Source organism: Netta rufina, assembly GCF_964035555.1.
Source record: "Netta rufina genome assembly, chromosome: 3".
NCBI lineage: Eukaryota > Metazoa > Chordata > Aves > Anseriformes > Anatidae > Netta > Netta rufina.
The window spans coordinates 9,725,048-9,835,481 of record NC_140125.1 but is presented as its reverse complement, the minus strand read 5'-3'; the positions used below and the strand labels follow the sequence as shown (position 1 = coordinate 9,835,481).

Here is a 110,434-nt window from a genome sequence, read left to right as displayed (position 1 = left end):
AGAAAAGGTCTCCTGCCTCTTGACACCCCCTTACGAGGAAGTTGTAGACTGTGATGAGGTCTCCCCTCAGCCTCCTCTTCTCCAGGCTGAACAGGCCCAGTGACCTCAGCCGTTCTTCGTACGTTCTTCTTATCCTAAGCTTGATGCAAAGCACTACATACTCTGTAAACTTGTTCATACCTATACACTGAAAGCAGCTGGAATAACGAAACGTTTTCAAGAAGGCAAATGAAAGAAGACATTTTCAAGAAGGCAGGTAATTATTTCTTTGAAGCAGAAACTTACATAAACCATACAAGGCGAAACTATTTGCTTGTGAGCATGTTTGTAATCTTAATTTTTAAATGGCTCCAGCTTTGGACAATTACAAGCACCTGAAGCTGCCTCTGTTGATGCCAGCCGTATTCATGCCCAGTGCAAGCCACGCAGCTGCTCAAACACAGCTACAGATTTGAGCCTGGACACACACAACCACCAGGGAGGTAACTGAATTTACGGGTGCTTGGCATTGGGCTCTAGGTCCTTAACAACAGCAAGAAGGTTGTGTTGAATTTTAACCTCCCTAAACTAGCACAGCTTTTGCAAAGACCACTTTACTCACAACAAATTTGCGAAACCAGGTCGGGAAGCAGCCTCGCTCTCCACGGTTTGTGTGCCGGGAAATCAGGCGGCAGTCACAGGTCTTTGCTGACGCCTCGAGCACAACACAAAGGCTTAATCCTGCAGATGCATTCCCAGCATCCCAGGGGAGGAAGGGCTGCAGAGGATTTATAGAGTAACACGTAACAGGGCGATGCTCTGCCCAGCTCGGACACGGGCCTTGCTCCCACCTTCACCCTCAGCAGCAAGGCAGGGAGGGAAGATGGAGCAGCAAGGCGTGCTGTGCCCCAATGTGTCAGCTCGGGTACTGAAACCGTGTCCCAGTGGCTGTGTCCCTGCCTGTGGTACCCCCCTGTGGCCAGGTCTGACATAGCAACCTCCTCACGCCCAGCTCCCTGCCACCTGCAGCCTCCTCCAGCCCCGCTGCTCACCTTGCCCCACGCTCTCCCTTTGCAGGCTGCTGCTGGCTGCCAGCCCAGCTGCCAGACGGAAAGCGAGGGGCTGAGGACACGAGGACTCCTTCCTCACCTCTGCCCAGACCTGCAAACACATGGTGCAAACCCTCCTGGTTGGGGAGAATGGTGAAGAAGCCCAGGGCTGCAAGAATTTTACCCAGCGGGTTTCAGATGCAGGCTGCTGGTGCACCAGGACCTGTGCCCGTCATGGCTCTTCACAGTCCAAGCAGAAAGGCTCCATCTTCTTGCTGCTGGGTTGTTGGTGGGGGGGATTTAAAAAAAAAAAAAAATTCTTTTTTTTTTTTTTTTTTTTTTTTTTTTGATAGTGTTTGATATGGCAATGCAATGCCAACAGATGGAGCTGTTCAGAGCGGAGACCACTCGTTTTGGCAGAGCGCAGGGGAAGCAGCAGACGAGCATGGAATTCTAATTATTAAACATAATGAGAGATGAATCATCGCCAAGCAGGAGATATACTCTATTTACTTTGTGAAAGTGAAAAATAAGTCTGTCAACAAAGCTATAGCCCAGGACGGGGAAACCCCAGGATTTCTCCAACTCTGCGTGTGAGTGTGTTCGGTCCCAGAAGAGAGGAAGGGCTCATCACACCCCATCAAGCAGAAGGATGGAGCCTCACAGCCTGTGGTTACGCAGATCTCAGTGCAGCACTGGCTCAGGACTTTCACACTGAGGACAACCCATACGTGCCTCTGACACTTCCCAACTACACTAGTTCGTAACATGCTCAACATGGGGCATGTTTAAGCATGACAGCAAATCTCCTAAGCCCTTCCTGCACATCCAGCAAGGACATTCTGGGGCTCCCCAGTCCTCCACACCAAGCACAACTTAGAGCACCACCATATGGAGCATCACAAACCTGTGCTGGACTCACATCATCCCTCACAGAGCCCCAAATCAAAAGGCTGAAACCTCCACGGCTCACCAGCAACCAGGGATGTGTTATGGGCTACCAGGAGGACAGGAAAAAGGAAACAGCAAAGAGCAGGTGACCTTTCTTGTATTTGTAATGCGTTTGTATGGCCAGTGATTCTGGGAGCTGCATTGTTTCTCTAGGGAGCAAACTGGGAGGAAAGATCCACTGGAAAGTGTTATTGCACTTTATTCCTGGCAAGACAGGCCACAATAAAATGTCCTTGGTATCTTTAGCACAAAGAACAAGCCATGCAGCCTGTCTGCCAGTGAAATATAAATAACCAGAAAACACAGAATGATGAGGAAATGTCAGCTCTCATTTGAAATACTTTTGCCTTTTTTTTTATTTTTATTTTTTCCTTTGGGGTGGGGTGGGGGGGGAGAGAAATGATTTGTTACTAGACAGGGGTCTTCTTTTCAGCCACAGGAAAGATTTTTGTTATATGCCAAAAGCCAGTGTATCTACTTTTATACAATGGATACAGGATTTTTCATGGCAAAATTACCTGAACGCCGTATTGTTCTTAGCAAAAGGACTCCATATGTGGCAGTGGACGGACATCTTTCGTGCAGAATTTGCAGAGCAGAAAAAATAAACTCCATCAGCCCAGAAAGCAGATACGGCTCCTGCATCATTATCACCAGTTCCCCTGATGCCAGTAGCCTCTAGGGATGCACTGCCTTCTTCAGGTGACATTCAATGTAAACCTTGCACTATGATATTGTGGAGTTGACTTTTTACCAGTTTTGAAAACAATCTGAAAAAATAAAAAAGGAAAATAAAGTGGATAAAATAGAAATAAGCTTCTGAAACAACCTGACAAGTTCTTAATTGTGAATAAAGATGCCCAAGATCCCCAAGAGACTCATCAATCTCCTCTCAATTCAGGGACTTAATGTAGTTCTTCTGTCTGGCCACATATATTCATTTAACTGGGGAAATTTAATTATTTACCCTCTGTTAATAGTATTGAACTGAGCCAAGTGATGCCACTGGGGGAAGAGAGAAGAAAGAGGAACAGAGAAGAGGGGAGAGAACAGGACGTAAAGATGGATGTACATAAAGACAGCATGTTCACATAAAAACCTTATTTACAGGACCATGACGGCCTGAAAGCCTGCACCTATCAACCTGCAAACTTCTAAATGAATAGGTAATCACACTTACTAGCCTGCCTGGCCACTGTTATTGTTAAGAAGGAAAAAAATAAATAAATAAAAAATAAAACTTAAAACATTAAAATGTAGTGTATGGAGAATACTCTTTGACATTTAAAATGGTGGATTCAAGGGTTTCCTCAGGCACCAAATTATTCTACTAGGCTCTTGACAATACTTCAGTGCTAGGACAAGCAACAGCATCACAGCGGTGGAAACAGGCGTTAGCACTCCTAGTACCAGACCTGCGGACCATCATGCTCTCACATTCAGGAAACACTCTGAAGAAATTGTGACATATCCTCAGGGCAGGGATCAGGCAAAAGCGAGCCTTTTACCTCTTCATGTGTGTCATTTAGGAGACCACCTAATACTCCTGTGGCTCATTCTAATGCAGTTGTGTGTAGGGTTAAATTTGACTCTAAGTTTACAAAAAATCAGGAACAGAAGAATGAAGCCCTTGATAGGTACTGCAAGGACAGCAGGACCTGAGAGGTTCACGCTATCCACAGAAACATATTGCTTACATATTGCTGTGAAACAGAAGAGGACCATCCAAGGATAGTCGTGCAATGTTATGTTTGATGTTATTCCTGGTGAAGCAGATTGCAGAACTAAGACCACTGCTGATCTGGTGAAGCAAAAAATCACCAAAAGTAGGGACGAATGGCTAGAGGGAAGAATGAGATGCCCTGGGCATAAGAAAGCAGAGTGACAGGCAGACTTGGAGAACATATGACACTGAGCTGAGTTTTCAGATAATCAGGTTGTACATGGTTTGTATTTGACAGGAAGCATCTCACATGAATATGGATGAGAGGCTTATGGTGATTCTTACATGGCCACCCATAGTTCTCATGGTCTGATTAACACAAATTTTCTGCTGATGAGGCAAAGGTTCACAAAAGACGGGGTTTACAGCTGGACTCTGGCAGTGCCATAGGTGAATCCTAATAGTTACAGGTGCAGTTAAGGCCACAGAGCAGGGTAGAGCACTGAAAATACACCAGCAAAGGACTAGAGTTTGAACTGGGTTGATGAAGAACAGAGGCTACTTTAGTGCTCAAAACCCACCCCATTTCTTCAGACACCTGAACACATTTGGGTGCCACATCTCTGCAGGGTTAGTCTGTACAGACACCCTTATCCAGGTTTGTCATTTCTACGGAAGTAGAAGCATCTTCATTTTAAATGAGCTTTCATGACTGTAGAGATAGTTAAAGTAAAAATGATTTTATTCTAGCAAAACAAGGAAAGGCATCTTAGTTTAAAAACTGAAAACAAATCAAATAAAAAGAAGGAAGAAAACAGCATTAGCTCATACCTGAACTTATAACTCTGAGTCACAATTTGGCCAAAAAAAAAAAGACAGTTTGGATGATTCCTATCCCTTGCATATCATTTTTAATAGTGAACTTCATCCTGGGGTTTTGTTTACCATTTATAGAGGGAGTTTCCTTACTTTTGAGTTCTCTTCTAATTGTGGCAACTCCCTGATGTTGGTCAAGGTTCTTGAAACTTACCTGAGAATAACTGTTCTGCGATATGTAAAGCATGCACTCAAAATGGTATTTTTTCTATTCATTTGTCCTTTTCCCTAAGCAATGAACTGGTTTGCAGCTCTCAACTTGTAACGTTTTTCAAATCATGTATCATAACACATTTTCTGCTGTGCCTGGCATTGTTTGTCTTTTGGTTTGCTAATTTTCTTTCATAGAAATTACATGACACATTAATACAACAAACATGGGCTTTGAAACCATCTCCCTTCCCTCCTCAAACACACGGTATTAATTTCAAAGGCCATCATGTCACAACGCTGACCGTTAATTACCTCAGGACTTGGCACGCTCTTATCTCCCCAGAGGAGTTCACCGCCTTTCAAAAGGACTGGCTTCCAAATTTTAGAAACCATTTCTTCATCAAACTGAGAATTGCACTTAACTAGTCTTGATTCCTGCAAAATTAGAGAAAGAACATGATTTTTATAAACATGTCATTTTTTATTTTTTTTTTCCCAACAAAATCTATGATACATTGTGGCAGTAGTTCCTGAGATGGACTGGAGCAGAATAAGAACAATATCAAACAAAAAGAATGATCACAGTGAGAGCAATGAGGGGGCAGTTTCATGCTACACCTAATCTGATTTAACATCAGCCAAAAGGGGATATCCCACCCCCTCCATCCCTCTTGCATCCCTGTGCTCCCGTGGTTCCTTTACATTACACCTAACGATCCTGCAGCTGCAGGGCACAAAATTCGGTTCACTGACCCAAAAGAAAAAGCTTTTCACCTATCACAAGAAAAAGCTTATCATCTGCAAAATGGCACTTTAAGATTTGAAGGAATTTCTAGGTGCAACCGTAATTCATCCCTTTGGTGCACAGGTCCCGGCTGGCTGCCCCTCCTCAACATAGACAGAAATCATGGATGAAATCAAGAGGGGGAGATCACTTCCCAAGCACCATCACCGGCAAAGCAGGCTTAACTTGGGGAAAAGTAGTTTAATTTATTATTTCCAATTAAAATAAGTTTGGATAGTGTGAAAGGAACACAAATTAAAAAAACTGTATCTCTAATCTGTCCACAGGCTGCCAGGCAATGCCTGCCCCATGCCTGGAGCACCTCCTCCTCCTCCTCCTCTCCCCTCAGGGCTGTTCCTCACCCTTTTCCTCTCACCCTTGCTGCCCAGCACCACGCTGCCCTTTCTTCCAGCCCTCAGGTGCCTCTGAGGAGCCTCCAGAACTTTCTGGAAGCAGTGTGGGGCAGCCCCAGCTCCCTCACAGAGGCCCCGCAGCTCCCCTGCTGCAGCACCTCAATGCCGACACATGACAAGAGAGCTTACTTTTAGCCATGAGAAGTAAAGAAGCACCATGTTCAAACTGTAAAATTCAACTCTGAGTTGAATCTCCTCCGGTCCATGGGCAGCGTGGTCTGGAGACTTGCAGTATGGCACCATAATGTGCAGCTGTATTGGCTGAGGGATACAACACACATTTTAGGGAAACCATTTTAAAAACACGCTTAACAGCATTTCTATTTCTGTGCAGTACACACAGAAGACTTTACAATTCAGGCTGGTGTTGTGATTTATTGATACACAACCCTGAACACAGTGTTTTTTCCACTGTTAGGCTGTATCACGCCAAACGCAAATCCCTGCTAATGTTTGTACTGCAGCACACAGTGTATTCCATCCAATTTCCATACATGCATCCGCAGGGAAACAAGAGCTGTAGAAATTATCACCTTTAGAAAAATTATTTAAATTTTAAAAAGCACTGAAAGTCCTTGGCTAGAGAAGAGCTCCTTTTGGAGCAAAGTCATAGTCTGCTTTCATCAAATTATTTGCACAGGAGAGTCTCCATTTTGATTCTTCCATCTGACTTCTCAATCCCTGCACAACCGATACTCTCAGATAATCCAAAAAATAAGCATCAGCCATCAAAACATCTTGCTCAATCTCGTTTCAGAAGTCTCCAGTGTTGACATTAAGGGACTCGTAATGTTTGACTCCTCTAAGAGAAAGACTTCAAAGAGAGATGTCCTGGCTCTGCTGAAGCTGATGGCTGAGCTCCTAGTGACTTCACTGGGGACACGATCTCACTTCAAACATTCGCCTTCATGTAGTACTTTCTGAAAATTGCACTTTAACAACTTTGGAAGATTTTTTTATTTTAGAAAGATGAGTTTAGGTGTTCTCTTTCTGTATTCATATGTGGATATTTACGTCAACATAAGAAGGCATAGTACATTAAGCAACATTAAACTAAATATCGACTACAATATATTGCGGCTGATTGATAGACTCCAAATGGGATGGTGAGGTAAGCAGCAGGGCTCCTGCTCTGCTAGTCCCCCTGCATGCCTGGCTGACACACACCTGCACAGTGTGCACAGGAACAAACCACAAGTGCCTGAAAGTGCAGAGCATAGCAGAGGTTAACCAGGCAAGAACATGTCACCCACAGTCCTTGGCAGGTTTATACGAACTCTGGGATGAACACTGATACTGTAACATCACAGCTGTTTGCTCCCCAGGCTAGTTGGAGCCTGACAGCTTTGACTCATGTACATCCCTAAACTACCCTTGATAGGCTGGGTATATAGCTCTTGGTGCAAGTCGGTTTGTTCTCAAGCTTCTCAAATGCTGTTTAAGAAATAAGGCAAAGAAGCTGCTTCATATTTTTAGGCTGGATCCTAAGGAAACCAAGCTTACACACTCATGCTGTCTGTTCTGTTTCAGTAATTCCTGCCACCATTAGCCAATTTCTACAAATCTGAAGAGGACTACTTATCTGACAGATAGTCGTTGCCTATGGGAGTGCCTAGGGTTTACAGGCAACCCTTGAGACCAGCAGCTAAGGTATTAGAGACACCTACCCTGTGTCTACACACATGTGCTGCCTCCTGTGCAGCAGATGTGTACAAACACCAGGAACATAAGGGTTAGCTAAAGATACTGCAGTATGTGGAGACAGAGGAGACGGTGTAGCTGACAATTCAGTACTGGGATGGGGAACGTGGGAGGAAGAGCAGGATATTACCTTGCAAGAGATACGTTACAGTACTGAAGCAGCGTAGGGCATAGGAAATAAAATAAGTGCATTGCATCGGCAACACGCGAGACTTTGGAGGCAACTGAGGGTATTGTGGTTAAGACACAAAGCCATAGGAAAGCAGGTCTCATGGCAGCTGTTGCTCATGTGTTCACTAAAGTTTCATTTGGTTTGAGTTCACAGGAGTGCGTATAACAAGACAGGCATTTATTGTGTTCTAACCACCATTAAGTGATCCTAATCATTATTATGAGGATTTATTGCCTAGGTTATGTAGAAGATGAATGCTGCATCATTATAAGACCTTAAAACAAAAAGTCCTCCTAATCTCTGTGCTATCTTGTAATGGAGTGAATGGTCAAGCACAGGACTAATCCTCCCACACTGCTTTCTGAAAAGAAAAAAAAGGAAAAAAAAGGAAAAATAAATAAATAAATAAATAAATAAAAGCTTTAGCCTTACTAGGAATTATGGTGGAATGAGAAGTTTTAATTTTCTCAAATGTGTAGATACACGCTCCATAACTTCCTGTCTTTAATTCTGTATCATTCTGCTCAAAACAGAGCTGTAAAGACTGTCCTCTGTGAAACGTTGCACCGGTTTCAACTGTAATACCATAATAATCAATAGTTTGGGCTTCTTCTTGACCCTGCTATTAATCTGAATTTTAGTTAACAATGGCAGTTATCATAGCCTTGCTAATGCCCCTGTTGTTGTTTTTTGTTTGTTTGTTTGTTTGTTTGTTTTTTGTTTTTACCAGCTTTGCTTCCTCTTAGGCCTTCTTCTCTTTCTTCCACAAAATGTTAACTTTTGCATGGAGAATGGCTGCAGCTTCAGAAAGTCAGGCTCCCTCTTCCTTCCCATTCAAATCACCTGAATTTCATGCCCTTTCACAAGCAGAGAAGCAAAGTCTTTGTACCTACAGAATACACAACATGGAATTCAAATCACCTCTGAACTTTACTTTGAGAGGCTATTACAAGCTTCTAGCAGTGAAATTTCTTATGGTGGATGATTGACTACACTGGCACCAACCTGTCTGCTACAAAATAACCTAGGACACGTAATTGTGTGTTTGAGTATAAAATCATCAGTATTCAAATTGTTTGTATTTATATGCATTTCATTTGGCTACCCTTCCTTTATAATTTTAGCAAGCTATTGCTGTCAACTGTATAATTTTTTCTTGGACTGTATCTGCTTATGCCAGTGGCAATGGTTACTCATCGCATACAGATCACTTCATTGCAAAGTGTATCTGTCGTCTTCACCGCTTATTTTTCATAAGCCCTTTTCAAGTCCAAAATAGACCTAGCAGCAGAATTAGACCTGCAATTAAAGCTGTGTAAGATCTTTCATTGGCTTAAGTGGGAGTAGGATGCTAGGAAGTTGTGATCCTGCCAGGCTTCATGATTATTGATACAGAAATGCAAACGTGCTAACAGTTTGCTTCTTATGAGTACCTTAGGTAGAAAGTCAACTCTGTACCTGGTTTGTGCTCCATACCTTGCTTGTGATTCTCAGGATAAGAAAAACTTTTTTTTTTTTTCCTTTCCTTTTTCCTCTATTCAGACTGAAGGGGAAAAAGTTGGATAATGAAAAGAGACACTGTCCAAGTTCAAACAATAATTCCTACAACAGCTTCATGAAGAAACATGACTTTTTTGACAAATACTACTTATGAAGTAATTGATTGGAGTACTACTTACGCATGGAAGCAAAGGAGAAGCAAAACATGTCATTTGACACTTGGGTTATGATTTGTATATACACGTATGTATATATACACACACAAAAATAGGATTTTGAGACAGCATATGGGAAAAAATCATAAGCTGGAATACAGATCTCCATAGAGAGAAATTAAGGAAGTGAGTGGAAGAAAGAACCTGCCATTTTACAAGCCCTTTGCCATGCTTATTCCATGAAAGAGTGAATTTATACAAATGTTTCTAAGAAGGCAACACTGAAAAGCATGTTTTTTGAATGGAAGGTTAACACTGTTACTTTTCCAAATACTTTTCCAAAGAAAATGTCGTTTTCAAATTTGGGTACTTGCAAACCCATAAGAATTATTTATGTCTTTCACTCACTACATAGTACAGCACCCATACAGTCACTTACTGTTGTATTTTAGAGAAATTTTACTGTCTCTGACAACTCAGCTTCTTTGTTAGAACATTTCTGAAGTGTTGTACCCTTCACTGCCACAGTCTCTGCTAGTGCAAATCAGTGTAGCTCTACTTCACTTCATCAGACTAGAATAAGTATATCCTCTGAGATGCAGACTGATATGCATGCCACTTTTTGTTTTAGCAACCTGAAAAGCCTGCTTCATATTTTTTGCAGGAATTTATAGAAATATCTTCAACTACAGAATGACATCAATGTCACAATAAAAATAAAAAATAATAAATAAAGAAATGCAAAAAATGACAGTACCTCAATGTATTATTTAACATAAAAGTGAAAATGAACTCGGGTATTAAAAAAAATTTATTAAGATTTTTATCCATGAAAGATTGGTACTACAATCAATGTAACCATTTAATCAGTCAAGTATGTCTGTTATGGGCAGGCACAACATTACAAAAGAGGCAAGTACAATGCCCGATTAAGCAAATACAGTCTGAATATCTATTCATCCACTATTTCTGAAAACAGAATTATCAAATATCCACCAGGGAAAAAGATGAACTAATTTAGTTTCTCTTTGGCATACTTATCAGGACAATGAATTAATTACAAAAGTATTCTATTGCTGCCAGTGCTGTGAAGAAAAAAGTACTGAATGGAAGATTGTATGTCAGAACTCACTTTTAGGACTCAGGCGTCTGGCTAACATATCAGAACTGGTGACAAAAGACAGTTCAGCTGCCAATGCTTCACGAGGCAGACAAGGATTACATTGTTTTATACTGCAGTTTTGTTGAAGGTATAAAAAAGAATTACAGTAAATTTATGCACAGTACATACAAATTACACACAGTTATATAAATACCCATGCTGTGGCTGGACTTTAGGAAGTTGCTTTATCGATAAGAAAGCTAGTATCAGACCTCCCAACATCCATTCAATACACATTGCACTTCGCATCCAGTAATATGTTCATTTCTGTACCTCTCTCAAAAATAGATTTAAAACAGAAGCGAAGAATAATATTGAATCTTTCCATAAACTTTGTTTTCTTATTTACATTGTAATATTCCATTATACATAAAGACTGCATTACGATACATTATCTTTATATAGCTTTTTGTAATACATACAGCTTGAAGCTATTAACATCTTAGTTTGGGAACAGAGATATGACCTATAAGATTATTTAAAACAAATTTAGCTTTAATTCTGCTTTAGTTTGTTTCACTGAAACCACTCTTTGACAAAAGAATTCCTCCTTATTGGGGAGGAAAAAAACAACCCATGTTTAAACCATCACTGGATTTCCTTAAACCACTGAGAAACTTAGAAACCATAATCATTTTTGCATAATTATACAGCCGCTTCAAAGGCCTGTTACTTTTAAATTTAGAACATGAATGACAATTGTGACCACATCTTTAAATTAATTTTTTTTTGAACTTTCAGATATTTTTCAAACATAAAACAATGAAAACACAATCATTAATCATACATAATCTTTGTACAACTGGGAAGAGCTCCTATTTTATTAGGGAAAAAATGAACATGCACACACCCCCATTCACAGAGTGAGAACATAAACTACAGCAGCACTTGTCTCAAGTTATGGTGCACATGGTTGCAATACGTGGTATAAAACAGGAGTAGAATTTCCAACATCTGTTAAAACACACAAAAAAAAAACTTATTGTACAAAAAGTCATTCACATTCTTTGCAATGAAGTGAGGAATCAGCTGTTTAGCTTTCTGGACTCTCCAGTCGGCAAACTCCTCCTTCTATTGCCACGGACTGTCCTGCCACGGCTCCAGGAGGAAGTCTTGAAATGTGAGTCTGTGGAAAAGCCAAGAGAGTGTTATCAAATAGGAAGAGAGGCAAAGTTAGACAGGACACAGAACAAGCTTGTAAATATCAAACAATTAATCTGTTTAATTACTGCAGTCTGAAGGGCGAATTACAAAGCAACTTCAAAAGTTATAAGCAACTTAGATTCTTTTTTATTTTGTTTGTGCTAATGTTTAACACATGAAGAGAAGGACCATGACAGATGTGTAGAAAAGGTAAACTGGATAACCCAGTCCACTGAGAATAGAAGAAAAGATAATTCATCATAAAAAGAAAAGAAAAATAACTGTGGTCTTCCATGGTTTATTAGCTTATTCCTTATGAAGATTCAAAGAAATTTAGTACTGCATACAGAAATATGCTTTACAGAAGCCCAAGACACAATAAAATATTTGACAGAGATACACTTGCACCTTAGAGCATAAGCCAAGTGCAATGATGAAAACGACAAAAAAAAAATCTCTGCATAAAATACCTACTGGTTCCCCTAAAACACAAACAAACAAACACAAAAGCCTCGTCAAGAGTGTTTGTTGTCTATTGTCAAATAAAAGGACACAAAGAGCAATGTGCCTCTGTCAACAAACATCTTTCTATGGAGAAGTTTTAAGTTTTAAAAGCAGTTCTTTAGATGGTTCTGTAATATTTCAGCAAAAAACTGGGCATACATGCATGTGCATATAGCAATTTAGCTTACAACACTGCTGTAATTCAGTGACACTAAAAATCTGTTAAAAATCCTTTCTGTTCTGTGGTACATCTTGTTAGTGATGGGCGAAAGTATTCACCTATTAAAAGACATTTTGATTTATTCTTAAAAGTAATGACGACAGTCTTTTTTTCCTGTGCATGTTTTTGGACTGTGGAAACTGCTTCTATTTCCATTTACACTGTTGATTTTGAGCTACAGCAGAGTCTTTTTCAGATATATTGATGTCTTTCATGTAGAGCCAAGGGCTAAACCAGTGTGTATCCAAACCAGCAAAGAGTCAGCAGCATGTTTCTACAGACTTTGCTGTTTCCAGGTTTCAGAGCTGCTGAGTGGATTCCGGTAAAACACTACAAAGAGCCTTAGTGAAAGTCTAAAATGCAATGGCGCTGATAACAGCATTTCCCTGGGCTTGAGGCAGAAAGTGTCATCAGCTAGAGCTACTCCCTAGCCACCCCTCCCACCAAAGCAGAAGCACTTCATTCCCCTCGCGAGTAACACCTTTCATCAAGTGATTCGTTAAAGCCCAAACAACTTAATGCTTAAACAATTATCAAACGACCCCTACTATGATATCAAGCTCTCAACAGTGAAATTGCTGGCATGAGAAATTACAGCTTCCTTTAGGTGCAGCCAACTACATCTTTACGTTTTTGTGTGTACATTATCCCATTTAAAAGACTGAAGTGCTGCAAAATGTATAACTCGCAGTGAGGCAATGGGTTGCCAGGGGTTGGACTAGATGACCTTTAAGGATTCCTTCCAAACCATTCCATGGTTCTAAGATGTAAAAGTTCCCTAAGAGTAACTTCCACCAATTCAACAGGAAGTTTTTTGAGGCTGTAACCACAATTCATTGCATCACAGAGACTTTTTGTATTTCAGAAGCAGCTTCTTTCAATTCCTTTCTTGATAAGGGTATCCTCGTGTCTGCTCTTAGGTGGTCTTGTTTTCAGTTAAATTACAGAATGAGATTTAATTAAAAACATTTAAACGTTTTCATTTTACTGCTAAAACTTTGATCTCTGGCCTTCCTGCTTGATATATGAACATCTTCCTACTTTCTGAACAATTTTGGTTATGACCGTGATTTACCACTTCAAGAAGAAAAGATTCCTTTCAAATCTCTTAGTTTCCCCCAAATGTTATTGACAATTTTTTTTTAAGAGGCTATTTCCTAAGTTTAAAAGGAGAGAGAGACAGAGAGAGAAAGATGAAAAAAAGAAAAAAGGGTATTTTTGATTTCAAGAGCAAAAGACCCAAGACATTTTTCCAGGTCTGTGAAGTTTTGTGACTGAACAGTGGGATAGGAGGACAGTGTACAAACAACGTTGTTGGAAGGGCACTGTACCAATCTTTCCTCAGTGGAAGAATGCCTCTGAGATACTGAAGTGAGATACTAAGATCAAAGCAAACCTGTGGGCCAGTCTAAATCAAGCATCATTTGTAAATGAGAATATTTACACAGTGATCAGTCAGATTTATAAGCAGACCATAGCAACACACCAATAAAAAGCTTGGAGGCCTGAAGATGATGCCAAGAGACATAAGGACTCATAATGAAAATGTAAGAAGTATTAGCACTATCATGATTATTATGAATCTTATAATCATTTTTTTTCCTTACAAATATAACCGACTTTATTTGTTTAAATTCGATTTCTCACTGAAATTATGAATTAATCTTTTGCACAGGCTTGATTTAACCCACAACCCAAAGTTAAATGCCTAGCACGCACTTACATAACTGCAGGAGCAAAATGTGAGACTTCACTGAATCCACCTGGAATTTACAGATCATGCTACTCAAAAGTTAGCTGAGCATAATATCCTAGTAAGATCTTGAGCAAGGGAAGGAAAAAAGACCAAGAGAGGATAAACAGATATTTAATATCTGTCAATACATCATCAAGTAGCTATGCTAAAATAGCTGTCCAAAACACATTTCCTATTTAAAAAAAAAAAAAAAAAGAAAGAACACCACATTTTGTATACAAAGAAAAACAAGTTTTCCATAAAAAAGGAGCAAAACCAAAAAAACAAAAACCAACACTACTTACTAGCACACGTACATTTCCATTTACAGAAACACCCAAACCACATATTAACAAAACCTTTCGTAAATCCTTTACTTGAATCCTGTTTATTTGCACTTTGTACAACGAAGCGAATAAAGATGCTGTCTTACACTGACTACTGCTTCTTACTTCCACCAATGTCTGCCTTAGGTAGAACAAAATCCACACAGATATGAGAGTATTTAAAATATGTTTACTAATAAGTAATATCAAAGGGTAGTATTGCCATATCGGGACAACCTCAGATAAACTCCCAAGTGATTTCTTACAACTCTATCTCCTTTGTTCCTAGCCATAAGAATGAACTCTAGTAAATAAAAAGAAACATCAAAGAATGTTTAAGATTTTCAAAATGCAACCACAGAACTTATTTGTACTGTTTGCTACATTTTTATGCCTCAACATCATATTTTATATTAAGTCCAGAGTGTACAGTGGATTGGATTTAGATTGAAAAATATATAAAAACCAAAAACACTGGAAAGCTTTTAATTTTTTAAATTTGATTAGTCCATCAGCTTTAAAAATTGAATGAACCTACGCCTAGGGGAAATTGCACCTGGGAATATACAAATAGGAAAAGAAAAAAAAAAAAATTGGAATTAATCCTCCACTAAGCTTCACAGAAGTTTCTCCTTGAGGAAACAGTATGCTAAGGAAAGGTAAGTCAAGAATGACAGGGCTATGCAGATCTTTAGTTCTATAAATAGAAATTTTACTGTCCCTGAGGATATTTTGAGTTTCTTTGTTTTCCTAGCAAAAAGTGAGGTTGGTGACACCTAGTAGAAACACAGCTTCTGACAGAATGGACTAAGAAACCACATCATCTTTGATACAGATCTTTGTCTGTAGCTTAGGGGGGGAAAACTCATGCCCACTATTAAAAATGAAAATAAACAAATGTTAGATGAAGTACCTGATTTTGCTGTTTTCCCCCCACCTATACAGCACAACCAAGCTAAACAGCCTTCAGACACTGGTTCTTGCTCTGTTGTGTTCATCAAAAACACAACAAAACAAAAATTAATCCCTCTTTCCCTCCTAACTAAACCAAAGCCAAGGAGCAACTAACTCCCACAACCCCAGACACAGTCAAAACTTACTGTCTCTCAGTCCCTTTTGATCTGCACTGGAAAGCTTCCCACTGCCCTGCAAGTCCAAAACTAATTGGTCACCCTGCCCTGGAACAAGTGTTAACTGCTACAGGGATTTCATCTTTTCATCAAAAACATTTGAGTTTTTTTTGTTGTTGTTACATATTTTTAGTATATTTTTTGAATACTAAAAGTTGTGCCAAGACTTTCTTTACTTCATGTCTCTCAGATAAAGTTTCTGAAACAACTTAGGGCCAACTAATATCAAAAACTTATTTTTTTTTAGTCTTTAAAGAGCTAGTCTCCTCCTTTTATTCACATAAAAGTAGGAGTTTGTCACAACAGCTTCATTTTTTTCATTAAAAGCGTAGATACAGTGTAGAATTAATATAATGCCTAAGCCAAAAGACAGACAGCACTGCATGAGAAAACTGAAGTCAACCAAATACTGCCAAGAGAACAGAGTACAACTACCAGATGGCAGCACATTCAGTTCTTAAGCAAGTCAAGGGAGTACTTCATGTGTTTAGCCTTCTTATTACATGCTCAGGATGTGCTTTGGACAGAATAATGTATAAAACAAACTTTTTCCATTCATTACACTATTGAGATGAAATATAATGAAACAGAGACTGAGGACATCATGTACTTAATTAAATTGCTTTCTACCACCTTACTCCTTAAACAAAAGGAGTACCAAACCCATATATCTGTTAGAAACTCAGAATTACTCAGATGTCTACAAGCTTTCTAGCTGGGTATGCACTTCCACCATGAAAACCATCTGCACCCATTCTTGATCTCTTCTCTAGGCAGTAATAGCCCATTCTGGTGGCACCAGCCATCCTCTGCTGCTCCGTCTCCTGGGAGGCTCTCCTCCATCACAGTCTGAATGCACGCCTGCCATCTGACAGGAGAGGATGCCCTGAAAAATACTGGCACCTGCTGCTATCACAATATCCCACACACAGCTCTCTCTTGGCAGAAAAAAAAATAATGGGGGGGGGGGTGCTCCAGAAGGACTGTCCCTGTGGGCAAGACAGTCATACTGATGACGTGCTTCTGGCTCTCAGGTATTCGTTGTAATGGTCCTACGCACAGGTTTCTTAGGAAGCTAACAGTTTTCCAAGCTCAAATTCATTCTGTGGGTTAAATACATTAATATACACAATCGGTGTATCTAAAAAATTTAGTATAATGCATTAGAAACAAATGAAATTTTCAGAAAGATGAAAACTAAAGTATTTTAAACTCTTCGTATCATTCATGCACGTTTCATCTAAAGCTATGTACCAACCCATCATCTGTTCAGCTCACCTCTCCAGGCAATTGTACAGGTATTTAGAATACTGCCATACATGTACATGTATGTTTTAAGACATGATCTTTACTATTCTGAATTGCAGGTGCTAAATCAGGTCATTATATTTATATTTGCATACCTGGATACATAATCTCCTCTGCTCTGCGATATAACAGCCAAATCTGAGGAAAGTTCCAGAACTTCTGGCTTTATGTAAGAACTCAACCCAATAAATTGAACTTATCTTCCCATCTCAAAGTCTATAATTTCCGTGAAGCTCTGTAAGCCAAATATTTTAACTGGTATCTCAGCACTGAAGGTTATTTCCAACAAGTATAAATACCTTATTTTTATGAGAGAACTGGATGCTCTACTGTATGCAGAGTTATTTTCAAGTAAAAATTTCTGAACGATTCCCTAGTCTCCAGACAAGAGTGCAGATTAAAGAAAAAAAAAAAAAGGATAACAGTGACATATACTTTTCCTGTCTCATGAAGTTAAAAGACCGTCTCTGTAGCCTGAAATGAATGACCAAATTATTTGCCTTAGTATTTCTGTTAACTAAACAGGTTTGTTAAATCTTTCCACTAATTTTCAAATTAATATTTGGATTCTTCCAAGATGTATTTCTTCACCCAATGAGCACTGGATAGCTGCCCTTCTCCTCACAAAAGGCTTTCACAAACCTTTTATTCACATGTAAAACACAGATTATCATCAGAAAACTTGACAACAATCACTACAATTGGTGTTTGTCATAAATATTAGTTTAACACCATAGAGGGAAGTAATTTTTGCTAAATTTTACAGTGTTAGCAAAGTCAAATAAATCTGATTATAATGCTTGATCTCAACAAGAAGATTGAATTGGAAACGGTCTCCCCATCCACTATGTTTCTTCATACTGGAACATGAAATTAGCTGTCAAAGATAAAGTTTCTGTTTGCATATTACAACCACATTTGGTGTAGACTTCAGTTGCTGCTAATGTGTGTTTCCAAACACAGCAACACACAACACTCTCCTCTACAGTTCCCCCCATCTTGCAAAGCAACTTGAATTTGGTTCATTAGAAAATGGAAAGAATGGCATACATAGTTTTGCAACATTAAAACCTGCTACAACATACAGCTTACTAATTCATGAACTGTATATGTGCCAAAGAAAGATTTAAACTGGCAACTGAATCTGGACTACATTCAATATTACAGCTAGATTTTTAGAAACGCGTTGTCTAGCTCATCTAGCTATTAGAAATACTGAAATGTAAAAAGTTGAACTACAACAATATCTCAAAAGCATTGCAGTATTTGCAATAATTGCAGAAGTAAGTGACAATTATACATAGATCACATATTAACTCATCATATCCCTACTAAGAACCATACTGAGCTGACAAATTATTTCAAATCCTTATGGATAACATAGCACCAGAACTGCATATTGTTGGTATTGAGATTGGAATTTTCACTTGAAAGAAAGCGCCTGGTCTCGAAACACTACTGAAAACACAGTGAGGAAGTCCTTATTTTCAAGCAAAAATATCATCCACCACCAACTGCTCTAAATCACTAAGATAATATAAGAAATTTGGGGTATCCAGGAAAAAAAAGAAGTCCTGTGGCACATGCCACCCACTTCTACTTTGTGGGCACAAAATGCTGTGGGCCCCATGTGTGCAAATACACTGCAGACCCTGCCAGGGCTACAAGGGCTCCTGTTTGATTATGCAAAAATATATGGTGTTATATCAAAGAAATACTGCCTGCCCATAACCAGAATCTTCAAGAGATGCAGTTTATATGTGTGCTTATGTTGCTGGCAAATGTTGTATTGTCACTTGAGACTGAAGAACTTATCCTTTGCAGCATTCTAGGATCAAAGCAGACAAAGAATAAGATACAAAGACTGCAGCAGCTCAGAGGAGTCAAGTAATTTGTAATTATCCACAAACCTCCTTTCCTTCCTGTTCTCCATTTACATCTCAAATGCAGTGGCAACTGCTAAAATAGAATATAGCCATTACTTAAGCTCATTGAAGCTGAGAGTCCCTGCCTAAGTTGTAGCAATAGGTGGTATAGGTTAGTTCCAAGAAGCATACTTTAAAAAGTCAAAGTTTGTTTCCTTCCACATCCAGTGTACGACAAACAATGGGGCTGAATGATTATGAAGCTGCTAGTGCTGAGAGGGATGACAAAACAGAGTACAATGTTGAACCAGCAAGCATGTGCTTTGATGAGCTATTTGCGGCAGTGCTGTAAGGGTTCCAGGGACCAGAAGGAGGTCAGATGCAGCTACTCTGCAGGTAGCAAAGATGATGTTACTGCTGCTGTCAGTGCTGGAGGAGCTGAAATACTTTCACTCTGAGGGAGAGCTAAAGTCAAGTAACAGAGGACACAACCAGAGATGAGTGCATCAGCAGTCAGGTGTGAACTTAGCTCATCTGGCAAGCCTTCACACTATTGTTAAATTTCAACCAAATTTTAAACCAGCGTTTCAACAGGAAGCAATGACTTCTCCAGAAAACTGGTTTCCAACAAAAAGGACCGGACACCTTTCCGCAAAGCATGCTTTAAATCGAACAAGTATTAGTCAGTGCAAAACTGTTCTCCAGATCTTGCAGGCTCAGCCACTTCATGCATTCAGGCTGGCACGTGAGCATACAAGCAGTCTTGTTTGGAGGTGAGCGGCTGGCTGCAGAGCCCAGCCGTTCCCAAATCGGAAGGAAATAAACTCCCGTTGCAAGGCTGCCTCCAGATCAGTACTTGGAGAGCTCACAGCGCTAAAAGCCAGAGGCACCAGCAGGTCAGGACATACAAAACGTTTCAAGCCTCTGATCCCGCTTTCCTGCCTCACTTTTCTTTTAGGGACTTGTTGATAGTTAAATGGTTGAGTATGTTTCTGCCTCTCAAGTGTACCAGTTTCTGTAGGCGAGCTGGTATCCAGCTGGTCAGAGTGCAGTGTCTTGCCTTGTAAGAAAGGCCTCTGCTACCTCTTAGCATCAAATTCACAATGACCATTTTCTAGATACTATTATGAAACACATTAGCCTCCAATGCACAAAGAAACACACCAGGACTATACAGCAGGACCTTTTTTTTCTTAAGTACATACCCAGTTATATAATTATGTTTCTAACAGTAGTCTAATTCATAACACTAGGCACTTAAAAACCTTCTCACTTTCTAAAAGCCTTGCTGTGACAATATCTGCTTTCATGTTCATTAAATTGAAACAGCCCAAAATCAGCCACCGTGACAATCCCTTGGTTTAAGAATAAAACTTGAGTCCTAAACTGATGAAAGAAACAAGAACTGAAGCTCTTTCCCCCCCTAGATAAACAGGAAAGCACCATGCTTCCCTGCAAGCTGCAGCCTGATGATTTTGTTATGGTACTCATAAACAAGTGATATTTTATACTTTTATGAATTCTTCTACCCTTATTTTTTTCATGGCAAGCACTCAAAATTAACTGTTCCAAAACAGTTATTCTATTAAAGAAAATAAAAAAGATTTATTTTTTTTAAAACTTACAATACATTGTGTTCTATTTCAAGCCCAGTTTTCCATCTATAACTTAGCCCTAGTTGTAGCAGAATAAAATTCCAGCTTTTATGACAGAAGACTCTTTTTGATCAATAGAAGTCAGCAGCAAAAGCATTTGTGGTTTTTCTCTGGAAAGCATTTGTGGCCACAGACTCAAAGGAGGAAGAAAGGGAGGGGGATTAACTCTTCAATGAAGGTCAAAAACATAATTTAAAAGTGAACCAAGAGGAGCAGCTGTGTCTGTCAGCGCAATCAAGATTACCAGCTGGAGAATTTACCAGCAGTATGAAAACAATGCACACCAGATGTCAAATGTTGCAACTGTGAGTAGGAAAACATCTCTGGGCATGGCACTGTCATGCTAGTACTCATTACCAGACAGATTTCATATTTAGCATTTATTCATTAATTAGACAGACACTACCAGGAACAAACAGAGTATTTCCTTGAACACAGCTTTGGAGCGTTATAATGTAAGCAAGAAGCAGGTGTGCACACTGTAATAATTTAATACTGTGCATTCTAGAAATCCTCCTTCCTTCACTGTGAACTCCATACCGTGACTTCTGCATTAACCGATGAATACTAGCACATCCACAGCTGAGCTTGAATGAGCTTTACTTAGTTCAGTCTGAGCTTTTAGTTTGAGTTTAGATTCTTTTCCAAGAAAATCTAAAATATATATTAAGAAAACAAGTAAAAACATGTCCTGTTCCATACGCAGCTGGAAGGAACTTGACATATGCTGTGAAAGAGAGTACTTTAACACCTCTACCAGCATTACCTTCACCAGCTTTTTATCTCCTTCTCCTTCTAGGGCATTTTTGTATTTTTTTTCTATACATTTTTCTCCTCAAAGTAACACATCTGTTCCCAATGCTACAACCAGCATGTTACACCACTTTCGGTGTGTAAAATTATCTGATGTCAATTTCCTTCTTTTGTATTTTTTTTTTTTTTATATTTCTCTCACAAATGAAATACAGCTTCCTTCCCCTGCCCGCCTCCCCATCCCCCCCCCCCAAAAAAAAAGACAGAGAAAGATTTTGTTTTTATAGTCCTCTCCCTCCATCACAGTAGCTGCCTTCTCCCTTCAGTACTGTATTTGCCTAAGCATAGGTGGCTCTCATCCTTCTTGGTTAACCTCTACTATTTGACATTAAAGACTTTCCTAGTTCCCATTGCTAAACTCAGTTTTAATATATTATTTCTCTCATTCAAAAAAAAAAAAAAAGTAAATAGTCCCCAAGAAACTGAAAACACGGATGTTAACATCCAGATTGTATATAACAGAGGCTGTTCTAGGAACTAGCTCCAAGTTTGTTTTATATCCTCTCCCTTCTTCTTTGATGATGTTGCAATTCTGTTATCTGAAGGAAGAAACACCCACAGAAAAACAGTGTACCGCCCTAGATAAGGAGTGTAACTGAATGAAGCTGGATAAAATTATTCAAATACAATTACCGACAGCAGAAGGAATGACAATATGTTTGTGACACCTTTTCCTGACATAATACATATGTTAGGTTTCTTAACTGCTGCAATTAAGGAAGGGGAATCAGAAAGGCCCAATCAATAAATACATTTAATTTCTTCTGCACCTGTTACTTTTTCCCTTCTCTTCAAGATAGAATTTTTATGTATTTCGTTATTTAAATTCTCCTTAACTTCTGCACCCATTCTACTGTATTACAACCTATTCCTCGTGGCTTACCTTAGCTTTGCCATCCTGTGCAGACATATATCCTACACACATGCTCTCTGTTGTATGGCTCCACAGAAATTCCACTATAAAGGAAAACGCAAGAAGTCACAAAAATGCATTTTTTAAAAAATATAAGATGTAATTTAACAAGACTGGAATCTTGAGAAAAAAAACTTAGCTTAAAATAAAGACTGAGAAAGGAGAAAGAAATGAACAGGGTCTTACAAAACTTGGAGAATAAAAACTACTTACCAGAATAATTTATCTCAAAAGAAAAGAAACAGCTACCAACCAAACAAGATTTTCCTGTCCTATTTGTAGTCACACACTGCAGAATTAATATCCAGGATGAGAAAGTTACTTCAACAATAAGAAGCCTCCAAGATGAGAAATATAAAAGTTGTGAATGAAGTTAAAAGATACGATTAACTTCTAAAGCAGAGGCTGGTTCCACCCATAAAGTAGAAAGAGATATAAATTGCATTTGCTTGCCTTGAACTTAGACACAAACCCTCTACAACAGTGTAAGCTCAGATGGTGTACAAGGATTCTGTAGAATTGTAAGACTATCCAAAAATAACCTGTATCAAGCATTTTTTCACAGAAATTAGCATAAATACATGCAAACACCAAGGGGTAAACAGAGATTTGTGGTACAGTGGATACAGGAAAGCATGGAGAATTAGTAAACTCTGCAAGACAGAACTGAAGACATACAAAGATGCCTGGTGAAAGAGAAATAATCCTGCAGAAGCAGGAGGAGAGACGTCGGATGGAACCAGAATAATCCTGCACAATAAGCAAGAAAGATGCCTGGCAAACTCAGAGCAAGACCTGATCCTGAAAGTATACTGAATGATATCAAGAGCAGATACTATCACCCCTTTGCTTTGGGGAGAGAGTAAGGAGCATGAAACACTGAAGGTAAGAGAAGAAAGAAGAGAAGAAATCAGCCTGTTTCGTTCTTGGCCTCCACATCAATGCACTTTCAAATCTGATCACCGTGACCTCCAGCACCAGCTATATACAGCATCAGCTCCGCGGTACCATGTACTCACAGCTAATGTAGAATACAAACGTTACAAACAGTTCTGCGTTTGTAGCAATAGTGATTTCGAAAACTAAACTCTGGTAACGTGTACCCTTATAGCATGTTAATCAAGCAATGTGTTGTTCTGAAATTTAAAAGTGGTCTGATTTATCAGTCTTAAACAGCCCTGTGCAGTGATCTTTAATTCCCTGATGCATACATGCACTCCTACAAAGTTCAGACAAAGAACACATTATTCGTACTAGTTCTCATCTAATGGAGTTCTATAAATTGCCACCAAGTATTTTTCTTGCTTTATTCACGGACATTTTTCTTTCCTGTCATGAAGTCCATAATTTGGATGAGGGAAAGAGTTGTTAATCAGAATTTAGGGTATATACTGTAAGGAGTTAAAAATTGCACTGAAGTAAAAATTTTTCTCTTGGATTACAAGAGTAGTCTTACAAGAATTAAATATGATACCATGAAAAGCTTTTTTTCACGTATTTTATTACTGAAAGACTTTCACATACTGCAAAAAGCATGATTAAATGATTTTTAAAGCTCCTTCGTTGCTATTCCTCACGGTCCTTTAATATGATTGACGAAGGTCATAGCATGCCGAGCATGCTTATCCTTTGAACCATTTTTCCTTGCATAGCAATTAACCCTCAGCAGAAGATCAAAGTTTGGACAATCCCAGCAGACTGGAAGATTCTGACAGATGTGCAGATATCACCATAAAAGAAAAATGAACTTCATTTAGGTATGCGATTCGCTCCCCTGTAGTAGATTTGTGACTGATATTGCCAAAGGCTAGTCAAAAACTTGCAGTGACACATATTCAGTGCAATGTAACTGCGTTTGATGACGCCTACCCCTCCCTAACACCCTAATGGTTCAACAGCCGATAAAAGCATTTTTTTTTCAGACAAAATTTATTTTATCTTTTAATTTTGAGAAGTTGAGTAACAGTTCAGGTCAAATACCCTCAAAATACTTCTTTGCCTTTGATAACTCTAGGCATTTTTTTTTTTTTTTAAAGTTAAGAATTTTTTTTCTTCTACATTGTCCACCAAAAATACCATATACTAGCATGCAATGTGATTATTGCTAACTAATAAAAGTAATGGAACTACAATAAAAATCCTAAATTACATACTTGCTCTGAGGACATTTCCAACATTTTCAACTATTTAATAAATCACTTTCTTGCAAATTGTTTCAATAGTTTCAAAAACATAAAAAGATCATCCCTGTAATAGAGACAAACGATTTTTTTATTCTATACACCAAACTGTTCAGTATCACACAACTTATCTTCAGTCCAAACAACACATATGCTACACATGCTCAATTACAGATTAACTCAGCATATATTATAAGGCAGAAAATTTCTGCACTAAAGAAAAAACATGTTTAGAATAAGCCGTGCTGCAAGAATCTTATTTCAGTGGAAAGAAAAAGAACAATCAAGTCTTTATTTACAATCATGGGGAATTTTCTTTGTAAATTTTTGAGGAAAATCTTCTTTAATAGGAACATGTTTTCTTACATGTAAGTCAAATATTAAATAAATAGAAAACATTACTCTCATTTCCATACGTAAGAAATTCATGGCTAAGCTGATCTTATTTGTTCTTGTTTAATCAAACTTGTATTTTCATTTTCTTAACTCCTTTTTAGTGGTAGAATTTATGTGCTGGGATACTTTCCACTAGATCAATAATGTCACAATTATTCCATTCTTAAATTTTAAAATTGTAAATCAAACTTGCAACATTCTTTCTATTTTAAGCAACTCCATGTCCTGCTTCAGGAGTCAGCATGAGACCATCTTGGCTTTCAAATAGTTGAAATACAGTAGTAGGATAATTGTTAAATGCTATTTAATAGTCTTCTTCAAAAAGACACGCTATTCAAGTAATAACTCCAAAAATATAACATTAAAAAGCTATTTTCTGGGGAGCGATACAATCAGGCTCAAGTTGAGTGACAAAGTAGTACTCAGTATCTTGTGTACACGGAGTCTTGTAATGCAAACCAGCAAGGCATAATACAAGAATAACGTTGAATTAACGCACGCATTACCTTGTGTAACTGTATTAACTTGTGGCTTTTAAACTATGGCAAACAGTAATTTTTATTTCAGCTATTACCTTGAGTTAGCACCAACCTAAAGTAAAAATGAGTAAAACTTCTTACCTAGTAAAGTTGGCTTTTCCTGTGACGATTCAGTCTCTGCTGAACACCTGCAAGACCGAAGAACTATCACACCTCCAAGTACACCATCTTCATTGGCTAGAAAAGGTGAGCCTGGGCAAAATTGTTGTGGAGAATTATTTGCAGTAGGATTAGTTTCTTGGATATTTTGTTATTTGACGTTCCTCTTTAATTTTATCAGTAAGGATTGAAAACACTGTCAGGTCATCCAGTGCTTTTACAAAAGCAGCAGTTTAATTTTTCTAGCATTTCTAATGAGTAGCTTTCTAAAAAGATTTGATGGTTCATGAAAGCTTGGTCTTGTACTGGATTAATGGCAAAGATAACACTGAAAATTCCCATGGCGGTTTTAAAATGGAAGCTTGAAAATTCATTATTCAAACCAGAACGGAAAACACCAGACTCAAGCAAGAGAAAAGTACTTAAAGCACAAGTAGTGATTAACTATGCTCACCACTTCCCAAGCACTTTACACCCTTTCTTATCTTTGGAAGGAAATAACCCAAAACTCTGAATTAGAAAAACTTTCTATGCCACTACCTTCTTGTGCTTCTGCTACTTTTTTTTTTTTTTTTTTTTTTTTACCTATAAGCAATAGATATCTAAACATCTCAAAGTTGAAATTTAGAACACAGTGTGATTTTAGCATGAGTCACAAGTTTTCATTACATTAATAGCAGATCAAATACTACTCACAGAAGAGGAGACAGCAAAAGATGGTCAGCCTAAGTCATGGAACACTCCAACTTCAGACTGCTCTATAAGACCTAGTAAGCCTCCCTGAAGCCCCCTGCCAAAACTGACATTAGATAAACTGCATGAACATTGTTCTTCAGGCAAATCAATATAATATGGATCACAATTTTTCACTGTATTTTGCCGTTGCACAGACAGCTGAAGAGCAAAGAAACTATTTTTTTGCATAGAAAAAATAGTGATTCAACAGTCTGAGATACACTTAGCAGAACTAGAAATTAAGCTCAGCTGTTGAGCTTTTGAAACCTATTAATTTTGATGAATATCTCCGAAACTTGTTTAATTTCTCTATTCCTATTCTCTTTATCCTCTTTAGTTTTTAATTCTCAGTGGCATTATTCATTAATGATCTTTAGAAATGTATTTGTGACAGCAAATTGTAGGCTTTTAAGGTGTCGCTGTCAAAACCACAGACTCTCCCCGAGGTCCTCACCCGTAGCAGGCAAAGACACAAACAAGGTTTCACATCTCAAAAGTTATGTCTGGGAAGTTGACTGCTTGTCAACGACCAGAAGTCCTTCTCTCAGATTCTAGTGAACGTACAGACACTACGATTCGTTTGTTACATGCTTTGTGTGTCTTCAGTGTCATTCCAGATTCAAACTACAATTCTCAAAAACAGTTACTAGCACTTTGAATTTTGCTTTACATATTCAAACTTCTAGTTTTTTTTAAAATAACTTGTGGAGAAATACAGTGATTCCAAGAAAATGAATCATGGCACAATATACCAGTAATCAAAAAGGCAAAGAAGAACTACACTGAATAAATAAAAATTGGAAATTACATTTGAGTACAAAACCATTTGTTCTTGGAGCAAAGAAGATATAATAAAGAAAAATTGAGTGTCAAGATAAAAAAAAAAAAAAATCATGTCTCAATATTTAGTTCCCTCTGTAGTGTAATTAATATAAAGATGGCCACATAAGTAAAAAATCAAGCAAATCTGGGTCACTTTTAGAATGTATTCATTCTTCCCAATTTAAAGCACTTTGTAGAAAGACATGATCAAGCTGCTATAGATGGTCTTTCTTGCTGTTTTACAGATATTAGCAGAAAAGCCAAAAAATCTCCTACTTTTTAAAGTGGCTTTTCTATTGTTAATTTAAGACATATGCTAGAAAAAAAAAAAACTTCTATCAGAAGCTGGAAAACTTTTAAAGTTAGCTGAATCAAGTCTAAGTATTCTTTTTTTGTTTATTAATTTGAAATGAGATTCCTATAGTTTTAAATGTGAAAAGAATGGCATGATTTATATACAATTTAAAATGCCTTGAGCCATAAAATTAACCAAGTTCTTGCACTTAAGCCCAAGTAGACCATAGTCACACATTTGTAATAAATTGCAATTTAAACTTGAATATACAATTGCAACAAGCATTTCATATATTTCTTTTCAATTATTTTCTTTTACATGAATTAGTACACTACGGCTAATGTACAGACACTGCAAAAGGCTTTGCTGGCCACAAGAACTTCAGAGCAAATCTACTCATCAGCCCCCTTCAATTTGCCCACAGCTATTCCTATGATTCAAATTACTCCATTAATGCAAATTGTCAAAAACAATAAGAACCAACTTCAAGCTTTTCTGTAGGGAAAACTTTAAGTCTTACTACATTCATTCTCAAGAGGAGAAGCCTTATTCGGAAGTGATACAAGATGGTCATTACAACAGATGTCCAAATTGCAGGAAGATAACAAAAGTACCATGCTTAATAAACAGGTACGTCTAATCTGACCCAACACTACTAGAGATACTGTCAATGAAGTGCCACTCGCTTTGCACAAGAATTATTGCTATGTGCTATGGCATTGCTCGTCAACTGCAGCCACATCGCTGTGAAGCAGGAATGCAGCCAATCATACTATAATAGATAATAAAACAGGAAACCACGGTTGACTAAAATACAAACACAAGACTTAAGAAGTTGTGAAGAGTTTTACCACCCAAATCAAAATCTTTTATTCTACAATTTCCAAGACATCAAATGTATTTTATATTTTACATACTTTCATTGCATTAACCAAATGCTGGTTAAGTATGTGTTTTGATTTCTTCAAGTAAATGAAGCAAATAAGCAATTTTCTTCATAGGAGACGTGTCCTTTAATCTTTACTTCAGAAAATTGTCTACTTCGAATACAATGTCCTAACCTGAACTTGGGTTGCAGACCTAAACTTATACTCAATTGCTTAAGTTATTTACGCTATAAGGCATGCTATGGTCAAAGTCATTGCAACTAGAAGGTTTTTTGTTTGTTTGTTTTGTGTTCCCTAAGCTGTGTTAATTTATTTTCTTCAGCGGAGTACAGAATGAGAAAAGTAATCAAAGCATGTGTTTTATGATTTTTAAATTTTTAAAACAGGATTTAAAAATAATTTGGAACTGGAGCTTTAAGCACACAAGACAAATTTGTAGGCCTACAATAGAGAAATATTGAATAGAGAAATGCTCTACCTATACATGCAGAACTACAGTCATGAAAATCCCAGCTCTGCAAGTGCATATCTCCTTTTTTACTTTATATATTCTCCCTATCGTACTGCCTTAAATATATAAACAAGTGTTTCTGCAAACCAACTTCCATCCTTCAGTGACTATCTACCATGGAAGCTTCATTACCAGTTCACAAGATTCAAAAGCTATGAATTCCATGCTAAACACTCAACATTTATAAAATTAAATGTATTAATTTAGCATTTTCTGAAGCAAAGTGCCACTCTATTGTCATTTCAAATATTTTTAAAAAAGGATTAATTCAATAGCTGTGTGTGAGATAAAAGTGTGATCAAGTACAGTTTTAACTTTAGTTCTCATAAAAACACATCAGATGAGCAGGAAGGTGGCTTGTTTAAGAATAGCAAAATTGGAGCAAAGACAGAAGTTGGCTACTGCAGTGAACAGCATGCCAAGAGACCAGGCCTTCCTGCACTAACTTGGTAAGGAGTAAACAAAACCGTGGTACTGGGTTGGTACAGAGATGAGTAAAAGTCACTGGCTTAGAGTGACCGGTCGTCAGCAATTTGAACACAGTATTAAAACAGGGAATGTTTTAAAAGTTTGTGCTGTGCAAAGCAAAGAAGATGGGAAGCGTTATCTTCTTCCCACAGATGGATACACACCATTACTTCTCCAGCAGTGCACAAAATCTAAGACAACCCCAGAACCTATAGGCTATCCTCATTTGCAGCACGTTGACCAACATACTACTGCGCAACAATGAAAATGAGATTACATTGATTTTCTTGTTGCAGCTAGCCATCATACAGAGCTGTAGCAATAGAAATTGAGCCAAAACAGAGTTTCAAATCAATAAATTACTGTGATTTAGTGTTTTCAGATGAGTTACTGAAAACTTCTCTCTCCTCTCTCCTTTCTTTAAGCATAAACCAGAGCCAATTCCTATTCTTCAACACCATTTTATGATAAACTGCAGACCGAACGTTCTTTTGGAAATAAGAAAAAACATCTGAAACAAGAACACATCCCTTCTTCTCACCTCCAAACACAAATAATAAATGAAGACACAAACACATAGTCACTTGTAAAACCATCACAATGGTTCACAATCTCCCCACACACACCACTTCTGCTGGAGGTTGCTTTCCGCAGTTATCAGAAATGAATTGTGTGACTGCTCCTTCATCCATTCCAACTGATTTCATCCGCAACTTCAGCTAAACCATCTCAGTGCAAAACCAGCAACAATACAGAATGCGCCTCCAATTTACTCTACTAAGTTGTGGGGAATCAGCTTCTAAATAGTGGCAGTAAAATCAGTTGCCTATAGTAATATTACATCTTTCTACACAACAATAAATTCAGTGAGACTGTTACTCCTCCCTTAAAATCAGTCTCTAAGCCAAATTAAATGCACACCAAACAGTACGTTCTTTAAAACAGAGAATGCATTATTTTCCAATTAGAGCATTTGTTTTGAAAGAAGAATTCAAATATATTTAATATTTTTTAAAACAAAGATTTTTCTGGATGTGCACACGTTTTACTGGGGATTGCACTAAAGGGTGTACTTTAACACAGCCGTACAGGGCAAATGACTAGGTCTAATTAAGCAAGATTCTAGACAGCTGAATGATGTGCATCCATTAATGAGTTTCTGAATACACTGGCACAAACATAGCATTGTACTTTATTTGTAAATAGAAAACTAGTATTATATTTTATTTCTAAATAGAACCCATGCAATGTACACATAAAGCGATTTGATTATTCTCAAAAATACTATGACTTCAAACATTAGGAACATATTTCATTAATTCAGTTCTAAGAATCACTCTGTTAAAAGCCAAGCCATTGAGAAAAAGAAAGAATAGTGCAGACATAAAAACAACACTATAGGTAACGGTATTTTTCATATACATTGTATTACATTATATTTAAATAAAAAGAGAAAATTTGCAAATAAAGAACTTCAATACATATTAAAGCCATAAAGGTTTCGTATTAGAAGAAAAAAGTAATCTGGCTCCCAGGCTTCTACATCATTTTGCTCTCTCTGTACTCTTAAAAGAGTGATAGATCTTGCTATAAAACTAAAAATTCTGTAAAAAATAAAGTAAAACATGCCCACTAGTCAATTCTTGTTTTTTTATTGCAATCAAGTGTAATTGCTGTCTTTGATCTAATAGCTTGCTAATGACAAAGCTATAAAAACCCAGGGCTTTTAACAATACCAGTTTAAGTCTCATGAAACTCATTGTTCCTTCCCATTTACACTGACATAACATGGAAGAATTTGGTAAGAAAAATCCAAAGCAAAACTGGAAGTACAGTGTCAACTAATAATGTTAGCGCTGACTTGCCACACCAGAGGGAAGGTGTAGAAAACCAAACAAAGAACATCACTCGATATTTCGGGTTTAAATCTCACCTCCCCCGATCACAAGATTGTCTTACAAAACGTGTTTCCCTCTTTCAAAGCTCAACTAGTCTGTTCATGCTATTTAACACATGGAAAGCATTACCAAGTTTTTATTTATATATTTTGTACCTTATTAATCTGCAATAACGGTCTCTTTAAAATAAGCAAACAGATCTTCACAGCAGCTCCACCATTCACTGATCCCTTCAAGTTCTGCAAGAACAACCATAGCTGAACACCGAGACCCATTTCAGCCTCCAACAGGGACAGAGCACAGAGATTTCACAAGTGTTAAATACTGGCCTCAACATTCAGCCTTGTTCTGGAGGAACTACCGCTATAAATAAAGGACATTTTTTCTTCTACGTCTCCTGTAAATTAATCTGCTCCCAAGATGAAGAGGACTTACTCCAAAGCATACGATCAATATGAGCATTTCTGATCCTGTGCTTTTTTCCCCATTTGTAGCTACTGGACAGATCCAGTCTAGCACAGATCTTCTTAACAGTAGAAGAAGTGTTTTATTTACACTTTACCAGCTGAAGGACTAACCAGCTGTTCATCAGATGTCTGACATTCATACTCTTACACAGCAGAGAAACCATTACCAGCTTGACTGTTTACATCAGCTTTCAAAGCCTTCAGAACTTCGGTCTAAAAGCTGGCCGTGGCGCGGGGTAACAAATTAAGCGACACAGCATCCCCCAGCTAAACACTTCTGCATCTTGTGCTATAACGTGAGTGAAACTCAGATTTTCTCAGGCCAACAGTCCATAGTTCACCTACGGCACTGCACTTTGTCAGCATTTGTACAGCACGCCTTTAAAACAAAGCTGTTCACCACTCTGCTTCTGCTATGTATCATACTAACCTTCAAGCTAACAATTTAAATAAACATTAGAGGAATACTTTAGCACTAAATGAAACCTGCTTTTAATTTCATGCACTATTATTTGTACAATGTTTAAGCACAAGCTGTTTGAAACCAGAGATTTTCATATTTTATGATAAGTAAGTTGTTTAAAACTTCTGTTTGGAATTTTTAAAGAAGCTGCAAGGAAAAAGGACCTGTACCTTCACGCTTCACAAGTAAAAGTTTTAGAAATTAAATAACTGAGGATACAACTGTCCAAAAAAATCTCAATTGATAAATTGAAAAAATCTCCTTGATAAGGAGAAGCGCAACCTGGGCCTGGACAAACCCTTGTGTAACATCACTGTGTCATGTTAGTTTTTCAGGTGTTTTTTTATTGTTTGTTTTTGTACAGAGAGAGGTAGGACAGAGAGAGACCTGTCCTACTATCCCATACAAACTTCTGAAATCTCAAACTTGCAGTGGACGAAACATTTTACACGAAACTTCAGGATCACTTCATTCTCTTCTCAGCATCGTGGAGAAGGCATAATAACGCTTCCATAGCATGCTTCCTCTGCTATCAAACCCCAAGGGATACTACAAAGCTCAGAGTGATGCAGCATCTCAGTATATAGCAAAAATAACCCTGTGTAACAACAGTCACTGGCAACTGTGGCATGAGGCTTTTTTCCACCAACAAGTACAGCTCATCATGGAGAAATTTATGCTCTGTGATTCCTAACTGTCCAAACTCCTTCCTCAAGAGAGGTATTCAGCAAAAAATTTCTAAAAGATAAAGTTGCGGTGTTATCATTCTGTTAAAACCTTTTTGCAGACATTGCTCATTTATGGATGGAAGTACAGCTTATAGATTCAAGAACAGATGAACACTTTTCTGCTAAGGAAAGAACAAATATCAGATTCCACCTATGTCTTTCAGCTCATTATTTTCTAATAGTTTATAAGAAACTTTGAAGCAGAATTCGTAACACTACCATTGTTAAAAGCCTGGATTTCCCGCCAGTGAGATGACACAAACATTTACTCTAAGTCTACATTCCACAAACTTGGCCACATTTGAAAGGAATGATGAGTAACAAAATCCTCTGTTCTTCTGTATGGAAGGTATTTGTGTTTACAGAACACCATTCTTCGACGGCGAACCAAGCCTTTAGCATTCTTCTACAGCAGATATCAAGCCCAGTCAACTTACAGAAAGTTGAAATTCAATTTCTCCCACCTCCAGCTCAACCATCAATTGTGCATTATCCACACTTGGTTGGCTCTGAGCAAGGATGAGAGAAGCACATCTGCCATTAGTTTGTTCATCACCTGCTGTTTAAACAGCACTCACTGTTTAAGCCAGGCATTCCCTTGCTGGAACAATTCCCAGGGCTCTGTGGAGATTTGAAGAGTTCTGTAAACAGGAAGCACCAATCTGATGGCAACTGCCAAAATCAGCTGTTCCTCCCTCCAATACAAGTAACATACATTTTGACTTTTGACAAAACATTCCAGCTCTACTTTGTTAAAGCTATTAATTTTTTTTGGCCTTGGTCCATTGTAATTCTGGCAAAAGTTTGACATGGCCACAAAATAGGACTTTAAGAAAGACTATCAAGGAAAGAATCCATGCCATTAGCAAGTAGGCTGTTAAGCTGTTTCAACCTATTGTTTTACAGTGGTAAGAAATCCTGCATCATACCATGCATCTTGAGATAACGAATAACACATTAACCTCTATGAAAATTTACAGAAATAAATAGAAAATACAACCACCCTATTTCGTACAAACCTAAAGTTTGACATACAGTGCATTTTTTCAGCTCTTACATTATATTAGCAAGATGTAACTTTGCATTCCATCTTCAGAACTGCCAAGTTCCTCAAAATTCCACTACTGGCTACAAACTTGGTATGATGTTACATGTAAACAACAAGATGTATCTGGACTTTGAGGATTTCTCAGCCTCTTCATTCATAGGAGAGCTGAGGACAAACTACTTTTTACCCTTTGTAATCAAGGCACAGAAGCACTTCACTTACACAAAAAGATGGCTGCATCCCTTTTTTTTTTTTTTTATCTTTTTTTTTTCTTTTTCTTTCTTTTTTTTTTTTTTTAAAGTTTCATTTTAATGCTGCCCCAAAGCACCAATGAGAAGGTAATACACATCCCTGCTGTTGGATAACAAAAACATGCAGTGATAAGTTTCTGAAAATACAAGTAAGACCTATCATTAAGGTATGAAATTACAAAAAGGAACTACAAAACTTTTTTTTCAAGTTTGCCAAGAAAAGCATGAATTTGATACTGCCTTTCATACTTTTCACTTTCCCCTGTTCTGTTGTTTTTAGTCTGTTTTCCCAAGGCAGTAAGATATCACACTGTTAGCCTGGTATCTCTGTCTGCCCAGCTCCTCTTTCTCTGTAATTTATAGTCTCAGGTATAATAAAAAACTTAGCTATATTTAATATGTTTTTAAGTCCAATACAAACATTTTCAGCAAAGAAAACAATTCATATATCACATAGTAGCCAGTTAAGATTTAAAACAAAAACATCTGCTATGCAAACTGGTGGCAAAATATACCAAAACCAAAGGGAAAAAAAGAAGAGTTAAAGAAGCTGGTTGATTACATTAAAATACCTTTACCAGGACAAACAGTAAGAGAACTGCACTTTTGTTAGCAAGTACCCCAACTAAAAATTTCCTGAACTTTTTTTTTTTATTATTATTATTTTATCTTTTATCAGCCAGTTTCTATGAAGTACTATTAAAGAACTATTCTGGCAGTAGCTGTTGAGTGTGTACATGCATGTGTGTGTGTTAACATGAAATCAAACAAGGATATATACTATTTATGTTTTCTTTTGGTATTCCCACAACAAACTGCACAATAATTTTAGAAAGTAGGGAGACCGAAGACCTGATTTTCCTGAAGTTAGGTCACTTCATACAGAACCTGCAGAGTGACATTACAAATTAGTGATGCTATCACATGCATGCTTCCTAAAGACTTCTTGGATAATTAAATCCCTGACTTTGTGCACTGGAATAAATAATTTAATACAAAAAGTTACATTTGTTCTGCTTCAGTTATAATCTCTTTGGGGAAAATACTAGGATTATTCTGTTCTGCGTTTTTACAGCACCTAGAATTGACTGCAACACAGCAGTATATTATTAAGTGAAGTCTTCTAATATGGAGGTAGCTTCTCCTCAAAAAGTCAAATGTAATGCTGTCAGAAGCAGAATTCAATAAGGATTCCACGTTATCAACAGAAATAATGGAATTGCAATACAATTCTTACTGAGACCAGGGGCAATAGTTCCTGGGTCCCAAAGAGGTATCTGTATGTCACTCTTTGTTCTAATTAAAATACCATAATAAAAAAAAGTTTACAACACAGTGCATGAGAAGTGCTATGTTTTGCAGAAGAAATTTTGGAAGTAAAAACTGTAGATACTAAAGCTTCAAAAATTTCAAGGTGTATAAAGACAATGCAAATCAACATGTATGCCAGAATTCCCATTAAAGTCTATGCTATCTTCATAAGTTCAAGCTCATATAGATATTTTAAAGCTTCATGTTCATATTTTCGTTATAACGTGACGGAAGAAAACAAGATCTGCATTCACATATACTTAATCCTCTCATATAAAAAAAAAAAATGTGTTTACCCCCCAGTAGTCTTGAATGTAGTCTACATCACTTTTTCAAGAAATCAGTTTCATAATGTAAATAGCAAACCAGAAGCTGTCTGTCCAAGAAATTAAATTAGAAAAGGCAGTGGTTTTGAGGTCTGCTATATTTAAAAGGGTTAATGAGATGAATAATTTTTATAAATGCTGCTAAACCACCAATTCTAAAGCATGCAATTGTATGCTACAGCCAATGATTCAGACAGGAAATTCTTCCTTCAAACTTCTCCGGGTATTCTATGACTCACATATCAATTGAGATATTACCAAGGGTTTTCCTTTAGATTTTTTCCTCTGTAGTTTGATTTAACATTCTTTAGATGTAATACAACACTAAATTTGAAGCCAACTGCAACACAGGGTTTCAACAGAAATTGTAAAAATAAGCATCTTAAGTTTATTTAATAGGGTTAATTGTATTTTAAACAATGCTATGAAATGCTTAGGCAATTAGCACCAGATACTTACCAATGAACTTGTTTTGCATAGTCTCGAGGAGAGCTTGGTGGGCATCTTCCGTTTGCAAAGCACACGAACATTCTCTGGCCAGTATGGTTCGGACAAGGTGCTCTCCACAACCTAAGGAAATATAAAGATTAGGAATAGTCAAAATATAGGTAGTGCTATGAAAGTACTCTGCCATTAACACCACAGGCAAAAAAAAAAAACTGCATGTGAGAGTATCCAACATTTTTTTAATTATTATTTTTTAAAAGGATGACACTGAGTCACCAGAAAGTTCAATTATGCCAGCAGTTTCTCTCACAAGCTTACTGAAATTTTTACTACACAAAGTCATAAACCAAAGAGGGTTAAATAAAGAGAGAATAAACAGTAAGATTGTCTCTGACTTGTCATCTTTATCCAGATCCTGCAATTCTCTCTCAATTCACCTACTAGTCATTCTCACAGGAATACTTGGATACAGCTCATTATATACAACAAATATTTTTAACAGTTTAATCTTACAAAGATGACATCTTTAAACCAAAATCATCTTTGGTGAATGCCACAGTTAATTCCTCTGCATGATGTAGTCCATCTGATTCAGCCTTTTGTCAACAAAGGAATAAGTGAGTTTACCTACAACTATGTTACTTTGACATGGTGTCTGCTTATGGGACTATGAATAAAAATTACCGTAACTGTCAAAGGCTTGTCTTTAAGAAACTAAAAAATGCCAGCCAGCAACCGTTTACTGCCTCAGTACTTTCTGTATGAAACTTGCCAACAAGGAAGATGAATTGGTCATTAGTGCTACTCTGTAGGAACGCTTTCACACCCGCTGCTTTTCTGCCATCCTCTTTTCCATTCCTGTAACGTTCTTTGGGACATAGAGCTGTGGTCAAAGAGTGCAGTACATATTTATTGGATGAAAGTATTCTTGGAGAGGAAAACACATTGGTGATACCTTCTAGATACATAAGAAAGTCATTCTGCTGCTGTGCCTCCCATTTGTTGACATTTTTTCCCTTGGTGCCAAGGAAGCAGATGAACCAGCTAGAAGAGGTCGTACCAAGCACCGGTTTAGCTCAGCAGTGTAATCCAGTGAAGAAAAAAGGAAAGCCACAACTAATTTAACAGCTGTGACACGACAATGGTTTTAATCATCCACATTTAGGTGACTGCAATTTGATCAGACCTGCAACTTCAGAGTGTAGCAGGGCCTAAAACCTCATTGGACACCAGAATATATAAAGAGAAGCTGAATGAAGTCAATTCCCAAATATCCTTATATGTTTCTAGCTAATTTCTCATTAACCACAAGGTTGCAAGCACTGTGCTGGCTCCATACAACAATCAGCTATAATCCAGTTGGACTTACTAGCTTAGGTGCAGAGCTACTTAAATACACCTCTGCAGCTTCCAGAGGCAATTCAGGGCTGGAAAGCACCTAACTGCTTTCTCACAGCAGAGAGCTGGAGCTGGTAAGACATGAGGCCTAAGCTGGCTTCAGACAAAGGCAGCTCAGTCTCCACGGATAACATTCCCTTTTCTGGAAGCATGAACAAGCCCAGAACAGAGGAAACTGAGTGACTCTGGATGAAGCCAGCCTAGATCTGGCACAAAGAAAGAATAACTAAATCCAACCCAAACTGGCTGCAGTGCGGCCTGCTGCGTGCCTCATCTCCGTGCTTCCCAAAGCTCTGCGTTGGGAGCACTGGCTGGCGTGGGCACATGGCTGCACGAACACGCACAGGCAGGGCTAGCGCCGTGCCTTGGAGCTGCTCGCTGACTTGCTTCTTGTTCTTGCCACTGCTTTGAGCCCCAATTACCACAGCGACCTTCTCCAAGAATCTTTCTTTCCGATTACTCGTCACACAATTATACCCTTCCCCTTCATGCCAAAATGAGTTTTCAAGTACCGTTTCTCAAAAACTGCTAATATATCAGAAAACAGAACAAAAATTTACTCCTTCACCGTCATTTCCAAGATTAAAAAAAGAACAACCAACCCCCCCTTCCCCCCCGGAGCACTAGGTAAGCATTAGAAATCTGTGAATAAGCCCAGGATCAGATGGCAGAAGAATTGCGTGTACTTGCCCCAAAATCTTACAATCTTCCATCATCAAACCTACACTTCAGTCTTCAGTTACATGCTCCTTCAAATGGGCAGTATCTCCTGATTGATACAATTCACTTAAACTGAATTGTTTGAAGTGGGGCACTCTGGCATTCCATCTACACATAACTGGCATAATGGAAAGGCCAAAAAAAAAAGCTTTGTATAGCAAACTGATTGAGTAAAAGCCAGGTATAAATTTAGAGGAAACTGAAAGACCTAAAATAGTACAATAACACAGCAAAGGGAGGCCATTCTTGAGAGCACAAGAAAAAAGTGTTTTCACAGACACTGCCAAACTCTCAAGTTACTGAGAAAAGTGTCCTGGTTAGGACATTATCTTCAAGAGGATAACACAATACAGCATCCTTCAGCAGTTGCTTACAGGAAGGTCTGTCTGTTCCTTGCCTCATTACTTCCACGCTGGAAACCTTTCGACCACAATACAATTGAGTTATCTCATACTTATTTATTCAAGACAAAGTAATGCATAAAGAACATGCAAAAACTGCAAGATGCATTTTGCCCATAGATCACAAATTGGACCTCATTTGTTTTTAAACAACAAAAATGTAATGATTATGAAATTCAGTTGTAATGAATAGGACTAAATAAGAATATGCTACAGCAAAAACTTAGCAAGTTGACTTTTTCTTGAACAAAACCTGTTAACAACTTTAAAGATAAATTTAATACACTACATGAGGTAAGAAGCATGGGGCTTACAATTGAATCAAGCAAATGAGAAACAAAAATAAGAATGAGCCTATGCATCTCCAAGTTGTAATAAAGCCAGATGTTACTACTTCAGAATTTAAGTAATCCCTAAATTGGCATCAAAAAGACAATAGCTATTTTTTAGCATGATGTATTATCTTATTTTCCCCCAAGAGAATCACTTTATTGAAGAATTCCCATAACATTGAGTCTTCTACAAAAAAAAATAATGAAGAGACACAAAACTTAATATAGGTTAAGAACAGCTGCAGCCCACTGATGTGATCCAGGAACAACCACAAGGAAAGCAGCCTTGCAATTCTACTAACACATCACACATCTCTACATCCCCACAGACAAACTGATTTCTTTTTGTCATATTTATATCAACCTACAAGGCAGTAAACTTACAGACCGCTGCTGGCAGCTTACGTAAAGATCTTTCAGCACATCACACGCCAGCAATCTGCAGGGACAGATAACTAATGAAAACAATCCCCCCGCCACCCTTTTTTAAAAGAGAAATTTGTTCCTTCAGTTTTTCAACTAGGAACATCTATTTTTGAACAAGAAAATAACCATGCAGTGTTTCACATGCCTCGACCAGATAGAGACTGGGAAAAATTAATTATAATTATTCCAATAGGATGGTATTTCCTATTACCTCAAGTAGAATCAAATACTAGGTTGTGCACTGTCTGTGGGTTTATCACACCTGTACGTCTCCACTGTCTCAAACCTGGAAAATAGTGCTGATAATACCAGGAATAGACACAAAATAAATGCATACAGAACTACAGTAATCTAAACCTGATTTATAACGTACAATATAAAGTTGTGGGTTCAAATTTATAGTTTCATTCATTTGTAAACTAACCACCAGCATTAGCCAACTTGTGAAAAAGTTTTATTAACATGAACCAAGATAGCAACAAGTCAGAGCTACCGCAACGCATTTCCAAATCACGCATGAGCTAGTGAAAACTTTGGTCTGGTTCACTTGCTTAACTATCTCACGTTATGTTTAAATATGTCTTATTACACTTCACAGATTTTCACTAAACGATACTGAAATCAAACCAACAGGAAACTTGCTGTGATGAATTTTCAATTCTACATTAAAGTTGAAGTACGCTTGTTTTAGTGACTTTCCTGTAAACAGAGTCTGAATCATTTTATTATCCTCTCCCAGTTAAGATGATGACTTCTTTGGTAACCAGAAGCTCACGATATCTCAGAGACAAACACTCTCCAACAAGACCAAAGCTTCCATAAGCCTTCATGAAAGAGTGAGTCAAACGGAGATAGCTATCTGGAAAAATTTACTGGGTTAACTTAGTGCTTCTCAGTGAAGGAACTGTTTCATATAGTAAGTAAAGTATTTTCCGAACAGTAATACTGTGCAAGCACCATGTGGCCTTTTTGTCTGTGGTTGCAGAAGCAATGGATATTCTATTTTGAGGAATAAATAAATCAAAAGGCAGGTAAAGATTAGTATTTTTATGCAATTTTCTAGCCTCCTACATCAAGAGGAAGTAAGTACGTTCAAAAACCAGATTCCTCAAGGCTCAAAAGGCACATAGCAGGAACAGGCCCCTATGACAAGGGAAGCAAAGAAGTATAAGGCACAACAGTCCTAGCTTTTATTTCACACTTAAACCAAATGGCTTGAGGAGATACAGAGTCTCAATTAAATAAATAAATAAAACCTGTCGAAACCTAACTGATCAAGTTACACCTTTTTAATGCAAAGTTCAGAAGTTTTCAGCCGTGTCTGAAAACCGCTTTAGCCCCGGAGACCATACAAAAAGCATCAGAACTGACTTTCAGAAATACAGGTCATCTTGGATCACATCAGAGAACAGTTTCTAATGCAGTGTTTCTTTCAAACTGTAAAGCTAACCAACAATGAAATATGAAATATGACTTCCCTCCTCTGTGAGTATTTACACGTGCAGTTTCTGAGAATACCACTTTTCCTACTCAGACGCCCCTCGTTGAGTCATACAAGGTCTCCACAAGAACAATCTGAGAATCCACAGCCTCCTTTGTTTCCCATAGTGTTCTCTTTCGTCTGTTATAACTTAACATTTATGTATATATCAGTAGTTCTCTCCAGTTACTACGTCAGCCAAAAATAGCACAGAAAAACACAGAGCCCCCAAGATGCACTTTTCAAGCTCTGAGCACAGCAAGATGGTCCTTCCTGCACTCCCTGCCCCATGCACCAGATGTTGCTGATCAGTGAATCACAGATCAAGCAAACCAGAAGTACCTGTTACATTGTACAGTGCTGTCCTGCAAGTGCGATGCATGCCATTTTGCAGGGGAATGAAAGACAGGAACCAATCATGGCAAGCTGTCAGTGTGCTGACACATGACAATAATTTTTCCATTGTCATCTGTAATTCTAACAGCAGGCAGATATTCTCTCTGCACAGCACAGGATGTCTTTGTTACAGAACGTCATGCACAAGACAAGAAATATCACAGAATCACAGAATTTCTAGGTTGGAAGAGACCTCAAGATCATCGAGTCCAACCTCTGACCTAACGCTAGCAGTCCCCACTAAACCATATCCCTAAGCTCTACATCTAAACGTCTTTTGAAGACTTCCAGGGATGGTGACTCCACCACTTCCCTGGGCAGCCCGTTCCAATGCCTAACAACCCTTTCAGTGAAGAAGTTCTTCCTAACATCTAACCTAAAACTCCCCTGGCTCAACTTAAGCCCATTCCCCCTCGTCCTGTCACCAGGCACGTGGGAGAACAGACCAACCTCTCTATAGCCTCCTTTAATGTACTTATAAAGAGCGATAAGGTTGCCCCTGAGCCTCCTCTTCTCCAGGCTGAACAAGCCCAGCTCCCTCAGCCGCTCCTCGTAGGACTTGTTCTCCAGGCCCCTCACCAGCTTCGTTGCCCTTCTCTGCACCCGCTCAAGCACCTCCATGTCCTTCTTGTAGCGAGGGGCCCAAAACTGAACACAGTACATATATATATGTATGTATAAAACTGAACACAGTACATATATTAGGATTGCATACCTTAGCAGGCATAAATGTGAATGGTACACCTTATTGACCCATTTAAAGATTTAAGGGTTTTTTTATTATTATTATTATAGTCTATAAAGGTACATAGAAATATATACCTTGATTCACAATTCTAATGTTTTGTCAGTGATACGCCAGGTCATATTATTAATGAGCAAAGCTTAGCAAAATTAGGTTTTCTGGGTGTATTAGCATAATTACTAGTCATCACGTGTTAGAGCCAAGCTAAGGCTTTTACACTTCAATTACTATTTAGCTGCATGCATTTAATGGTTTTTCAGCTGTAAGTCTTTTTGAATGTTTCATTCTGTTTAGCTTGTCAGTGAACTACCCCAATGTAATTCAACAACATACTGCTGGATAGGTACGTACTGCAGCACAGCAGCTGTGGACACAATCCAGGTTTGTTTGTGAATGTGTCAGTTGCTGAACTGAGAAAACAAACAAGTCAGTAACATGAAAGGTAGAGCTTACAATTCCTAATGATCTTCAACAGTTAATTGCTCTATTCTGTAGTAATTTACTAGCTAGCCTACAAAAAACTCACAACAACCAAATTACTAATTTTTAAGGTTGTCAGTATCTTTGATTTTCAGCTATTAAATGACATACTATTGAGTATTATCTTGAAGAAAAGGTTAGAAATCTGAGCTATAACAGTTAAAGGAGCATGGCTAACCTTTTGTACCAAACAGTAACTAGTGCTCCAGCTAATTCGTAGGTTATACAAATGTAAACTTGTTGTAGACTTTGGTTATTAATTTCTGCTTCATGTAAGAAATGATGGATTAAATTATGTTTTTTTTTTTTTCTTTCTATTATTTTTTCTCAACATAGGGACTTCTCAAGTAGATTTCAATGCTTAAAATAACCACAACAAGAGGGGAAAGAACCCAGCACACTATAAGCTGAACATCCCATACAAAGCGTGCTCTGCATCTTATAATGTCCTACCAATGGAACCAAGATGGCAAACGAAAGGAAGGCCTTCTGCAAAGCAAAGGCCTCCGAGCAGCGTGTCAGAAAGAAATTGTTTTTCTGCTTCTTTTGATGGGAGATGCTTTCAAGTCAGGAAATTAGAAACAGGTGTGCCAGAGGGCACATACACATCCATGCACCACACTGAAAAACACGCGTTTTCAATTTTCAGACATGAAAGAGACTCCTGTTGAATGGAAGGAGAAATGAAAATCTAGCTTTCTTTCTGCAAGCCATAAGCAGAGAGCTTATGTAGCTTTGACAAGCTGCCTGAGCCCGTCTGGCGATTGAAATGTACAGTACCTCAACGCAAAGTGTTGGAGCTTGTTTTAAAGGAGCACAAAATGGAAACTTGCATTACTCATATTCACCTAAGAATGGAAAAATTAATCTGGTTTACTCCACTGCCAAAATATGACTCTTCCCTTTTCAGAAGTTAAAGATAGAAATTACAGGTTATCTGTATTTTATTATCTATTTCATAAAGCAGAGACTGAACCTGGCCCTGTCAAGTTGTTTCAGTTTTGATGTTATTATTTTTAGTAGTGCCAAAAAAACAAGTATCAGTTCACAAGTTACAAATTACCACTCCTGCTTTATTTCCTGAAGTAGTTTCTTAGTAATGTCTAATGGAAACACAGCGAAACCTGTATTATAGCAACCTCTGGTCTATTAACAGCATCTCTAGAAAAATATGACTAAAAACTTACAAGGCAATGATGTTAAAAAATAAAATACAGTAAAGTAAATTACTTGGCTTGCAAGATACTGGTACAGTTAGTTACCTGTTAAAATAAAAATTCAAGAACATTTCAGATTCTAAACTCTAATTCTCAAAAGACAGAAAATGCTACAGTCTAGCATAATGCACTACAGTACTAAATTAAAACCTCTTAATTTTTAGCTTTTTGCACTTCTGTCAGCTGCTGCATCTTGCCTTCATACTAGCAAGATAAACTTTTTTAACTCACTTACCTGCTGCCAGGAAGAACACCTGCAAGCAAAATGCCATACAATTACTGAAGCATTGATCCTAGAGGGATCAATGGAGCACGTTCACGTAGACAGAAAACTCTTGGGTGATTTAACTTCAAAACTAGGAAATACCTACTAAGAAGATGCACACTGAATTTTCCCAAAAGGTTGTAACAGAAACTGTGGTTAAGTTTCAAAGAGAACAAGAAATATCTAACATTGGGACAGACTTTATTTAACATTTATTTTCTAAGGAGCTCTATCATTCATCTTTAATTTTTTAGCATGAGGAAAAAAAAACAAACACACACTAAAACTAAAACTAAACCTAAAAATCACTCCAAAGAGCAACTGATCAGGCTATTCTACAAATTTACAGATAGAAAAAAAAGGAAAAAAGAATAATTAAAAAAAAAGACTAAGTAGTTAAAAGTTGCAAAATTCTTGCAAAATTCATGAATACTTCACTTTCAATGAAAATTTTTCTGGAAAGTGCCAGATATCTTCAGGTATTAATAAACTGCTTGTTTCAATTATTATGAACAAGCATTTCAGATGCAGAAAAAGATAAAACAGAATGAAGAAAAAATGTAGTTCCATTAAACTGGATGCACATTTTATGTTTTATTTTACATTTAGTATATTTTGAAAGATGAAATTCAGTAAAACTGAAAAGGAAAGACACAAACTCATTTTTGCCTAGGCCTTCATCAGAAGGTTTGTTGTTACTGACCTCTTTGTGAAAATACTACACCAAACAACAAACCTTTGGTCAGGTAAAAACTTCCAAGGAGAGAAGCGAGTCAGTAGCTTCTAAAGTCATTAGCTACCTAAACACGTACGATCATTTGCTCCCGATGACAGAAAAATGCTTAAGACAAAAACAGAATTCAGGTGGATGCGGTCTCAATTTAATTTTCTATCTTTGCATCCAGGTCATGCCATTTGGGCCAGGCACGGCAGGCAGACCAGGACTGACACTTTTCAGAGGAGGCAGTGCTGTGCTGCCTGCCTGGCTGCTGCCCCAGGTTATTAACACGCTGCTCTGTGAGCAGTGGGCCTTCTGCAGGAGAGTACTACTTTTCAAAAGGCAGTGCAACTTCATTCTTAAGATATATTATTACATTAAGTCCAGTTAAAATTTCAAAGGGCAATAAGCACCCTATGGCTGTTGAATCCATCCAGTTTCGCTTCAAAAAATTAAAAAGAAAAAAAAAAAAAAAACCTCACTAAAGGTCATTCAAGGAAGCATTCTGATTATTTCCTGGACTGGACAACCCCCTCAGCTTTGAGCACCGTGGTAGCGTGTTTCGTTGACTGTCTCGTAGCGCTACCACTTCCACAAATCATCTCTGCCTGTTGCTTCCTCCCTCTTCACACGGCCTTGCGGTGATAGTACGTCAGTTCAGACACCACATGCTGCAGCACTGAAGCCTCCAAAAGGCATCTGGAGACAAAGTCTGAACTCTTGACAGAAGCATTGACTTCAGAGGTAAATGCTGATCTGTCTGGAGACAGACCCTTCTTCTGCAGCCCTCTGTTCAACTGGCACAATGACATAACTCTTCTCCACACGCAGCTGCTTCATCTGTGATGCATTAAATTACCTGTTATTCCCCAAACCTTACAAGAGCAGATTGATTTTGAGAGACAGTACATCTCTCTACAAAGGGATTAGCTGTACCACAATCGCTATCTCACACGACGTAGCTTAAACAACCCATGCAAGATCCAAGATTTGCCCATGAAATTACTGTGGGCCTTTGGCCGAAGGAGGGCACAGGTCAGGCAGACCGACCGCACCTGCCCAAATACTGGCAGCCACTCCTGCTCTCAATGCATGGTACCTCAAAACCAAACATCACAAGTCAATTTATGGGTATTAAAGCTTCTGTGAGAGGCATTTCCTCCACGCATTTGCAGATAAATCTATGGTTCCTGTTGGAAATGAGGTTTCAAGTAACAATCTATGGTTCAGCAACTTCCATAAGCAGAAAGAAAGATGCTGGCTATGGCATAGCTCAACAACTGATTTACCAAGCACAAGCCACCTACTCTGCACAGGAGGCATTTCCCATTCCACATTACTTGCTCTGTTCTCCAGCAGAATCATCCATAAGGTACACGATGGACTTGAAAGGAGAACAAAACTGAACAAAAATAAAAGTTTGAGCAGGAAGAGACAGTGGAAGGAAGAGTGAATATGCTCATTTCTCACTGATGATAATTTTGAAAAGAAGAGAACATGGGCAGCTCTAACTTGTATGAACAGAGGTTTGGGAGGCCACAACTGATGAACTTATTTGTCAAGTAAATTCAATGTATCCAAGAGCAATTTCACAATCTTGAATTGTATTCTCGAAAACCAAGCTAAACCCAAAACTTAGGGAAAAAGGATTAGCTTTACATGATTACATGGCCCCATGGCTGTTAGGGCTGGCAAAGGTACACACACCAGCCAACTCAACCCACTGTGAAACAACTCTCCTAATTTCTTGTTTTATCAATCCGTACGGATGTCAATCTGATGGGAGGGAATGAAGGTGAATGAGCCAGACTTCTCCCAGGGGAGCCCAATGACAGGACAAGAGGCAATGGCCACAAATTAAGAGACATGAAATTCAATCTGAACACAAGCAAAATCTTTACTGTGAGGGTGGTCAAACACTACAGCAGGTTGCTTGGAGAGCTCTGCTATCTCTCTCTGTGGATATAGTAAAAACCCAACTGGACACCAGTGTTCCAGCTGACCCTGCTTCAGCAGGGGCTGGACTACATGATCTCAGGTTCCTTCCTACCTAAGCAGTTCTGTAATACTTCATAATATAAAATGTGCTATTTTTCACTTTACTGAATGATGCATCGAAAGAAAAATATATCCAAACCACCTTTTGAAGTATCTTAACATAATCCCTAAAATGCATTTATGAGCACAGAGGCCACTCTCAGTGCCTATGAGAACTTCTACCAGACTAATCCTCACCTGCATCTCAGTTTGGGTCCAGAAACCTGACATCCTTGCTACTTTCTCAATAAAATGTAACTTCGGGCTCAATCCAATTATATTCATTAATATGCTTACTTCTTCTGAAATAATTCAATATATTTAAAAATTCTACTCTCCTCTTTCTTTAGGATTATAAACCATAATAAGGTCCCATTTAAATTCTCCTTATAATTCTTCAACATTCATGTATCAAACATGCTCCTCAAATGGATTCTCCTAAATGTCAGAAACTTTTCAGCTTTGTGTTACAGAATTTCTGCATTTTCTTAACAACCAAGACCTTCAGTCTATCTTCAGAAATGAAGTACCAAAGGGCTTGGCTTGCTGGTTTCATTGGTTGCTCCATGCACACAAAGCACACCAGCCACGCATGAAGAATGGGTAGGTATGATTTCTACTAGATGCTGTTGTAAAGATGTTAAAAAGTAATGCTATTCATAACTCTCCGTTTCTTTATCTCCACTCAAAAATTCCACTTACATTTGTGTTTTCAAAGCCTCCTCCATTAGCTGTTACTGTAGATTTTATATCTAAGGCTCTGTATCTCCAAAAAAGAATTATTACTTTCCAACTTATCTCCCAGGAAAAACACAACCTACCTCTTCTTGGCACAGTTAGTAGACCAATATCCACAATCATCATGGATGTCCCAGCTGGGAGAGACTGAAGTCACACTTGATATTATTTTGAATGACAAAAATATGCACAATGTCTTTAATTCATATTGCATTCAGGAAAAAATAGGAAATGTTTTCTTAAAGTACAGCCAAAAGGCAGACAATTGTTTCTCCTGTGGTTGGATTTTGTTCACGAATATTTTCCTGCCAAGTAATACCCATCTTCCTGTGTTTATATTCATATACCAACAAAAAATATTTATTAAAGAGTTTCAAGTCACCTTCAGAGTGTGCCTTTGGCTTTTGGAGTGGCTGGGTGCTTAAAAGGGGAGGCTGTTCTATGTGTGCACATACAAGTGTGTGCATGTCTGTGTGTGCACAGGCACAAATGCACATGTGAGCTCTTAAAGGCAAAAACTGTGGTTTTATACCACTCCAAACCAAAAAAGGGTTTAGTTTCTACTTATCTTTATGCTAAATAAAGGCCATTGGCAATGCCTATCTTATTTAGCATGCTTTCACTCAATCTCTACCATCATTCTCGCATGGGATGGCTCTTGCATTCTGTTGTTAGGTCCCACAGTTAAGGTTGCACAGGTATCTTAGCTATGTCTGTAACAGCAACATTCTCTGAATTTCTTGAATTTTAATACTGGTTTTGAGATACTTACAGCATTCCTGTAATGTTTATCCTTAAGCTACCAGAAGTCCCTAAACCATGTTTTGTTCATTGTTGTGTTTTTTTTTTTTTTTTTCAGAAAAAAAAATATAAATTGTAACATAATTCAAAGTTCCTGCTTTAAAATGTCTTCCCAAAAAATGATGCAGAACTCAGAAAGATTGTACTTGTTTAACATAGAAATTGAGTTTCAGACTAACAGCTACAAAACAGACCTTGAATTCAAGGCCCTTTACATTCAAAGTCATTCCTAAATCCCAAAGTCTCCCCATTCCTGTCATCATCTTTTGATTTCAGTTGTTCCACCCCCTGTTAAACTATATCCATACGAGTTTTACAATATCCTGTGTATTATAAACCATGAAGTATCTTTTGAAAAGTCAAAAAAAAAAAAAAGCCAAAAGACTAAACAAGGCCAAGAGAGTGTTAGAGGTAAGAAAATACCATTCAACAAGTTGAAGTCATGCCCAAACAAGTTCAGAACCACCATCTTTGGCACATCCAATGTAAAATCATGATAAAAATGGCCCAAATATTTGAGAAACAACTTGCTAAAGGCATAACAACTAATACTAAATCCTTTTTGAACACATCAAAAGCAGGAAGCCAGCCAGCATCCACAGGGCCAACAGACAATCAAGACGTAAAAGCATGTCTTCAAAAAATACATGTCCATTAAAAAAAGCTACATGAATTTGGAAGTACTTTTAATAAAGTAGTCTTATGGCAACCCCTTTCTTCCCTTTTATGAGAAAAGCAGTGAAAGATATGTCTCAAGCTGAAGCTTCGAAAGAAGGATTTTAGAACAAAATTAATAAAAATCCAAGTACATAAACAACTGAATTATTAACTGTGGCATTTGAACTAACATTTCTTTTTCCAAGAAAGCTTCTACACAGTTCAGTCGTCACAGTAAGAAAAACATTCCCATCAAGGATTAAATGACTGAGCTTCCAAACACAAGTAAGAAATCTTTAGCAAGTCATTTGACCTATAAAAAAGAAAGGTATCTCCAGCTTGTAAAGCCCCAATGTCGCAGATCACTAGAAGGTTACAAAACAGAGTGGAGGTGCCAGTCCTAGTCCAGTACATTTCCTTGCAGACCTGCAGCCACCCTCTGTTCGAAACTGGACACCAAACTGTCTGGAGCTCTAGTTTGACCCAGTATGTCCATTCCTATGTTCCTGCCAATTCTGAATGGATTGTGACATACAAGTGTTTGTATTCTGTATACTTTGAATGACTATTCCAGACTGCTTTCCCTACTCCTGAGATTTTCCCCACCTTGTTCAATCTTTTTCTTATCACAGCCTCCAAAATCCAAAGACACGGATCTTAAAATATTTTACAAACACTGACTCTTAAAAATTGCTTGCAGAAAGCCAATGCCAAAAAATATCCCTTCTCAACATTGAATATAAAGGCCGATTCAACAACCTCTCAAGGCTCAAATTTTTATCCCTAGCTATCACTGAAAAATAATCTCTGGCTATCTAGAAAACAAATTTGTTTACAAGATAAAACATTGAGCTTCTGAAAATGGAAAAAAGAATGGTATTGATTACAGAGGAGTTCGCACTTCCTGTAAACATTTCTATCTTCCGCTCTTTCTCTTGCTCTCTCTCTCACACACACAAACTTTAAAGGAAAGCCAGAAACAAGAGTTTAATTAAACACCACTAGTCTGAATTTCAAATCACCGAATAAACAGATGGCCATGCTTCATAGACCGCCAGCAGTCTATTTCAATTAACTGCAATTGGTATTAATATAACACGATGGAAGCTAGAAGACGTGAACCAAAGAAATACATTTATATATGTGTGTGTGTGCGGGTTATAAATAGTGTAACATTAAAGTATTTACCATTATATAAAATTAGTACCAGCATAAAAGAAAGGAGACTTCTGTTTAAGGCCATCATTAAACCCAGTCAATCTCCTTTAAGTATATCAGGCTGTTTGTCTGTACTTATACAGACTTCGAATCCAGCTGACTTTGTAAAAAGCAGTTTTAAAAAATTCAATAAAGGTGTCCTTCTCAGCTTTTCCACAATCTCCAATATTGGCCTTATGCTCACCACTTACTATGGTCACCAACTCTACAATATTTAAATATATTTGCTTACACAAGTAGGCATTTTTTTTAAACTAAAATCAATATGGTGTTTCTTGCACAGAGATGTCTTCCAACACTTCTGCATTTAGTACCGTAGATTTTGCATCCTGACAAGTACTTTTTCTGTTTTATACTGCTCATACAACCAGGATCAATCATAAGATGAAATTCAGTTCTTACAACAGCTTTTACTTTTTATTTTATTTTTTAATTTTACTTGCAACTCCTGCATAACTTCATCTTAAAACTTTTGTGTTCTAAATATTTACCTGGTATTTAATACAACACAATTATCTTTTCAATGTCTGTTCCTGACACGTCAGAAATATCTTGGGTTACATTCTCCAGTCTTACGTAGTGTTATGAGCTATTACCCTAATTATCTACTCTTTTGTTATTTTTCTTTTGTTACTATTCCTCCTGTCCTGTTAAATTTAGTAGATCTGTTGTTAAACTTGTTTTTACAATTGTTGTCTCCAGTGTTCAGCATTCCAGCCAAGAGAACAGCTCAGTGTGACAGCAGACTGGAAGGCAGAATATGAACAAAATACTTTTGTGTGTCCAGGACCCTGAGATTTCCAAATGGAAGTGAAGCCACCCTAATTTTTCTGATGTTACACTCACAATTTCTGAATAAATGTTTTCCAAGACATATGCTCTAGTCATTTGTTTTTGCCTTTTCCTCTTCCATTTAAGAGGAAACGAGAGCTTTGTGAAAAACAAAATGACTTAAATATTCCCTTAAAATAATATGTAACCCTTTTGGAGGGAAAAGTGCAATTTGTAGCATTTTTGTATGCCAGGTACCCTCTTATGTTAAGGACCTTCAAATTCCCTTAGTCCTCTACAGAAGGCTTACAGTTAGAGATGCATTTTGTTTAAAACAGTATTAGACTTCTAAAAACGGTTCTTTACAGGACAATAGATCTATTAATACATAACAGATAGAATACATCCCTTCAGTGCAATAAAAGTTCAAGTGGATTAATTTATGGATTTAAAGACAATACTAGTGTATATACGTGTGTGTGTGTGTGTATATAAATACAGTGATACAAATATAGAATGCATTACAGAAATAATGATAATATTTTAATTCGTCATTTATATTAAAACTCTTTTGGATTTGTAAACAAATTACATAGAGATAGCAACATTTTGAAATATTTATAAAAGTAGCAAATACCTGAAGTACTCACAGCAGTGGAGTAAGGTGTATGAGCTCCTGTATTTTCAGCCCAGCAGCCACAGCCATAAAGAGCTGCCTGTGGAAAGAAACACAGCTTTCATAAATTTAAATACCCAAGCTATTGGGTTGGTTCAATCCCTTAAAAAACAAACAAACAACAAGGACAAAAAAAGAAACCTGAGAAAAATCCAAGTATTAATATAACAGATCAGAAAATCATAACAGTCAAAATAAAAATTCCAATCCACTTTGGTGTATTTTCCAATACCACTTTTCAGAACTGAGTGATTATCTCTAGAGGTATAGTATTCTAACCTAACCTTAGAAAAAATTAAGTATAAATATCAAAACAAAATAATGCCAACTGTTCCCTTTCATATAAAGTCCCTTTCATTCTCCTATTCCAAAAGGAAATCTTTAATATGTTTTGAAAGAGGCAGATGACAGTGGCAAAAGTACACCAAAAATACACCTCTACAGCAGAGTATGGCATTATTTCTGATGCATTTCAAAACTCCCTTGTTTAATAACAATAAAGAATGCCTATAACTGATTTGTTCTTTTAATACCATTGTCACTTCTACCAATTCATAAGATTATTTAAAAATTGAATAGCTAGGACAACTTCCCTAAATATTGATAAAAATCCTATTTAAAAACACTTCAAGTATTTGAGAGTCCTTGTAGTAAGCAAGAGGTATTTAAGGCTGAAAATTAAATATTACGAGCTCTGGCAAAAGGTAAACTAAAGAAAAAGTTCTTACCTATCAATGTCTTATAACACTGATGCAGGACACTAAAAACAAAACTTACATTCCAAGGCAGTGATAATACCCTCAGAGTTTAATGGGAAAGGGAAGGAGAACATCAGTTTGCTACCACAGCTCTACTGAACAGGCATTCCCAAGTGAAAACATATTATCACCTGACCGACTCTTCCAGGATGCTTTAGTGCTAAACCTCCACTGGAGACAGCAGCAGCGACATTTCCTTCTTGGTCAACAACAACTGCACCAACTGTATCCAATGTTCCTGAGTCGTTCTCCTGCAGCATATACAAACAGAAATAACTACTAAAATAGCAAATTAAAGTCAGGTTATGCTTTTTAGGAGTGTGCAAACTAACGTGCACAGAACCAAGTGGCAGATCCATCGACAAAACTGATTTGTTATCATGCATATTGTACTGGTAGTGCTGCCATGAATCTTCCCAAAATGTTCTCTTGCCTCAGACAAGACCTGAAGAAAGCTTCTCTGGAAACAAGAAGGAAATAAGTATCTCACAACTCATCCAATGCTTAGATTACCTGCCTTTATTCACAAAAGCACCAAAAATCCTTTTATGCTAGTGATGCACACTTGTCCACTAAGAAGTGAATCAGGAATTCATTCCAAAGATACCGTATCAAAAGACCTCTCCCAAAAGCTTTGAGGTGGCATTTTCAGAGACTTCTGATCTTTAAAACTATATACGATTTTAAAAAAGACACACACACACAACCAAATCAAAAGAAAACAGAATTCACAAGCAGCAATTTACCACATAAAGAGAAAATTCAAATATTCTGAGCAAGACAGGAAATTCCCCCCCCCCCCCCCCCAGACAGATTCTTTCTGCCACGTTTATTCTTACTTTAGCAATCTCCAGTGGCATCCTGGTTGAAACAAATTACCCTCCACTCCCTCTGGATTGCTCAAAACGCCTCCTTACTTCCATCACTTCCAAGGCACATTTCCTCCCCTAAAAGCGGGGGTCTTTCAGCATCTATTCCTGATGCAAGCTCTCTGCCTACTGTCTCACAAACACTTCAGCTCTCACCTCTCACCCTCCAATCTCCCCTTCCTTCCCCTGTTTCCTTAACACACTCCTCAGTCACTCTATCAGAAAGAGCAGTTTTCCCCTCTGCCTAAGCTTCCCATAGTTTCCCCTCTCTGCCCAACCCATTGCAAGGCACTCTGACTTCATGCCCAGCTGCACACTTTTAATAGGACACAGCATACAGTATGCATAAAAGAAAATGAATAAACAACACTGATACATCATCCATCACACACACCGAAGATGAACACTGCTTCTGCACAAGCCCTCAACCCATGAACTGATCGATCTTTCCTCTCTAGAAATCGACCTGCTTTAAAAATAAAGTAAAGTAAAAATAGAACTCATTCAAGCAAATAAACCCTGTTAAGCTATATTTTTTTTTCATATAAACATGTTTTTTTCTGGACTAGAACCCAGGTGAAAAAGCAAGCTAAAAAAATCTATATCCAATTATTCAACTTCAAATCATCCAGCTCCCATCATCAATGAAAATTTACTTGGGCAAACAGAGTCACTTATCAAGCAGAATTCCTATGAGACTCATGCTCGTGATACTCTGGCCACATTTCGCACAGATATAACGCCTTCAGACTAGCTATTAGGAACAATTTCTTTACTCTGAGCATGCTGAAACACTGGGACAGGCTTCCTAGAGAGGTGATTGATGCCCCAAGCCTGTCAGTGTTCAAGAGACATTCGGACAATGTCTTTAACGATACGCTTAAGTTTTGGTCAGCCCTGAAGTGGTCAGGCAGCTGGACTAAATCATCTCTGGAGGTCCCTTCCAACTGAAATATTCTAATTGAGTTACTATTGCACCAGTCTTGAAATGAAATACACGTAATGCAATACTAGTGTTCTACAGTATTTTTCGTGCAACTGGAACCCCTAAGCAGGAGTGTCATCCTCAGCTTTAACCCAGGACAACAGTAAGCTTCCTCTCTTGAACTACACACCTGAACAAGTTGTGCACGCAGGAGCTGGCCATATTCAATATTAAAACAGATGGATGCCCTAAAAGCAAAGCAGAATAACTGAAAAGAGAAGAAGAGGTGAAAAATTACAGATCCTAATTCAGATATTATTAACCCAATTAGAACACTACTCAGTGGATTGCAAAGATACTGCACAGTGGAGCAGGCTGCTCACTGGAGGTGCAGACTCCCAGTCCGTGGAGATTTTCAAGATTAGACTGGATAAAGTTCTTCCAAACTTCTATGGTTCTATGTTTTCCATATAGAGAAGAAATACTAATAGGATGCAGATTTTGTTGTCTATCCCTTGCCCCCACTTTTATCAAAGGAAATTATACCCCCAACAAAAAATACATTGATAGACAACTACAGATGTGAAAATCAAGCCCATCAAAGTTAGGAAACGCCAGAATAAAGGCCACCTGTATAACCTTAATTCACGTTAAATCAAAGACTTGGGGTTCCCATAACGAACAGAAATACACGTTAGATAGATGAGGCTCAGAATAGACCAGTATGTTTTCCATATCATCTGACAGCAAAGAAAAAATGCTTGCAGCCTTTTTTTCGCAGCATCTTATTGCTCAATCTGTCATCTAACTTCAGATCTTACTTGCATATTTGCTTTCCACATTTTTTTTTCAGAGATATTTTAATCAAAAACCCGCAAGCATTTACAAATATATGTCTCATGAAAACTTTCTTCAGCATTATTTTCTTTAAAAATTATTTTCTTTATAAGAAGATCTATTTCATATCAGTATTTGCTGGCAATACAGCGGTATAGTTTGCTTGTTTGGGTTGATTTTATTTTAAGATAGGGAAATTTAGGAGGCTGGAATTTTTTATTTTTTTAAGGGAAATGCCTTTTTTAACATGCCGCAACGCGCCCCCCCTCAGCCTTCTGAAGGAAATTTGTATCAGTAAAACAAAGCAAATCTGCATTCTGCTTCACATAAACAGAAGTAGGGGCTGGGGTGTAGACTGTGATTAGAAAAAGAATCACTGCTGCTGTTACTTTTACCTTTACTCAGCAAACTCAAAACCAGCGTGGACCAGTTCTATTCCACATCCAGTGGGAAAATACATGATTGAATCTATTCTAGATTTATCTCTACATTTGTTCCCATTTCAACACTATTGACTTTACACTCTTGTGACACCATGAATGTCTACAGTTCAGCCTTAAAGACTTTCAATGACACGTTTCAGCTCTACAAACCATATGAACATTGAAAGATTCAGGATCCTGTCAAGTTGATACCAAGACAATCACCAGAAATATGTTAAATGCTACAATTCACAAAGTTTAAATATATATAGATAGATAGATACGCATGGACACATTATATATGTTTTTTATATATATTTTATACATATATATATATATATATGTTATATACATATATATTTTGAAGCAGGCAAACTTAACAGACTGTCAAAACTCTAAAATAAGTCCAAATTCCATATGGGTCCAAGACGGACTATAAGTGATCCAGCTTGCTTGCCCGTAGGTTTTTATGTATTTAATTCATAAATTTAACACCTTAGACTTCAAAATTTTGCAAGTTCTTGAGGAAACTTTATTATTACTTGGCCATATCTGTTAACAAATTCCATGTTTAACTTAAGCTAATAATTTATATTAACAAGTCAATTTCAAAAGCAGTTTGGGAGTTTTAACAATGTAGTACCACAATTTAAAAATAATCTGTTATGTAGTTTGTATTTAGTTTTCCCATGGAATTTTATTACGTTTTAACAGCTTCTCAATCTTTTACAGATTAGTATATTTAATTTTTTAGCAAAAGCTACATTTTCAGAACTGTATATTTTTAGCTGGTTAAATTTAAACTTAACAGCTTAAGCTTCCAGTTAATTTTGACCTGTCTGTCTTGATCAGCAATACTATATCTTTACTTAATCCTTTCAGTTATGTTTTCCATTCAAATTTAAATTTGTTAACATCCTTTCTACCTTGCTCTTCTTCTGACTTCTCAAATTTCAGAGATGAAAAATGACCAGGGTTTATAACAACTGTGCAGTACTGCGGCACATGAAGCAGGTAAGAGACTGAAAGTAGATGAACAAAAAAAACAGCTACCAACTCTTGCTTACAGGGACAGGTCCCCAGCTCCAGAGAAGCACAATAAATTCAAAAATAAAATGAGTATTTAACAATTAAAACTTAACTTTAAGGAGAATGGTCACTTTTAAGTATTCATGTATTTAAGTAGCTATAAAACATATTTTTAAGATTTTATGAGAGCTCGGCTTTGACAATATGAGTTTGGAGATCACAGTTCATGTGCCTCATCCTTGATAAACAGTCCCTTTCTAGCAGCCTAGCAAGAACTATTCTACTGTTCTTGTAAAATTTGCTCTCACAGAATTTTTCATTTCTATTTCATTTTGAGGAGTTAAAACTGCATTTATCCTATGCTCTGTGCAGTAGGACAAGCAGTCCACTTTGTCAGCATGGTTTGGTCTTCACCCCCCCTCCGTGGACAAGATGCACCCAGAATGTGGACAAAACCACTGTGTTACTTTACTGCATTACTTACCGGTGAGTAGAGCTCTATTTGATCACCTCCTTTACCTACCATCACTGGCCTTTGAGGGTCTCCCACAAGTGCTGCACATGACTCTGGAGCCCTTGAAATTTCAAATTGCAGGTCGGTAAGCTCATGCATTGGCATATGTTTCAAGCATTGACTTGCCCCTTATTACATGAACTCCAATACTACACAGAGACCCCTTCTCCCTCAGTTACATCTTAACACCGTTAGGAAATGGAAGTTTCACAAGGAAATGCATGAAGTCACCTGAACAGGAAAAGTTCCAAAGCCAGTAAATAACTTTCTCCCTCCTCTAGCTTTACTTTCTTTACAGGTCTTACCTCCCTGAATATTGAAAATTAGCACCCTGATACAGAAAAGTCCTGATCTGAGAACCAAGAAGAAAAATGCTGAATTTATCACTGGTTTGCATTTGCATGGCAAAAAAAAAGTTGCATTGTCTGTAGTCCAACTCTCTAGGATTTGTATATTATTTATACCAACATATGCAACTAAATAAGGCAGTGGTCAGTCAGGTTACCAAAGCAAAAAGAAGCAGCCAACCCAAATGGCCACAGGCTCCACATAAAACACAAGGGTTTAATTTATTTAGCTAAAATTTAACAGTAAGCACAAATACCATGATCAACGTTTTCAAACGATAACAAAGGCTCTAAATTTAAACTAACAGAGTGAGGGAAACAGAGGGATTCCTAATAGTTTTGTAGTACAAGTAATAGGGGCCAGGTCAATGCTAGATGCATGCACAGATGCACATGTTTACCTACCTGATATTTCAAATTTCACCAATTCCAGCTCCATAACGCAGTGCACTCAGGAAACATTTAAAAAGTGGGAAACACTGACAGAGATCCCAAGCTAAAGAAAATGTTTCAGGAAATAATTATCCGTTTGTGTTTACATTTGTCATATTTCCACTTCAGAATAGGCAAAATACATTTTCCATAGCATAGACAAATCCAAAGTGAGAGCTTGGCTTCCAAATAGCAAAGCAGAAAGTTTTAATTTGCACTAAGTTATCATTATATCATCCAAACATATGGGTGGCCAAGGAGAAGAATCTTTTGAGAATCTTTTAGTCTGATCATACGTACAACACAAAATTTATTAGCCATCAGCTGTAAGCTTACAATGACACAATAAAATTTGAAACACAAACTAACCTTTTCATTTGATTGTCTTCTTTTCTTAAGTTGAATGAGATCTGTTTCCACCTTTTCGGCCAACTCCAGCTTCCTCTTGTTCCTCTTAAAAGCTGCTAAACTAAACCCTATAAAAATATTTCAAAACCATTTAACTAAATAAAACTTACTTAACTTAAACAAATACTGATAAGTTTACATTTTGGAGGTCTCTTTCCCCACACTCTCAGCAAAAAGCATCAATAAAAAAAGCCTACAACAAAGTATTTAAGTTCCAGTACAAGATGTTTACATCTTTTCCTCAACGAAAAAAGTTCTACTATTGTTCAGCAACAGTGATGGGTAAAATAACTAGTAGAAACAAGTTGCAGAACACATATGGAAGCTATGTCGGTCTAAATATCACTCTGTTTGGCAAAGTAGCAGCACTACACAGAAGAGAATGGAATAAATGGCTTGCATTAAAATTATTGTTTTTGACTGCTGACAAGTAAATAGATACCATGTGAGCTCATTCTGATATCCGTAAAATTAGGCTACTACTTTATTACCTTAATTGAATATCTGTATGTTTACCCATATATTTAAAGCCACACGATAATCAAGCACTATTTTTATGTTCCATAATCCAACACAGTATAAAGACCACCTAGGTCTTGAAAAGACAAACATGTATTTTCCACATCTATGTCCCACATTCAGAACCAAAGTGTTTCCTAAAGTGCAATAAAAAAAATATTTTAAAAATGTTATGCTGAAGAGTCCAAAATGACAAGTTGCCATTTTACAAGTTTCAGTCCATGAGTAACCTGCAGATATTGACAAATTTACTTCAAATCAGTTATGACTTATTATTATCTACATATTGACTTAACATTTCCATTGAAATGTAGAGAAAAGAGGGGAGAACAATGTCTTTTGTCACTTGTTCAGACAGGGAATATAAGTTATTTGGAGGGCAGAGGTATACACAGGTAGGTCACTAACTCAGTGGAAGGTAAAAAGCACAGGTTTCCTATTTAAACTATAAACGATAACTTTTTAAAATGTCTTTTTAAATGAAATTCATAATACAGCTACATCCCTGTTATTCAGAAGACCAGAACAGCTGCAAGAATAGGCAATGAATAAAATCAATACTGCAGAGCCAGAAGAAAACAACGCTTTCATTTACAGCTCTCACACAGTCCAGACAGTGAGCATTTTACTTCTTTGAAGCTTCCTATCCAGATACCAAAATCATCTAGCGAACTCTCCTTTAAACCTGTTTGAAGTCCACAAAAAACAACCTTAGCCTGACACAATTATTCAAGTATATAACCTAAAAATAGTGAGAAAAATGGAATTTCTCTCCAAAAAAAATAACACATACCAGTTTCTTAAGACTGTAAGCACGTATTCATCTGCCATCACCACGAAAGGAACTCTTCCTACCATACAGAGCTGACAGATGCAGCTACTTTGGTCAATACTTTTTAACATTGGAAATGAGGTCCAAGAGGTAAAAACCAAACACTTGATAATATTAATTCAGGGAGAGTAAGCAAACTAACCACAGATGAAGAACAGAATTTGTTAAACCGAAGTATCCCCAAATAAACCGAGCCAGAACACTGTTTTTTTAGCAGGACTTTTACACCGGAAAATTTGCAAGTTGACAGAACTTCAACAAGTACAGCAAATATCTATGAGCAGAGCCTTTATATGACCAAGGAAGAGTGGTGCCTGGCCTTTGGTATTCACAAAAAGTAGCTATTATATGGGGATATATATGCCTGAGCCTGTTATCTACTGCTGCCATTGGCTCCTGCCAATTCAGAAAAAAGCTGTGCAACCAGAGAAGAAAGACAAATATGAGGGTACAACACAAGCCCATACATGAAAACCTGAACATGTTTTCCTTGTACTCCAGAATTGAATGTGAGTGGTATTCTGAAGTCTACTGCAATATTTGCATACCTTCCAGTTTGAACATATGCTCAAGGATCACGGCAAGAATCACTGGGAACACAGGGGCTAGTTCCTAGCTGCTCTGCCAGCTTTCCAGGGTGCTGTTATATGGCCTCTCAGCATCATCACTCCAACTATACCTTGGCTGCTACTCATCCAGCCTCTTCTTCCACTACATATGACATTCGCCAAGTTTAATAGATACATTCCATCCATTCAAGTCCTCAGTCTCTAGCTAAGCAATTGAACAATTTTCAGATTTTACCTTCTGCTTTAAGATATTGTCTTTTCAAAACAATAAAAAAAATGAAGATTTGCTTTGAAGGACATCACTGATCACAGTATCTCATTAGCACTATTAATTCAAAGTGGTAGCAGTAAGCAAGGATATATACAGAAGAAGAAGTACATATTTTACTAGTTGATAAGGAAAATTAAGTAGGAAATTGGGCTAGCAATGTACCACTTTGTCCATGTTTATAGAACGAATGACTCTCATACAAAGCAATAATTTTGCATCCTGAGGTGTCAAATACTTTCAGTTCACGGGTAGCTCAACTGCCTTTTAACTGTATGCTGGGGTAAAGACTCATTATGCATTTTCTCTCCACTGCTTTTTTACTTTGCTGATCTCATGGGGGAGCAGTGGTGGTCTGCTCCAACAAAGACTCTTCTTCTGGATGAGTAGGTCTCTAGAACCCCAGGAGATGGTGTGGCACGTATTTTGTTGTGTAGCTTAATCTATGTCAGATGTCAAGCAGACAGATGGAGAAGACAGTTTTCTAGTACCATTGAATGACATAGGTTGGAAGGTACCTCAGGAGGTCACGTACTCCAGCCTCCTAGTAAAAGCAAGCCCAGTGCAAAACTGCTGCACAGGAACTTATGCAGTCAAATTTTGGGTATCTTCAATGAATCCCATATCCTAATTTATGTCATTCCTCTTTCATCCTCTCCCTGTACAGCAGACACCACCATAACTACTATGACACTTAAATGACAAACACAGAACGGCCTATGATAAGGAAGCTAGCATAGTGTTTTTCTAGAAAAAATACACAAACTTTCCCAGCTTCTTCCACCACTCAACTTTAGAGTAGTTATTAGGACAACGTTGCTTTAGCAAAGACTGATAATAATTGCCTTTCATTATTTATGGGAAATAACTATTATCAGTGATTCCTCTAGGCAGGATAAATGCCTCCAAAAATGCCTCCAAAGTGACCCAAGAATCATGAAATAAAGGACGGGTTAGTAAAACAAAACCTAGCCATTTCCCTTTCTTCCTCTGACACAGATTTTTGCCCAACTGCAGATAACGAATTAAAAATAAAATGTCTGGAATCTTAAGTTTGATTTTTTCCATAATAAGGAAATAACAGCTAATAACAGGTAAAAGGCCGCCTGCCCCCATTTTACTCCTGCCTTCCAGGAACCTAGCTAGGTAAAACCACTAGGAATGCTATTTAACTGGGCAGTGCTTTGGTTGCTTTATCTTGTTCTACAGGTGACAAAGGAAACTAGAAAATACAAGTGAGCTTCATGCTAAATGAAAGAAAAAATATTTTTTTTCCTGAAAATATTCTGTAAGTTCATCATCCTTGTCAAAGAACACACTGCGAGGTTTTGGTTCAAGAAAACATTTCATGAACTAAAAACATGCAGAATTAAAGTGTACTCATTTAATAATGCACATACAAGATGAAGTAAAGCCCACTGGAAAATTATTTTGAAAATAAGCACTGTACACAGAAGGGAAACACCTAAACACAGAGCAGGTTCATAATTCAAATTACATCTACGGCAAAACAAAAACTCAACTCTGCTGTGCAAGGATACAAACAAACTTCATTTGTCCTAAATGACAGTACAAAAAACACTCTCACCTTCTCCAACAAGACAGCATATTCCAAGCTTGAGAAGAGGAAAAGGACAACACAGTGTTGAAGACAGGTATGTTTTCCTAAAACAAATGCAATATAGCTACATCAGCCTGATGTTGCACCTGGGCCAAGGAAAAAGGGAAGCAAGAGATAGAGCTTATTGACTGGGAAAGGGGAGGAAGCTAGGAAAAGGATGGTAAGGGAACAGACAGGATTTTAGTTTGAAAAATTCCTGTGGCACAGTCCAGAGGTATTGTTGGAATATATGGAAAGGTATTTAGTACAGCATCCTTTGATTTACTCAAGAATTTCAAAGTTTAGATGAAAATCAGATACGTGCCTCGAGATAAAATCCTTGATGATTACTATCCAGTAATAGTATGTACACTCAATCTTAAAAGAATTGCATCTCAGAAGCCACAGAATATAACCAGCCCTTCTGTTTTGCCTTCTCGTTTATGTACATACTGTCATAAATAAAACTACTTCAGAGCTGGTGGGAGACAAGAAAAAAAAGAACAAAAAACCCACAGCTTTACAAAATGATTGTCTGTGAGCGTTTAAATGTCATACTCAGGCCTCATCCAGATGAAAGACATGTAATGACTGACAACAAAAGCATAGCAGAACCAAAACATTATTAAAAGCTCGGGACTTCAGTTTCTCACATTTATGGCACTTGTCACAAGCCCCTGCAATGCAGCATGGGGTACCTTTAAGAACAAATCACCTTCGAGGGCCTGAAAACATCTTATCAGTCCTCCACGTTCTCCCTTCAACCCCACAAGGTACCAACAGGAACTCTCCACGTGCACTCTGTACCTAAAAGCCCTACATTTTGGGTCTATTCGTGGTCAGTGGTGGAAGCACTGGGTAGAATACGTAGTCACAGCAGAGTTGTGGAAGCTGAAACAAGCACAGGGGTTTTCCTGCAGAGTAGGTTGAGTGGCTGAGCACAGAACAGGTAGAAGCAGAACCTACTCAACACCCCTCACCTGCATGAGTGGTCGGTATTAGCAGAGGTGGTGTCAGAATACGTGCTTATTTATTACCTATAAATGTGGAAGAAAAATCTCACAGGAACACCTCACTCAAAGTGAGAACATTACAGGTTTTCCCAGTTTGAAAAGGTTCCAGTATTCACATGGATGAGAAAGAACCACAAAATCTTCATTACATAATTCATCAGCACAGGCTCTTCATCTTACACGTGTATGACCATGGCTAGGCCATTAATACATTTTTTAATAGGGTTTTTACATCATTATTACCATTTTATGGAAACAGATGAGAAAGTAACCCACAGTAAGCAGGTCAGTGGAACAAAAAGAAAGAGAACATCGGTCTGAGTCGGTTCAGAGATGTCATGTGTGTGACACTTGTCTGCCATAAAAATTCCACATCATTTTTTCATCTCTTGTACTAACCCTGTTGGCGCTCTGGATCTTTGATCATTCCCACAATTCCTGGTACTATGTTATACTATGTACAAGTAAGTATTTTACCCAAAATCTTAACAGTTTACTATATAATGATACAGCAACCGACTAAATGAAACACAACTGTATTCCCCGTTCCACACCGCTATCCGTGATGATTCCTCCTGACCACTGAACTAAACCCTTAGCACTCAGAGGTTACACTGTGCTGTTCTGCACTGCAAACACTACACCGGGCTCACTTACAGCATCCATTTAGCCCTCTAATACCACTTCTGTTAAGTCTTTTTTGGTCACGTGCTCCGAAAATGATTCCAGAGCAGCAATCCTCTCTTCTAGTCACCTTGCACACACCTGTCTTATGCAACCTTCGTTACCCTACTTGACTTTTCTGATTCATAAAACAGAACAACTTCAAAAACAATTTTCTGTATTTCCATTTGTATACGCATCAATTTTGCATGCTGCATGCTCTCCTCCTTTGATAAAGCTCTTCAAAATCAACTCTGATGACGAAAAGTTTTAGCAACATATTTACAGGCCCTTCCTAGTTTCATCTCCCCAAGGGTAGGATTCAAGCTGACCTGACATTTTGTCTGTCCAAGGGATATTCTCCTTGAGACTGAGCTTGGAGGAAACCGACCTGTTGGAAACTACTGCTGTACGTGCATGCAGGCACATGGCTGTACTGAGGCACGTGTACACGTGCACATTGACAAATTCTCAGTGACAGCAGTTGTAAGCACCAGCTGGAACGAACACCAAGAAACTGAGATCATTTGGATACAGACGAAGTCCACAATCTGATTTCTATAGCATCACAAAAAAATCTAAGTCCATGAATCTTAAAATGGTGTTTTTTCCAGTGTTAGATTCAAGAAAAGCCAAATCTGCATTACTAGCTTTGAATCATAGGGTTCATAATGAAAGGACGGTACAAGGTGATCACAACCGTGTAAGCTTGTGGACCTTAAACCATCTAGAATGAACCTGCAAACAGAATAGGAGTTATTGAACTTAAAACAAAAGCAAAATTTTATAAATATAAAATGGGACACTGTACAACCAAGCAGTCATTAGACTGAGACTTGGGAATCACTAGACTCATGCACAGTTCCTGAGTTACTGTTTTACAGTCTTCTCTAACTCCTAGACCTCTGATAATTTTCCAGTAGCATTACTGATGGCCTTAGGCGTCCTATTCACAGACACTACACAGAACTTCTCCTGAGTCATCTTTCACAGCCTATAAGAAATGGTGGAAATGGACCAAAGAACATAGGTAAGAGAAAATATTATTAAAGAGAGAAAGTCACAGTTGTCCTGTTCATGGACTCCTTCAAACTACTGAATTGTATATGCTGAACAAAATGTAAGACTTTTTTCTTTTCTTTTCTTTTTTTTTTTTTTGAGAATGGTAAAATTGATCCATATCTACTTATTATTTCTGTGTACTTTAAACAGGCCTGCAGCTGACCAGCTGTTTATTATAGTACACCAACATTTCTTGCTCAAAGGTAATGCAAAAAGTTTTTAATAAGAAGTCCACATTTCCATAAAATTTCCTTGCTTTTATAAGCCATACCAATTCACGTCAGTACTTTGAGGGTAGGCTAAAAACTCACAAGATATTTAAGTGGATAATTAAAGTTTTCAAAAACAGATACAGACTTCTAGCATCATTAAATCAGAAGTCAAGGTCAGGACAATACCTTTGTATTTACAGTGGTGGAACAGAAAGCCAGGAACACAAACTCCACCGTTTCTATTACAGTCATTACAAATTGTTATGCAACAAAACATTATGCAAACTATAAGCATTCAGCAAGCCTGTTTAAAAGCAAACAATAAATTGAAAATACTAAGAAAACTAAAACTCTTCTTAGGCCTTTGGAGTACAGAGTACAGCTGGAGCACAGAGCTCTGCCCAATCGTATAGCACCCCCTGGCAGGCAGTTCCTATAGTCAACTGAAAGCACCCAAAGGAATTTTCTGCATTTTATCTTTTTACTCCGTATTAAAAGAGAATGCAACTATTGGAGAGAAGAAAATTAAAAAGGAATATACTAGCAAATTAGTTAACCCACAGGAATTAAAATGATCCAACAAGGAATTCTGTTGAGCAGTTGCTAAAATAAATGGCACAAATAAAGACAGATGAAAATAAATTTCGTTTTAACAAAGCCATTTTAAATGACAAATTAACACCACTTATGCTTCTGTTGAGATCAAAGACTACTAGCACTACTTCCCATGTCGCCATACTTTGACGGACAGCAACATGAAAGGGAAAAAAAAAATACTTGGCATCAGAAGTGTACAAAAGAATCAACCTATTTTTTCAGAGCACTATCATATAGATCTGCCCTTCATGGCAAGGACTCAGGGTAAACTATTGCTGAATATAGCATTTCTTACTACACCCTGGAAGAAACCCCTTCCTCTTCATCAGGCAGCTTTTCCTGCCCCCTGGAAGATTTTCACTCAAAATATCTTCTGGGTGTTTTGGCACCAGATTTTTCCAGGCTAACTTACAGCCTGCATAGAGGTGGCACTTTCAGAACTGCAAGTGGATCTGTAATATTATGTCCAAATCCAAATCCAGGGAGCCTTCACACCACTTTTTTTTTTTTTTGTGCAAATGAAACTTGCATTTACCAGGCCCATTTAATTTACATATTATAGAACAGAAGTAGCAGCTCTTACTATTAACAAGAAGCATCTTCTGAAAGATATTTCTTAGTTTCTTAAACCAAGATATGAACTTGGTTTAAGATATGAACTCAGAAAGTCCCCTACACAGAGCAGGTAAGCAAGCTACCTAGTAAAATCCCCCAAACCCCTGAGTTTCTCTCCAGATCTCTTTCCTTCTCACCCTAAAACCGAAGAACCAAATCACAGAACCTTCTAGCACAGTCCCAGCAATACAACAAACATTTTCCTAACTGTAATAACAGTGAAGTGGAAGAAAAAATGAGGAGGTGTGAGGGGGGCTAGAAAAGAGACAGGCCAAATATTGGCAGTACTGATGCACAGGGAGGCATATGGTGGCACTAGAAGTACCACCACCTGCATGGCACCTAGAAACGTCTCTCCTTCATTAAAGGAACAAAGCAGTCGTAAGGTAAAATGGAATATCCTTACATGGATAATAAAGAATGTTATTATGGTTAAAGTAAGAGAAAACAAAGCAAAAAAAGTAAATGGCCTGTTATAACTGGAATGCCAAAGCAACGCACAGCAGTACCAAAACAATGATACAAGCTGATGATGCTGAGCTAGTCAAGGTAAGCACAGGGCAGAAGAACTGAAGAAGGATTCTGAGTCAGTGACTGATGATAAACCAGCAGATTTTATTCAGCAGATCTCAAAATAATGAAAAAGAGGTAGTTAATTCAAACAAACCATAGTTGAGCTGTAAAGGTCTTTACTGATGCAAGAAACTAATGTGGGCTCAAGAGCTCAAGGGCATAAAATAGCATCGATCACCTCTAGGTATGCAGGAATCAGTCCTAATTCAGGAGCTTATTGTCTAGGGCAGCAAATGGGGTAGGGAAAAGGAGGTAAATATTCACTCTGCTCATTCCTTTTTCTTCAAGCATCAATTCTAGCTACACTTGGTTTCCAGTTTCTGATGTAGGTGCTCCTGCTCTTAAGGAATACAATTTACTGAAGTGCTTATGGTCCCTTCCACACCATTAGAGTTAGAGGTACAAGCACACTGCACGAGTGTACTTCCCCTTCTCTTTAAAGACTGTATACTTAAGCAGCCCCATGTTATGTCAAGTAGGAAGACAATGCTCAGCAGCATTAGCTGTGCAGTAATTCTGATTTTTTTTGGCAGCAAATACTAGCTTAAGTCTACCACAGCTTCAGATATAAAACTGACGTTCTCATTTAAAGCCCCTCTGTGATACCTTGGTCGGATTTTAAATGAAGTGCCATAACTACCGTCTCACAAATAGAAGGCCTTAAGGCTGGTAACCCTGATATCCAGTTTCGTGCCAGTTTCTAGGCTGCTAGAAATTGAACTCCCCCTTTCAAACACAGTTGTACAAAGTAGATCCACCTTCACATTACATACATCATAACACTCCCACCCAGCCAGGGCTGATGGCATCACCCATCAAAGATGCATAATTGTAAGATGCTGTCTTGTACCACATTATCCTTGTCAAATCAACTGTTTTGCATCTACTGTAGGCTGGACTGAAAAACAGAGATAAAAGTGGTTTGGTTATCAGTAGTGCAAGCAGAGAGATATTGGCAGCTGAAGCTGTATTTCACATTTACTTTGCCAATTTAGAGTAAAGTATACTTTCAACATTCATGAGAGGTTGCATGATACAGTCAATTAGAATTTCTAAACTGTAATTACACTCAACATTTTGATCACACTTTCAAAGCAGTCTCTCTTACACAGGGTAACGAAGTGCTAGCATAAGTTTGTATGGGCTCTAGTATGGGCAGGAATTATTAAATTCAGCTTTTTTTGCAGTCTGTAGGCAATGCAAGCAGATCGCATTTCAGTTTTTATTATTTTTTCTTTTTTGATTTTTTTTTTAATAAAAGAAAAAACACTCACTCCACTGGAAGCCACCGGATTTCTACATGCAGTAGAAATCCCATTTCCTTGCACACTTGGCAAACCGAAGAAGACAAAGCAGGTGAGCCTTGACATAACCTTAATGTAGTTCAACAAAGAACATGGTTTAAAACACCATTTCAGTTTGGTGCTCAAATGCTTTGGAAGTTCTTGGAGAATTATGGAGTGTGACCACAAAGCTGATCATGCAGCTTTCTTTGTAACTGATCATACAGAGAGCTCCATCACTATAAAACCAGCCACACAATCCCAAAGCCTCATGGCAAGTATAACATTCCTCTTGCCTTCTCAGGTCCAGGAAAAGGAAGAGAGAATAATGTGGTCTCCAAGAATATTTTTTCCATGTGCAGCACCAAGAAGCCAGAACATATGCACCTAGTTCTCCTTGTTGATGCTTGTTGCAAGTATATGTCTACGGTTTGAGTTAGAGCCTTGGTGGAGCTCTTTTTGGTGTTTTGTTGTTGTTATTGTTTGTTTGTAATTAAGTTACTGGCATATTTTCCCTGCCATTTGGCAATTATTTTGGTTCTGCACTTTACACAGCTACCCAACAGTTAGATCATTTCAAGTTAATTTACCCCCTTACTCTCCACAAAAACTCTACATAGCAAGCATAATCAAAACCTCTCCCAGTTTTTGAAACTCCTTGCATTATGTAGTCCAAAAGCTCACTTCAAATGAGATCCTTTGTGGTTACTTGGAAGCAGCTTTCTCTTTCATTGCAATTTCTGAAGTCACTAATAACACTGGAAAAAAACAAACAATTTTGGCTTTCTTGCATGTTACCCATGAGACAGTTTCCAATTGCCTTCAGTTACAACAATTGCATGTAACACTCAAGGTGTTAGAGGTTACCTTCCAGCTTCGCTAACCAGAAGCCGACAACTTAAGAAAGTAACTTTTCTAAGGACTGTTAAGGAAATCAACATATTATTTTCTGGAAGTGATTTTTCATATATTTATTTAGTTTTGCCCTTTTTATTTTTTAAAGAAAAATCAAATGTACAAGCTAGTGTAATCACTGCACAATAAAGTGTACTCCAATTCTCAGGAAAATGACAATGTTTAAGTTGCTCAGGCAGGTTTTTTTTTTTCTTTCTTATATATCCATTTTAGTTATTTAAATAGTGGACATGTTCATCTCATCTTTTTTTGAGAGGGAATCTGAAGCTCAAGGCTATAATCGTCAAACACCTCCATTCTGTAAATTGGGTTGGCTATGGACTATAATTTAAGCTATGGAAAAGCAACAGAATTAGAGAACATCTGTGAAGAATTCGGTCTAAGTTAATTGCTCTTTATTACAAAGTATCTCTGCCACTGTTTTTTTTCCAGCATACCCTTCAAGTACCCTAAACTGAAGTCATTCAAGCAAAACCTTTGCACAGCCATGAGTTGCACTCGCTGATCCTTGCGGGTCTTTTCCGGTGCCGGATATCCTATGATTCTCTGATAGTCTGCACACAAGTCCTAACAGTCACAGCCTGCTTCACAGCATCAGCTCGTTCCTGCATCAGGTCCATCCTGTGCAGTGACTCAAGCATATAATCATATATATGGGTACTTCACTGCACACAAACCTGAGTGGAAGTGGGGTGTACGTCTGCGGGTGGGAGGGGGAGGTGGTTGACTACTTCAATACCAATATTTGATACCAATACTTTACTCATTGACATTGCAACAGGAAACGACATTTCCGCATTGACTTTGCAATGGGATTAACTTCACAATCCTGCTAATTGTTTTAATGGAAATTGTTTTGCCAAATAGCTATATTCTAAGTGTGCTGAAGAGACAAAAAGAAATCACTAATGTTTTGGAGCTAGTTTGTGGAAAATACATCAACTGAGATTATTCATCTGGTATGTCTCCAGTGTAAATTCAGTCTGTGTTATGTAAACCAAAGGAGCAGTGGTCATCCTCATTTTTAAGCCTTCATATATAAATTTGCTCTGACCATTTTAGCAAATAAAAGAACATTTGGAAATTAACGTTAGAAACTGATCATCTCTGTCACAACAGAAAGGTAGTGGTACTAGAAACAGGGTAAACGTTTGTGCATTCAAACAGACCTAGCCAAGAAACTCTCCTTCTGGAGGATCTCCTACACATACACAGCAAATACATCTGAAAAAAAAATCCTTTGAGAGTTTTTCCCCTTTTCTAAATTCACAGAAATAAAGCTGTTTTGCTTAACTGAGCCCAAAAGTTGTTCTGCAAATACTGTTCTGGACAGCAGATAGATAGAGGAAGTTTAAGTCATGTGAGAATAGAAATCAAAATTTTTTGTTCAAAATGAAATGCATCATGAATATGTATGAAAATTGGTATGATTGAGTGTAACAGTACTACTGCTTCAGGCGTTACATTTGAGTGCTGAGTATTAGCAACTCTGAACGGCAACTTCTGGATGTTTATCTACATTTAGAAGTACATCCAATAAAAGCCTTAATAGCAGCCCTGGTTTTCAATTTCTGATTTCAGGACTACTCACATATTCCATGCAGGAATCTTTTAAACGGTAAAAAAATAAAATAAAATAAAATAAATGTATAATTGTCTGTCTTCTTGGTAATGAACTCTGACTTTTTTCCTGCATGGGAAAAATAGGAAGTATTAGGCATGTTCTCGCCACAATAGCAAGCTACAAACTAATGGTAAGGGCACTTGCCAAAAGGTTGGGTACTGAGAAAGAAAAGGAAGGGGAACTACATCCTTCTTTCCATGGGTACATGCACAAATTTTTAGCCTAGTTTGTACATGGTGTATCAATATACCCCAAGCACTTTGTTTATTTTAAGAAAAAAGAAGGCTTTTATAAGAAACCTGGCAACTCTTAGCATACAGTATATTTTGAGTCATGCTGGATTGGATCATTCCACCATATTAGATGAAGAAAAGACTAGCTAAGTTTAAAAAAATAAATAATAATAATGGCCTGTTTATACCACACAGTCCTGGACAAAGAATCAGAGCTGGATGTAATTACAGAATCTGAGCCTATTTAGATACGTGCATAGTTGGTGCTTTTTGGATCCAAGATGGATTACAACTTGAGCTGTTTGAGTCTATATTTTGGTTAAAAAGTAATAATTAAAAAAAAGTCCTTTGTTATATTTAATCCTAGAATCACAAATTCATTTGAATTACATGTTGCTACAATGCAGCTGAAGTAACAGTTCTTACTTTTTGCTATTTAGATACTTAATATAAAATGATTAAATTTTACCATCCTTATACACCATAATACCGTAAGCTAGTTGAATGTTAAGAACAGCGACATGATGTATACCTCAACGTATGAGGCACTATTTTAAATTATTCTGTCCTGTTCTTCCTACTCATACCACCAGTTTACTCACTTGTAGCCATGATACCTGGAGGACATGCTGGTATCCCGTGATCAACTGCCCATCTGAAAGCTCCTTCACCAACTAAAAAGCTAGGAGACACAGAAGAGGGAGTTTAAACAAAACCATATAACAAATCCCCCTTTTCTTGCAATTATTTTTGCTATTTGGTTTGGTCATTTAAAAATTGTAAGCTGTCTGCATTTCACAGAAGAGTCAGCTATAAGCAGTTGGCAACCTTAGGTAGTTTCATTAAAAGACTATGCAGCTCTGACATTAAGTTTACTATTGAATAAAAAAAAGTGCTATTAAATTTTAAATGAATTACCAAATAGCACCAGCTCTTAATTGCAGTTAAAACAGCACAACGCTGTCCATAGGCTTGCTCTCTATAACAGCTAAATCAGACCCTGAAGACTAACAACATGGGATGAATGACAAAAGAATGGCACGACATTTCCAGTGAAGTTAGTCAGTGCTACTGGAATATCAAGAATTACTTTGGGATGCATGATACAAGCTAAAAATAAGTTTTATTTAGAAAGACAAAGGTCTATCTCATGGTGTTTTATCAAGCATTTGCAAATGAGACAAGTCCATTAAGTATTTAATACAATCATGGGGCAAAAAACAATTGGGAAGATTTTTTGTAGTCAGCACTGAACATTTTAAAGCAGTGAGGCAGCACTTACTGCAATGATAATGAAAGATGGCAAGAGTTATACACAGACATGTACCTTTTAGGAAAACAAAACAAACAAAAAAGTCATCTCAATTATCTATGCCACTTCCCCTTAGATAAATTAATCTGATTCCCTGAAAAAGGGAATGTGGTAGTTGAAGATTACACATTTTCAGAAAGCCGTTGAAAAACAGCAACAGCAGCAACATAGGAAAGGACACCTGTTTCCAGTCACTGCTTCCTATTTCCCTTTTGAAATTAGAATACCTCAACTGCCTAATGGGCACGAGAAGCAAAGACTAAGGACTTAAGAGTAATTTCAAAAAGCTTTATTGAAATATCAGAATTACGAATATGAGAGGTTAAAAAAGTTATTTTAGCTACTCAAAAGTCCCCCTGGCCACATAATACTATCAATTCCTGAGAACATTATTGATAAAGAAAATTTATTGGCATTACTACTGCTGCAAATTTTCTTGATAGTATTATATCTGACACCTGCAGCTTTCGGGATGCAGTATTTTGCAGTGGTACTTTCCATCTTCTCTATGACACAACCATTACAAGTTCAGTCTTTCCTTACCTAAGTGTCAAAAAAAAAAGTTTCTCTAGATAAGAATTTGAATTGTTAAACATGTATTTCTTACCATTGTTAGTGTAGCTCCAGATAAATATTTTTTCATGTTGCAAGATACTGTAGAGTAAGTTACCGGGTACTTTGGGAGAACTCAAGTGTCTCCTTTTAGGTAAGCTAGTGATCAAGAAACGACCTGGCACTCATATTAACTTAAGAGAGAAATGCAAACTGTAGCCAAACTGAAGTAGTATCCTCCACTGACTAAAGGAAGCTTTCTTTCAACTATACATTGTCAGGAAGTGAGTAATCGCTTCCTGTTGAATAAAATAGAGGAAGGGTAGTTGCAAAAAGTACCAAGATCAGATATTAGGAGTCATACAGATGATAACCTGAATAGCACAGATCAGTCAGAAATGCTACATTGTCCTGACATCTCACAATTGCTTGCTTGTTTTATACTTAAAGACACAAAAACAGTCACTAGTATTTACAAAGCAGGAAAAAAAAAAGCCCCCAAGAATGTTCAAGAAGTACTAAGTTGTTCAAAACTTAAGTAATGTGACTTTTATTTTGCTCCCACTTGTGTCCTTAATTCCTGGAGTCATCTCCCTGGTTACAAGGTGGACACAGGCAAACCATTTTCCTGTTCTGGTCCCAAAGAATTGTTAGTGGTTTTGTTTGTTTGTTTTAATTTTTCACTTCAGATGTCCTGAAAGGACAACGTAATCACAGAGGAGTTGCAATCATCGGTTTGCCAAAAAATCAAGATCTCAGTGTTTTGTTATCCATACCACCTGTACTCCCTCCTCTAAACTGATACCGAGATAGCTAGTTAGCAAATCCTACAGACATACAGCATGAACTCAGTTCTGCAGGTAGCCAAATAATTGTAAATCTAAACAAGACTAAATAGTCTTCACACCACCCCAAAAAGCAAGTTTATGTGATCTGGTTCAGCTCACAGGGAGGTGGGAAGGTGGGAACCAGGAGGCACTTAGCAAACTACTTCGGGTGCCATAAGACACATCCATATACCTATGTAGAAGAGCTGCAGCAGGCAAGCATGAACAGGGCTATAGCTTAAGCTGGCATAAAAGCAAAACGAACCCTAGACAGCTCCCACCAAGCACGATTAACTGAGGAAGAGGGAAAATAGGGAACAAAGCCAGTGGGCTACAGAAAGCAGCCGAACCTCTGCTGAGTCTCAAAAGCCTTTAGGCTAGTTTAAAATACATTTTTTTTTTTCCCAAAAGGGAAAACAAACAAACAAAAAAGGCTGAATGAGAGTTTGTGCTGCTCTGCTACCCTGAAAGCTGGTTCTACACAAACAAGATAAAAAGATCTTTCTTGCAAATGTATCAAATGAAGAGTGCTCTGCAGCTGGTACAGGCTCCGAACACACAGAAGATGAACAAGTCCTCCCAGCACCAAGTCCACGTTTAGAGATGCTTTCCAATTCCAGGGAAACTACAACACAGTAAGTGAAAATGCAGGCAAAGGACCCTTAAAATGGTCCTTTTAGGCAAATTTTCACAAGAACATGGTTCTCCTGGCGCTGGTTGCTCCAAACAGGACCATTTAATATGGGCTGTATGGAGACAGGCTACATGGAGATGAACAGAAGTGGCAGAAGAGGGTTAGGTTCATGACAGATGGTCAAGGTGATCCTGAATGTAACAAATTTTGTAATGCTTATTTTAAAATGCAGCAATCACTCTGAAATCACTCGTGCATTGAAGAAATTATTGAGATGACATCAAGAACAGAGATAAAAGGTGGTGAGTCGTCAATCTATGCACATTCTTGACTATGCACTGCCCTGCAAGTTACCCAACATACATATCCTGTCTATAGCACCGTGCATCCCAGGAGTGAAAACTGCAAAATCCTGCATGTCCAGAGGGGGGAGAGGGGGGAAGTCCTTCTTCCCATATGGATTATTATTAATACTGAAAAATGGATGGAAATATGAACTTCGAAATCAATAATACAAAAGAATTGTTAAAAAAAAAAAAAAAAAAAAAGGAGACATTTAGGTCTATTTGTACCATCTTACAATCCTTACATATCTAAAGGAAATAGTAAAAGATGTAAATAAGCTTTTTTCTCTTAGGAAGATCAGGTATCCCTCATTTCAGCATATGAAAAAAAAAAAAAACCAAAAGCTATTAGTACAAAATATCTAATCCATTATTCTGGGACCAAAGACGACTCTCAGTGATCCACCCAATGTGCAATTGTGCAACTATAATTGTTCTTTCTTTTGTAAAGTTATACAATTAGGAACGTCTTATAGGATAATATGTAACATTGAAGAGTTCGGTATTTTCTATCATTGCATCACAGATAGAGAACATTCTGCCAACAACGAGCTGAATAAACTATGAGAGAAGGTGTAAGGACCTTAGAACAGCTTTAACAAATACACTCATCCATGCAGGGATTCTCTACTAGAAACTTTTTAAATTTTAATTTGGATAGTGGGATTCTGTGTTTTGAACTCCACAACAAGATATTGTTCAAGAATGACCAGACCTCAGAGCAGTTCCCAGCAAACTGCATACATGTACCAGTCAGGACACTTGATCGCTCCTCCCCAGTAAACTTACCATCTCCAAATAAAGAAATTCACACTCATTAGAATTTATTCTAAAGCAAATTAGGAATGTGCCATTTTGAAATGTCACTGTACAAATGGGTGCAGAACAGTGGTAAACAGGCCAAACTGACTGCCTCCATATGTTCTCTTACAGACAAGCCTCTCCCTCCATAATGCCACTTCTACTGATCTCAGTTCCTGAATTTCTCTCACATGGTCCTGTGCCAAACATCCTGGCCAGAAAACAAGAAGCTAGCTTAGCTCATGCTATAGAAGCTGTCTCTGCCACCAGGTTTCTTTAACAAGATAGGTTCTTAGGCTATGCATTATCTGAGACTCTCCAACACACTATTTGCCCACAAGAAACAAGATGAAACTTGTGTATCTTCACAAATAAAAATCTGTTACTGAAAGCCTAAGACTTGGGAAGAATGCCAAAAATACAGCTGTTCTCTTGCTACTTGACAACATATTTTCCCAGCTTGTGCTGGAATATGTTTCACTCCTGGAACAAGAACGTGTTACGCCAAACCCTGCCAGAAAGGCAAGGCATGAAATTGTCAACAGTCATCACCTACCACGATCATTAGCTCCACTCCAAACTCAGGACACCCTGCACATACAGGAGCATCTACCAAAGCAAGCTACTGTGTTCCACTACTACGGATTGTTCCCAAGGTGACTAGGTTTTTTTCTAATAAAATCCATACTCAAAATTCAGCAAGGGGAAGGAAAAATTGAAATATGTATAGGTAAATAAAATCCAAAGCATTTGCACAATAAGCTGAATGTGTTGGCTCTGAAAACAGTTCACTTCTCACCTTGACAATCTCAGCTCCCTTGTCTTTTACATTGTTTGTTAGTCAAGACCTTGCACAGTGCTGGAAAATTTTAGTCTTGTCTTTTGAGGACAAGCAGATACAGCTTCTTTTCCATTCAGTTATTTTTAAAATTATAGCGACATGAACTAGGTCATGAAGTTACAGAAAACATGCTGAAATAGGATACAGACTATCCCAGGTACTCTTCCTTGCCACAATTAGAGAAAATACTGTGGTGGTAGAGACAAAACTAAATCCCAAGTGCTTGCTCCTGTAGGAGACTACAAAACTCCCCTGTCCTGAAAATAAACAAATAAATAAACAAAACCAACAACCACCCCATTTGACACCCCCTTTTAATATATTTTATCTAAATGCTGGCTTTCTCCTGAAATCTCAAGAAATAAGCTACTTGCAGCAACTGAAATTGAAGTTAGTATTCCTTAGTTAACTCCTCCAAAAAAAGAAGTTCTCACTAACTACAATCACTCTTTCTTTTTTTTTTTTAGTAAAGAAAACAATTTTAAATGCAACATCTGCTTGTTGATGGGCTGGTTTTGGAATGCCTGTTTCCAATCTGTGACCTACCTTTGCAGCATTACAGAACACTGAAATAGTAGTTTTCCTCACTGTTTAAACTGGAATGGTGTACTATCAGATAGAGACTGTCTATTTGGATAGTTTTAGAAGAAGAATAACACAGTAAGGAAAGTAAAATCTGTAAATCTGAATACAGGAGTTTCAAACAACGTAAGTGCTGATTTAATACATCTGCCAATATTGCAGTCAGTGAGCAAATGGTAGCAATTTTTTTGCAGTGAGTATGATAACCGAGGTAACCACTTTGAGTTCAAGCTCCTTGTCAATTTAAACTGCTGATGAAAATAAGATGCTTTTAAAATCAATCAATTCCAAAACAATTCTTGGATTCTTTCCAGTAATATTCAAAGTTGTCATGTGCTTAATAGTTTCCTCTTTCATACAGGTATTGTACCGGTATCAATAAAGCATGTTTTCATTGTTGCTGTAAATACTATTAAAACCATATTTAAAACAACTTCCAAGTAAACACTGGAAATTTTTATGTTTTAGCTACAAAATAAAGCCACAGTCAATGAAGCAGGATTCTTGTACATACTTTTTAAAAGCTATGTGTTCTTGCTTGGTTTTTTACGGTAAACAGAGGTAAAGGTAGTAGAATTTCACTTTACTTTTGATGCATTCACAGATTTTTCAAAATTATATAGTAAAAACCATAAGAATTCAGTATGACATAAATTTGGAAATAATAACACAGACAGAAATTATCACAACCTGACATCCCCATCTATCCACAATACTTCTACGCGCAGCTGCATCAAGTGCACAAGATGTTTCAAGATCAGAGAACAAAACTTAGCTTCTTTTTAAAAGCACACTATAGCTGGTATGTAAAGCAGCATCAGCCTTCTTTGGATAAGATATAGCCTTCAAATATCACATGCAGTAGAGACATAAGACGAAAATAAAGACAAGCAGAACAAAACAATTACCAAGGTGGAATTCTGCCAGCAGAGAGTTTTCCCTTCTGCCCTTCACACAACAACCTATTTGCAACTGAAACCGGATTCTTGATCCCTGAAAAGAAAAATTAGCAAAAAAAAAAAAAAAAAAAAAAAAAGAACAAAACATTAAAATATTTTTCCACATTGCATTTTAATGTTCATTTTGGCAATGGAAGTCAGCTTCCTTTAATTTCCAAGGCTTTGGCAATTCAATAAGAGATACCTCAGGGTGCTATGTTTTGATTTAATAACACTTTTTATCAGTTTTTCCTTCACATATCCTATCAGTGATGGCAAGGCCTTTTAATTAACACTTGCTTTTGTTCTGTTTTTTAAAGAAAGAAGCATACTGAAATATTAGGAGTGACTGCCTACCACAGAAGTCTCAAAATTAACTCAGTGGTATTCTACAGGCCAAAGACATTTTATGAGTATTAATTTTTCAAGACGGAAAAAGCTTTTATTTGGATCTACCTGGCCAGAACAGGGATTATAGGATTCAGGTTTAGCTTTTTCTCACTCCCTCATTTTCTCCTTTGCCATGGTTTGAAGGGTATTTTTTGTAACAAGCAAGCCCTGAAACACTTCATTTCACTATTTATTTTAGATTTATATCTACATGAGGAAGTTATTACCACAGTTCAGAACTATTCTAGGATAAAGAACAAAGCTTGAAACATTGTCAGAAAAGCTATTTAATAGTAACAGTTAAGGCTGTTGAACATACTTAGGGCAAGAGCTCAGCAATCCCTATTTGGGACTGTATATTTGTTTTGTAATGAAAGGTAAAGCTAGGCAAAAAGGAGAAGAAAAACACATTATTTCTCAGATTAAATAAATCCTGTATGCATATTCATCAAACCTCGCAATAGTTTCACAAAACAAATAATAAAAATGTAACTATTCATGTGAGAAAATTTATAATGAAAAAAAAATCCATATTAAACAGAAATTTTATGTCACAGGCAAACAGCTTGACAGATGATTAGCTAAACCCATTCTCGAGAATAAACAATAAGCTCCAGTTTTTTGCTGAGCAATCTATGTAGCTTCCTGACACTGTAAAGGAAATCTCAGTTCCTTGGTATCCTAATTTGACCAGTTTAACTAACAGACTGACTATCAACTATCAGGTAACCTTATGACTGAATTACGTAACAGTAAGTTCCCCAAAGTGGCAGATAACAAAAACAAATATAAAGTGAGTGGAATTTAAATGCTAGTATTCTTTTTTTTTTTTTTTAAATATGTAGATAGAAAGATGGATAATTGCAATTTCATATGAAGTTATCATATCATAAAGGTTCATTCTCCAAAGCCATTTGAGCAAATTTAACTGCATTGGTGAATACTTTCTCATGTGATCATTCTTCATCAAAAGATTATCAGTGAACTAACAAGACAACACACTGCAACAACACAAAGCAGCATTTCAGGGTGCGGGAATGCCTCCTTCTCCCCTTAAAGGGAAAGAATTTATTAAACAGGGAAGTATTTTATAATGCCACCCCCCTCCAGAAACATAACAAAAAAGAACAAGATTGATCTTTGCACATAGATCAGTAGTTAGCTTTACAATACATAAGTAACATACCACTCAGTGCTCCAACAGCTCCAAAATTTAATGACTTTCCATCCATTATACTGGCATCACATTCTATCTCACCCAGAAGGTTTAGGTTAGACCCCATTCCTGCATTTGTAAAAGGAGAATCCTAAAAATAAGAATAAAACGCGGTAAGGCCACATCCATAACAGACTACATCAAGACCTTTGCATAACGAATGTGGTGACACCGGTCTTTATACAGCACAATTTCTTATTGCAGTATTTCAATCTACCACAACAACCAAAAAGAGCAATTTGCACTGGTCACTTCAAATTACTACCGTAGATACCTTACACCCTCTTCGGTGTGATACATCTCAAGTGTAATAATGTGCTATTAGAAGTAATAACCACACGACAAATTTAGATAATCATTTATATGCAAGCAAAAGCTTTACAAGATGAGTCAAAATCTCTTCCACAGAGACCACAGCCTACTTCGGAAACCCTCAAGTATGGCGGAGCAGCTAAACAGAACCGTATGTTTCCTTAAGATGATAAGACTGTGACTTCAGCCTTGCACACAGAAATGAGGAATCAGCACCAATAAAAAAAATTCACTTTGCAAAATTCCTCTTTGAACACTAGCACAAGGACAGTCATTACCCATTAAAAACTAACGCATCTTTTATTAGAGTTTTCTGTAGTTTTTGCAAACTCAAGTTTGTCAAACAAGAAGTTCAAACAAGAAGCATCACATACTAGATGTAAAAGTACGAATTGTTGCCTACACGTTCCCTCGGAGCATCACCATGATTCTAAAATCACAAAGCTTTAAAGTGGCATAGTCCAGAAGTCTCACCATTAGGTCAACATAACCCCCACTTTTCATACACAGGCACAAAACTGAGTACAAAATGAAGAAAGAAAACAGGCCAGAACATTCAAACAGTAACATTTTAGAGATGCTGCACGCTTTTAGAGTTTTTATCTGTTTTTATTACAATAGCATAACAACCTCACGTAAGAAATAAAACGGTTGTCTAGACCGTATGTAAATATATCATAGAAATTAGATGGCCGTAATGTTACAAATACACATAATATATGCAGAATCAGGAAACACATCTATTGGAAACAAAGTTCTGTCTGAAATGTTAAGAGAATTGGCTCTATTTTGCACACGCTAGTTTGCAATGAATGCAAGGAAACTAAAGAAAGAGGGAGAACAGAAATAAAAAAAACCTTTGCAGCCAGTCAGTACTCTTTTGTTAACTTTCAGATGAACAGTAATGAGTAAATACAAAACCTGTTTTGCAAGGTACTGATTCTAATTTACAGAGATAAGGTATTTAGCACACTAGGGCTGGAAACAGTTATCAAAATGCAGTCTTGCTGGAGTTTTATGCTTAAAGGTAACAGTGGAGAATCATTAATACATGATCAATGTATAATCAGTAAACAGACAGTAATCTCTCCGTTGTGTTAATTCTACACCACTCATCTTTATTTTCTGGTTTTCTTCCGCATCCAAGAAGTAGCACAAATTTTTATCCTATCCCACTTTATCTCATGCCATAACAAATCTTCAAACTCATTGTGTCCGTTCATTGTGTTGTTCATTTTGACAGATATGCATCACAGAAAAGAGGTAAAGTGGATGAGAAGTTGAAACATTTGCAGCTCAGCACACAGTGAATAACTTTCCCTAGAAAGGGGGAAAGGTGGAAGGCTACCAAGATGATGGCCTTGTAGAGGGGGAAGATTGCCGAGAAGGAGCGGGCTTAGCCAACTGTATTGCTCGCCAGACTGCAACTATGAAGAAAATTAAGCCAGTGAAGCTTTAGAACAAAAGGAGCACAGAAGTGACAGAAGGAATCTGAATGTAAACGGCAAAAAATTCCTGGAGGACAAAGGAAAAACAGGAATGCATTAGGATGAACCGTGCTTACTCCTAGAGCTCTCCAAGTTCTTTGTTCTCGGGTAATCGGAGCACGGAGATCTGCAAGTCTGAGACTAATTTCTAAGGCTCTGTTCCAAAAACATTTGCTCAGTACATTATACTCAAAAACATTAGCAAAGAGCAAGAATTTTGTGTTCTATAGATCTGTCACAGCCACAAAGCAAAGACAGCTGTTACCTTAAAAGTGGATGTCAGGGCCACATAAAGGGAGCAGGGAGGACCTATCAGAACAGAAATCCTGGTTACTCTGTCTAGAATCCTTCTGCCTGCAAGATACAAAAAGATACAAAGCTCCCTACTATCTGATACATGTAACAACTAAGAGAGTTTAAGGAAAACAGTAATAATAATACAAAAAAAAAAAACGCTACATAGTAGCACTAGTTCAGTTAATTTCTAAAAATCAAGTAGTGCTTTGGAGTAACACCTTCACTGGCACAACATAGAGGATGCACCAAGAGATGACTTATGAGAGGATCTCAAGACAAAGCAAATGCTGCCTGTTTCTCCCCTCTGAATACCACAAAATATTTATGAGAATGTCACCCTACTTACCACATATTATGTATCTAAACCAACAAAACAGAAGGTGCCTCTTTGATGGCACAACTCTTTCATGTCAGAACTAAGGAGTCTTACCAGTACGCTCACTCACAACCTGAGCAACTTCTCCAGTAAAAAAAGAAACGAAGAGCAAATTCCAAGGGCCTGCTCAGAATTTCTGTGCAGCTTTACAATGAGACTGCACTCAGTTAAGATGCAGTTTCAGAATTGCCATGAGAAAGGTGGTCTCTCTAGCTTCACAAACCTAAAAGCTGATCTGATAACAGCTTTAGACAGCGCAGGAACTGGGTGTGAACAGCACAGAATCTCTGACACCTACCAGAGCGTCTTTGAAATTAGATGAGATGAGATATAAAGCCTTTGAAATGAGGCAGGGAAAAACCTTTATAACAAATGGAAACAGATATTCACACCTACATCTATGAATAGACAAGGACATGAAATACCACACGTTAATACACCTCTTTTTGGAACACATGAATCTCCGCAAAGTTTGACCAAAAGATTTCAAGACTCTGATAAACAAATTTTGGAATACAATCTAGGAAAATTAAGAAGTGCTTTAAAATGAAAATGCACAGCCTTTGAGGAATGTGGAAACATTATTAAAACAAGTGTGCATGCTTTCAAAAGGCAAAAAATAAACTGAGCTTCTGCAGAACTGCAAGAAGTGATTCCCCAAGCTGTACCCAACTGGGGGAGGGAGGGAAAGAAGGAAAAGAAAGTTGTACCAGTAGGCATATTCAGGTATTTACTTGTATTTAAAGAACACACGCAGAGATCAGCCTTTATATCTCTAAGCTGTCAGAAAAAGATCAGATAAGCAAGCAAAACAGCATGAGCTTTGCAAGCTAACAGCAAGCCCTACCACTACACAAAAGTAAACACGAGAGAAGACAAACAAGTGTCTATTCAAATCATTTTAATAAAACAAAAGCTTTCGAATTTGTGAAAAACACTAGACTACAGCAATTACACCATCACTGAAGTATCTCTAACTTAAAACTTGAAACTGTAGTAAAGAGATAATACAAAGCTTTAAGATGTGGAACAAGAATTTAATTTTCCAAAGTTAGCCCATCTTGTAAAAACTCTTAAGCTACCAAGGGTATCATTTTCATTTGTAGACTCCTTTTTATTTCAAGATGTATTTGAAAATGTTCTGGCAGCAATCACAGGCATGCTGAAGTTTCTAGCTGTGGTCAAAGTTGGAATGCTTGAAGATGTTACTCAACTCTAATAGTCCAGAATTACATCTAGGCAAATAGTTAAAATGTTCTATTTTGACATGTATTAAAGAGCATTACATTCATCTTTGCTACAGTTTAGGCCAAGGTTTATTTGCAACTTTGAAAAGGATTTCAAAGTCTACAGCCATTTCTTTCTACACACTGCAATTTTAAAATTCATTTTTCTGTGGGAATTCAGTGACAAGAAGTCAGTCTTCAAGGATGACCTAGGTCCCTTTCAACTAAATCAGCTAAGATGTTTTTAAAGAACACTTTTGTCACAGATTACTGTTAGTCACTCTGCTGCAAAATATCACAGCAATGCTTTTAACTAGAATTAACAACTTCCAGTTCATTATCCATTTAATGTTCATCTATGGCGACTGCCTTACCCCAACAGTGCTGCTGGCATCGTCCTTTCAGCTTTAAAAATATATCCTTGGGACTAAGATTCTATATTCCAAAATCTTATTTACTATCAAATTAATAAATCATGTTTAAAAACCAACCACAATTCAACAAGAAGTAAACTACTTCAATGCAAAATTTTGCTTTGTGTTCCTTTGAATTGAGGCTAAAAAAACAAGCAAAGTAAATACAGGAATTTTAGTAGCAAGGAGATCAAAAGCAAAATGTGACATCCACTTCCCATCAATCACATTAATTTCCAATTTAAATGATGTTCATAAATAATATTCCACAGAAGTCAAATTAAAGAAACACGCAATGTAAACATAATATTAACAAACTAAGACTACACTTAGAGAAATTTTAATATCTTCGTCATCCTCTACAACAAACTTACACCCTCGTCTCTGATATTTGAGTAGTAGACCCTCTGAAGTGCTCTATACTCTAAGCTTGAAATTGCACATCACTTCTCCAGCCAGCCATAAATTCAATCATCATGTGGTTTTGTTGAAAACTGAAAGTTTCATAAGGAAAAAAAAAACAAAACCTGCCCAAATCCCTTTGTTTTTCAAGGCAAGTTCAGATTTCATATGGTGGCTGATAGCAAGATTGCAATAATAAATGATTCTGGGCTCATGTCTTTGTAGAAGAATACAGTGTAAATGATGAGTTTTATGAAGCACCTTGTCCATATCCATTTTATTACCAAAAGCTGAAAATGTAACCTGTTCATTTGTTTCTCTGCAATGACAGAGTTCACAAACTGGAAAACGTTAACTGCCTTTAATCAACTTACAAAATACAGCTGATGTATGAAGACCAGTGCAGTTATTTCAACAGTATTCTGGGTCAGGTGTTGTTGTTTTGTAAAAGTAATCTACCTTTCCTCAAAAAACTATTAGCACTATATGTTAATCTATCCACTATTTCATTTGAGATTCAAAGTCCAACAAAAAAAGGCTGTTCATTCTCCATTTGGAGCCTGCAAAAATAAAACAAAAAACAGACAGCATACCACAAGCAAACTGTCAGCTTGCTCATAAAAGATCAAGAGCAAGTCTTGCGCCTCAACAAGTCTTTGAAGTGATGCCTCTTGGATTAGCTGAAATTCTGTGTAATAGGAGTTGTGTAATTGAGCGGAACTGAGGGGAAAAAAAATTAATCTTTTGTGACACTTCCATGAAAAGATTTGTGTGTCTTGCAAAGACTACAGATTTTTGGAATACAGCATGAAAAACTCTACAGAACTGTAAAAGAGATTAAATATTTCAGATAAACTCACTGTAATGTGTTCTACAGCAACCAAAATATAAAGAAGTTTGAAACAGTATTCCACAATGGAATCTGTTATCATGTAATACAAAATATTGTTGTTCATTACCTTAATCTATATTGCATTGGCAGATGCAAACAAACAAAACAGTTTTTATACAGATTTTTACTATGTACTTCCCAATTTGAAATGCTAAAATACTTGATGAAAACGTCAATATTTTTTCTGCATAAACAAGAGTAGTGATATCTCACAAGAGAGACAGTCAACATACAAACCTACATTTTTACCTATAAAGTCTCATAATGAAAGAGAACATTTTCTCTGTTTGCTTTGTTGGTTTGCCACATGCAGTTTCTGTTTTCCAGACAGAAATAGGAAAAGAACTGGAAGTAAAACAGAAGACTCAGCTAGAGAAAAGATGGACATCCCTAGAGGTGGTGTTCGCCATGAGATATGAGTGGACACAAACCTTTCAACATTTTCAAAGCAGACCATCTAACACTTTGGAATTTCTCATACCAGTTCCAAAAAATTGCCACTGCAAAACACACCATTTTATGTTCTGAGTATACCTTTGATTCTTCCTCAATGTAACTGCATAGCTGTAAAGTTTAATTTAAAAGAAGCCCAAATCCCAAACCCAATATTCTTTATCACAGTAAAAAAAAGAGAATGATGCACAATTAAGTTATATAGATCACTTAATGAGTAAATGAAAGCCAATAATTACATTGAGAACAGTGGAAGAATAGCCTGAAAAAAAATAATAATTAATCTTAAAAACATGAATAAATAAATAAATAAACAGGTTTTGTACAACAGTACACATAAAAATACTACCTAATACAATTATAAAAACAGAAAGTAGAATGATGGTAGGCATCACCAGAGCAGTAGCAGGACAGAAAAGAAGAAAAAGATTGCTGATCAGATTAATTCCCTAAATATGTTTTAATTTCATCTTAAAGCCGTGACATCTGTAAGATGTCACTTCAGAATATTTAAATCTATTACAGCAAAAGATTTTCTTAGGGATATCAAAAACAGAAAATAATTACCCCGGGCACAGCTGCAAGGAGATACATAGCTTTTAAGTTGAGCTTCTTAAAATATGTTTTCTTCTACTTAGTTAAGGAACACAATACAAATCACAACACAAAATATGAAATTTTTCTTCCAATAAGGAGGGAACTGGATCACAAAACAATCTTGTAGAAAAACAGCAGATTCAGTTAGCTTATAGATGTGCATCATAAGTAATTCCTCTACAGAGAATTTATCTTTTATTCTCACCTAGATCTATTTTAATGTGTAAGATAGCACATGAAAGCCTATTTGAACAGTTCGGTGGAGACCTGGAGTACTCTTCAAAGTCAAAAAGTTCACCAAGTTAAAAGTATGACTGAAGCTTTGGCACCTAGTCAGCATGCCTAATGCATATGGAGGTACATACTGCCTGCCTTACGCTAGCCCTACCACATATGTTAATTAATACTTCCTAAACACGTGTGTGAGCAAATCCACTGCTACTCCTCTCAAACATGACAATACATTCCCAAACCAGGACATTATTTTTACAGCAGAACACTTAGATCACCTTCCTTTTTTTTACTACTAAAGTTGGAGAGGATAAAACAATTACTGCCATGAGGATAAGTGAACCTGGGACAATCATTAATATTAAACTTCCTCATTTATATCCCAGAAATTCTTTTAGCTTTACTCCCCTTTTCCTTTTTTCACAGGGACCTTTCACTAAAGTCAGATGCTGTAAAATCCCACCATTCCAAAAAAAGACTCTTCCAAATGCCTTACAAACAGCTGCTCATCTCCTTATAATTAGTGATTCTTTGTATCTTAAATAAAAAATCCATTTTGAATAAAAGCATTACTTGTCCTACCCTTCTATATACAGCTGGTCATGAAAATCAGGAAAAAAAAAGATAATTTTACAAAAAGCTGCATTTCACCAAATAGACTGCTTCTATTCTCCTATCCTATCGGACAGAGATCATAGAGGAAAAAAAGTGAAAATATAAGGAAAAAAGCCTTCATGAATTACATTAATTCAAGTGCATAGCTCAAGTATGATGTGGAACAAATGAGAACTTAAAATTCCTACTTCATTTTCTAATAGTCGTTTAATTGGACAGAGACTAGCAACCTTAAATTTATACAATCACTTCTGCAATATTATCCTGAAGGAGTGAAAAAGATATGAATAACACAATCCAGGAAGCACATCAGAGACAGTTACATCAATATAATTGCTACCTGAGAGCATTAATACAGTTATTAAGGATTAACTACATCTAAATTCTTTGGACTATAATTTGAAGAAACTAAACATAACTGAGATACTAATGCAAAAAAAAAAAAAAAAAAAAAAAAAGAGAGAGAGAGAACTTATTCAAGGCCATCTGGTTAGCCAATGTTACCAGTAGCATGATTTTTCCCCACCTAAGAAGTAGAGCCAGTGCAGCCCACCTGTAAGTCAGAACTTCCCTAAAAAGGGTTGGATAAATCTTTAATCATTTTTGTTTGTTTGTTTGTTTAAATTTTATTGTTAAAGACTATCCGATAAAACATACCTGAGATAACAACCAATTTGAACCAAGTACAGAACTTTTATTCACTTGGCAGTTTTAGAAGTCTTTAAACACATTTATTCCAAAAAAGAACGAAAAGGCAAGATAAAATTAGTATAGCTTCCCTATCTGCACAGATAACTAAATTTAAGACACAAAAAGGGAAATCGCAGTAGATTCAAGGGGGGGTACCTTCCCCCCTTGAATTAGTACCTTCCTACAGAAAAATGTGACGATGTGCCTGAGATATATTTTAGTTGTCAAAAATTCTTACCTCTAATTCTATAAGTGCTGCAGTCACTGCATCTGTTGCAAGAGCGCCAGCCTGTAGCTTTTCAATTGCCTGTAAAACAGAATTTTCAGTTGATGATTAGGAAATTCTAATATTTTATCACTAAGTGTCATATTTTCCTATTCCTGTACAAAAGAGAATCTTCACCAAATGACTTTAAGATGTAAGAAGACAGAAAAACAAGATACGCTGGAAATCACGGCCATGCACCATGTGAGGGCAGATCTGATGGCTTTTTACTCCTCAGACATTCCACCACTGCATTTAGTAGCAGATTCCTGCAAGCTCAAATTTGTAGCAAAACAAATTCTCATACCTGACTTCCTCAAACACAATGTTTCAGTCAAGAAGTTTCTAATTTCTTTGCAAGATTTAACAACAATCCCTAGTACCATACATGGCAATGATCATGAAATTGAACATTATCAACAAATGAACTCATCTAAAAGACAACTCATACAAACAAATCATATATGATAAAGTTATCTTCAGATTTTATATGCATGCACACGCACAAGGAGAGTTCTAGAGCCTAACACTAACACATCTCATCCTATTCCCTCAGGTAACCTCCAGAAAACAGCTATGGCTATATCTTAAGCAGCAAGACAAACCCATGACTGTTTGCTCTTCATACAACTTATTTATGTTGGCTACCTAGCTTAAGGAAACAAACAGAGTCTCCAATTAGACAAATTCAACAGTAAACAACCTCTTTTCCACACATAATTAGCTAAGAAATTACTATCATCAGGGTTAATGTAAAACTTTAATGAAGCTGGTGTTAAGTTTGGATGTTTTTTGAGGCTTCTCATTAAAAAATTAGATTTGTATTAGGACTGAGCAACAGAGCTGTAAAGATGAAGTGTTAATTAATTATTAGATTCCAGCTCTGGAACACTTCCAAAAAGCCTGCCAGGCTCCTCAGCTCCATCTCCGTGGAGAAAGCAAAAGGCATTATGAATTTTGGAGATCGGTATTCCAGCTTCTTATTTAACACTTCGTGTACGAGATTTGCCAGCTCCAAAGCCAAGTTTTCAAGGTAGATAAAAATAGTAAGTATATATTTTTATACATACTTCAATAGGAATGCGAATTGTGCCATTTCTTCCTTTCTAACTTTGGGAAAAGGATTTTTTTTTTTGGTTGGTTGGTTGGTTTTTTTTAGTTGTTGTTTCTACCTCTCCTCTTATTAAAAATTTAAGAGCTATCAAGAAGAAAGGAATTCTAGAAATCCCTATATTTATGGAGTAATCTGGATGCTTGGGCTTAAATAAACTCCAAAAAGAGTGGATATTAATGAAAGAAAGATCCAGGCACCATGTTCAGCTCAGGTAATCCCAGAACCACAGAAGCAGTGCAGAAACTGTAAGAATATCCTGTGAAGGCACTACTGCGAGCTTACCTGTTTGTTCTCCGTCATTCCTTTGATGTCTTTTATTTGCCACCACCAAAATATCAAACTTGCTGCAACTTGGGGCCAAGCACTGTAGTGACTCTGTACAGCCATCATGTTAACTGCTGCTGCTCCATTTTTTCCTCTAGCAATGCACACGTTCATGAGCAGCTAAACTACAACATGCCTATTTACAGCAAAGGGACAGTGTTCCCTGTATATTTCTTACACACCCAGTACAAGACTGTGGAGATGGTAAGACATACCTTCTGGCAGGCTCTTTTGCACACATGCTTATACTCTTTAGCTTTGGATTCAGAATGATAACCTGCACCTACAATTAGACAAAAGAAAAAGAGATTATACCACTTAGCAAACTACTGCCTATAGCTCAAAGCAAGAATTACGACACAGGCAAACAGAAGGTGTCTGGATTACATTAGCATTTCTTTTTTGTATCAGTGGTTGACAACTTTATGCCATCCAAATACACTTACAGAGTACAGAGCATACAGGTGTAAATCTTAGTGTCATATAATCTGTTCCTATAAACACTCCTGAAGCGACTCCAGTTTTGTTCATTCATGAAGGATTTCCAGCATTGCTATTTCATTTAACCTCCATCCGTGTGGGGGAAAAAAAAAAAAGTCAAACTCCAATTTTCCTTTTCCTGCTGATTTGTAAGCTGGCCAATTACTATTTTGTTTATTTTCTCATATTTATGCTGCACTCTTAGAGCTCATTACTCCAGTTTTAGAACCAGAAGATGTCCCTGAAATAAGGATGGATCACTTTTTCGTCTTTTTCTCATTTTCAGTCTCTATGCCTATCCTGTTGCACCTACCCATTTTGACCTGGTTTTAGGCACTGTCCCCTATTTCCATACCTGGGAAATTTATCAGTGTCCACTATTTGATTCAATTCAGTACCAGAAAAACAGCAGACAAGATTAGCACGCTGACCCTTAGTTTCCTTTTTTTTTTTTTTTTTTTTTTTTTTTTTTTTTTAAACTTGACAAACACGTTTGTATTGATTTCAACTTCCCTTTCCTCACCTTTAGGAATGCCAGCCTTGATAAACTCTAATAAAATCAGTTGTAACACTTTTAGCAAAGAAAAAAAATGGAATTTTAAATAGTAAAATAACCCAGCAAAGAGTAAGGTATTGATCAATTCAATCTGCTCTTTAAATAAAATACCAGGGTCTTCCAATATCAACCGAGAATAAACACCATGGAGACTTTTTGGGTTTTGCTTGAAGGATTTCAGCAGCTAAAAACAAATGTATATCCAGATGTAAATGTTATTCATATTTTCAAGACTTACGGTATTTAAAAGGAACCTATTAAAAATTATTTATGAACAAGAGACACATAGTCCATCATTTTTATATCACATCTGAGTAGAAGACCTCTTTGTTACATGTGGAAAGAATAAATAACAATTCACTTAAAAAAGAACACAATAAAAAAAATAGACTTGGAGAAAACCTTCAAAGTATAAAAAGAGTCAAATACTGCAACACATTGCCTAAGGTTTCAGAAAGTCTTAACTAGACATGCTAAAGGACAAGCTAGACAAAAAATTGTCAGTAATGAAAGAGCTCTATTTGATCCTTCTGTAGGGTAAAGAAACAGACTGGAATAGACCTCTCTCACATTTTGCAGGGTTCCCTATTAGCAGATGTAACTGAAGAATTTGATGTTTTACAACTGTGAAATTTAAGGATTTTTTTGACAAAGAGCAAATGCATATAATTATATATACAAATACGTATACACACACACACCCCATTCAGAACACCAAAAATTACATTTTTAGTACCAGCTCCCAACATTCTCCAGCCAATGCAACTTCCACACAAACTCTCCACTCACACATCTACATCCAAAGTTTACATCATTTCATTAAATGTTTCATTAACATACTAGCAGACCACAGCCAATATAAAACTTCAGTTGATATTTAGTCTGTATACACACTATTTCCACTCCAGCTGTTATGCTTCTGTGGCTTACCTGCATGAACAAGCACAAATCCCACTCGTTTCCCTCTTTGGGTTTGCTTTGTTTCGGGCTCTTTGACCACCACTTTTACAGCTGTAACCTGAGATGATTTGGAAGGTAACACTTCTATCGAACTTATCCCCTTCTCCATGATCGTACGTTAGGATCACCATCTTCTATTGGAAAAGAGCATGCTTCCATTCAAAAATAAATTCTGGAGAGGAATCATCCTAAAACCAAATCACATGCAAACGTTAGATATGGATTTCCAACAGACATATTTCATATATATCAACATCAGAAAGAATTTTTGGAAGACATGTTTGAAACAAGGCGAGAGCACCTGTTGAAAGAAGGGCTTCTAAGTTCTGCCTCTTTCCTAGCTAGCAGTATCAGCATGACTTAAGATAACCTACTCAGCTGGAAAAGTCCATGTTGCAAGTTGGAATCAGCCTTTAGGCTCCCCTTAAGAGACATGAACCTAATAACCTAGGCAGTTGTTCTAGGGAACTGCTGAACTAAGGCTTGCACACGACTGAGAAAGCTGCTTTCCATGGTCTTCTTTTATTCAACATTACACCATATTTCTCCACCCAGCATGCCTAACTAGTTTTAAACACAATGATGCTTCACAGTTATAACCTTGGCCTCTTAAAAGTGACATCCTCTTCTCGTGTGAAAAGTCCTAAGCATCATTATAACAATGTTAGCAAAAGCTAAAAGATGGTATGTACTGATACGTGCATAACCTCCTATCCTGAAATCACGTGCTGGCAGCTGCCTGCATGATTTTGTGTTGATATTTTACATAGGTGATGTAGAAACCATACATTAACACAAATTCAAGCCTATCAGAAATTATTAACACATTCTCCACAGAATTGCAGCATCTGAATAAAAATAATGCCTTATCTTTTTCTTTCTTTTGAAAGAAAAAGCTGTTTAAGATCCTATAATGAACTCATTCCTAGTCTTCCATAGCCTTCTACGTCCTCCCCTTATTGTTCTCCATTAATTTACAGGAGAAAGAGAAAAAAGGAATATTTTTTTAATTGCAAAGTATTTCTAAAAATAATGCCAAATAAGCCCAAGACAGTAAAGGAAAGTTTGCTTAGAGAAAAAGAACAGCTACCATGATTATTAATGAACCACAATACACTTAAGTCAAAGTCAAATAATTTAGTAAACCCATTCTTTTAGCTAGCTTTTGGATCTTAACCCTTAACGTGTTTATAGAATTTTATGTTTATAGAAAGTTCATGGAAAAACTGACACTATTTTCTAGAATAGAAAGTAAAAGCTCCCAAATGATAGTACAGAAAAACGTATTGTATTCCTCAAGAGTCAGAAAATAAATGTGCTGTATTTACTGCTTCTCTTATCTACAGACAAATAGCGACACTATCACTCCTCTAGTTCAGCTGGTAAACTGAAAGCACATTCTATGTGTCGGATTAATTCAGGAAGTGAACAAGCATGTCGCTGTAATGCATGGATGAAGACCTCCGATAATACATCAAGATATTCCAGCCTGACATCTATCACCCCTAAAGGGACTACTTGTAACCTAAAAACACTAATAAGTGAAATAAAGGATATTTAATATGTAGGATTTAAACCACAAATTTTGCAACTGCTATACAGCTCACTCCAGGAATTAAATACTACTCCGCTTAAACAACCATAACAACGCAAATGTTGTTTGTCAACACTCTGCGCTGGCACAGAACAAAGTTACTGTTTTACCAAAGCCATCTTTGCAACATTGTAAATTAGCACAGCTTTCTAGGAAGTTACTTCTTTCCACTCATTTCCCCCTTAGGTGCTAAATACATATATGTATCTTCATATAGTTATAAACACAGTACAAATAATTATGTTTAATTATGTGAATATAAATACATTTATTCATACAAAATTAATTACCTCTACAACACACAGATTCTACAGAGAGTAAAATCTTTTATAAACTACATCCAACTGCAAGTCTCATGTACAGAATTCAGAGCTCAAATTAACGTCACAGCCACTACAATTTACTTCCTTTTTGGCTAACAAGAAGCAAGAGAGCTCCAGCAGCCATTGGTACGGGAGGTGACCCGAAACACAGCCTGTCTGCTACAGACTCCACTTCCCTGCACCTCACACCTAACAGGGGCACTACAAAGACTGAAGTATGATAGAGGAGCAAGTATGGACCACGTATTCCTGCAGAAATAGAAGAAAAATAGTATGGTGGTAGGTACGGTAATAAAGATGGGAGAGAAATCGTTTTTAAAAATGAGGATGCAGATGCTATTTAAAGCCTAAATAACAGTATAGCTCCAGACTGAAAATCCTAATTAGGCCTTGACACGCACTCGGGTTTGAGGATGTGGTGATTTTTACGAGCGAGGCAGCTGTACGGTTTGCACAGCAAGCTAAAAAGACAACGCACGTTAAACTCATCTCATTAACATCCTTCCACATTAATTTTTGCCCAGTCCCTTCCCTTCCACACCCTTCTTCGAGGGCCATTCCCAAACTTGCTGCTTCCACTTCAGCCTGCCTTTCCCTCCCCAGCTGCCCGCAGAGCTTCACCTCTCCTCTCCTACCCTGGATAGCCCTGACCCCATTCCTCCTCACCACACAGCTACAGAGACGGCAGGGAAAGCCCTGCTGAAGGACGCACGCCAGGACAGCCCCAGCGAGGCAGCCACGCGTACTTACTGCATTTAAAAGGCGACAAGCGGGGAAATCCTAGAAAAAACAAACAAGCCAGCCCCAGCCCCAGCCCCGGGGGCAGGCACCCGCCGCGGCCCGAGCGTGAGGGGAGGGGGAAGCGCACGCGGGGGTGGCTCCGTCTGAGCCCCGGCCATGCGGAGGGCTCGTTTTGGGGCAGCTTGTGGCGTTTTGGGGCTTTTCGTTTTGGGAGCTTTTGTGTTTTTTTTTTTTGGGGGGGGGGGAGCTTGTCGCGTTTCGGGGCTTTCCGTTTACTGACAGGGGGCTGGGGGGCGCAGGGCAGGAGCGGTGCGTGGAGAGACAGCATGCAATGAACACGCAACGAGCAACGAGGAGCCACAGAGACGCACGAAAATAAGGCAGGAAAGCAACTTTTATTGCGAAAAAACACCACGGAAATCCCGCACCCCCCCCCCGCCAGGCCCTCCTGAGGGGCCGCCTCAGCGCTGCCGTCGCCATGGCAACGCCCGGAGGGGGCGGGGCCTCCGCCACCGCCCCGGGGGTGACGTCACCGGGGGGAGCTCCGCGCCCCGCCCCCCTCCGCCCGGCAGCGCGCGCGAACCCGCGCGGCCGTTAACGGCCGGCCAAGGGGGGGGGGGGCGGGGAGGGGCGGGGCGCGGCGGGGGGGGGCGGGGCCGGGCGCCGAGCACTCACCCGCCGCCGCCGCCGCCGCCGCCGCCCTCCGCCGGCCTCGCGCGCCCCCGGAACCGCCCGGCCGCGCCGTTGCCTCGGTGAGGATGAGGCGTCCCGCCCCCACCCCCCCCCGCGCCGGCCGCCCATTGGGCTTGGGGGGCCACGCGACCGGAAGCGGCGTCGGGAGGGGGAGGGCGCGGCCGATTGGCGGGCGGGAAGGGGAAAGGCCCGCCCCGCTGATGGGAAGGAGCCAATGGCGGCGCGGGGGCTGCTATAAAAGGGGCGCGGGGAGGGGCGGAGGGAAAATGGCGGCCGCGGAGGGGACGGGGGAGAGATGGGGAGAAATGGCGGCCGGGGGCGGCACTGAGAGGGACGGGGACGGGGGACAGCCTCGGGCCAGGCTTCCTCCTCTCTCCTACCTCGGAGAGGCTCCTTCAGCAAAAGCGAGCATAAAACTGGAGCTGTCTACGAGGGGTTTTGCACAGGGAGCGGGGCTGTGAGGGAACTGGTGCCTTCCTCGGAGTAGAAAGCCCGAGCTCTGCTTTCTGCCAGAGATAAAGTAAAATGCAAGGGCGTTTTCGTGATTTTTCTGTCATAATTTCCCATCCCACTTGAGGCTGCCCAGAAGGACCTCATTTAGTTCTCAGAGCCTTTTCTGTGACAGGAGTGTTCAGTTCCCATTTGCTTCTACCCCTTTTGCTCTAAAGGAGACTCAGCACCTGGCCCAGCATCATTTTCTAGAAGTACCTTCCCAGGAATGAAGGCTACGATGAAATCCTGTTTCCCTTGTGCTTCCTCAGACGTTAATTTCAGCCAGCTGTACACCACATCATTTATCTCCCCCCCCCCATGCCCATTTATCCCCATTTATCTGATCTGAAAAAAAAAATCCTCATCTTCATCGTAGGACTGTAAATCTAGACTTGGGAAACTTCAATGAATTCCAACTGAAAACCATTTATTTACTGATTCTGGTATTACAGAACAAAGACAGCACTTATTAAAAAAAAAAAAAAAAAATTTCCCCTTTCCCCTGTTCAACTTCCTTCCAGACATCTCCCAACAATGTGGGTTATTCATAAGTTGCAAACACATCAGGGATGTTACCACTCCAGCAGAGTTCCTCCTATTACAGTTACCGCCATGTTGTTCCTCTTTTTCAGCTTTTTCTACCCTTTCTTATGCATGTTTTCATTGAGGCTCCACCAGCTTCACTGATGGGTTTAGGTTCATCTATGTCCAGTGGTGGGTCCATTGTAGAATTGGCTGCATCCAGCACAGGGCAGCCTTGCAGTTCCATCCTCTCCCTGCTGCTACGAAAACCTTACTAAAAAATAGGAAAAAGAATGGATATTATATATACATGTATATATATATATATATAAAATGAACTCTTCCTTCCTGACTTGGCAATAGTCCATCAGTTTTCATTGAAAACTTAGAAGAACTTGCACCCGGAGTCACCTTTTTTGCTCTCCTCTGCTTCTCCTTGCCTACATCCAGGCATCCTTCGACGCAATCTTCTCTGACCTGGTTCCAGCATACTGTCTTGCCATGAAGCACACCCCTGTACACAAGGATCCCCCGCTCCCCAATTCCAATTTTTAATTTCAGAGTTTTTATTCATTTACCAGCTTTCTGTTAAAGGAATGTACCACACAAACACAAAATCTTCCTTTTCCTTAACTTCCCAGGTTCACTGCTCGGTTAGAATACATTCAGACTCATTCTTCCTCACTGTTTTCTGGGCCACCAGCAGCTTACAAGGAAAGAAAGAAAAAGAAAAAAAGAACAAAAAAAAAAAAAAAAAAAAACTTTTCAATAGCTATGCAGTAATGATAGAAAGGTACTTGTGACTTAATACTGGAGGAAAATAGTGTGAAGGACAGCTCTTCACCCAGCATTCACCCTCTGCCAGGCTCTACGGTGTCTGTTCACCACTTTGGATTTTGTTATACGTTCACTGTACCAGTGCTTCTGCATGGCTGACCACACTATGTGCATGAGAAGTGAATTAGTTTTGTACTAATCCCCAATTCCACACTGTGAGAAAAGAAAGCAGAGGCAAAAAGACACTATATGCTGACAGCACTCAGCTTGAACATAACAGTTCTCACCTTTTCCTTGCCAGGACTCACTAATCACTTAGTCACTATGACTTGCTGCCCCACTTTTGAAGTGCTACAGCAATAATCAGATAATTAGATTTCCTAGCACACACATTACAGAGTTGATTGATGCATTTTCCTCAACTCCTCTCATCAGTTTCCCTTGTGCTGCTGGCAAGTCTGAGCAGATTCTGGTTATGGATTAGCAAATGTATTTCAGATCCCTCAAATAAAATAGACGGACATTGACGCTTTTTTATTATTATTATTATTTATTTTGTTCTTTTAAAAAAACTGTTGAAAATAAAATAAGGGAAACAATTTGTTTTAAGAGTATTTAGTTTTTTTATTATTATTATTTTTAAAGATAGCTTTTTATTAAGCACAGTACCAAGACATACTTTTCTGGACCTGTTGACAAGTAAACCACAGACCTATTGCTCACTCTTCCAATAGGAATATATTAAGTCACACCAAGAGGTGCTTGCAGCCTGGTATCACATTTACAAACCTAACCTCATTCCCACCCCTTCCCCCCCCCCCCCCCCCCCCGACAACAGAAAAGAGCACACTGATGGCAAAATAAAATATATTGAAAACAGCATCAAAAGGAGAGAAAAAAAAGTGCCAAGCCCAAGACATTAACTCATGCCAAAAATAATTAATGTTACATGTAAGGAGGAAATAAGGGGAGTTATAAGAAAGATATGCAACAAACAAAATCATAGAATCATAGAAACACAAGGTTGGAAAGGACCTACAAGATCATCTAGTCCAACTGTCCTCCCATCACCCATACTACCCACTAAGACACTAAATTGCATCTTGTAGCACCTCATCCCGGTGTTTCTTGAACTCCAACAGGGACGGTGACACCACCACCTCCCTGGGCAGGCCATTCCAGTGCCTGACTGCTCTTTGATATCAATCTTTTTATATCAATAAAGATACTAAACAAGATAGACCCCCAGCCCTGGGGGACACCGCTTGTAACAGGACGCCAGCTGCACTTAACTCCATTAACCACTACCCGCTGGGCACAGCCCTCCAGCCAATTCTTTACCCAAAAAGTGTACCCGTCCAGGCCACAGGTAGCCACTTTCCCCAGGAGAATACTACAGGAGACTGTGTCAAAGGTTTTGCTGAAGTCTAAGTAGTCTGCATCAACAGCCCTTCCTTCATCTACCAGTCTGGTCAGACAGTCGCAGGAGATGAGGTTGGACAAACACGACCTGCCTTTCGTGAACCCGTGCTGGCTGGGCCCGATCATTTCACTGTATTCTCTCCCCTACATATGCTTGATATGATCAACACGCTGGAGTGAAGTCCAGAGGAGGGCCACAAAGATGATCAAGGGGCTGGAGCACCTCATATCAAGACAGGCTGAGGGAGTTGGGGTTGTTCACCATGGAGAAGAGAAGGCTCCAGGGAGACCTTATAGCAGCTTTTCAGTACCTAAAGGGGCGTACAGGAAAGGTGGGGAGAGACTCTTTGTCAGGGAGTATAGAGATAGGACAAGAAGTAATGGCTTTCAACTAAAAGAGGGTAAACTTAGTTTAGGTATAAGGAAGAAATTCTTCACTCAGAGGGTGGTGAGGCACTGGCACAGGCTGCCCAGAGAAGCTGTGGATGCCCCATCCCTGGAGGTGTTCAGGGCCAGGCTGGATGGGGCTTTGGCAACGTGGTCTGGTGGGAGGTGTCCCTGCCCATGGCAGGGGGGCTGGACTTACACGATCTTTAAAGTCCCTTCCAACTATTCTGTGATTGTATGAGTTTTATTAGACTGTTAATATACTGCTCTTTTCCTCTTAAAGTGGTATTTGAAGTTAAGTATTCCCACTTGTTAGGTAATGTTTAAGCACATGACTTAAGGGAACACATTACTAGTGCACAATTTCTTTTCTCTCTTTCATCCTTCACTACCTCACAAATGATAGCATGAAAAAGCACGACCTTTCTACTTACTGATACTACTGTGCATGGCAATTCTACAGTGCACAACAAGACTTGCTGCTAAATAACTATTAAGTTACAGATGATAGTGTTGATCTCTAGGTATTGAAAAGTCTCAGTCAAACAGCAAAGATGCAGTGTTTGAGGTCACTTTTCCTGATTTCTACACCTCGAAAGTCCAGATTTGCTTATCTCACCATTCCTGGCCAGGAGAGTCAAGAACTTGCACTTGACCCAGGAATTTAAATTTACACATAATGTATTCATTTCACTTATTTCTAGCAAACAAAACTGAGCACTGAATTGTAATATACATTGATATTATTACCTTGTTAAGGCAACTTCTGTTTGGAGCGCTGCACTCTACTCTGGTTTGACAAGGCAATGCATTTATGTGTTTAGAGGAAGACACTGCCTGACCTGCAAGAACTGTCTACAGAACAGCAAGTGACTTCATTTCAGCTCTCTCTTGATACCTCATGGTTTTTGTTTGTTTTTAAATAACACTTTGGCAAATACCATCATGAAACTCTTGGTATCTTTGTCGTAAATCTAAATGGAGCATCCAGGAGTAAAGCCACAGCTGCTTCTCAAGAAAGAAGAGCAAATTCCAAACAGGTGATACCTGAGCTTTAGTCCACCTGTGTGGGGACACAGACCACTTAAAGACGATCAGAGCAACACATGGAAAAGACAACTAGAGATTACACCATCAGAAAGGAAGTCTTTGCTTAGAATATCAGAGAGAAAAACTGAAAATAGACTGAGAGATGATACAAAAAGCCTGATTTAGAGAAGACAGCAGCCAAAGAAAGGAGTTCATGGACATTTAACTAAGCACAGTTTATACTTGTTACTGGTTCTTCATCTGACTGGATACTTGTGTGTTTATATAACTAAGGACACCACTCATCCATCTCTAAGATAAAACCAGGAAATATTACCACATCTTGTTCTCCCATCTTAGCCACAATTCAGCACTGAGCCAGTTGTTTCTGTTACCAACCAAAAATATTTTTTCAGTCACGTTCTTCTCTGTAATTAAGCTGGACTGCATTAAAAGACATTACAAACACACTTCCCGTTATTCTGCAACAGCCAAGTAGAATTTGCTCATAGCTCAAAGCCAATCTCACCTAGCAAATTTAAGACGGGATGTTTTTAAGAAAGCCACGTTCCTACTACTTCTTCTGACTGTATCCTCAACAGCCTCTCTCTTTCTAGGGCAAGGGAAAACATTTCCAATAAAGTTTAAGCTTTACTGTAACTGTAAACAAGTAAGCCTTCCTCCTTTTGTATCTTGTATATTTTTCCTTTTTTCTTCCCTTTAAATAAATTCGAACTCAGCAGGCCTTTTGATCTATCTGAACTAAATCCTGCTGTTTGACACTACTAAATTGTAAATAAGAACTGGCAGCAACAATATCAACCAGTTGAACAGGCCAAAAGCAACAGGTCTATCACAAATCATAGGCAAAAAGCTGCAAAAGGGGTGGAAAAAACTGGCTGGGACTCGCACAACTGGGGAGATAACGAAATGAACAGTCCTCAAGAAAAAAAAAAAAATAAAAAATAAAAAAGGTAACTCAGACTTGCTCTGAAACAGCATCATCAGCTCTAGTCACTTCTTCATCCAACCACAAGCTTCTTCCTAGTGCACTCTAAAGTCAGAGGAACCATCCCTTCCCAGGCTCACGCAAAGCTGCAGCAACAGCCAGTCGTATCCTAAGAGGCAGAAGGCATACTTGAATGTTCCTATAAAGGTAACACATTTTCCACTCAGTTTTGATAGTCTCTTGCAGGGAACAGTGGATCCATTCATTTAACAGAAATGCTTTTGGATTGCAGACTGCCTGGTATTGTATTCTGGCATAGCTCCCTTAATTTCTGTGGAATTTGGCCAATTTACTCACCAACAATCTGATTCATAGTTCTATAAAAACTCTTATCACTGATCTCAGAATTCACCAGGAGAAAGAAGGATGCTTTCACATGGCTCCAAAATGGAACAAGATCAAAACCAAAACAAATAATAAATAATAATAATACCACCACCCCCCCCCCAAAAAAAAAATATAAATGCAGACCCATTCTGTAAATGCTCAGTTCTTTCTCAACACAGGATGTGCAGTTCACTATATTGCCAACACATCAAATACTTACTACCAAGACTAAGAAAAATGCAGATCCAGATCAACCACACTATTTTTTCCATTATAACACAGCTTTACCAAATGAACAGGAGACAACAGGGAGCTTAAAGCATATTGGTTTTGCATGTCATTTCCAATATGTATATTACAGTTGAAAAACTTCTTGTGTAAAAACAACACATAACACGGAGTGAAAAGAATTGATTTGTATCACCACAAAACAAAACTGCTTTTTTTTTTTTTTTTTCTTCTGTCAACGTAAAGTAAATAAGTGAGGCAGCTAGGGTTTTGTATCTCAGATTTCTAAAATAAAGTTAGTCATTCCCCTTCCTATTTTTTTCATCTTTTTTTGTAGCTTCTTATCCAAGTAAAAAAAACAAGCAGTAGCATTTAACTAGCATGACAAGGGCATTTTCTAACAGTAGCCTTCAAGACTACTTACATGTCAGGGCCAGTGCCCAATGAACTATATACATTGTTACGGGTACTTTTTTTTTTTTTTTTTTTTTGGCAATGTGGAAAGAAAGCTTGTCATAATGCATAAAGACTAAAAAACACTAAAAACATAAGACAAAGAGACACTTAAAAGTTGGAAAAGCATGCAGAAAAGAGGATCAAATAATATAACATAATTTCCCTGGAGAGCTTAAGCAAAAGCCAAGAAACCAACCTACACTTCAGGAGTCCCGAGGTAGCACTGTAAGTTTGTGCAATTCTGCCACAACTCTATCTATTCTCAGTCATCACTCCCTCACTTACAGACCTCTGAAAAAGAAATAAAGAATGCTTCACAGATATTTGACCTTGGTATATAGACTTAACGCGCCTAAGGATGAGTTTTGTGGATTATCTCATGCAGTGCAAGCACTTATTTTGACCCTCACTGTCTCCTTAATTCATATCTATCAAATCTATGCAACACATGGGCAAAAAGCAATCACACTTGTGCAAGACACAGAAGCCATTCACGACCTCATTAGCAGCAAAAACCCTACTTCATAAAAGAGGATGCTAGCAGGCAGTATTGCATTCATTTCTAAAAGTACAGAAAAATATGTTGTTGGAATAGCGACTTTTTTTTTTTTTTTTAAATAAGAACTGCAAATGACTTCGGGCATTTTATTAAGCATTCTATTACTCTCATGTGAAAACAATTCAATGTGCTGACCGGTATGATTGCAGCATGTGTATCCGAAGCTCTGTTAAAATCATCTTAGACTTTGAATCAGGAAGGGTTATTTTTCTCTACAGCCAAACAATCCACAGCACATAAGCAACCTTTTCTCAAATAAAAACAGCAGTACACAAACATTTAGCTTATAAATAAAGCAAAAAGTCAAGACACCACCACAAGAGCATTTCAGGATTTAGAACAAATAAAGAACACACAAGAACAAAGAAGGGAAGGGAGATTTGTAAGAAAGCAGATAAACTACAGAAAACAACAATTACAAGGAAATCAAATGATAATGAGGATGAGAAGCAAATTTCGAGGAAGATAATAACACGATCAAAAACACATTAGCTAGGGTGAAAGGCGGTTAGAGAAGGTCAAAGGGACAAAGAGATGGTTAGGGGGGCAGACAAGTGAAAACAGAAGGTCCCAGAGAAAGAGGAGAATGTCAAAAAACAGGTACAGGAGAAGCTGAAAAACATGGTCAAAGTAAGTTGTCAGATGAGGCCCAGAAAGGCCAGAAGAGAAGCTCAGCCCCAGAAAGACAAGGTCCTGCACAAAGAAAAACCATTGCAAATGTGTGAGGTGTGAAAAGTTGTAAGAAGTGAGAAAGGACAAGATGATAGGAATAATGTTTGACAACACGTTCAAAAAGCAGGTAAGAGGACAACGTAGTAAACAGTGTCAATCTGAATGCAAAAAAGAAGGTCCAAAATAAAAATGGACATGTCAGATGACATGTGGAAAAAGACCACCAGAAAAGAAAGCAGAGGCTTGAATAATTGAAAGGCGGCCATAGAAATGCATGTTGAAAAATACAGGTCTGGGAGAAGGCCAAGAAGGAGGTCTATCAATGGCAGGAACATAATAGACATTATGTTACGTATTTAGAAAGTATTCAGAAGAATGGTTTAGTAACAAATGCTGGTTTGTGTACCGAAGTGAAGGGCTCGACGTATTTCCGGGGTTCAAAGAGACACAAGAGGAGATGTCAGAGAGGCCAGGCCAATGCTACAAAAAGAAGAAGGCCCAAGGTGGCCCAAGAGACAGAAAGCACCAGAAGAACACAATATACTAAAGCAGAACAAATATGAAGAGATTTTTTTTTTTTTTTTTTTAAAGGAGCATTGAATTGGTACAAAGAGCAAAAGAGAAGGTGAGAGAAGATCAAAGTCAGTGAAGATCAGATCAGAAATAATAAAAAGAAAGACTTTAAAGTTGGGGAACAGTATGAGACAATATGGGCAAAACAACAAAGCAGACACCAGAGAGTTGGAGGAGAAAATGAGAAGGCGTAGGGAAAAAAAAACAAGAGGTGAGAGACAAACAAATGTGAGAAGATCAGAGAAGAATTTGTCTGTCAATAAGGGTAAAAAGAGTGTCAGAGAGAAACAGATTAAAAAGAATGAGATGTTTGAAAAATAAAAAAATCGTAGGAAACGCTATCTCGGCCTTTGAAACCAAAATCGATGACCCGGGAGGGGGGCCCGATATTTTAAAGAGATTGAAAACACTATTTCATCCTTCAGTTAGAAGTTATCTGTACAGCAATATCAAAACGTTATTGAGGTTACTTAAGTAATGCAATACAGACTTTTATCTATACATCTGTGTATATAAATTGGTTAGGTAAAATCCAAACATCTTTAGCAGTAGGGATGGAAGTTAACATACACTTGCTTTGTGCAAGATACCCCTCACCATCAGTTTCATTTCAGTTAAGTTAGGTCCTGAGATGTAACCTGCATTCCCTGAATAGAAGCTTGAAGAGTGGGTACTTATTTTTCACAGAATCATCTAGGTTGGAAGAGACCTCCAAGATCACCGAGTCCAACCTCTGACCTAACACTAACAGTCCCCACTAAACCATATCCCTAAGCTCTACATCTAAACGTCTTTTAAAGACCTCCAGGGATGGTGACTCCACCACTTCCCTGGGCAGCCTGTTCCAGTGTCTAACAACCCTTTCGGTAAAGAAGTTCTTCCTAAGATCCAACCTAAAACTCCCCTGGCTCAACTTAAGCCCATTCCCCCTCGTCCTGCCACCAGGCACGTGGGAGAACAGGCCAACCCCCACATCACTACAGCCTCCTTTAAGGTACCTGTAGAGAGCGATAAGGTCACCCCTGAGCCTCCTCTTCTCCAGGCTGAACAAGCCCAGCTCCCTCAGCTGTCTTGAGAACAAGCTGTCTGGTACAAGCTGTCCAGCTGTCTGGAGAACAGGATGACTTGTTCTCTAGACCCCTCACCAGCTTCGTCGCCCTTCTCTGCACCCGCTCAAGCACCTCGATGTCCTTCTTGTAGCGAGGGGCCCAAAACTGAACACAGTACTCGAGGTGCGGCCTCACCAGAGTCGAGTACAGGGGGACGATCACCTCCCTAGCCCTGCTGGTCACGCTGTTCCTGATACAAGCCAGGATGCCGTTGGCCTTCTTGGCTACCTGAGCACACTGCTGGCTCATATTCAGCCGACTATCCACCATCACTCCCAGGTCCTTCTCTGCCTGGCAGCTCTCCAACCATTCCTCTCCCAGTCTGTAGCTCTGCTTGGGGTTATTGCGCCCCAGGTGCAGGACCCGGCACTTGGCCTTGTTGAACTTCATACAGTCAACCTCAGCCCATTGGTCCAGCCCATCCAGATCCTCCTGCAGAGCCTTCCTACTTGGAGCAAATACTGAAGGGGGTGATCCCATGGGCTCAATAAGAAGAATTTAAATGTGTTTGCAGCAAGGCAGACTCACTGGCATTCACGCCAGTACAAGTGCATCCCTACAAAAACACAATGTAGCTGGGAATTTCCATGAGGTTCTATCAAATCAGGCCCAGGTATGTGACAATATACATTCATCATACTAGCTTCTCACAGTGACACAAAGTACAAAGAAAAAGAAAAAAAAAACAGGTGATACCTCTGATAGCTACCACCTAGCCATGACTGCTGATTTTAAACCAGGAAGATCACATAACTTTATTAAAAAGCAAAAAAGTAATTCAGCTGCTTCACTTCACAGAAGACCACCTGAAGCTGGCGACGCTAAGTTGTGGCCCTCAAGTACAACGCTTAACTGGCAGAGACAAGAAAGCCAGGTTCAGCACAGTTCACATTTATTTTCTAAGACTTCTCTTGCCTTTTTTTTTTTTATTATTATTCTCTTTTGGGGGCCAAGAGGAGACCTGCTTTAGATAGAGACACCCTGACTTAAACTTATTTTTATCCCTCCCTACTCTACGAAAGGGAATATTCCAGGCAACAAAAAGCTGAAACTTCATTTTGGGAGCTTATAATGCTTTTGGAAGCCTGTTAAAGGACAGAGGAGCTGGAAAAAAAAGGGACTACAAGAGGAGAAGACTCGCATCCTTCTTGTATCCCCTTTGACCCAGATGAGAGGACCACATCATATAATCCATTCAAGACAACTTGAACCATTTAACCAATAATTCGTCTGGGAAGCAGCCATGTAGATTTAAAAAGAAAACACCACTACCAACAACAAAAAAACAGAAACAAAAGTGGTCCTGTATCAGCCATTCCAATTTAGTTCATGAACTTCACAACTTGTTTCTACAATGAACAGAAAAAGAAGCTGAACACATCAAGTATCAACAGAAATTGTTAGTTGAATGACCACATGCAAAAAAAAAAAAAAAAAAAAAAAAAAAAAAAAAAAAAAACAGTATCTGAAGGCAATTGTAAAGACAGGAATCAATCTGCTCAGATACTAACTTATTAATCCCCCTCAAAGACTGTCTGATCTTTGCAGGTAGCATAAATAAGCCTGTGGTCTTTTCCAGGCATGGTTGTTGTTTCCTCTGCAAATGAAGAGGCCTCTTCTTTGACTTCCAGCCAGTAAAATAATGTTTTTTCCAGATAATGAGCCAGTTTACATAAGGAAAATACTCCAGCATCCTGGACCTGTCTAAATAGCATTCCACGTACTCCTGCCCGTTCAACACCCACACACAGTTATTTCCAACACTCGTTCCATAGCATCTCCAGAAATTCTAACTCTGTGATTGTGTTCTTCTCTCAGCCAGCTTTCACAGTCGCATCTAGGTGAAAGCCAAATTGTAAGACACAGGAGTTCTGAGAAATGAAGCTTCAAATATGAATTCATCAGCTGTTGCCAGAACAACCACTAGTAGAAAATCCCCAAAAGATTTTGCCTTTATTCCTTAAATAAAGGAGCCAAGTTAGATGTGCACAGGATATGTACTGGCTAATGCAACAGGGCAGTCATCTCCCCATCATCCATTATGGGAAAGCAGTAAGTCAGGACTCAGAACAGTGGTTTTCAGAGTTGCCTATCATTTCACTTCATGCCCACACAAAACAGTGCGGATTTTCATACATTCATTTACAAGTCCACACTTGGGCAAAACAGGCCAAGTTGGTGACTAAGTAAATCCTGGACTAGATTTTCTCCATGGGTTTTACCATCTCGTTATTTTTAGAGGTTTTGACCTGCATTGTGGCTTTTCTGCAGCTCTCCACGGGTAATGATTTAGCCCAAACCAAGGTTGTTTTACTGCATTCAAGGTGTGATACAGTTTCACAGAATCACAGAATCACAGAATCACAGAATTTCTAGGTTGGAAGAGACCTCAAGGTCATCGAGTCCAACCTCCAACCTAACGCTAACAGCCCTCCACTAAACCATATCCCTAAGCTCTACATCTAAACGTCTTTTGAAGACTTCCAGGGATGGTGACTCCACCACTTCCCTGGGCAGCCTGTTCCAATGTCTAACAACCCTTTCAGTGAAGAAATTCTTCCTAACATCTAACCTAAAACTCCCCTGGCTCAACTTAAGCCCATTCCCCCTCGTCCTGTCACCAGGCACGTGGGAGAACAGGCCAACCCCCACCTCGCTACAGCCTCCTTTAAGGTACCTGTAGAGAGCGATAAGGTCACCCCTGAGCCTCCTCTTCTCCAGGCTGAACAAGCCCAGCTCCCTCAGCCGCTCCTCATAGGACTTGTTCTCCAGGCCCCTCACCAGCTTCGTCGCCCTTCTCTGCACCCACTCAAGCACCTCGATGTCCTTCTTGTAGCGAGGGGCCCAAAACTGAACACAGTACTCAAGGTGCGGCCTCACCAGAGCTGAGTACAGCGGGACGATCACCTCCCTCGCCCTGCTGGTCACACTGTTCCTGATACAAGCCAGGATGCCGTTGGCCTTCTTGGCCACCTGAGCACACTGCTGGCTCATATTCAGCTGACTATCCACCATCACTCCCAGGTCCTTCTCTGCCTGGCAGCTCTCCAACCATTCCTCTCCCAGTCTGTAGCTCTGCTTGGGGTTATTGCGCCCCAGGTGCAGGACCCGGCACTTGGCCTTGTTGAACTTCATGCAGTTGACCTCAGCCCATCGGTGCAGCCTATCCAGATCTTTCACCTCACTGATCTCTTTCAGTAGGAGTCTTCACAATATCCTCCCGTTCAGATTCTATGGTACTGATCCAACTGCAACAGAGTTCAAGATGCTTAAGTTCACTATAAAAGCCTTAATAATAATTGGCAGAATCAATCTCTATAGAAGTTCTCATCCTTGGGATGTAAATTGTGGAAGAAAATTCCCTTCTTATCCCTTAGTCTAGTTCATGAGCTCCAAAATGTGAATTTGCTGACAGACGAATTCAGATTGATAAAAGAATCTATGCAAGTTTATTTCAGGGTGGAATTTACACTTCTATAGCTTTTTTTTTTTTTAATATACGCATTTAAGTTCATTGCTGTTACCCCTCTTCCATCTATTGTACTTCTTACCTTTTCAAAAAATTTGGCTTACAGCAAAGTAAGGCAGCCAATCTGTGATGAATGCATTGTTACTTACGAAAGCAACAAGTTTTGGTGCCAAATGTACGTCTTTGGCCTCTCAAGAAAGCCAGGTAGCTTTAAATTTACTAATAAGTTTATGCTTCTTCTGAATCACTGTATCTGGTACTGCTCTTTGTTGTTGTTGTTGTTCCATTAGGACAAAATGAAATTAAAATGAAATTAAAAAGTGTAACAAAACAGATATTTTGGAAAAGATGAGCATTTGGACACCAAAATATAGCATAAATGCTTCCCTGCATGGCATTTTCCTGTCAGACCACAGCTCAAAGAAAAGAATGCATTTGCAATAACCAAAACCAAATGCCATAGCTGATTTCACTAGCTCCACACTTGGTTTTCTCTGTGACATGGCTTTGGTTCCTAAGCATTCATGTCTTTTTTTTTTTTTTTTTTTTCTACTGTCATAGAACTCTAAAATCCACCAAATGAGGAATATTTTACCTTTAACCTGCAAGCCGTTGAACAGACATGGAAGCTTCTCATCAACAACTATGTATTTGGGACAGGGAAAAAAAAAATATATAAAAAAAAAAGCCCAACTCATAGTTGGTTTGGTACTTACTGACCTTCTTTCCCACCTCCAGCTGTCAGGACACCCTGCAGAGCTACCCCTGGGCAAAACCAGACACCTAATTCATCACCTCACATCTTCCTAGGCTCTCTCCCTGCTGGTTGTTGGTCCTGCTCAGTTTTCACTTCCATAGAATTCTTTAAGGAAAGAGACTGACAGCTCGGGCTGTGCTACCCAGCAAAAAAAATCCTGCTTGAGAGCAAGGCACCAGTTCTTGGGGCAGCTCACGCTCCCAGTCCATTCTTTGGTTGCCCTGGCATTAACCTAAGGAGAAGAGCAGATGGGTAAATTGGGTAAATGAGGAATGTAAAAAGCTTACGCTTAGGAATTTTGTACTTCTCATAAAATCAATCTTAGTTGCATGATTTTAACCCATAGAAATCACAGCCATCCTGAAACAGTCACTTTGTTATTCTTAGTCATTTTGGTAACCAGTTCTGTTAAAACTTCCATTTTCCATGAACAAACCACCAACTCACTCGAGCAGTGGTTCAGCCACACACGCTGCAGACCGCAATAGTTTTTCTGTTATAGCTTAGACTTAAAACGTCAATCTTTGACTCATGCTGTCAGAAGTCAATACAAACCGTATTTGCCTCAATTGTCCTTCCCCTCTCCCTTGCCCCAGAAACAGAGGAAGGACTGAGTGCAATGGGTAGAACTGCAGTGCAAAGCCATGAAGCTGTGCAGCGCCACAGAGTGTGTGGGACACAGCCCAGGAGCATTTGCCCAGGAAGATGTGGCAACCAGCCTTCGGATGATGCGTCTCTTCAAGAATGGGACAGGAACAAGGTTTGCCAGTGCAGTCACTGGAGGCTAGAAACAAAGTTGTTTAAAACTTGCACAGTCTCACAAGGCTGAAACACAAAGCTGGAACAGTCCTGAGTACACATTACTCATATGCTAATGAAGAGGATATAAAGCAATAATGACCTTAAGTGACATTTATCGAGATTGAATTCAGAGCCCAGACAAAAATATTCCCATTTGTAACACTACATCAAGTACAGAAAAGATAAACAATACAACAGGCTTTTCTGACAACTTTTCTTGCTTTTTACAGAATGGTCCTGCGTGTGTTAAGTTGCAGCCTTTTAAATGCAAGAAATTTATCTTCTCAAAGTATTTTATGAAAATGACTAATGAAAACTACTTTGCCAGAGCTACTACTTTTGTTGTTCTTACCATAGGTAGAAAACTAAGGTACAGGAATTCAACTCCTGATTTATAACAAGTGAAAAACAAACTAATTACTCTGGTAGTTTTAAATACACGTAACAATTTCATAAGACTATTTTTAGAGACACTAGTGTTTCATCTGCTTTGGTTTTTAAATGTCACAACACAACTTACTGTTATCTTTGGACACTACCAAAGTAAGAAAAGAACAAAAAGCCAACTATTGCTATAAATTGGAAATAACACGTTTAATTTCTAAAAGGAAGGAAAAATAGAAAACATACGTGGCTCTTCATCTTTGGTTGTCTGATCTTCCTCAGTTTTCAAATAAATCACCTTTTTTTTTTTTTTATTTTTTATTTCCGCTCATACTAGATCTTTAAGTGTCTGGCTTAAACACTAGTGTGAGCTCTAATGGCTGCCAACTTGGAGACAAGCTACTTTATACCAAACCTGCCTAAGTTACTAGAAAAGTGAGTCTTGTCTCACTTTAACAGCCTCATTTTGTAATGCTAATCATCACTGTTGCTGGTTACATGCCACTTACTGAAAAGACCATCATAGTTTAAAGTTCAGTTTAGAACTCCGAGGTGCTATTTTAATGTTCTTAAAGGATGAGATGGTCAAAACCATCCTTTTTTCTTGTTTTTGGTTTATACCAACAGGGGTAATGAATTGCAATGAATTCAAAATGAGACATGACCACTGTAAATTTAACTGCAAAATGAATACAGTCTTCTGTGACAGAAGCTTGTTTCCTTATCCACACTACCAGATGCATATGCATACACTTGTATCATTTCTGTATGACACGTTTTCTTAGAAGAGTAACCACTGACTCTTTGATCGAGATGCCAAAACACTTCCCTTAGTGGAAAATTCTGTTTCCCAAAGTATCTTTCTTCCCTTTTCTTTGTGAACTTAAATCTTCCTGAATATTATTACGCTCTTCTCTGCTGTATACCAATGCTCAGAAGCTTCTCACTGTTTCCAGCAGGATAGGTTTTCCTTGCTCTCCATTACACTCTGTCAGTTCCAAACTACCAAATGCGCTTGATGGGTCCTGTCATCTTGCTTGAAAGGCCAAGAAGTCACAGAAGCTGGATCAAAGTTATGCACAAAAGATATTGTATTATTTCCTTAGCTTTTTTATGTTAGCTATTCAAAAGTGAATGCGAAGATGTTCTCTGTAACCAGGTGAACAACACTTTTAATGTTCTAGGTTTGCAAGCATTCTTCAGGCACATCAATACCTTTTTTTTTTTTCCCCAAGAGTACTTTGTATCTCCATGTGTACTTGCATATTCTGTCTCTTACCAAATTTTGTCCATTTTTGCCATTAGGTATACAGCCTCCTCTGCTAAATCTGACTCTAATCTCCTTCA

At 38.2% G+C, this 110,434-nt stretch overlaps 1 protein-coding gene across 1 annotated transcript; it reads right to left on the bottom strand.

Annotated features, from left to right (window-relative positions):
- Window positions 1–10,189: 10,189 nt before the first annotated feature.
- Window positions 10,190–94,118, bottom strand: TASP1 (taspase 1). The gene is made up of 14 exons (XM_084285000.1): window positions 94,097–94,118; window positions 90,734–90,951; window positions 88,983–89,050; window positions 87,303–87,371; window positions 79,044–79,164; window positions 77,438–77,522; window positions 71,239–71,318; window positions 58,020–58,126; window positions 52,407–52,526; window positions 51,479–51,557; window positions 36,054–36,164; window positions 25,367–25,477; window positions 22,141–22,214; window positions 10,190–11,684 (listed from the first exon to the last, which is right to left on the bottom strand). Exons 2-14 carry the CDS (start codon window positions 90,870–90,872, stop codon window positions 11,592–11,594), a joined length of 1,257 nt encoding a protein of 418 aa, XP_084141126.1. The 5' UTR covers window positions 90,873–90,951; window positions 94,097–94,118; the 3' UTR covers window positions 10,190–11,591.
- Between the last annotated feature and the right edge of the window lie 16,316 nt (window positions 94,119–110,434).

Bases quoted from the DNA above. Each gene is read 5' to 3' on its own strand.
- TASP1 (XM_084285000.1), bottom strand. From the start codon at position 90,872: ATGGAGAAGGGGATAAGTTCGATAGAAGTGTTACCTTCCAAATCATCT. The intron at 87,372-88,982 runs GTATGTCTTACC...TCTGTTTTACAG, and splicing joins GCAAAAGAGCCTGCCAGAAG to GCAATTGAAAAGCTACAGGC. The intron at 58,127-71,238 runs GTGAGTAAACTG...ATATTTTTATAG, and splicing joins TCCAGGTATCATGGCTACAA to GGTTTAGTTTAGCAGCTTTT.